Consider the following 144,179-nt stretch of genomic DNA (forward strand, 5'->3'; position numbering starts at 1 on the left):
GTGATCTCCATGCTCCATCCAGTGACTAAGCATTACCTTGTACTCATACTGTGCTGTGTGATCTCCATGCTCCATCCAGTGACTAAGCATTACCTGGTACTCATACTGTGCTGTGTGATCTCCATGCTCCATCCAGTGACTAAGCATTACCTTGTACTCATACTGTGCTGTGTGATCTCCATGCTCCATCCAGTGACTAAGCATTACCTTGTACTCATACTGTGCTGTGTGATCTCCATGCCTCCATCCAGTGACTAAGCATTACCTTGTACTCATACTGTGCTGTGTGATCTCCATGCTCCCATCCAGTGACTAAGCATTACCTTGTACTCATACTGTGCTGTGTGATCTCCATGCTCCCATCCAGTGACTAAGCATTACCTTGTACTCATACTGTGCTGTGTGATCTCCATGCTCCATCCAGTGACTAAGCATTACCTTGTACTCATACTGTGCTGTGTGATCTCCATGCTCCCCTCCAGTGACTAAGCATTACCTGGTACTCATACTGTGCTGTGTAATCTCCATGCTCCCATCCAGTGACTAAGCATTACCTGGTACTCATATTGTGCTGTGTGATCTCCATGCCTCCATCCAGTGACTAAGCATTACCTTGTACTCATACTGTGCTGTGTGATCTCCATGCTCGCATCCAGTGACTAAGCATTACCTTGTACTCATACTGTGCTGTGTGATCTCCATGCTCCATCCAGTGACTAAGCATTACCTTGTACTCATACTGTGCTGTGTGATCTCCATGCTCCCCTCCAGTGACTAAGCATTACCTTGTACTCATACTGTGCTGTGTGATCTCCATGCTCCATCCAGTGACTAAGCATTACCTTGTACTCATACTGTGCTGTGTGATCTCCATGCTCCATCCAGTGACTAAGCATTACCTTGTACTCATACTGTGCTGTGTGATCTCCATGCTCCATCCAGTGACTGACTAAGCATTACCTTGTACTCATACTGTGCTGTGTGATCTCCATGCTCCCCTCCAGTGACTAAGAATTACCTTGTACTCATACTGTGCTGTGTGATCTCCATGCTCCCCTCCAGTGACTAAGCATTACCTGGTACTCATACTGTGCTGTGTGATCTGGTTTCCATGTATTCCTGTATTGTCGTATTGCTGTTTGTCACCCCTAAGTATTGCCTGTAACCTTAAAGTGACTAAAAATCAACTCGGCAGCACTGAAAAGGCTTGGTGTTTCTTTAACAGTTTCACAGTATTAGAACTTTGTTTCTCTTATACAAACCTCATTTTTAGCTGCACAGAAGAAAACTGCAGCACACTTGCAGTGCAGTTCAGCTGGGATTTGTAAATCCGAGGCTGCCCACATACACATGCTCACTTCATGAAGAGGGGAAGAGAGAGGATGAATGGAGTAGCATCAGCCTGGGAACCTGCTAGATATCAGAAGTACTGCATTTGTTGAAAATACTGTGCTGTGCCCAGCTGACTGCCTGAAACAGAATCACTTTAATACAATAGTTGCAGTATTACACTTTGTACACTAGAAGGTGCTCCGGGCATTCGCCTGGATGGCCTGTGCCCAGAAACGGCCTTGTTTTGATTAAATAATTACATGGATAAGTAGGAGTGTAGCTGTTCCTAATAAAATGCTCAGTGATTGTATGCTCTTTAGCCCTAGAAACTCTCAGGTCCGATCTGAAATATTCTCAGTTTCAGAACAGGTATGAAAACTTTTCTGAACTTATTTACTGAGTTTTATTAATATCCCTTGGCAGGGCTAATTCATAATTTCTTAATGTATTTCAGTTAATGGTTTCCGGTGGGAGCTCATGTCAGGTTTATAGATGTGATTAGTAAAACGGGAGGATGATCAGGATGCAGAATAATCCCATTTGTACCGTCGCCTTGCTGAGGGCCAAAACTTTCCAACGCAGCAAAGTCAGGTCAGCCTCTCCTTTAGTGTGTGTACATTCTGTGCAGGTGATGCAAAGTTTGTACTGAATTTTATATTACTTTTCCGAAAGCCAAGGTAATCTTTCTTTCTTTTTTTCCCTCTCTCTTTACTAGGAGATAAAATTTAATATAGCAGGGGACTTAGACAAATCCCCAAAGCCAACAAAATATTAATTACATTGAGAAATTGAAATATAGCTAACTTTTGGAAGTAATTAAATGACACAGCTAAGTCAAGAAATTCGATATACTGAAAGGAAAAAAAAAAAGCCTGAAATCTCCGATGTAAAAAGATTGAAAGATTATGTCTCAGGTAGACGGGAGTCTGGCCGCGCTTCCTAAAACTGCTCTGGAATGAAAATATGGGATTTGCCCGACTGAATCTGATCTTAAAGAACCACTATCGAGAAAAAAGTAGGCAATTGAAATCTGACAGAACCGATAGGTTTTGGGCCAGTCCATCTCCTCATGGGGGATTCTCAGGGTTTTCTATGTAGTCAACAGCATTTCCAGAATGGTAGTTGCCAAGTCTTACTGACAAAGTAGTGTGCTTGTAAGTAGGGAGGCTGGTCGGTACTCTGTAGCCACCTGTTTTGACAGTTAAACTGCCGTTCAGGCAAGCTTTTGCAAAAAAGAAAACCCTGGGATACCCTGTCAGATTTTAACTGCTTACTTTTTTCGCTGGAGTGGTGCAGAAAACCGATGCCGTTAGACTGTAATAGTCTCGTGACATTGCAGTTAAAGAGAAACTCCGACCAAGAATTGAACTTTATCCCAATCAGTAGCTGATACCCCCTTTTACATGAGAAATCTATTCCTTTTCACAAACAGACCATCAGGGGGCGCTGTATGGCTGATATTGTGGTGAAACCTCCCACAAAGAAATTCTGAGTACGTACTCTTGGCAGTTTACTGTCTGTGAACCTTGTTGCATTGTGGGAAATAGCGGTTTACAGCTATTTCCAACTGCCAAAAAAGCATGCAGCAGCTACATCACCTGCCAGCAGTAAAAATGTCACCATGTGATAAATGTCAGAATGCAAATCAGGGATTTAAAAGATTTTACAATGGGCAAACACTGACTAAATCATTTATACATAATTATTGTAAAAATGAAGCACTTTTTTTATTACATTATTTTCACTGGAGTTCCTCTTTAAAAAAGGCACTAGCAAACGTGTGCGCCAGATAATACGATAGTAGAATATCGGTAATGTTTCTCCTTCTTCCTTTTATTGATTCTGGCTTTTTGTGACCATATGTACTTATTATGCCAGATATGTCAGCCAATCACTGCTTCTTCCAGCTGTTGCATAGGCATGTTCATAGCTTCCCATCTTAGCCTCTGCCTTCCTCTTCTTCTTTCTCCAAAGAATCTGGTCTTTTCACTATGTGACCAATCTATTTGGCGTCATTGCTTTAAGTAGCGACTGGTTAGATCTTCTGGCAGCCCAGGGAACTCGTCTCTCAGTAAATTTCTCCACACCCACAGTTCAAAATCATACATTTTTCCATGATTGGCCTTATTATAGCTCAATTCACAGCCATAGCTCTAACTATCCATATCTTTGTTGGTAAAGTGACATATCTATGCTTTAGTATCTGATCCAAATGTGCCATAGCTTTTCTCCCAAGTAACAAGCATCTCTCAGGCCAGGGGCCCACTGTTGTATTTTTGGCAGTGTTTTGGGACCGCTTTCACTCGCTAGCGATTTCCCAAAAAGCTTTGCCAATGTAAGAGGATGCAGCAGATCCGACTGGAGCGATTGCGATTAGGGAAATCACAATCGCAGGACATGCAGCATTTTGGGAGCGTTTCCACTCTGATGTATATGAGCAGGGAAATAGCTTCTAAAACCACTAACAAAGCGCTAACGCTATCGCTTTGCGCTTTGTAGTGGGTCCCAGGCCTTAATCCCATGTCTGCAGTCACCATCTGCAAAGATCTTCTGTGCCAGGACAATGAAGTCTGTTACAACTTATACTTTTTTCCTTTGCTATAGCTAATAGTTAATCATTTCTGAGCAATGACTCAAATTAAACCTGGGGCTTCCTCCAGTCCACCGTAGGCTTCGAGGTTCCCCGGCATCCTCCTGGCTCCTTTCCGTGTGCCTCCGGCCGCTCCCGTTACCGGCGACACCCGGGCCGGCTCTTCCAGGATCCTGACACCTGTCGTCATCACGGAGGCCGCTACACGTCATCATGCTGGCTGGCGTGACAGGTCTGCACATGCGTGATTTGGCGTTAGAAAACCGCGCATACCCAGACCTGTCAGGCTGGCCACCATGATGACGCGTAATGGCCGGCGTGATGACGACGAGCGTCAGGATCCAAGAAGAGTCGCCCGACACCCGGCCTGTGTGTCACCAGTATCGGGAGCCACCAGAGGCACATGGAAAGGAGCCAGGAGGACGCCAGGTAACCTCGTGGCCTGCGGGGGGCTGGAGGAAGCCCCAGGTAAGTGAAATCTTTTAAGTCACTGCTCAGGGTCCTTTTAATAAAATAATTTTTTAGTTTGTTTACTTTTCAACAATTTCCGTAAATAAATAACTCTACAATACATTTAAAAGAATAAAACATGTTTTACACATTTTTATTTTTTCATACTGAATATAGTAAAAATATAAGACCAAACAGTATACGTACTTTTAAAAATATGAATTTTATATAGTAAATAAAGACACAACTGTTCCAGGCATTTTCCATTTTAACTCCCTCTAACTGAAACCGGTCCTGATGTAATTTCCTCCCTGACTCCTCTGCCTGAAATGGTGTATGCAGAACTGCACTGTCATATCTAGCTTGCTTTGTAGACACATGTGAGCACGGCATAGATCATATTTCAGCAGCTTTGGCAGAGGGGTGAGGTGTATTTCACTTCTGAGCCTCCTGTCACACTGAACTACCCTCAGCCAATCAGTGAGGAGAATGAATGTGGGAGGAGAGATAACAAGCTTCCCTCTCTCTGGCAATGTACCAGAACAGAGCCAGGCTGACTGAGATAAGATTTCTTACAGCAGAAACATTTATGATTATATTGGAATGATTGCAAGTTGCAATGCAGGGTCAGGATGTAGGCTACACACAGAGCAGTGGATAATAGGAATTTGATTTTATAGTTGACAATCCCACTTTAACAGTATAAAAGCATGTTTGTTTGTTTTCCACATTTCACTTTTCATACTGAATATTTTTTCATGTTGAATATAGGAAAAGTAAAGTATAGGAAAAGTATAGTATAGTTATTATTTTCCTGATTTAAAAAATAAAAATAATTAATGCATAAATAAATAATAAAGAAAAAATAAACATTACATTTAAAGAGACACTGAAGCGAGAAAAAAAATATGATATAGTGAATTGGTTGTGTACTATGAATAATTACTAGAAGATTAGCAGCAAAGAAAATATTCTCATACTTTTATTTTCAGGTATATAGTGTTTTTTTCTAACATTGCATCATTCTATAATATGTGCAGATTACACAACACTCAGCATTCAAAATGAGTCTTTCAGAGCAGTCTGTGAAGTAATGACCTCTCCTCTAGCAGAGAAAAAGTAAATAGTCCAGGAACAGTTGAGATAATAAAAGTCAGATAACAGCCCTCTCCACGACTAACTTAGTCGTAGAGCTTAATGGCTTGTTTGCATAGAGATAACAACTGGAGTTTCTCAACTCTTCCTGTACTGGAAACAATTACACTGATGTATCTGATCTTAATGTTTTATTTCTTAGCTGTGCTACACATACAAATCATAATATCATCACTTTTTGTTCGCTTCAGTGTCTCTTTAAACAGATAAACGCATGCATTGCACGTTTTATTTTTAACACTAAATATAGTAAAAGCTATAAAGAGCGGTGTAATATAAATGATTGTATAGAGCGGCTCATGGTAGCGTTATTACCCGGAATGCTGACATGATATTGGCATTGAAATTCTTAATTTGAGCCCTTTCCTCGTCCGTGAATACAGAAATGAGATATTTCCTGGGGGCGGAGGGCCTCTTTAGGAGGAGTTATATAGTGGAAACTGGCAGTTCCCCATTTACTACCCTCGTTGCGGAGTAAATTATTTCTGCCATTTATCCTCCCCACATTATACGTGAAGAAGGTCGACGTTGGTTTGTATTGCATTTCATTCCCGTCTGCGCTGAAGTCGGTTCACTTCCCCCCAAACATCATCCAACGCGTCGCGTTTAGCAATTCAAATTTCCAAGCCGGAGAAATGATTTTCTTTATTATAACTGGCGATAAATAGACCGGCTCTCCACCCGACATTGCATATGAATGCTGGCGGATGATTGACTGTATGCATAAGCGATTGTCGAAGGCTGCGGAGTCTCCCTGGAAGGTGCTACGGTGGTATTTTCACCGAGTGTCACTCAAACCTCGCCGCTGTCACCTGGGTGCTCCTTCAGCGACGCAAAGTCAAGTGACCGACGCCGCAGCTGTCTCTGATCGCATCTTCCACCTCCGGGGGATGGGCGGAGAGATCGTCAGAGAGGCTTTCTCTACAGAAGGAAGACTGCTGGGGAAATGTGAACTATTATTGGTCCTATGGATATCTAGAAAACATGCCTTTTTTCACCAGGGCTGTGGAGTCGGTACAAAAATCCTCCGACTCCGATTCCTCAGTTTAGGATTCCACCGACTCCGACTCCTCGACTCCGACTCCTCTAATTTGCATATTACAATCTTGTTGATTGAAAGTATGTAACGTGAAATTCGTCTCTTAACTGCCAACGCTTAGGAATTTTAAAAGACAACTTAAGTGAGAAGGATATGTAGACTACTATATTTATTCCCTTTAGTCATAGACTAAAACTAGTCCTTGGTAAGAGTACTTGTAAAAGGTACAGACCGGAACAAAGAACATCTATCAGGCCCTAGGCAATGTAACTGTGGGTACATGTGATGTTCAGGTACTCTGCAGGGGAATAAGGAGATTCTTCCTCTATTACACATCTGATTCTGAACATGGATCAGGCCCTAGGCAATGTGACCGTGGGTACATGTAAGAATGAGGTGCAGGTACTCTGCAGGGGAATAAGGAGATTCTTCCTCTATTACACATTCTTCATGCACAATCTGAACCAGGTTTATGGGTGACAGACAACACCTCTGTGTTCAATGCACACAACATTCTCAGTGGATTCCCTGCAGCTCTGTGGAGAATGCATATGTAGAGTATAGTACTACTGTGTAACAAAGTAAACCTGAGACAGATGAAATTAAAGTTTTATACATACCTGGGGCTTCCTCCTGCCCCCTACAGGCTAATTAGTCCCTCGCTGTCCTCCTCCGCCACCTGGATCTTCTGCTATGAGTCCAGGTACTTGAGCCAGTCTGGCTTAGTGCACATGCACACCCTCCACTGCCGGGAGCATACTACACCTGTGCAGCACTGTTGCGCAGGTGCAGAACGCTCCTGGCTGTGGAAGCGGCATATGGCCAGACTGCACTGACTGGCTGAATTACCAGGACTCGTAGCAGAAGATCCAGGTTGTGGAGGTGGACAGCAAGGAATTGATTAGCCTGAAGGTGGCTGGAAGAAGCGCTAGGTATGTATAACACTTTTCTTTTCATCCTTCTCAGGTACCATTTAATTTGTAGTCACCAAACCAAATTTTAACAACATATCAAATTATTTGATTTCGTGAGCAAAGAAAGTGCATACATTTGCATAAATCAGAATCAACTCAGAATTATTTCCATCTCATTGACCATCTCTATTAGTGATACGGCTACACATCAGGCTTTATACTTACAGCATAGATGTTATTTAGTATATATGTTACGGCCAGAAGTTTGGCCACTTCGGGTTCTGGCCGGCCAATGTGCGAAGTGGCCGCTGCGCTGCGGCCAATGTTAAAAATGGATTTATTCCTGTGACATTAATGTATCTTCTGGCCGCAGCGCAGCGGCCAAACGTATAACCACTTAGTTAATTTATTGCAATTAAGCCGACGGCAATGTAACAATTCAAGCCGCCGGCTTTTTCTCTGCCTCTCTCTCTCTCTCCTCTTATGGGCAGCCGGCGGGGGACACGCCTGTCCCCGAGAGTCGTTCATCGCACCAGGAAAGCCTCCAGGATTCCCCTGCCGCGACGAACGACTCCGGGGGGGGGGGCACACTCGTGTCCCCGCCGGCTGCCCATAGGAGAGCGAGAGAGGCGGGGGGAAGGAGGAGAGAGAGGCGGGGGGAAGAAGGAGAGAGAGGCAGAGAAAAAGCCGGCGGCTTGAATTGTTACATTGCCGCCGGCTTAATTGCAATAAATTAACTAAGTGGTTATACGTTTGGCCGCTGCGCTGCGGACAGAAGATACATTAATGTCACAGGAATAAATCCATTTCTAACATTGGCCGCAGCGCAGCGGCCACTTCGCACATTGGCCGGCCAGAACCCGAAGTGGCCAAACTTCTGGCCGTAACATATACAGTATAAGAGATTCCTGTGTACACATCATATATACAGTCACAATCAGATGTGTATATCTGACTTTAAAAATACGGGGACTGCTTTATTGAAGCAGCACAAGTAACTAATTTTGATTTGTTTATTTCATTTGTGTGGACTAAGCACAGCTATTACTGTATGTATAAATTATTTATGATGACTATTATCTGAGAAATAGAACATTTTATCATATTTTCTATTTTCATTACAGTTTAAATTCATTAGGAGTCGGAGTCGGTGCATTTTTTCGCGACTCCAACTCCAGGCACCCAAAATTGCCCAGACTCCGACTCCACAGCCCTGCTTTTCACAAGCATGGGCAGCGAAGCCAGGCTCTAGATTATCGTTATTGACAGTTTGCCTTTTCATACCAATTGATTTCAAACAATCCTATTTAAAGAGAAACTCCGACCAAGAATTGAACTTTATCTCAATCAGTAGCTGATACCCCCTTTTACATGAGAAATCTATTCATTTTCACAAACAGACCAGCAGGGGGCGCTGTATGAGTACCGAGGTACTTCTGGCAGTTTCCTGTCTGTGAACCTTGTTGCATTGTGGGAAATAGCTGTTTACAGCTGTTTCCAACTGCCAAAACAGCAAGCAGCAGCTACATTACTTGCCATCAGTAAAAATGTCACCATGTGATAAATGTCTGAATGTAAATCAGGGAGAGGAAAGATTTTACAATGGGCAAACACTGACTAAATCATTTATACATAATTATTGTAAAAATGAAGCACTTTTTTTTTATCACATTATTTTCACTGGAGTTCCTCTTTAACCACTTCACTGAAGGTTTTTTCCCCTTATGGACCTCCCTTTCATTCGCCAATAACTTTATCACTACTTATCACAACAAAATGATCTATATATTTATTTATTTGTTCGCCACTAAGTAGGCTTTCTTTGGGTGGTACATTTTGCTAAGAACTATTTTATTCTAAATGTATTTTAAAGAGGAGCTGTCAGCCATACTATCTCAGAAACAAACCCACATATATAAGTTGGTAAATACTTGCTCTACTTACATAACTTATGTATTGCACTGTTCATGTTTTGATTTTACTGATTTTTCTACAGTAAAAAAAGAGAAAATCTTTCTTAAGATTTTCCATTTCAACTGTGTCTATCTTGAAGCCAATCCTGATGTCATTTCCTCCCTTACTCTCCTCTGCCTGATTGTGTATGCATTGCCTGCCCTCCTCCCAGTCTTCCGGCACTCCCACCCAGCTCTGCAATAGAAAGTGCATAGTCTCAGCATGAGAAATATTGGCCAATCAGAGAGGAACAGAGGTGTGGGAGGGGAAATCGGGAGGGAAAGAAGTCTCAGCCAATCAGGCTGCATTAGTTAAGTCTGAGGAGAAAGTAAAGAAGCAAAAAAAAGACAACCCAGCATGCCCTGCAACTTCCTTTGTGCGGCAATGTACCAAATAAGAGTCAGGTAAACTGGGGAACGATCATTTATGAACAAGAAAAGTAATAGTGATTTTTAACTTTTGGATCGCTTGGTTAGCATCCTTTTTACTTGTTTACCAGATAAAAAGATAAAAATAAAGAATTGATTTTTTTATTTTATGCCTGACAGTTACACTTTAACGGCAATAATCAGAGAAAAGGGGAAAATTCATTATTTCTCAGTTTTCGGCCATCACAGTTTTAAAATAAAATGTTCTACAATGGATACAACCCCACATTTTATTTTTGCCCATTTGTCCTCGTTATAACAATGTTTATATGTCCCGACCCACTAGTACAATGTATGGCGACAATATAATGTTTGGAAATAAAGGTGTATTTTTTTCAGTTTTGCAATTACAACTAATTACAAGCCCGTATTTGCAAGAATAACAGTAATATACCCTCATGACATACTTATTAAAAAAGTTGGGTCCCTAAGGTAACCATTTATGTATTTTTTTAATTTATGTTTTATTTTGTTAATTATGGGGGGGGGGGGGGGTAAGGGGTTAACTAAGGGTGGATTGTATGAATTTTTACCTGCACCTCGTCATTGATCACAGCGGGCACTTTGATCGATGAATGGGAACTGTGTTGCATTAAAGAGCACATCTGGTGACCAGTTAAAAACTAATTAACCCTTTAATGATGACAAGTTATGATGGTTTGATACATGAATCCTGTTTCAGCCGCCCCCAAAGCAAAAAGGCCATATCTACAGCGCTCTGAAGAGACATGAAAGGCCTTGGCCCTTTTCTTCAAAGGGGAACAGGAGGTGGGACTATGGGCAGGAGCCCAGCTAAACAAAACACAATGTATATAGCTTCTCCTCATTAGAGGATTAGTCTTTTTTTAATTGATCACAAGAGGCGCTCTTTAAAAGAAAACAGAATTATTTGCATCTCATTAAAAATGTTCTACCACCAACTAGCCACCCTCACCCCTTCTTATCAGAGGAACCTACATGTTGTTCAACACCACTGCACCACCCACCCCCTCCTGTGTCGATGTCATTGTCCCTTGTTGTGATAGTCACACCTCCTCGCCAATCAGCAATGAAGGAAACAGCTGAATTATAAATGATGCCCCCTTCCCCCCAAAAGTCACCAGGACATGACCTGGAAGCACAGTAGCCCAGTGTATTGTCATCACTGGAATGTCAGAGATTTCAAAAAATGCTCAGATGCGAAGATAGGCTTTAAAGGATACCCGAAGTGACATGTGACATAATGAGATAGACATGTGTATGTACAGTGCCTAGCAAACAAATAACTAGGCTGTGTTCCTTTTTTTCTTTCTCTGCCTGAAAGAGTTAAATATCAGGTATGTAAGTGGCTGACTCAGTCCTGACTCAGACAGGAAGAGACTGCAGTGTGACCCTCACTGATAAGAAATTCCCCTTTTTTATATCTTTCTTGCTCTCAGAAGCCATTTTCTGCTAGGAAACTGTTTTATAGTTGGAATTTCTTATCAGTGAGGATCACACTGTAGTCACTTCCTGTCTGAGTCAGGACTGAGTCAGCCACTTACATACCTGATATTTAACTCTTTCAGGCAGAGAAAGAAAAAAAGGAACACAGCCTAGTTATTTGTTTGCTAGGCACTGTACATACACATGTCTATCTCATTATGTCACATGTCACTTCGGGTATCCTTTAAAGATATCACAAACCTAGCATTGAACAAAGTGTGAAAAATATAAAATATTGTCTTTTTAAAATAATAAAGAAAATAAAGAAAAAATCAGCGGATTCATGGAATTAATTTACGACTTTGACACAACGTGACTTCAGCTCATCCTCGGTCATCGTTTTTTCTCCCGATTGTAAATCTGGGCAGCGTCTCCTCGGAATAGGGGGCGATTCGTCTGCCTCAAGATCAGCCGTTTAATTATTTAGCGTGGCCCGGACCTAACAAGCTTAGCCTTTTCCTACTCGTTTGATCTATTGTTATTTCTGCAAGAAATATAGACATTTACAGTAAACGTACATCTGGCCCTGCTTGCTACGCCATAAATTATGAGGCGCTCCTCTCCTCGCACATTACGAGGGCCATACATTACAAGAACCTTGTTTGGACTTTTTTCCTCGTGATCTTTAATTTAATACGTTTTCTGAAAATAGAATAATAGTCCCTGTGGGCTCCTAGTCGTAGAAGACGGTAAAACGCATCAACACAAAGCATCCGACCTGCAAGCCAAAACAAAACATAAAAAAGAGGGGGGAAAAGTAAGGACCTTTGCCAAGATTTTATTACTGTCTTTGGACTCATAAGGTAAGGGGGAGGACGTTTCCTTCCTGTCTGTCTTGGACAAATAGGAAGATAGGGGAAATGTGGCAGGAAAACAAAAACTATCTTCAAGCAAGCATGCCTTTGCAAAATATATCACACATTTTTGGTCGGATGACTAGGATTGGTCATTGAGATGCCAACAACAAAACGCCTGTATCATGTGATACGTAGGCATGTAGTGATGTTAGTACACAGGGGTGTAACAATAAACCCTGCAAGGGATGTAGCCACAGGGGGGCCCAGAAGCCACAAAGGGCCCCCTTGTGAGTGACTGACATCGAAGGACAAGGAGAGAAAAAAAACTTTCTGCTCTCTGCACAATTGTTCTAATGACTCCATCTGCTCAGCCACTGATAAGGAATCGAACAAAGTTTTGAAGACAAAGATGTGTGCACTAGCCAATTGAATAACATTAGTTCTGGATTGAGGAGGGGTTGGTGGAGGGGGACCCCTACCAAAGTTTTGCAGGGAAGCCCAGTGATTTCTAGTTACGCCACTGTCAGTACATGCGGTGTCACATGGTAAAGGCGCTCGTGGTGACAATTAAAAAAGGTGCTGGGCACTGGGGGAGGTGAGGATTTGGGCCGGCGTGACAGGTAGGCCTTCAACACTCACCATGGGCCTAAGGAGACACACCTATGTTTGAGGGAACACAGGCCGGGGGTTTGTTGGGTCTGTCGGTCGACGGTCGTCAGGAAATTGACGCCCTTTACTGATTAAACCCATGCAACCAAGATTTTCCGGCATGACCAATAGATCCTTTAGATTTTGGCTGGAAATTGATTAAATCGATAGATTGGGGGCCATATTGTGGCATTAATATCTCCCTGATCGGTTGGATAATAATGGCTGAAAATTGAGAAATGTATGGCCACCCTTACGAGAAAAAGGGAATTGAATAAAACCTGCTACACTCCTTCAACTTTGATTGACCAATCACTGACCAATTTTGCCACCTCCATGTGGTATAAGGGTTAACCTACACAATCTGATCATAGTATGGAATATCTGTTGGCCTCCTACTAAATGGTGGTGGTAAAATTGATCAGTGATTGGCCAATCATAATTGAAAGTGTGTACCAGGCTGTAGGGCTCAGGTGTCTTGGCTCTGGGACAGGTATTTTCCAAGAGAATTATCTTTCATCAGATAATCAAGAAGATTATAGACGGAAGCAAAAGAACTCTGCAAAGATCTAAAAATACATTTTTTCCTGGAGAGGGGCCTTTAAAGTGTACACAAGTCGACATGATGAGATAAACATGTGTATGTACTGTGCAACACATTAGTAACCTGGCGGTTTTACTTGGTTTATTTTGCTGCCTGAAATAGTTCATTTCTAGGTATGGAAGTGACAGCTTCTGTCTTGTCAGTACCTTGTCGGGAATATAGTAAACATCACTGATAAACATTATTATTATTATTGATTTATAAAGCGCCAACATATTCCGTGGCGCTGTACAAAGTAAGAAACAAACATGGGGTACATAATACAGACAATGCTGTGCACTAATATACAAGATACAGAATTAGTGACAAAATACAAAAAATGATACAGCATACAGAATACAAAATACAGAATCGGTAATGACAGTGATAAAAGTAACATGATGAATAAAATGTATAATGGTTACCAAGACACAAAAGGGGAGAGAGCCCTGCCCTTGTGAGCTTACAATCTAAAGGGAATGGGGAGGGGGGGGGGGGACAGGAAGAGGGGTAGTATGCAGCAAATATATAGAGGCTTTGTGTTTTAGGATACCTAGTAGGAGTGCAATTTGGTCTTAGGAAAAGGGAAGTGGCTTAGGGTAGCGCATATGCTTGTTGGAACAAATTAGTTTTTAGAGAGCATTTAAAAGTAACAAAGGTTGGCAAGTGACGGATGTGTTGTGGGAGGGGATTCCAGCGAAGGGGTGAAGCGCGTGCAAAATCTTGTAGGCGTGAATGTGAGGAGGTAATGCTAGAGAAGGACGACAGCAGGTCATGTGCAGATCTGAGATTGCGATTGGGTTTGTATCTGGAAATTAGTGAGGATATGTACCGGGGAGAGAGATTGTGGAGAGCTTTGTAGCTTAGGGTTAGGAGTTTGAACTGGATCCTCTGGTTAACATTACAGCCATAAAAGTGTTCCTGGCAGAATACAACTTCCGGGGCGGGGAGAGATAAAGTACATAAACTATTGACCTTTTTCTAACTCTGGGACACTTAATAGGCTGCCACTGATTAGAGACAGTAAAACGATAAACCTGGGATACTTAAATAAAAGTTAAAAATTAGGAGGATAAATATAATTGTTTATCTCATCAGTTCATTTCCACTGCAGGGTCACTTTAATGTACATCTCATATACCTTTCCATATTTCAAGTGTTTGTATTGCTCATCAGGTTACCTGTAGATGTTTTCAGTCCACGTTTAGTGCATACTCTCCTTTTTGTCACCTTGGATTTTTTTTCCCTGCTATTTAGCGCGAGTCGTTGGAACAGTAGTTGGCGATCACCGCGGAGACGTAGACAAGTCCGTCCCGTGAAAAGCCAAAACGCTGCTCAGCGAGGCGGCTGGAAACACGATTCAGTCGCGGCGGGAAGGGGGAAACAATTCTAAGCCGTACTTAAGCGTCCTTGTCTTTAAATTGGGACCCCTTCGGTTTACGGAGGCTTCCTTGCGCGCCTAATTATTCTCGGTGCCAGCGTGTCACCAGCCTGACCCCCGCCGCACGTCCTCCGCTCCACGCCAGGCATCAAAGCAAGCATCAATTAGTCCGAGCTGACGCTGCGCACAATAAGCCCATTTAAATGGACGTCAAATGTGAGATCCAAAAGGAATATTTCTCATTACTGACAGTTCTGGTGTAAACAAAATCCTCCAACTGTGACAAAAACCTGATAGGCTTGACATTCGCGGTTCAGAGAAAGTTATTGTCCCCCTTTACCTGTCATCAGTGACTTGAAAAGCTGAATTTAAAAAAAGAAAATACCACCAACAAGCTCATATGAAGTTTTGTGCTGAGTAGGAGTAGTAGTAGTAGTAGTAGTAGTAGTAGTAGTAGTAGTAGTAGTAGTAGTAGTAGTAGTAGTAGTAATATCAGTAGTAGTAGTAGTAGTAGTAGTAGCAGTAGCAGTAGCAGTAGTAGTAGCAGTAGCAGTAGCAGTAGTAGTAGCAGTAGTAGTAGCAGCAGCAGCAGTAGCAGTAGAAGCAGTAGCAGTAGCAGTAGCAGCAGCAGTAGTAGTAACAGTAGCAGTAGCAGTAGTAGTAGCAGCAGTAGAAGCAGTAGCAGCAGCAGTAGCAGCAGTAACAGTAGTAACAGTAGCAGTAGCAGCAGCAGCAGTAGCATTAGTAGTAGTAGTAGCAGTAGCAGTAGCAGTAGTAGTAGCAGCAGTAGCAGTAGAAGCAGTAGCAGTAGCAGCAGTAGCAGTAGCAGTAGTAACAGTAGCAGTAGCAGCAGCAGCAGCAGTAGCATTAGTAGTAGTAGTAGGTAACTTTTCTACTTCTGGTGGCCGCAAATTCCTTCCAAACAGGCAGGGGACAGGGCTGACACTGGTGAGAAGTCCTGAGGAATCATGTTTCCTTTTAGATGATGTGGGTGTTACTTTGACATGAACTACCTAATTAGTGACTGTCTCCTTCATAGCCAGGGCCAGTTGTAGACTTTTTGTCACGTGAAGCAATACATTGTGAGGGCAGAGCGGACCGGAGAGTCGAGAAACATCAGGCTGTGCATTGCAGGCACAGGCTTTACACTTGCCTCCCTCTGCTTCCTCCAAGACAGCATCTCCTCCTGCTGGCCGGCAGCATCTGATCCCCACACCACATACAAACTGCGCCTGGGGCAAGATACCCGCTAGCCCCCCCCCCCCCCCTAGATCCGTCCCTGTGTGTGTGTGTGTGTGTGTGTGTACTGTGTGTGCGTGTGTGTTGGTTGGGGGTTAGTTATACTGCCCACAGTTAGGGGTAGCTAGGTTATGTTGGCCACACTCATGACTGGGACATAGAAAAAGGTGGCAGCAATTGAGCAATTGTCATGGAGGAGGTGTCACCACACTTGTTGGGGGAGGAGGGAACTATGTTGGCCTGCCTTGTTGAGGCAATTGGCTTTTTTTGCAGGGGGGTTACTGGGAGGGGGTGGGTTAAGGTGGTTAACATGTAGTGGAGGAGGGAGCAACTTGTGGGGTCAGGGGGCAACAAACAAACACAGAACATTTATATCGTGCTTTTATCCTGGCGGACTCAAAGCGCCAGAGCTGCAGCCACTAGGACGTGCTTAAAATTCTTAAAAAGGCGGCAAAATGAATGGCAGTTTAGGCGCCAAAACCTGACCTTGCCCCAGGCGCAATGTGATCTTGATCCATCCCTACACACACACACACACACTGTACACACACACACACACTGTACACACACACACACACACACTGTACACACACACACACACGCACACACACACACACACTGTACACACACACACACACGCACACACACACACACACTGTACACACACACACACACTGTACACACACACACACACACACACACACACACACACACACACACACACACACACACACACACACACACACACATATACATATATATACACACACACACACACTATATACACACACACACACACACACACACACACACACACACACACACACACACACACACACACACACACACACACACTATATACACACACACACACTATATACACACACACACACACACACACACACACACTATATACACACACACACACTCTCTCTCTCTATTAGTCTTTTTTTTTTCCAGGCAAGGTGCTGAGACACCCCCTCCGCACTACACTATTAGTCTATAACTAATAGTATTTGAGGCAGGGGATAGTCTGGCTGGAGCATGCACAGTAAGTCCTGACCAGGCCAACTGGAAGAGGACCCCGGGAGGCTTTTATGTGAGCTACGGGGGCAGATAGGAGAACGGGGGAGCAGGGGGCATAAGGACAGGTAGTAGTATGTGCCTGATAACCATATAGATTTCTGTACTAAAACCAGAGTAATTATTAAGTAAAAGTTTTGTGTGAATTTCCTCACTCTCAGCCTCTCTGGCAGTCTCGTTCCGTCCTGACGCGGACCCATTACCTAAGCGAACGCCTCCGGTCCCAGCGGGGAGGGTCCCTGCAGGATAATGACTCGCACAAGTTCCATTTGTCTTGTTTGTAGGAAGTGGTGTGACAAGATCTCGTCCCCGACCGACACACTCTGATAGGTGACGCCGTCGCGCGTCCTGCGATAATAAGTTCCAAATCACAGCTACGTCTGGAACAGATGGACGGGTGACAGACAGGCGGGTGCGGAGGCGCTGTTTGTTTGCAAGCGGCGCGGAAGCCAAAGAGATGCCAAGCAGAGAGAATTCCCAGGATCCTCGCTGGTGTTTCTGCTTATCTGCAGCTCGAGAGACACTCATGTTTTTATAAAGGGGCCCATTAAAGAGAATCTGTATTGTTAAAAATCGCACAAAAGTAAACATACCAGTGTGTTAGGGGACATCTCCTATTACCCTCTGTCACAATTTCGCCGCTCCTCGCCGCATTAAAAGTGGTTAAAAACAGTTTTAAAAAGTTTGTTTATAAACAAACAAAATGGCCACCAAAACAGGAAGTAGGTTGATGTACAGCATGTCCACACATAGAAAATACATCCATACACAAGCAGGCTGTATACACCCTTAATTTTGAATCTCAAGAGATCATTTGTGTGTTTCTTTCCCCCTGCAGCTATCTTCCACTGAAGTGTCAGGCTGTTTCTTACTGCAGAGTGCAGACAGCTCTGCCTGTATGTAATTCCTCAGTATGTGAAAGCCCAGCCAGCTCAGAGGAGGATTTATCCAGCTTGTAAAAGATAAGAGAGAAGAGAGAAGGTGCCCTAATCTAAATAATACACAGGCAGTGTGCAGAGAGGGGCCTGGAGGGGGGAGATGCATCACAGAACCACAACACTGAAGAACTTGGCAGCCTTCCAGACACAGGCCGACAAGTCTGACAGGGGAAAGATACATTGATTTATTACAGAGACTGTGATAGCAAAAAGTGCTGCAGTAAGCCAGAACACATTAGAATAGCTTTTGGAACTTGTAGGATGATAAAAAACAGGATGCAATTTTTGTTACGGAGTCTCTTTAAGGTACAATTTTTAACAAATGGTCATATTTTCGATAAGGTAATTTACATTTAAATAAAAATTCAAATTTATATTGTATTTAATCGATCCACACCACATACAATGCCCACTAATGGTACAGTTTTCAGCAAAGATTCCCCCAAGAGATGCGATCGGAATGGCAAAAAATAAACCTCATCAATGTCTCAAATCAACTGCAAACGATTCTAATGGTGATCATTCAATGATAATTTAACTACTTACTGCATCTTGTGCACTATATGTATGTCCTGCAGGGCTTCATCTGAATTCCCATTATTATTATTATTTTATTATTTATTGTATTTATAAAGCGCCAACATCTTACGCAGCGCTGCACAATAGATAAATGGAGTAACATACAGGTAGAACATACGGAAACTCACAACAAAACAAGATCATGCAAATGATTTGATAACAATACAGTGTCATAGGTCAAAATAGAGACTGTTCGAGTCTACAAGAGGGGTGGTTGCGAGTAAGATTGCATAATCAAGCTGGATACATTAGGGAGGAGGGCCCCGCCAGAGGCTTACATTCTAAAGGGTGGGGGTGGAGACAATAGGTGCGTCTTTTGAGAGGGGGTCTAACAGAACATATTATGGTGCTGGTGTAGGGGGGTATGCGAGCGTGAAGAGGTGAGTCTTGAGAGCTTGTTTGAAGGAATTAAAGGTGGGGGCGAGTCTGACGGCTGGTGGGAGAGAGTTCCAGAGAGTAGGGGCGGCCCTGGTGAAGTCCTGCAATCGTGCGTGTGACTGAGTTATGCGTGGTGCGACTAGGCGCAGGTCATTGGAGGATCGGAGGGGGCGGGCTGGTATGTGCCTGTGGACCAGATCAGAGATGTAGGTCGGGAAGGTCTTGTGCACTGATTTGTAGGCCAAGCACAGGATTTTGAAATTGATCCTAAAGCTGATGGGGAGCCAGTGTAGGGCTTTACAGAGCGGAGTTGTAGAGGCGCAGCGGTGAGAAGAATGTATCAGTCTGGCTGCTGCATTCATTACCAATTTAAGTGGGTCAGTACGGTTAGAGGGGAGGCCAGATAAAAGAGAATTGCAGTAGTCTAGGCGGGAGATGACAAGGGCGTGGATAAGGAGTTTAGTGGTGTCAGGGGACAGGTAGGAGTGGATCTTGGAGATGTTGCGGAGGTGGAAGTTGCAGGATCTGGCAATACCTTGGATGTGGGCGGTAAAGGAAAGTTCAGAGTCCAGAGTAACGCCTAGACAGCGGGCTTGGGAGGTACGCCTCTGGCCATTTTGTCACTCCAGGCGAGAAAGCTTGTGGCGCCCCACCCCCCTCCCTCCCTGGTTTAATGCTGGGGATACACGGTACGTTTCTGTACCGTGTATCGACCAGCTGATCCGGCCAGCTGATAATATTCAGCTGGCCCGATCATGCCGCTCGACCCACTCCTGCTCGATTCCCGCCGGCGGACAATGGCAGGGAATCGTCCCCCACAGATCAAATGCAGATATGTCCCCCATAGATCAAATGCACATAACATGTCGTCCCCCACAGATCAAATGCACATAACACGTCATTCCCCACAGATCAAATGCAGATATGTCCCCCATAGATCAAATGCACATAACACGTCGTCCCCCACAGATCAAATGCACATAACACGTCGTCCCCCACAGATCAAATGCACATAACACGTCATTCCCCACAGATCAAATGCAGATATGTCCCCCATAGATCAAATGCACATAACATGTCGTCCCCCACAGATCAAATGCACATAACACATCATTCCCCACAGATCAAATGCAGATATGTCCCCCATAGATCAAATGCACATAACACGTCGTCCCCCACAGATCAAATGCACATAACACGTCATTCCCCACAGATCAAATGCAGATATGTCCCCATAGATCAAATGCACATGGGGACACCACTAACACGTCGTCCCCCACAGATCAAATCCAGATATGTCCCCCATAGATTAAATGCACATAACACGTCCCCCACAGATCAAATCCAGATATGTCCTCCATAGCAAGACGGACCAGGGGGCTGGGCGGGGGCGTGTGTGCGTGCAGCGGGCGTGTGCGCGTATGGTGCGTGGTCGCGCAGTGGGCAGCCACTTGCATGCGTGCTGACTGTGCGGCGGTGGTAACACGGGAGGGGAGGGAGTCCAGACACAGACCTAGAGCCCGTTTTTAAACGGGCTTAGGTCTACTAGTAATAATAACAATAATAATATGGTAGGACATTACACTATGACTATGGTAGAAATTAGATTGTGAGCTCCACTAACAGCAGTCAGTGACATGACTATGTACTCTGTAAAGCGGAGCAGTGCTTTTCAGCGCTGCTATATTTGGGCGCAGCCGGCGCCTCCACAGACTTCAATAGGAATCATTCCTATTGAAGCGCTCAGTGAGTAACGTCGGCTCCGTCAGAAGACAGAGCCGAAGTTGCTTAAAAACATAATAATTCGGCCTCCAGCAATCGCTGGAAGCCGAATTATTTCATTCCCCCACTATCCATGTCGGCCTGGAGGGGGAATAGTAATTAAATCGGCCCGGACTTGTGCAGAAGCAGGATCAGCTATAAACCGCTGTATCCTGCGCCCAAGTCTACCGGCGCCGATTTCAAATGTACGCCTGTAAAGTGCTCCAGAAGATGTCGGTGCTCTATAATTACATAATAATATGGTAGGACATAAGACTATGACTATGATAGGATTAGATTGTGAGCTCCTCTGAGGACAGTCACTGACATGACTATGTACTCTGTAATGTGCTGCAGAAAATGTCAGTGCTATATAAATACATAATAATAATATGGTAGGACATTACACTATGACTATGGTAGGATTAGATTGTGAGCTCCTCTGAGGACAGTCACTGACATGACTATGTACTCTGTAATGTGCTGTAGAAAATGTCAGTGCTATATAAATACATAATAATAATATGGTAGGACATCACATTAGACTATGACTATGGTAGGATTAGATTGTGATCTCCTCTGAGGACAGTCAGTGACATGACTATGTACTCTGTAATGTGCTGCAGAAAATGTCAGTGCTATATAAATACATAATAATAATATGGTAGGACATAAGACTATGACTATGATAGGATTAGATTGTGAGCTCCTCTGAGCACAGTCACTGACATGACTATGTACTCTGTAATGTGCTGCAGAAAATGTCAGTGCTATATAAATACATAATAATAATATGGTAGGACATTGGGGAGAGGTCACTTGGTGCTGTTTGGGGGAGAAGGGGCAGGAAAGATTATTGGGTGCTGCTGGGGGGCTCAAGAGAGGTCACTGGGTGCTGCTGGAGGTTGGGAAGAGAACAGTGGGTGCTGCTGGGGATGGGGGTCAGGAGAAGTAACTGGGTGCTGCTGGGGGGTCAGGAGAGGACACTGGGTGTTGATTTAGGGTCAGGAGAGGACATTGGGTGTTGATTTAGGGTCAGGAGAGGACATTGGGTGTTGATTTGGGGCCAGGAGAGGGCACTGGGTGTTGATTGGGGGTCAGGAGAGGTCACTGAGTGCTGCTGGGGGTCATTGGATGCTGCTGAGGGGGTCAAATGAGGTCACTGGGTGCTACTGGGGAAGGGGGGGTGATCAGGAGAAGTCAATGGGTGCTGCTGGGAGGGATCAGGAGAGGCCATCATTGGGTGCTGCTGGGGGGGGGGGGGGCAGGAATCAGGAGAGGTAACTGGGTGGGTGCTGCTTGGGGGTCAGGAGAGGTCACTGGGTGCTACTGGGGGTTGGGAAGAAGTTACGAGCTGCCTGGGGGGTGTTAGTCAGGAGAGGTCACAGGGTGATGCTGGCCTGGGGTGGTTCTGGTGGTGGAGTGGAGGCACCATCTTACCGGCTGCTGACAGCATCCCAGTCTTCATTCCTGCCACCACTAGCATTCCTGTCACGGTCATAGTCGGGTGGGGGCGGAGCTTCGATCCGGTGGGGGCGGAGCTTCGATCCGGTGGGGGCGGAGCTTCCCGCGGCCGTGGCTTCATCTGCGTGCAACTGAAGAACCTGGAACCAGGCCAATATCTCCTCCCCTTCCCTCTCTGAGTCGCAGCATGACCCGGAGGAAGCCTATGGTGGAGGATTCAGCAGTTTCTTCCATTCTTCGTCACGCTGCGAGGGGGGCGGGGCACCTTTAGCTACGCATGCTTCCCACCATGCCTCTCCACCTTCCGCTGCAAGACACACACCCCTCTCTTCCTAGCAGGTCCAGTGTAGTAGAGATGGGAAGTTCGGATCTTTTCAATGATCCGGATGATTCGAATCGGATCATTGAAGAGATCCGGATCTTTGATTCGAATCTCGGATCATTTTACTACCGGAAGCATTCGGGGGTGAAATGAACAGCAGGACAGGTCTGTGGACAGGAGAAGGGGAGGGGGGTGGACACACAGAGAAGGGGAGAAGATGGACAGAGGGCAGGGAGTGGACAGAGAAGGGAGGAGGGACGAGCAGAGAGCAGAAATGTTTGCACGTAATACCCACATGCTGAAGTCATATGCTTTACATATATTTCACCTATATGTTCATCTGTACACTTTGAAAGAAAAGGTCGCACAGTGAAAGAAAGCATTCCCAGAAGATAAGTGCAGCTGTTTAGTGCCGAGTGCAGGAGGATTATATTGCCTTTCAATCACACTGTCTGCAAAGTTACTGAGCTGTGCTGAGCCAAAAGCTTCCAATGTGATTACTGTGCAGCAATACGGAACAGCCAGCCTATAATGGGCAGCACATTGCAGCCAGTATGTGTGCTCTACACATATCTGGCAGTGGCACCCATGTCCCCTCTCTCCCATCTACCTGTCTCCCTGCAAGGCTGCCTCCCTTCCAACAGAGCGATCCATCTCTGCTCTGCTTCCAAGACCCCGCTGCCCGCTGAGAGGGGGCGTGTCGCTCCTGGCCCCGCCCCTTTTGCGATCCGAATCACTCATTTTGATGATTCGGATGATCGACTCATAAAATAGATTCGGATCAAAGATCCGAATCGTTCATGATCCGGACAACACTACAGTGTAGCCGCTGTTTCACTATGTTGACATAGTGGCGGCAGAGAGATAAACTTGCCCGCGGCTTTAAAAGGGCCATGCCGCGGGTAATTTTAATGACAGAGTGCGCCCTGTGCATTGTGGGTGCTCCAGGCAGTTGCCTGGAATGCCAGTGCCTAGAGGCGCCCCTGAGTATTTTCAATAGTGACATGCAGATCTGGGAGGGGTGCAGCTGTGTGGGGTGGGAATATTAGAAGCTCAGTCTTCAGTGGCGGCTCCAGGAAATTTTTTTAGGGGGTGCTATGCAGGTGCTGGACCAATTTCCGGGGGAGCTGACGACCTGCGGCGCGCGAAGCGCGCCGCGCCAAAAATGGGTGTGGCCACAACCTGCGGCGCGCGAAGCGCGCCGCGGCGAAAAAATGGGCGTGGTCATGACCGGATGAGGGCGGGGCTAACTGTAATTTAAAGTGAACCCAGGGTGAGAGTGATATGGTGGCTGCCATATTTATTTCCTTTTAAACAATACTAGTTGCCTGGCAGCCCTGCTGATCTATTTGGCTGTAGTAGTGAACTGAATTACACCAGAAACAAGCCATGCAGCTAATCTTGTCAGTTCTGACAATATTGTCAGAAACCCCTGACCTGCTGCATGCTTGTTCAGGGTCTATGGTTGAAAGAATAAGAGGCAGAGGACCAGCACGGCAGCCAGGCAACTGGTATTGCTTAAAGGGAGATAAATATGGCAGCCTCAATATTATTCTCACCTCGGGTTCCCTTTAAAAGTGCAACGCAAAGACAGAGGGCCCAAGTTTTGGTGACCCTTTTCCCTGAAAATTCACATAATTGTGCAGGTTTTCTCAAGAAAATACACGTAATGTGAGCAGATTTTAACAAAAAACACGTCCAATGACCCCAATATGCACAATCGTTATCAGATATGGCCCCAATATGCACAATCGTTATCAGATATGGCCCCAATATGCACAATCGTTATCAGATATGGCCCCAATATGCACAATCGTTATCAGATATAGCCCCAATATGCACAATCGGTAGCAGATATGACCCCAATATGCACAATCGTTAGCAGATATGACCCCAATATGCACAATCGTTATCAGATATGGCCCCAATATGCACAATCGTTATCAGATATGGCCCCAATATGCACAATCGGTAGCAGATATGGTCCCAATATGCACAATCGGTAGCAGATATGGTCCCAATATGCACAATCGGTAGCAGATATGGTCCCAATATGCACAATCGGTGGCAGATATGGTCCCAATATGCACAATCGGTGGCAGATATGGTCCCAATATGCACAATCGGTGGCAGATATGGTCCCAATATGCACAATCGGTGGCAGATATGGTCCCAATATGCACAATCGGTGGCAGATATGGTCCCAATATGCACAATCGGTGGCAGATATGGTCCCAATATGCACAATCGGTGGCAGATATGGTCCCAATATGCACAATCGGTGGCAGATATGGTCCCAATATGCACAATCGGTGGCAGATATGGTCCCAATATGCACAATCGGTGGCAGATATGGTCCCAATATGCACAATCGGTGGCAGATATGGTCCCAATATGCACAATCGGTAGCAGATATGGCCCCAATATGCACAATCGGTAGCAGATATGACCCCAATATGCACAATCGGTAGCAGATATGACCCCAATATGCACAATCGGTAGCAGATATGACCCCAATATGCACAATCGGTAGCAGATATGACCCCAATATGCACAATCGGTAGCAGATATGACCCCAATATGCACAATCGGTAGCAGATATGACCCCAATATGCACAATCGGTAGCAGATATGACCCCAATATGCACAATCGGTAGCAGATATGACCCCAATATGCACAATCGGTAGCAGAAATGACCCCAATATGCACAATCGGTAGCAGAAATGACCCCAATATGCACAATCGGTAGCAGAAATGACCCCAATATGCACAATCGGTAGCAGAAATGACCCCAACATGCACAATCGGTAGCAGATATCGCCCCAATATGCACAATCCGTAGCAGATATGACCCCAATATGCACAATCCGTAGCAGATATGACCCCAATATGCACAATCCGTGGCAGATATGACCCCAATATGCACAATCCGTGGCAGATATGACCCCAATATGCACAATCCGTGGCAGATATGACCCCAATATGCACAATCCGTGGCAGATATGACCCCAATATGCACAATCCGTAGCAGATATGACCCCAATATGCACAATCCGCATCACCTGAAAAAGAAAAGAAAAACCCATTTACTCACCTACAGCCAGAAGACCTTCTTTCCCGACCTCCCGTCCCGAGTCCCGACCTCATTGTGGCGCGCAGCGCCCGCGCGCCCACGATCCTCTTCCTTCCCGACGTCACGACGAGACTTCCTGCCTGCATGCAGAGAGCAGGGCTACGGGAAAATGGCCGCCCGAAGTCTGCAGAACAGGGCTCCGGGCGGCCATCTTACCGTAGCCCTGCCTGCTGCTCCGTGCTGCCGGTGTGTGAACTGACTTGGCGTCTTTTAGACGCCTGAAGTCAGTTCACTCCAGGGGGTGCTTTGGGGGTGCTTGGACAATTCTAGGGGGTGCTCGAGCACCCCCAAGCACCCCCCTGGCGCCGCCACTGTCAGTCTTGTCCAAATTAAGCTTCAGGCACCTGGCAGCCATCCAGGAGGAAATGGATGTGAGGCAGGCAGAGACTTTGTCCATGGTAGAGGAGGAGAGGTCTGGGGTGTGGAGATATATCTGGGTGTCGTCGGCATACAGGTGGTAATTGAAACCCATAGAGGAGATGATTTTGCCAATTGAGGCGTAGATATTCATCTCCAACTGCTGCGCACGTTCCCGCTACCGCCCATTAGTAGGGAGCTCGCTGAAAGGGAACGCAGTAAAGTAAATCTGTTTTTTTTAAGTTTCCCGGATGTGTCCTTTAAAGGGAACCTTAATTCTAAAAAAAAATGAGTTTCACTTACCTGGGGCATCTACCAGCCCCCTGCAGCCATCCTGTGCCTTCGCAGTCACTCATGGCTCCTCTGGTCCCCCGCTGCCAGCTAGTTTCGCTTTTGCCGACTGGGAGTCGGCCGGCCGTCATGCGTACGTTTTTACACATTCCTGCCGGAGCAGGAAGCTATTGCAGAGATCAACAAATACATTTTTACACGTTACGGGTATAATGCGTAAAATGTTATGCATTATACCCGTAACGCGTAAAAATGTATTTGTTGATCTCTGCAATAGCTTCCTGCTCCGGCAGGAATGTGTAAAAACGTACGCATGACGGCCGGCCGACTCCCAGTCGGCAAAAACGAAACTAGCTGGCAGCAGCGGGGGACCAGAGGAGCCATGAGTGACTACAAGGGCACAGGATGGCTGCAGGGGGCTGGTAGAAGTAAAACTCATTTTTTTTTTAAAGTTAAGGTTCCCTTTAAGCATGTTCTGAAATTAGCAATGTTTGTCCCACGTAAATGGACCGAGTTAAAGAAAAAAAAAAATCTTCACATTTATGATCACATTTTACATACAATCCACTAAGCATTAGTACATGCGGTGATGCAGAAAACAGCTGATTTTAGTGATCGTCCTGCCAAATGCCCATTCACTAAAACTATTACCGCACTGAACAGTAAAATTACTGACTAGTGAGGTAAATTACCGACTTGTGTGGTAAATAAATACCCAGGGCCGGATTTCTACTCTTTACCGCCCAAGGCCACTGTCACCAGCCTCCCCCTTCAGTATAGGTAGCGAGATGACCCCTCCCATCCTTCACTCCAGTATAGGTAGCCAGATGACCCTTGATCATCTGACAAGGTGAGCGCTTGATCTCCCAGCATTGCAGCATTTGCAAGCTTGCAAATGCTGCACCAGTTTAGCCTGCTGCTTTGGTGCCCTTGCTCCTGTGGTGCCCTAGGCCATGGCCTAAATCCGGCCCTGTAAATACCTCAACACATGTCAATTCACAAAGCATTTGATAAAGCCGAAGCAAGTAAAAACAGCATAAGAGATTTCAGCGCATCTGCAGCCTCTATAGGCCATAAAAGGAAGTACGGCTAAAGGGGCGCTCAAACAGTAATTTGGGCGCTGTCAGAAGACCGCGCCCAAATTACCATAAAAGCAGCTGGAAGCTGAATTACATTTTTCCCAACTATCCACGGAGACCTGGAGGGGGAACAGTAATTAACGCCGCCGGGACTTTTCAAGGCGCAGGGTGAGATGTTTTTCGGCTTCACCCTGAGCACAAATTTCACGGCAGCTTAATTATATGTAGGCTTCAGGGGCGTAGGAATAGACCCTGCAGCCTCTGCAGTTGCGGGGGGGCCCCTAGCAAGTCAGGGGCCCGGAGGAGGAAAGGCTGTCACCACCGGCGTACCTACCGGGGATGCGACTCTCTCAGCCGCAGGGGGGCCCTGCCGCCCGGGGCTGCTCTGGGGCCCGCTCACTGTGCGTGGGGGGAGCGCTGCTCTGGACCCCCCAGCAAGGTGCTCAACTGGCCGCAGCGTCTAATAGACGCTGCGCCAGTTCAGTCCCCGCAGCCCCGCTCCAGCAGCCTGCATAGTCTCCGGCAGGCAGAGCAGGGCTACGGCAAGATGGCCGCCGAAGAAGCCCTACACTGGAGACTATGTGTCTCTAGTACAGGGCTTCGGCAGCCATCTTGCCGTAGCCCTGCACTCTGCCTGTCAGCGCGGGAGATGTGCTGCAGGAGGACTCGGGGAGCTGCGAGCCAGATGCCGGGAAAGGAGAAGACTTCTGTCAGGTAAGTGAATTGGTTTTTATTCACAGGTGCATTTTTTTTTCTAGTGTCTGCTGCCCACATTGTGATTTTCAGGTGTCTGCTGCCTATATTGTGATTTTCAGGTGTCTGCTGCACACATTATGATTTTCTGGTGTCTGCTGCCCACATTGCGATTTTCTGGTGTCTGCTGCCCACATTATGATTTTCTGGTGTCTGCTGCCCACATTGCGATTTTCAGGTGCCTGCTGCCCACATTGCGATTTTCTGGTGTCTGCTGCCCACATTAGGATTTTCTGGTGACTGCTGCCCACATTGTGATTTTCAGGTGTCTGCTGCCCACATTACGATTTTCTGGTGTCTGCTGCCCACATTGCGATTTTCAGGTGCCTGCTGCCCACATTGCGATTTTCTGGTGACTGCTGCCCACATTGTGATTTTCTGGTGACTGCTGCCCACATTGCGATTTTCAGGTGCCTGCTGCCCACATTGCGATTTTCTGGTGACTGCTGCCCACATTACGATTTTCAGGTGTCTGCTGCCTATATTGTGATTTTCAGGTGTCTGCTGCCCACATTACGATTTTCTGGTGTCTGCTGCCCACATTGTGATTTTCAGGTGTCTGCTGCCCACATTGCGATTTTCAGGTGCCTGCTGCCCACATTGCGATTTTCTGGTGACTGCTGCCCACATTGCGATTTTCAGGTGTCTGCTGCCCACATTACGATTTTCAGGTGTCTGCTGCCCACATTGCGATTTTCAGGTGTCTGCTGCCCACATTACGATTTTCTGGTGACTGCTGCCCACATTGCGATTTTCAGGTGTCTGCTGCCCACATTACGATTTTCTGGTGACTGCTGCCCACATTACGATTTTCAGGTGTCTGCTGCCCACATTACGATTTTCTGGTGACTGCTGCCCACATTACGATTTTCAGGTGTCTGCTGCCCACATTACGATTTTCTGGTGACTGCTGCCCACATTGCGATTTTCTGGTGTCTGCTGCCCACATTACGATTTTCTGGTGACTGCTGCCCACATTACGATTTTCTGGTGTCTGCTGCCCACATTACGATTTTCTGGTGACTGCTGCCCACATTACGATTTTCTGGTGTCTGCTGCCCACATTACGATTTTCTGGTGACTGCTGCCCACATTGCGATTTTCTGGTGTCTGCTGCCCACATTACGATTTTCTGGTGACTGCTGCCCACATTACGATTTTCTGGTGTCTGCTGCCCACATTACGATTTTCAGGTGTCTGCTGCCCACATTGCGATTTTCTGGTGTCTGCTGCCCACATTGCGATTTTCTGGTGTCTGCTGCCCACATTACGATTTTCTGGTCACTGCTGCCCACATTGCGATTTTCTGGTCACTGCTGCCCTCATTACGATTTTCAGGTGTCTGCTGCCCACATTACGATTTTCAGGTGTCTGCTGCCCACATTACGATTTTCAGGTGTCTGCTGCCCACATAAGGATTTTCTGGTGACTGCTGCCCACATTACGATTTTCAGGTGTCTGCTGCCCACATTGCGATTTTCTGGTGTCCGCTGCTCACATTATGATTTTCTGGTGACTGCTGCCCACATTATGATTTTCTGGTGTCTGCTGCCCACATTACGATTTTCAGGTGTCTGCTGCCCACATTACGATTTTCTGGTCACTGCTGCCCACATTGCGATTTTCTGGTGACTGCTGCCCACATTACGATTTTCAGGTGTCTGCTGCCCACATTACGATTTTCAGGTGTCTGCTGCCCACATTACGATTTTCAGGTGTCTGCTGCCCACATTATGATTTTCTGGTGTCTGCTGCCCACATTGCGATTTTCTGGTGTCTGCTGCCCACATTACGATTTTCAGGTGTCTGCTGCCCACATTACGATTTTCTGGTGACTGCTGCCCACATTGCGATTTTCTGGTCACTGCTGCTCACATTGCGATTTTCAGGTGTCTGCTGCCCTCATTACGATTTTCAGGTGTCTGCTGCCCACATTACGATTTTCAGGTGTCTGCTGCCCACATTACGATTTTCAGGTGTCTGCTGCCCACATTGCGATTTTCAGGTGTCTGCTGCCCACATTGCGATTTTCTGGTGTATGCTGCCCACATTAGGATTTTCTGGTGACTGCTGCCCACATTGCGATTTTCTGGTGACTGCTGCCCACATTGCGATTTTCTGTTGACTGCTGCCCACATAAGGATTTTCTGGTGACTGCTGCCCACATTAGGATTTTCTGGTGTCTGCTGCCCACATTACGGCATTCTGGTGACTGACTGCTGCCCACATTAGGATTTTCTGGTGACTGCTGCCCACATTACGATATTCTGGTGACTGCTGCCCACATTAGGATTTTCTGGTGACTGATGCCCACATTACGATTTTCAGGTGTCTGCTGCCCACATTACGATTTTCTGGTGACTGCTGCCCACATTGCGATTTTCTGGTCACTGCTGCTCACATTGCGATTTTCAGGTGTCTGCTGCCCTCATTACGATTTTCAGGTGTCTGCTGCCCACATTACGATTTTCAGGTGTCTGCTGCCCACATTACGATTTTCAGGTGTCTGCTGCCCACATTGCGATTTTCAGGTGTCTGCTGCCCACATTGCGATTTTCTGGTGTATGCTGCCCACATTAGGATTTTCTGGTGACTGCTGCCCACATTGCGATTTTCTGGTGACTGCTGCCCACATTGCGATTTTCTGGTGACTGCTGCCCACATAAGGATTTTCTGGTGACTGCTGCCCACATTAGGATTTTCTGGTGTCTGCTGCCCACATTACGACATTCTGGTGACTGACTGCTGCCCACATTAGGATTTTCTGGTGACTGCTGCCCACATTACGATATTCTGGTGACTGCTGCCCACATTAGGATTTTCTGGTGACTGATGCCCACATTGCAATTTTCTGGTGACTGCTGCCCACATGGCGATTTTCTGGTGACTGCTGCCCACATTGCGATTTTCTGGCCCACATTACGATTTTCTGGTGAACACTGCCCACGTTACGATTGTCTGGTGAATGCTGTCCACGTTACGATTTTCTGGTGAACGCTGCCCACATTACGATTTTCTGGCCCACATTACGATTTTCTGGTGAACACTGCCCAAGTTACGATTGTCTGGTGAATGCTGTCCATGTTACAATTTTCTGGTGAACTCTGCCCACATTACGATTTTCTGTCCCACATTACGATATTCTGATGAACGCTGCCCACATTACGATTGTCTGGTGAATGCTGCCCACGTTACAATTTTCTGGTGACTGCTGCTCACGTTACTATTTTCTGGTGACTGGTGCCCACATTACGATTTTCTGGTGAACTCTGCCCACATTATGATTTTCTAAAGGCCCACATTACGATTTTCTGGTGAACTCTGCCCACATTACGATTTTCTGGCCCACATTACGATTGTCTGGTAAAATGCTGCCCACTTTACAATTAATTTACAGTGAAACGCTGCCCCATTACGATTATTTGGCACCTATGGGGGGGGCCCCATCCAAATATTCGCAGGGGGGCCCAGTGATTTCTAGTTACGCCCCTGGTAGGCTTATAAAACAAGTAAAATGTTCGGTATTTTAAGACCTGCTTGGACCTTTCGATAACCTCCAATCTGCATTTGGTAAAATTGATAATAAACAAGGGAGACAGCCAATAGGAAGCGCCACCTGGTCCTGCTATTCTCCCCATTTGATCCGATGCACTGGTGGGCGTGACATAAAAACACAAATGCAGGAGGAGACATTCAAAGAGCCATCTAGTGGTATGCATGCACATCTAAAGGGAGGTCGAGGATGCACAGGAAAAAGGAAGGGCTTATGCAGATCACTTGTAGAAGACTTGCAGCGCGTGCATGAAAAAAGGGCGCCAGGAAAAAAGGGCCAGGCTGGATAATGAAATCTTAACAACAAGTGGTGCTTAACCCTGACCACCACCCCCTGGTAGTGCCTATCCCTAAACCCCCGGTAGTGCCTAACCCTAACCACTCCCCCTGTTGGTGCCTAACTCTATCCACTCCCCCTGTTGGTGCCTAACCCTAACCACTCCCCCTGTTGGTGCCTAACCCTATCCACTCCCCCTGTTGGTGCCTAACCCTATCCACTGCCCCTGTTGGTGCCTAACCCTATCCACTCCCCCTGTTGGTGCCTAACCCTAACCACCTCCCCTGGTGTTGCCTAAAACTAACCGCCACCTGGGTGGTGTCTAACCCTAACTACCCGCCTGGTGGTGCCTAACCCTAACCACTCCCCTGGTGTTGCCTAAAACTAACCGCCACCTGGGCGGTGTCTAACCCTAACTACCCGCCTGGTGGTGCCTAACCCTAACCACTCCCCTGGTGTTGCCTAAAACTAACCGCCACCTGGGCGGTGTCTAACCCTAACTACCCGCCTGGTGGTGCCTAACCCTAACAACCCCCTCTGGTGTTGCCTAAAACTAACCGCCACCTGGGTGGTGCCTAACCCTAACCACTCCCCCTGGGTGTTGCGTAACCCACCACTCCCTCTGCAGAAACACCCTTTTACACATAGAAACGATAATATCTTTGTTAAAGTAAAATCTGTGCATGCAAACGAAATAATATGACAAAAACTATAACGTTGCAAGCTTCTAAAACGATAACATACTTCAAAAAATGTAATGTTCTAATGTTGTTAACAATATTTGTCGGGTGCCCTTTTTTCTGCTTTTTTTGCCGTATTATTGATAATTGCATTAGAGTCTATGGCGGCGCCCTTTTCGTCCGCCCTTTTTTTCCCACCACCCTTGCAGCTTCCTGGCAGATGTACTCTGCAGCTGGTGAGACAAACTGAACAGGGCTCAGTGAATTGAATCAACATTTATCGTTATATTACTAAACTATTATCACACTTTTTCCTACAGCAAACAGCAATAAATAAAGTTATAAATTCGCTGCCCCTTTAAGAGCCTCTGCAGCCTGGCGTTTCAGGTGATAAGGGAACACTTAATAAATACGGTGGCGGTGTGTCAGACGGCGGGGTGGATATGAGCGGCAGCCAGGAGCTGCTGACCGCGTCGTACACTAGAAGGTGCAGCAGTAATAAAGTCATGTCACATCTAATAGCGCTGCACTTTGACATGTGTCCGTGAAATTCCCAGAGCTATCGCGCAGCTCGGCGTCCTCATATCAGCGCCACGCAGCACTCTGCAGCCCCTTTCATAACACACCGCTCCCCGGGGACTCGGTCGCTGGGTAATACACACCGCCAGGTCTTCTAGATAGAGGAAATGGCAGAAATGGAACTTATTACAAGCTATAAAAAAAAACTTATTACAAGCTACATTTTTGTCAAGCCAAGAAATGTACCGCTGTAAAGTATACGCTCTAAACGCATAACCGGGGCAGCCCTGTTCCACCTCTCTAATAATTGCAGAATAGGACACAAATAACCACCACTTTTTCTTCTAAAAGCTGCAAATTGGCCGGCCAGTGATGTTTCAGTACGTGTACATGGCCATTTGCGTGTCATTTGTGTTTAACCCATTCGCGTTCCGTCGTTTTCACTTGAGAAATGTTCACCTCCCATTCATTAGCCTATAACTTTATCACTACTTATCACAATGAACTGATCTATATCTTATTTTTTCTGCCACCAATTAGGCTTTCTTTGGGTGGTACATTTTGCTAAGAGCCACTTTACTGTAAATGCATTTTAACAGGAAGAATAAGAAAAAAAACGGAAAAAATTAATTATTTCTCAGTTTTCAGCCATTATAGTTTTAAAATAATACATGCCTCCATAATTAAAACTCACGTATTGTATTTGCCCATATGTCCCGGTTATTACACCGTTAAAATTATGTCCCTATCACAATGTATGGCGACAATATTTTATTTGGAAATAAAGGTGCATTTTTTCTGTTTTCCATCTATCACTATTTACAAGTTTAAAATAAAAAAAATATAGAAATATTTCATCTTTACATTGATATTTAAAAAGTTTAGACCCTTAGGTAAATATTTACATGTTTGTTTTTTTTTAATTGTAATGTTTTTTGTTTTTTATATTAAACATTTTATTTGGGTAGTTTTGGGAGGGTGGGATGTAAACAAGAGATTTATAATGTAAATGTGTGTTTGAATTTTATTTTTTTTACTTTTAGTTGTAGTTTTACTTTTTGGCCACAAGATGGCGGCCATGAGTTTGTTTACATGAAGTCACTCTAAGCTTAACATACGCTTAGAGAGACGCATGGGGGACGCTACAGCCAGAAAAAGCGCAGCTTCCGAGAGAAGCTGTCGCTTTTTCAGCGGGGGAGAGGAATCAGTGATCGGGCACCATAGCCCGATTCACTGATTGCCTGGCTAACGAACCGCGGGCCGGGAGTGCGCGTGCATGCGCGCGTTCGGCCGCGGGAGCTCGCGGGAGCACGCATGGTTCCTGGATGTAGAAACTACGTCCAGGAACTAAAACACGTTAAAGGACAACTGTAATGAGAGGGATATGGAGGCTGCTGCTGCTGCTGATCGCAGCACGGTACTCAGTAGAAAGACGGCGGTTAAAATTGTTTTGTGTAGAGTTTCACTTTAATTTCCTGATTTTATCACTTTAGCGTCAGCTACGTTTGCATTTAGCACAATTCACTCCAAAATTAATGAAAACATCAGAAAAGCACTGAAACAGACCAGCAGCCCTGGCCGCAAAACACAGGGCAGCACGTCTTAGGGGTGGATCCCACTGGAGTGATTGCGATGACCAAAATCGCTATCGTAGGACATGCAGCATTTTTTAGCGTTAGCGTTTTGCGTTAGCGTTTCTGCAACGTAAAGTATATAAACGCTGGCGTAATCGCTCGTCAAAACCTACACAGAGCGATTTGCTAGCATTTTTACATTACTGCACACTGTAAAAAAAATGAAAATTAATTAAACGGATCAATCAGTATTAAAAACGCTAATCGCTATCACAATCGCTGGCAAAAAACGTACACTTTTTAAAATCGCTACCAACATCGCCCAAAAACGCTCATGAAATCGCTTACAAAACGCTCATTAAAAACGCTAGCGATAGCGATTTGCAATTTGTAGTGGGTTCCAGACCTTAGCAGGTTTACTCACTTCCTTGAATGGCGTCAGCGCACCTCCCCCCCCCCCCCCCCTACAAGTTTCTTCACAGTGTGAAACAATCAGTGCTCCTCAGGGTGACGAAACGCGTAGGTAGGTTTTTCGATGTTTTAATAAATTCTGGAGTGGATTGAAAGCCTGAGGGAATTGTTTCTGATCCCGGAGGTCAAGAATCATGCTATATACAAACAAGCAAGAGACAATTCTGTGAGTGCAAGTGTAGGACTTTTTACCCTTATCTTAAAATGAAAACTTTTTTTTAGTGCCTCCCGACACTTGGCTGCGCGCTGCGTTTTTGTTAAAAGCACTTTTCTAAGAGCTTTTCCAGAGCGTTTTTTTCATTCACTCCCTAACGCAAGTGGGCGGCGCCTATAGTGGCGCCTCATGTGACAGGGCAGCACGTAACAGGTCACATGAGGCACCGCTGTAGCCATGGATACAGGATGATTGAGATCCCATGGCTGGAGTGCTGAGAGCAGGTGAGTGAAGTGGCATCTAGAGACGAAGATGTGGAGTGCGAGGAGGAGGACATTTGGGGGAAGGGAGCCGCCTCTTGCCACGGTGCCACCCTCTAATTGTTGGCGCCTTGAAGCACATGATTCATGTTGGTAGGTGAACAGAGGGGCCAGAAGGATAAAAGTACATAACATAGCTGGGAGGAAGTGGTGGACTCGTCTCCGTTAAAGCAGACACCAAGGACTGTAAATATATAGATATACACATTTATTGAAAATACCCCAAAGATGCAACGCGTTTCGCGGGCACAGCCCACTTCTTCAGGCAATAAGCAGGGGATAAACAACAGCAATTCAGTTATAGCAAGCAGTCCTTGGTGTCTGCTTTAACGGAGGCGAGTCCACCACTTCCTCCCAGCAATTTTTAAAAAATTGTATGTACTTTTATCCTTTTGGCGCCTCTGCTCACCTACCAATATATTTGAGTCCACCCCAGGTGGAGGGGTGATCTACCCCCTTTCTTCCGATCTACAGAGAGCGACTTCTTAATCCTGAGTGAGGACAGGTCTAATCTCCTCACCTGCCTAATGAGTGGTTACCTAGGTAGTAACCCGTGTTTGTGAGTATTACCATCTCACTGTTTCATTTATCCAATCAATTTTGACATACTACACCATATTGGGCTCTCGATTTCTCTTCAACTTTATGATTCATGTTGCTTCATGGAAGAACCGCCCCTCCTGCTTAATATGCAAATCATCCCTCTGTTGTCCCTGTAAGCTAGACACACCTCCAGAACCTCCGAAATGTAATGATGTGTCAGCTTGTTAACTGTACAGAGCCATAATAGTCCAACATACATACAGACTGTACATTATAGTGTCAGAACATCTCCTACTCTTCATCACATCTGAAGAAGTCACTTTGTGAGTGGCCATGGGGGTAACTAGAAATCACTGCGTCCCCCTGCAAAAATCTGGACCCCCCCTCGGGGCCCGCCGTTTTGTTTCGCTGCTGCCAATAATTGATGCTGGAGGGGGAGCTCTGAGGGGAGAGCCCGAGGGGGGAGGAGTGGCCCCCTCCACATCGATGTAGGTGGTCATGCTCTCCCCTCATGCTGCAACTCCTCCATCCCCCCCAAATGGCCCTGGTTGGGCCCCAGAGGAGCCCCGGGCCCCCCTGCGTCTGCATGGCTTGCAGTCCCTATGGTTACGCCACTGTGAGTGCCGAGACATCTTCTAGTACAGGTGGATCCGTCTAAATTCTGTGTTATTTCCCTCAGTGCTCCACTTGCAAGACTGAAGTCATCACAGTCTCTGGTTGAACTCGATGGACGTATGTCTTTTTTCAACCCAAATAACTATGTAACATCATCCTCTGTCCCTCAAAGGGTCTCACGGTCTCATTTTTAACATTATTATTATTATTATTGTCATTATTTCTCATTGTGATTTGTTTTTTTGTTCTTTCCTGTGTCTCCTAATTTTCATATAGATTGGCGACAGCTCGGAGTAACGATTCCAGGAGAGGTCGTCGTATCGCCATCCATCAATTAGGCAGCGTTACCTCGTCAGCCAATGTTCTGTCACCACTCCCAAAAATGTGCAGAGGCCGCGGACACGGCGCTGCGGCGGCAGGAGAGATATATTGTTTATCATCAGCGGACTAACAGACCCAGACAGCCCGGTGTGAGCGGCTGCGCGGAGATTTATTGAAGCGGCCGGCGCAGACATATAATTATAACATCAGCTCATTGCGGGCTACCTGTCAGGAGAGAAGGTAATCCGCACAGCGGTGCGGACCTGAGATCTATTAGAGAATTACCCGGCCTGCTGTGGCCCCGCCGTCACTCTCGCCGCGGCCGCGCAGAAGCTGGGAGGGAGGTCAGGCCTGAGATCGCGCTGTACTATGATTATAAAGAGCACCATTCCCCAGAGCCAGGAGAAGGGATGAGCTTGCTTCTGCTGCAAAACCAACAGATTGGCCTAAAGAGTTTAAAGGACACCTGAAGTGAGAGAGATATGGAGGCTGCCATATTTATTTCCTGATAAACAATATCAGTTGCCCGGCAGTCCTGCTGATCTCTTTGGCTGCAGTAGTGTTTCATACCTGAGAACGAGGGACGATGAGAACGAGGGACTTAAGCCACACCCCTGATCATGCCCCTGGCACACCCCTAGTCACGCATACCATAAAGACTTCATAAGAAAAATATGTTGTTTTATAACTTAAACCACGCTGGTCCTCTCTATCCTGGTTCATTTTCCTTCATAGTAACATTTTAAAATTAGTAATATATCAATTCAAAGGATGGGAATAAAGTTTAGAGTCAATCAAACACATTTTTAGTAGATAAATATATATATATTTACATAGAAAGAGGGACAAAGTCCTGAAATAGGGACAAATGAGGAGGAAAGAGGGACAGTTGGGAGCTATAGTGTTTGAATCACACACCTGAACAAGCATGCGGAAAATCCAGTCTACGGCTTAAGGTGGCCATACATCTGTAGACTTGGCGGACTATCGACCATCAGATTCGATAATTATTATTATCGAATCTGATGAACATCACTGCCGCAAAGAGCATGCCTAATCGACAATTCAACCAATTGTAAGCCAAAATTGGGCGCATGTATCGATGGGACATGCTGGAAAATCTCTTGCCGATGAATTGTGCAACCTCAATATCCAGTGTTTATATTGTGAAAATGTTGCATACAATTTGCATGATATTACATACTTAGTTAACTTTGAGTGGCTCACTACAGCAACATCTTTTGTCTTTGTCCACAGTTTGTCCCCTATCTTATTGCCTGATGAAGCGGGCTGTGCCTGCGAAACGCGTTGCATCTTTTGGGGTACCAATAATAAATGTATTTGTGTAATTCAGACAGTATTTGGAGTCTGCTTTCCGGAGGTAAGTCCACCACTGACTCCCAGCAAATGTTACAATTTGTATTACCTTTTATCCTGCTGGCGCCTCTGTTCTCTTACGATCGATTAGGTGTGTGGTGGTAACAGCGTGCGATAGTCCTGAACGACGAACGTGGCGGTAATCCCGGCTGCTGTCCCCACTAATGTTTTATGTCCCCCCCCCCCCCGGGTGACCGTGCAGTTATGCTTTGCCTGTCCGCCTCCTTATTGGTTGCTGGCGTTACAGCATGTGGGGCATGTGTGCAATGTATCACGCGCACCCTATAATGCTAGCAACCACCTGGGTGGGCAAATGCGTAAGTACAACGAGGACACAAACGGCAGACAAGTAAAGTATAACTACACTAAGAAGGGGAGGGGCGAGGCCGCATAAAACGTTAGGGGACATCGGCCAGGGGCGGCACGGTGGCAAGGCTCCAGCGATTGAGTGACAGCGCCAGTCACATCCCGGAATTAATATGGTATGTTTGAGAGTTTGCACCATTTCATTGACAGAACATGCTTACTTTGTTTACCATGAAGCAAACAACGAATAGGACAAAACAACTTCACACAGTGTTAGACCAAGCACTCCAATGAGATAGGAGTGTGCTAAAGCTGATATGACCCTGATGCCCAAGGGTCGCCGATTCAAGAAGCCAAGATCAGCAGCACCACTCTTGAAGAAATAGCTCTTTATTCAGACACGTCATTAAAATCACATGCCAGTAAAATGGGCTTAGACGCAGTCACGCAGCTACAGCCCGCTGTTTCGAATGCTTCTTTGTCAAGCTGCAAACTCATAATGAGCTTGCAGCTTGACAAAGAAGCATTCCAAACAGCGGGCTCTAGCTGCGTCTAAGCCCATTTTACTAGCATGTGATTTTAATTACGTGTCTGAATAAAGAGCTATTTCTTCAAGAGAGGTGCTGCTGATCTTGGCTTTTAGGACAAAACAACTGAAAACGTCAGCGTGCATAAGTATTCAATCCCCTAAAGTCAGTAATTTGTGGAGCGTCCATTTGCAATTTGGATACATTTCTATTAACTTGCCACATCTTGCCACTGGAATTTCTGCTCATTCCTCGAGGGAACACTGCTCCCATCCCTCTACGTTGGATGATTTTCACTTGTGAAGAGCAATCTTCAAGTCTTACCACAAATTCTCTATTGGATTGAGGTCTGGACTTTGACTAGCCTATTCCATAACACATTTTTACGTGTCTCCCCTTAGACCCCTCGAGTGTTGCTTTAGCAGTATAATTCATGTCTTTGTCTCCTCCATCCCAGTCTGAAATCAAAAATGGTAGACTGACACAGGTTTTGCTCAAGAATATCCCTGCATTTACCACCATCCACATTTCCCTCGTTTCCCTTGACTCAGACCCGTTTCCTAGTCTGTGCTGCTGCTGAAAAACATTCCCACAGCACAATGCTGTGTGCACCCAACAACTAGCCAAAGCTATGCTTATCACAGGCGATGACTGGGAGCACTCTGCAGATTTAAATACAACTCATCATCCAATCAGTGGCCGGCCACACTCCGCACATCCAATCACACAGCAAGGCCGTGCCTAGGTGTCAGCTGTAAGGTCAGCTGACACTGCTCTGTCAGCTGACCGGAGTCAGCTGACTATTGCTTACCTTTGCGGAGGGCATACAGGGATTGCGCCCTCTGCCTATCAGAATGGCCTGGCCTGTGAGACAGAAACAGTGTCATCAGCAGGGAACAAGCGCAGAGACCCGGAAGTGAAGGATTCCGCCCAGGTCTCGGCAGAATTCTCAGTACACTCTAGTCCTGGATCTCAATTCAATCAATAATTAGGATTCATTGTTTCCAATTAATGCTTCAGCAAGGGAGCACAGACAACGTCTAAGCTAGATCACAATGCACAGTGTGCAATATGCAAAGATTTGCATGCTATAAGCATACAACAGCTTGCACAGGAAGCATAGGTCTCACCAGTGAATGCAGGTACAGTACTGATAGTGTGCTGCACTGTCCACATGTCTGAGCAGCCTGGATGATGCTGCAGTAAATAGCTTGGCGTTTTTCTCCAGGGAGAGAGGGGAGGCGGGACCAGGCGCTAGAAGTCACGTCATGTGGGGTTTTCGGGACGGCTTAGCGGGGCAACATTTCTCAGGTAAATATAACTTTGTTTTACTAACAGGCTGCAGGATATTCTTCTTTACTCTGGAGGAGCACTTTAAACTTGAATTCAAGTCGGGATAATTAGCATCTCATCGACCTTTTCTAGCAGTGGCATCTCAGCCCTGATTGGCCGGTGCTTCTCACCTATCCAAGCAGCAGACTTTTGGCCAAGTTCAGGACCTGGTGGTCCTGAACTTGGCCAACATTAATACAAAAGTTTTCAAAACTTTTGGAACCTTTGCATTTGATTATTTCCTCCGACCGTGTGCGGAGAAACTCTCCCCGTCTTTGACATTTGTATCAGTCTAACGCTGCCTTGGCTCGTGAATTTCGCAGTATCCACTCCAAGCCGCGCGCTCGGCGCTGGTAAACGTACCTCAGAATTTATTGCCGCTCCTTCTATTGACATTTCCCTCCAGTTCAATATCCAGTATTTATGCTGCCGTTCCCCTTCCTCTTGTTCTATCTCTGTTATTTATTCCTTGCCCACCCCTCCCCCTCCCGGTCGCTCCTCTGCGTCGAATAAAGGCACTAAATAAATAATAGAAAATAGGAAATACACGGTACTAATAAACATGACAGATTACGGCTCCGGAATTCATCCTGGCAGCGAAAACGGGCCTGGCTATGCGCAGATATAATTACAAGCCTTCACTTCTGGCTTTGTGTGTTCGTCAAATTAATTCCAAATCAAAAAGGAGACACCATTCGTTGTTTCATCATAGCCTCCGACGTGATGGAGCGAAAAAACGTGACGGAACAAGCCTGCTGTTTGCAGCAAACTTTTTCATTTTGGTTGTTGTTTTTTTCGTTAGAAATTTGTAGCATTTAAAGGAGATCTGACCTGAGGCAACGCTATGTAAGGCAAGCACAGGGGAATGTCTGTGCTGGATCCACATACCTCTGCGCGTTGTCCGTTCCTCTCCTCGTCACCCCCGGCCCCCACTCCTTGAAAAATTACACTTTTGGCTAAAGTTCCATTTCTAGACAGGAAGAGGTGGACTTGAATAAATGGGGCGGGGCAGAGGAGGGAATGGGAGGGAGATAGAAAGGAACCTCTTAGCAAGCCTACCTCTTTTTTTTCCAGAAAATTTGACTTGATTTTGAATATTGGGGAATGGGGGGGGGCGCATCACACATTTAACAGCTTTGTGAGCGCTACATTCTCAGCTGTGATGGGCCAAACTATTATATTGGCCGAGGTTTATCCCACGTATGTACAGGGGCATAACTAGAAATCACCAGGCCCCCCTGCAAAAATTGGATGGGCCCTCCTTCGGGCCTGCTCAGGGCCGTTTTTGGGGGTAGGAGGGGTTGCAGCATGAGGGGAGAGCATGGCCACACATAGGCGGGGATGGGGGACACTCCCCCCTCCCTCACCTTGGGCTCTCCCCCCAGCATCAATCAGTGGCAGCAGGTCGGAACACTAACCTCTATCCACCGCAGAGGTCCGATCTCGAAGTGCCTCATGCTACTTCCTGTTTAGACAGGAAGTAGCGTCAGACACTTAGAGAGTGGAACCTCCGGCGTGTGGAATGCTTGAAGGTATGTGTTCCTTCCTGACTGTCGCTGCTGCCGAAGATTGATGCTGGAGGGGGAGAGCTCAGGGGAAAGCCTGAGGTAAGGGGGGTTGTCCCCCCTCCCCGCCGATGTGTGACCATGCTCTCCCCTCATGCTGTGACCCCTCCTGCCCCAGTACCCCCCCAAAACAGCCCTGAGTGCCACCCCCCGTGGGCCCCTATTGTTACACCACTGCCTATGTAAGAGGCTATACTGCATCACTTATAATAGCTACACCAGAGACACCTAGAGATAAATGAGGACTTCATAGTGAAATCAAGCAGAGTACTCACCACCCGACGGGTCCAGCGACGCCCCCTTGATGACGAGAGTTCAGTGGCTTTGTGAAGTCACGCGGCATTGCACGGCGGCACATGACGGGTAGTCAAGCGATTGCAGTCATTTGCGTGGAGTCGTCGGAGATCTTAAAGCTCCAACCCGCCTTAATGGTTGTTCTCGGCGTGCATCACTAAACATCATTTGTGTGATCACGCCCTCGTACCCACGTCACAAGATCGCAGAAATGACCACTCGCCGCTCAGAAAATTGCTGCTCATCAGCAAAATTACGTGGTGGGTACGGTCTTAAGAGCCCCGTGTGCTTTTGCGATTACAAAGTGTGAATGTTGCACATCCGCAGTTGCCGAGTGCAGTCCAATCAACATGGACTTTGGGCTTGATTCACTAAACCGCGATATCACGGCCTCGCTAGCATTTTCACGCACAATTTTGCGTTTGCAATCGCAAATTTGCGACTGTGATTGCGAGGGAAAATTTGCAATTGCATGTGAAAACGTGCGCGAAACGCAAGCACAGCCCTGATATGAGTTATCATGGTTTAGTGAATTAAGCCTCCTCTGTGAAACAGCTTTAATAAGGTGTGTGCAAAGAAATGTATTAACAAAAATATAAGTTGACAACATAGAGCAAAACGTGTGCTGCCAACATACTGGGTCTGTACGGCGTTCCAAAAATGAGCCACAATTTTAATTGCATTTGGTCTAAATGGGGAAACTGAACCTGAACCTTAAAGGTGAGAGTGATATGGAGGCTGCCATATTTATTTCCTGTTAAACAATACCAGTTGGCTGCAGTAGTGTCTGAATCACACACCTTAAACAAGCATGCAGCTAATCTTGTCTGATCTGACAATAATGTCAGAAAACACCTGACCTGCTGCATGCTTGTTCAGGGGCTATGGCTAAAGGTATTAGAATCAGAGGATCAGCAGGACAGCCAGGCAACTGGTATTGCTTAAAGGACAACTGAAGAGAGATGTATACAGAGGCTGCCATGTTTATTTCCTTTTAAGCAATACCAGCTGCCTGGCAGTCCTGCTGATCCTCTGCCTCTAATATCTTTAGCCATAGCCCCTGAACAAGCATGCAGCAGATCAGGTGTTTCTGACATTATTGTCAGATCAGACAAGATTAGCTGCATGCTTCTATCTGGTGTGATTCAGACACTACTGCAGCCAAATAGATCAGCAGGACTGCCAGGCAACTGGTATTGATTAAAAGGAAATAAATATGGCAGCCTCCGTATACCTCTTACTTCAGTTCCCCTTTAAAAGGAATTAAATATGGCAGTCACCATATCTCTCTCACCTCCAGTGCTCTTTAACTGATGCAATTTCAACCAAACTTGTGGCTGTTATCTGTGCTAGTCAGAGCTAGTCAGACATATGGGCAGATGTCAGTTTTTGTGCAGATGTAGTATTTCAGGCTCAGTTCTGCAGTTATCATCACTTATCTGTGGGTTTTTTTTTCTCCTGATACTATCAGATTTATTTTTCAGTAAGATTGATTCTTCTTAGTGCTTGCCAGCCACATAATATTTTCTGTAATGTGTGGAATACTTTGGGGTGAATCTTTCCTGCCACTCACATAGTGGTCTTTGCATTCACTTACATTGTACACCCTAAGGGAACTACAAATCTATAGATTGTTAAAGGGGGCTCCCACAAACAAGCTCGAAGATCTTTTATTGGATCCGCAGACCCAGTAATAAAGATAAAATGAACATTTTACCTTCTAGCAATACGTTCTAACAGATAGTTCATAGCATCTGAACTCAGTTATGGCAATAACGGAATACCAACAGTTGTTTGCAAAGGAATGCAATAGAGAATGACACCTCCAAAGTCTCTGGAGCGGGTTTGGCCCAAAGTGTGAATAAGTGCACTTTAAATGACAAATGTATAAATGTCATCTGTTATAATCAAACTCAAATAAACATTTAAGCTAATTTCTCAATTTCCCTAAACATTTGCCAATGTTAATCTAAGTAGCAGGCCGGCAGTTGGAGCTCATATATAAAACAGTATTTGTAATCCACAAGGAGCTTCACTCAGGAGAGCAGCAGCAGGAAGATGACACAAGCTGGATTATTATATACTAGCTGGTTGCCCGGCGTTGCCCGGGAATGTATTTGGCTAGTGTTGGCTCTGCCCACTTTTTCTAACCCTAACACACAATTACTCACTGACCAAGTTTGTGAGCTTTGCTGTCTTTGGAATCAATAATTTGCATTGAAATGAAAAAAAAATCTGATTGGCTGTTTCTGGCTCCACCCCCTTTTCTGAATTTTAACCCCAGTCACCCAATGACCAACTGTAGCAGGTTTGAGGCCTGTGCCATTAACAGTGCAAGAATGGCAGCAATTAAATATTCCCCTTGAGAAGCAATAGGTGAAGTTTGATTCACTTTTGTAGGCTCCACCCACTTTTCTGAATATTAAACCCAGTCACCCAGTGACCAACTGTGTAAAGTTTGAGAACCCTGCCATTAACAGTGTAAGAATGGCTGCAGTATACATTTTCCCAGTGAAATTTGTATTTGTCTCCGCCCACTAATGACCTGGAACTGCCTGCCCGTGTATGTATTTGACCGGTTTTGGCTCCGCCCACTTTTTCTAACCCTAATGCACGGACACTCAATGGCCAAGTTTGTGAGCTTTGGGCAGTGGCGTAGCTAAGGAGCTGTGGGCCCCGATGCAAGTTTTACAATGGGGCCCCCCAAACACTCTATACATAACAATTGATACGGCGCACCAAAACCTACCAATGGCAACTACAGTGGCAGAGGTGCAAGAAGGGGATGGAACAGTTTGTTAATGATAACCACTATTCAAAGTATCCATAGAAGTCATTATTATGAGCACAGGAGCAATAGAGATCTAATACTGTAGTTGAGGGAGGGCCCTTCGGGGCCCCTCTGGCCCAAGGGCCCCGATGCGGTCGCAACCTCTGCAACCCCTATTGCTACGCCCCTGGCTTTGGGGTCTTTGGCATCAATAATTTGTATATTCCCATAGAAATTAAACAAATCAGATAGGCTGTTTGTGGCTCCGCCCCTCTCCAGCATTTGAACCCCAGTCACCCAATGACCAACTATAGCAGGTTTGAGGCATCTGCTATTAACAGTGTAAAAATGGCAGCAATTTAAATATTCCCCTTGAAAATCAACAGGTGAATTTTGATTGGCTATGATAGGCTCCACCCACTTCCCTGAATATTTATCTCAGTCACCCAGTGACCATCTTGGCAAAGTTTGAGATCCCTGCCATTAACAGCTAAGAAGGGCTGCAGTGTACATTTTCCCAGTGAAATTTGTTTTTGGCTCCGCCCACTTTTTGTAACCTGGACACACAGTCACTCAATGAGCAAGTTTGTGAGCTTTGGGGTCCTTTGCATCAATAACTTGTATTTTCCCAGTGAAATGAAACACATCTGATTGGCGGTTTGTGGCTATATCCCAGGCATGGGCAAACTTGGCCCTCCAGCTGTTAAGGAACTACAAATCCCACAATGCATTTGCCTTTATGAGTCATGACTGTGGCTGTCAGACTCCTGCAATGCATTGTGGGACTTGTAGTTCCTCAACAGCTGAAGGGCCAAGTTTGCCCGTGCCTGCTCTATCCCCTTTTCTGAATTTGAACCCCAGTGACCCAATGACCAACTGTATCAAGTTTGAGGCTTGTGCCATTAACAGTGCAAGAATGGCAGTAATTTTAATATTCCCCTTGAAAATCAACTGGTGAATTCTGATTGGCTTTTTTAGGCTCCACCCACTTATCTGTATAATAATCTGTGCCATTAACAGTGCAAGAATGGCAGCAATGTAAATATTCCCCTTGAAAATCAAAAGATGAATTTTGATTGGCCGCTGTACGCTCCACCCACTTTCCTGAATATTAATCCTAGTCACCCAGTGGCCAACTGTGTCAAGTTTGAGAACCCTGCCAATAACAGAATGGCTGAAATCAATCTAAGAAATATGATTGGCTGTTTGTGCCTCCACCCCCTTTAGTGAATTTGGTCCCCATTCACCCAATTACTGACTGTATCAGGTTTAAGGCCTCTGCCATTAGCAGTGTAAGAATGGTAGCAATGTAAATATTCCCCATGAAAATCAATAGGTGAATTTTGATTGGCTGTTGTAGGCTCCACCCACATTTCTGAATAATAATCCCAGGCACCCAGTGGCCAATTGCGTCAAGTTTGGGAACCCTGCCATGTAAAAAATTAAGTTTCTGGCACCGCCCACTTTTTGTAACCTTGACATATAGTCACTCAATTACCAAGTTTATCAGCTTTGGGGTACTTGTTATCAATACTTTGTATATCTGATTGGCTATTCGTGGCTCCACCCCTTTCTGAATTTGAACCCCAGTCACCCAGTAACCAACTGTACCAGGGTTGAGGCATCTGCTATTAACAGTATAAAAATGATAGCAGTTTAAATATTCCCTTTGAAAATCAAAAGTTGAATTTTGATTGGCTGTTGTAGGCTCCACCCACTTTCCAAAATCTTAATTTCATTCACCCAACGACCAACTGTGCAAAGTTTGACAACCCTGCCATTAACAGTGTAAGAATGGCTGCAGTTTATATTTTCCCAGTAAAATTTGTTTTTGGCTCCGCCCACTTTGTGTAACTTTGTCACACAGTCACTCAATGACCAATTTTGTAAGCTTTCAGGTTCCTGGCATCAACAATCTGTGAATGGAAGCAGTTTATCCAGCAAAGAAATCTGATTGGCTGTTTTTGGCCATGCCCCTTTAGTGAATTTGGACCCCAGTCACCCAATGACTGACTGCAGCAAGTCTGAAACCTCTGCCATAAACAGTGTAAGAATGGCAGCAGTTTAAATATTCCCCTTTAAACGCAATAGGTGAATTTTGATTGGCTGTTGTAGGCTCCACCCACTTTCCTAAATCGTAATCTTATTCACCCAGTGACCAAGTGTGGCAAGTTTGAGAACCCTGCGATTAACAGTGTAAGAATGGCTGCAGTTTACATTTTCCCATTTAAAATGAATGGCTGAATTTTGATTGGCTGTTTTATGCTCCGCCCACTTTTCCTGGATTTGTAACCTCAGTCACCAAGTGACCAACTGTGCCAAGTGTGGGGACTCTGGCTTGATTACTGTGAGAATGGCAGCCTTTTACATTTTTTCCATTGACTTGAATGGGTGAAATCTGATTTGCTGTTTGTAGCTCCGCCCAGGTGTGCAGGGGGGCCGCAAGACCCCCAGAACATATCATCCCAGGTAGTAAGGGATCTGTATACCAAGTTTCGTTCAAATCGGTCCAGCCGTTTTCGAGTGATCGCGGCACATACACACATACACACACATACATCCGATTTTATATATATAGATACATGAATGATCTTCTTCTGATAGGCCTAGACACCCCAGAGGCCAGAGCAGATTGTTAGGTCAATATGACAGTTTTTTTGTCTCTAGTCCTAACTGGAACTGTGTTGCATAAGACCCTGGGAGGCCTGACCATGTAAAAGTCACAATCCAACAGGAATCACTCACTCAAAGCTGTCTCTGTGAATCTGCAGGAGCTGCTATACAGGCAGATTAACATACCAATAAACTGGATTCACTATCAGCCAGTCACTGTAGTAATAAAGTAGCTTGCTTACAGTTCCTTCAGATGAGGCAGAATGAAGCAGCCATGTGAAATAGTCTGTCACACGCCTTCAGTCACAGGACACCGAGGAGAAAGGATTTCCACCTCACAGACCTCTCAGCTCTGCAGATCTCCATCAGGCTTTTTTCCTCTCTCCCCAGAAAGTTCAGTTCTGTGTGTGGAACACTGTGTAATCCCTAAGATCTCTCTTAGCTCACGCTCACTGTCCCAGTTTCTAGAAAATTCTCTGTTCTCTGAGCTAACACTTTCCCTTATTGGCTACAAAATCTCTTCACAGTATAAAAGATGCTCTTCTATTGGTGAAAGGAATTCTCCACCTAGATGTAGGAGGGAAAACTGCAAATAGCACACTATGCAAACATACTTAGCAATTAATTGTTTCAGAGCTGGTTTCATAGAACCACAAATCCCAGATATGATTACACAGAGAATATACTTTGTACAGGTACTGAATTGCCATGTTTGCAGGATGGCTATTAGCGCTCTAATGACTACTTTTTAACACTCTCCACTACTTTTGATAAACAGGCAATCATTTTAATAAACAGACAGTCCTCTTGCCAAGCAGGTAAGTGGCTCTGCATGGTCTTCTTTTCTGAATAGGTGTCCTCTGCTTAGAGCTGTAGCCACTTAGCTAATGGTCCAATTTCTAGCGAAAAATTGTTCGAGCATCAAATCGGAAGGAAAATCGTTCACTACAACATCACAACCAATCAAGAAAATCGTTCATAATTGATTGTGCCCATCAACTGAGATTATTTTCAACCAATTCGATCAGAATTTCTGATCGCTCAAACGATTTTGTGCTAGAAATTGGACCGTTAGTGGCCACCTTTAGGCTGTTGGATAATATGCTTGTCCTCGGTCTGTATAGTCTTGTCCTATGAAATATAAAATTAGTCAGGATAACTATAAACATTGCAAAACTTTACTTGTACAAATTCCGTAGTGCACATAGTACAAACAAACAGTGGGGAGCATAGATACATGAAAAGTTCAGAACTCTGTACAATCAGGATGGGCAGTGTAAGGGATAGCGGAGATACCGCCGCATGGACAAGCGGCATGGCGGCTATCTCCGCGTCTCAGCCGGCGGCTGCTGCCGCCGCGCAGCAGCATGGGGCTGTCTTGCCTGGTCCTTCTAGTGCACACAGATGGAGAGCTACGCGTGCGCCAGGCGACAGGACCTTTATGCTGCTAGAAGGGGAGTCAGCTGATCATGCCGATCAGCTGACTCCAGCCATGATTCGGATTGGCTGAGTGTCTGGGGAGGTGCTGGTCAGCGCTGTTTGTATATATAGGACTTGCTGGTCACTTACAAGTGGTCTGCTGTTGCGAACACATGCGTGTGAGCGCTCAGACCTGAGTCAGATCCCACAGTGTGTTAGAACCAGCCGGAGCTGGGAATTTACACAGATTCTTGTGATAGCCTTAAGTACTATTGTTACTATCATCTGTTAGTCTAGTTCCCAGGTGTTGAGACCAAGGACCTCACACCTAAGACTAGGGAATTGCTATATTGTTACTATCGTCTGTTAGTCTAGTTCCCAGGTGTTGAGACCAAGGACCTCACACCTAAGACTAGGGAAGTGCTATATTGTTACTATCGTCTATCGTCTGTTAGACCAGTTCCCAGGTGTTGAGACCAAGGACCCAGGGCCGGATTTGTACTTTTTACCGCCCAAGGCCAACTATACCATCTGTATGGTTGTTATCTCTGTGTGCCCCAATGAGAATTCGCCTTACTTTCCATCATTGGTGTCACAGAAAATAGCTATTTTAGTAATACGTGTAAATATTAGAAGTTATGTTTTGAAATTTTATGTTATGCTTGCCATCTCATTAATGATGGACCCATTGCATCACCATGAGAGTTAGGCTGATATATACATGCAGGATAGAGCTTACAGGTCTTGCAGGGATGGCACAAGTACAGGAGAGAGAGTTCAAAGGTTAAAGCTGTTCTTGTAGATAGGGATGACTGCATAGAACAGCTTTCCTGCCCCTCACTGAGCCGCCCCTAAACTTCTGGTGCCCTAGGCCATGGCCTATGTGGCCTTGCCAGAAATCCGGCCCTGCAAGGACCTCACACCTAAGACTAGGGAATTGCTATATTGTTACTATCGTCTGTTAGTCTAGTTCCCAGGTGTTGAGACCAAGGACCTCACACCTAAGACTAGGGAAGTGCTATATTGTTACTATCGTCTATCGTCTGTTAGACCAGTTCCCAGGTGTTGAGACCAAGGACCTCACACCTAAGACTAGGGAATTGCTATATTGTTACTATCGTCTGTTAGTGTAGTTCCCAGGTGTTGAGACCAAGGACCTCACACCTAAGACTAGGGAATTGCTAAATTGTTACTATCATCTGTTAGTCTAGTTCCCAGGTGTTGAGACCAAGGACCTCACACCTAAGACTAGGGAATTGCTATATTGTTACTATCATCTGTTAGTCTAGTTCCCAGGTGTTGAGACCAAGGACCTCACACCTAAGACTAGGCAATTGCTATATTGTAACTATCGTCTATCGTCTGTTAGACTAGTTCCCAGGTGTTGAGACCAAGGACCTCACACCTAAGACTAGGGAATTGCTATATTGTTACTATCGTCTGTTAGTCTAGTTCCCAGGTGTTGAGACCAAGGACCTCACACCTAAGACTAGGGAATTGCTATATTGTTACTATCGTCTGTTAGACTAGTTCCCAGGTGTTGAGACCAAGGACCTCACACCTAAGACTAGGGAATTGCTATATTGTTACTATCGTCTGTTAGTGTAGTTCCCAGGTGTTGAGACCAAGGACCTCACACCTAAGACTAGGGAATTGCTATATTGTTACTATCGTCTTTTAGTCTAGTTCCCAGGTGTTGAGACCAAGGACCTCACACCTAAGACTAGGAAATTGCTATATTGTTACTATCATCTGTTAGTCTAGTTCCCAGGTGTTGAGACCAAGGACCTCACACCTAAGACTAGGATTGTGTTATATTACTGCTTACCCGTTATGACCTTTGGCTTTCCTGATTACTCTCCTGTTCTCTGATTCGGTACTTCCGCTCACCTGTCTACCTGTTGCCAACCTTGCCTGTACCTGGATACCGAATCAGCTTTACTCTTCTGTACTTTGTCTGTTCGTGTATTGCCGACCTAGCCTGTCTGACCTTCCTGGCTGTCACCTAGCCCTTGGGTGAAACAGCCTTACTGTACTCCTGTGACACCTGCTCTTTAGGTTGTTACTAGCTACTATATCTGGCCTATGGTCTCCAGCTCCTCTGGAGATTATCGTGCAGCACAGTTGGTGGACCTCTTTTCCTCTAAGGTCCACTGGCTGCAGTACAGTCTGATTCCCTGCTCCTCAGGGAATCCCCAGTTGCAGTCCAATCCTCACTACTTCACTCCAGACAGTGGTCCCTGCTCCTCAGGTACCCACTGGCTGCAGTACAGTCTGATTCCCTGCACCTCAGGGAATCCTTGGCTGCAGTAGTGTCTGTATATCCCGCTTCTCGGGAAATAACCTCTCCTATTACTGTTGCACAAAACACTACATATCATTGGGTGTCCGGTGTCTAGCTATACTGGTATTATTGGTGATTCTGCAGATCACCATATATTCGGGTATAGCATCTGTATTATTGGTGATACTGCAGATCACCAATAATCAGAAAAATCTGTGTGCTGACACCAATCGTTACAGGCAGAAATACAAATACAGATATAGCTGACGTGTAGTTTGAGACATCACCAATACTGGTACATGTTCATATGATAAATAACATCAGAATAAGAAACACTAGGGGGAGGTCCCTTGTACCAAGGCAAGCCCTCACCATAACCTTACCACCACCGACGTCCGGGCTGCATGCCTCCAACCTTCTGTTACTGCAGATCCACACATGAGCCAGAGGTGTTTGTACCAAGGCAAACCCTCACCAAAACCTTCACCACCACCGACGTCCGGTCTGCATGCCTCCAACCTTCTGTTACTGCAGATCCACACATGAGCCAGAGGTGTTTGTACCAAGGCAAACCCTCACCAAAACCTTCACCACCACCGACGTCCGGTCTGCATGCCTCCAACCTTCTGCTATTGCAGATCAACACATGAGCCCGAGGTGTTTGTACCAAGGCAAATCCTCACCAGAACCTTCACCACCACCGACGTCCGGTCTGCATGCCTCCAACCTTCTGCTACTGCAGATCAATACATGAGCCCAAGGTGTTTGTACCAAGGCAAACCCTCACCAAAACCTTACCACCACCGACGTTCGGACTGTATGCCTCCAACCTTCTGCTACTGCAGATCAATACATGAGCTCGAGGTGTTTGTACCAAGGCAAACCCTCACCAGAACCTTCACCACCACCGACGTCCGGTCTTCATGCCTCCAACCTTCTGCTATTGCAGATCAACACATGAGCCCGAGGTGTTTGTACCAAGGCAAATCCTCACCAGAACCTTACCACCACCGACGTTCGGACTGCATGCCTCCAACCTTCTGCTACTGCAGATCAATACATGAGCCCGAGGTGTTTGGACCAAGGCAAACCCTCACCAAAACCTTACCACCACCGACGTTCGGACTGTAGGCCTCCAACCTTCTGCTACTGCAGATCAATACATGAGCCCGAGGTGTTTGTACCAAGGCAAACCCTCACCAAAACCTTCACCACCACCGACATCCGGTCTGCATGCCTCCAACCTTCTGCTATTGCAGATCAACACATGAGCCCGAGGTGTTTGTACCAAGGCAAATCCTCACCAGAACCTTACCACCGCCGACGTTCGGACTGCATACCTCCAACCTTCTGCTACTGCAGATCAATAGATGAGCCCGAGGTGTTTGTACCAAGGCAAACCCTCACCAAAACCTTACCAGCACCGACGTCCGGTCTGCATGCCTCCAACCTTCTACTATTGCAGATCAACACATGAGCCCGAGGTGTTTGTACCAAGGCAAACCCCCACCAAATCTTACCACCACCAATGTTCGGACTGCATGCCTCCAACCTTCTGCTACTGCAGATCAGCACATGAGCCCGAGGTGTTTGTACCAAGCCAAACCCTCATCAAAACTTTACCACCACCGACGTCCGGTCTGCATGCCTCCAACCTTCTGCTACTGCAGATCAGCACATGAGCCCGAGGTGTTTGTACCAAGGCAATCCCTCATCAAAACCTTACCACCACCACTAACTCCTGAGACCTTACGGGCCAGGCTGCAATAACAGCTCTCTGAGAACTAACCAATTCATAAGTGAACAACTACAATGATTATAAGAAAAACAATTACCCCAGGAACACTTAAAGGATTGGGTGGGGAGGAACTTCTCCCCAATATCTCCACCATGACCACTGACCCCTTCCCCATACTTTAAATACTACCCTGATTGCTCACCTAACAACCAATCCCTGGAAAGGGGCCTAGCATGCTCCCCCACCTTCCTGAACCTTCTAAACTTAACCCCATCCTCCCAAGCTTGGCCAGAAGGGCCAGGCCAAGGCAGAGGCAAGACAGGCTCCTGCCTCAGGGCGCAGTGTAGGAGGGGCGCACAACTCACTCAGCTATCATTCCCCTCTTGTGTTTGAAGCAGAGAGAAATAAGAAAAGGGGATACATAGCAGTGAGTGACTGCAAGCCAGATAACTAGAGATTAGGGTGTTGGGGGCCCTGGGGAGCCTCTTAGTGTAATAGCAATCAGTGTGTGACGGATGGGGTGGGAGGGATGGAGGAGGAGCCTCTTAGTGTAATAGCAATCAGTGTGTGACGGCTGGGGTGGGAGGGATGGAGGAGGCTCTTAGTGTAATAGCAATCAGTGTGTGACAGCTGGGGTGGGAGGGATGGGAGGGGCCTCTTAGTGTAATAGCAATCAGTGTGTGATGGCTGGGGTGGGAGGGATGGAGGGGCGCACTTTGGTGTCTCAGGCTTGGGTGCTGGAGGACCTTGTCTGGCTCTGTCAGCCAGCCCTATCATGAGGGCTTTCCCCAGGCTTTCAGCCTCTTGTCCATGCTCTACTGTCTTGGTTCATGGCTGGCTAATGAGTAACAAGGGCTCCTACTCTCTGCAGTTAATGACACTTCCATCCAGATGGGACTTCTTTTTAGGCAATCATCCCTCCACAAAGATAGTGCAGATCTCAGGCTGGCCTGGAAGCAATTTCAGCTTCTGCCAATGTGGGAAATTCAGAGCTGCAAATGGGAAGAATCTGCAGAATAATGCTGTATTAGTGAGAGTCTGACAATCACTGGAGCATGTCGGTAACAGTCTCCGGTAAAAGTGCGGCCTCAGAATTACATTTCCAGCAGTTTGGTTTTGTGAGCGGAGCAGAGACCAGGCAGACTGTCACCTCAGCAGTTCTCATAACTTCCCTTTTTATGTCATATTATTGCACCCATTTGTTTTTAGAATACCGGTAACTTTTTTTTGTAACTATTTTTTCATCACTTTTCTTTTATTAAAGCAATATTTGAAAAAAAAAACCCCAGTGCAGCCTTTTTTTTTTACTGTATATTTTGGTCAATTTGCATTTATCAGCAATGTATAACGTTTTTTGTGTTTTTTTAAAAACATATTTAATTTGCTTTTGGAAGAACAGTGTGACCATAAGGGCCCATTCACAAGCGGAGTGCTTATTGATCAGCAAAGTGTTGTGTACAATGTATCCCTATGGGATACAACGTAAAAGTTCACATTTGCAGCAATGGATGGAAGGAAGGGTGGGAGTTTCACTCAAATGTCCTTTATCTACATGTGTGCATTAAAGGGGAACTGTAGTGAGAGGTATATGGAGGCTAGAGATGGCCCAAACGGTTCGCACGCAAACTTATTCGCGCAAACTTCGGTGGTTCACGTTCTCGGTGAACCGAGAACTATATGCGAGTTCGACCCGCCCCCTATACTACATCACAGTCAGAAGACACAGGGTAGCCAATCCGGCTACACTCCCCCCTGGAGCCCCCCCCCCCCCCCCTTATAAAATGCAGGCAGCGTGAGCCTTTTCACTCATTCGTGTGGCTGCAGTAATTAGAGATGGGAGAGAACCTGCTGACATAGGGAAAGCTTAGTTAGGCTCTTGTGTTAGGCTTGTTAGGTTGCTCCTTGCTGATACTTATTGCTAAAAAGCACTCCTCATCCTCAACACCCCCTTTGAGAGCTAATGTTGTTCTTGTGATCTATTTTTTTTTGTGTGTGTGTGTCACAGACACTTGTGTTGCATATACAGCCCTGTCAGTCAGTCGCAGCTGCTGGTGGGACCTTGGCCCCTTGGTAATTCCTACTGTACCACTGCCAGGCCCAGCACATTCAGTGACTACCTGTGTGTGTGACAGCTGCAACTATGCTTTACAGTGCGTTTAAGGGTGATGTCACAGCACAATCGAATAAAGGTACCACTGCCAGTAATCTTCCTCCCATGTCCACGCAGGCAAGGACAGGACGCTCCAGCGATCTCATGGTGATGTCGGACATGCGGACACTCTTTAGTCCAACGCCTCGCCGTAGCCCTTCCGGATCCACCCTCCACCAACGCCTGGACTGACAGGTAGCCGACTACCTGGCCTTAACTGTGGATGTAGACACTGCGAGTAGCGACGATGAACCCTTGAACTACTGGGTGCGCAGGCTTGACCTGTGGCCAGAGCTGTCCCAATTTGCCATACAACTTCTCTGTCAGGGCAACTGCCTCAAACGTCCTGTCAGAAAGGACCTTCAGCGCAGCTGGAGGCATTGTCACTGAGAAGAGAAGCCGCCTAAGTCACGACAGTGTTCAGTACCTGACCTTTATCAAAATGAGTGAGGCATGGATCCCAGAGGGTTACTGCCCGCCCAAAGACTAAGTCAGTCTCCACACACAGCATCTCTGCCTGCACGCCGTGTGAATGGCTGCCTGCCCCAAGACTAAGTTGGTCCCCACAAGCATCTCTGCCTGCACGCCGTGTGACTGCCTTCTCCGCCACCACCAACAGGGTCCATGACTCCAGGTGGATTCCTGAATTTTTAAGGCCGCTGCTAGCAGCGGATGCTATAATAATTTTTCTGGTGCGTGTACATGCCTTGTACAGCAGAAGGAAATGGCAGCGTCTGTTTGGAAGCGCTGCCATTTCCTTCTGCTGTACAAAACTTAAGTATACTTCAGGCTAGCTGCCTCCAGGGGTGTCAGCTTGCATTCAAATTTTAGAATTTAGATTAGTGTTAGCACATAATTTGCATCTGATTTGTATTCAAGGTATGTATTTAGCCCCAAGGGGCTGGGCATGTCTCTGGAGCTTTCACTTCACTTGCAACCTGTGAGCGCTGCCCATTGCTTGCTGTCTCGTGTACATGCCTGCCTAATTTTTCTGGCTGCACTGCAGCTGCAACAACAAAACAAAAGGCATGTACATGTGTCAATTCCCCTTCATGATTGTTACCTTGTCGCGGTGAAGGGGCTTGCGTATCACAATGAAGCAATGACCCCTGGCTATATGAGTGTCTCGGGTGGGGGTGACACACCAAAGATAATAAGGTCGTTGCTTCATTGTGGACAGACCAAATTCGATCAGCTGGACAGTCACTGTTGTTCTGTCATTGAGCTATCTCAGCCCGGCGACCATATGGGCTTGAAAACCACCACGGCCTACACTCTCGCCACGGTGCGCACCAGTCCAGCACGGCCGTCACTACGCAAACAGCTGTTTGCGGTGCGTTACACACTGAGTTTGGTGTGTCAGTGTGACGCTGTACTTTACACTACCTGATTGATGTATACACATGCAAGATGTTTTAAAGCACGTTAGGCCTCCAATTTAGCATGCAATGTGATTTCTGCCCTTAAAACGCTGCTTTGCGTCACATCACATGCACTTTGGGCATGTATCCCACTCCGCCATGCCCGCCTCCAGGTGTTAGACCCCTTGAATCATCTTTTCCATCACTTTTGTGGCCAGCATAAGTGTTTCTAGTTTTCAAAGTTCGCCTCCCCATTGAAGTCTATTGTTCATGCGAACCAAACTTTTGGCAAAGGTTCGCGTTCGAGGTTCGCAAACCGAAACTCGGAGGTTCGAACAATCTCTAATGGAGGCTGCCATATTTATTTCTTTTTAAAGCGGACCCAAACCAAACATTTTTTTAATTCAAAATATTTAGTTGCACCACTCTGAAACATACAAAGATAAATAAACACTCCATCAAGCCTATGAGCATTTCAGTGCATGCTTTTCACCCTTCTCTTTTCATAACTAGGGTTATACTGGGGGCAGCCATTAGCAATTCCTCCTTTGCCAGACACCGTCTACTCCACCAGTCTGCCGGATTCTGTCCCGGCAATATGAAAGGAAGGGAGGGGTTCCTCCAATAAATGTAAAATATTTTATATTTGTCATCATGCAGCTGAAAAAAGGCTGCTATTTATTATTATAATTTAGAAAATAGATTTTATTTCTGAAATCTTGTATTTTTAGTTTGGGTCCACTTTAAGCAATACCAGTTGCCTGGCAGCCCTGCTGAGCTATTTGGCTGAAGTAGTGGCTGAATCACACCTGAAACAAGCATGCAGCTAATCTAGTCATATTTGTCAAAATTGTCAGGAAAGCCTGATCTGCTGCATGCTTGTTCAGGTTCTATGACTGAAAGTATTAGAGGCAGAGGGTCAGACTCAGCAGGATAGCCAGGTAACTGATATTGCTTAAATGGAAATACATATGGCAGCCTCCATACACCTCTCTCTACAGTTCTTCTTTAAAGAGAACCTGTACTGAGTAAAAATATTTAAAATAAACACACGAGGTAACTTCAAATGAACATTACATAGTTACCTCGCCATCAGTTCCTCTCAGAAGCTCACCATTTTCTTCTGACAATTATCCCTTCCAGGTCTGACAATATTTTGTCAGATCTGAAATATATCAGTGGCTGTCAGTAAAATATCAGTTGCTGTCAGTTATTGCTGAGAGGAAGACTGATGTGCCCGGTAATGTCCATCTTTCCCTATGGCTCAAGTGGGCGATGTTATAGTTTAACTGTGTGCTGACCAGAAAGCTGTTATGGGTAATGGCCATTTTCAAAATGGAGGACGGAAAATTCCCTTGATCACAGTGAACAAACAGAACGCAGGAGAGGAGAAAGACACTGAGGAGTAGACTACACAGGAGGTAAGTATGACCTGTGTATGGTTTTTTTGAGTTTTAATTCTCAGTTCAGGTTTTCTTTAATGCTGAATGTCTCAGTTTACCTGCCACATTAATGACTTTTCTCAGCCTGTTGGCAGTTAGATTGTTCAGTGGAAAATCGTTACATTTGGAGAGGGCATAAGGGCGTCCATCATAACAGCTGATTTGCCCGGATGCAAGGAACAACTGTGCATAAGTAGAACAGCGCCCATAACAACCAATCAGCTGGTAAATGAATAAAGAATTCTGATTGGTTGCTCTGGTGAACTGCTCAGATTTTACTCCACAATTTCCACCCCTGTCTCGATAAATCAGCACCTGAATCTTTTAAAAGCATCACAATCATTGTCACCGACGACCCTCAGAGTCCTCTGATTTCCTTCTCTCCGAGTGTTATACAACGCGTTCGCTCTGTGCGAGGCAGAGGTGATGTCGCGAATGGTAATCACAGCAGGTGAATATGCGACAGAGGCTAACCGCAAGCAGCGAGCGAATGAACCGTAAATGGATGTCCGCTCGCGCTAATTCCCGCTGATGTAAACCTTAATGCCACTTTAACCTAGATTATGCTAATGAGTTTCAAATTAATCAATTAAAGGATGACTGGGTTCATCATAACCAGAGTACTCAATTGTTAGAAAGGCTTTTTTTAAATAAAGAAAATGAAAGCAGGTAGTTGCACCAATTTGGAAAGAAGATAGTTTGCCAAGTTATAGTTAAAGTACTTCTGAATTTTGGAGGACGCACAAAATATAATCAACTCCACAAATATATGACATTCAAAACGCACTATAAAACGCACTTCATTATGACAAAAAAACGCACAACCGCATATGCAGAAAATCGCAACTTTTCACTAACCGCCTAGTTTGTCCCCAGCCATAGAGCCTTCACCAAGGAAAGCAGACACCCCAAAAGAATGCCACTCAAAAGACCCCAACAGACCCAACACAACCAGAGTTGGCAGGCCTGGATTTACATCCCAGGAGGCTATAGGCACAGATGTTCTGGTACCTTAGACTTCACCCTCCTCGAACCTACAAACCTCCGACAACCACACCACACATGTGCCAGCAGGCCCAGCTGTCACTTGTTCCCTACTTCCCCTGCCTAGCATAGGTAGCCACAGGTGTCCCTCTGTATTAGGTAACCAGAGTAACCTTTTATTGAACATTTTATTTATGCTCCACTTGGGACTCTGCATAGGGAAGGATGAAGGGAGGTGCCTCTTCATCATCAGGCGCCTGTAGGCATGTGCCTACAGTGCCTTATGGCAAATCCGGCCCTGAGGGTTGGCAAGTGTCGGATTCTCTGTAAATGTAGAATGTTGTACATGGAGATAGAGTCACAAGAAATGAATGATGGATTCAGGGTTTGGAGAGTTATGAAGTTCCTGCTATATGCAAAAGACCTCCTGCTGCTCTCCACAACAGAGAAGGGGCTACAGGACAGCCTGGCAGTATTGGAGAGTTTCTGCACCACATGGGCACTGCCCATCAACCCAAAGAAGACAAACGTGATGGTGTTCCAGAGGAAGAATCTAAATAAAACCTCCACCTCCTTATTTATATTAAATGGTGACCACCAACAGTTACCCCTAACTGGGGCTGGAGATTAACCAGTCAAGGAGCTTTAAGCCAGCAGTAGAGGCCCTGAAAGAAAAATCCTGCAGAACCTTTCATACCATCAGAAGGCAACTTTACCACTTTAGAACCTCCAGACTAAAAATCTACTCAGCAGCACTGAAAAGGCTTGGTTTCACTGCATCAGAACTTTGTTTCTTTTATCCAAAACTCATTTTTAGCTGCACAGAAGAAAACTGCCAGGGCATTTTTTCCCCTGATGCTGTGCAAAACATGATGGGATTTCTGATATTGTTCTCGTTCTGCTGTTTTGGTGCAATTTTTTTTTTTTTTTCAAATTTGAGATTTGAAGCCTAGCGTGTGCAGCTGGGTGGTGTGATCAAGACACAGGACAGTTGGAACTGTGTCTCATGCTCCCTGTCACCTCCTTTCAACCAAAAAGATGGCTGCCCCCATGAACAAGATGGCTGCCCTCATGAAATCACAAACCTTTGCCTGTTCTTTTAAAACAAGGTGGGTAAGAGATTATATTACCTATCTATTCTAATTAATATAGCTTATGTAACATAATGACAGTATGTTAGTTTAGGCTGAAGTTACCCTTTAAACCACCAGTGAGAGCCTGGGTAAAGATATTCAACAGCATCATCACCCCAATCCTGCTCTATAGCAGTGAGATATGGGGCCTCCGCCTAGAGTATGTGAATGGCCCCTAAGTGCCCGTTACCACTTATGAAAATCTTCTACAGTTCCCTGCATGCAAATTTGTATGGGGAAACAGCCTATTGAAATCTCATGCAGGGAAAAAAAAACAGACAGCATGCAGTCTTTAAAGGAGTTATTTCGTGAAAAAAGTAGGCAGTTAAAAAATGTGACAGATGACAGGTTTTGGGCCAGTCCATCTTTTTAAGGGGGATTCTCAGGGCTTTCTTTGTTTTCAACAGCATTTCCTGAACAACAGTTGCAAAATCTAACTGACATAATAGTGTAATGCAAGTGATTAGGGAGGCCGGCTGGTATCTTACTATTTTGGCAGTTAAACTGTTGTTCAGGAAATGCTGTCATCTGTCACATTTTTTAACTGCCTACTTTTTCGCGAAAGAATCCCTTTAAACACATTGCTCATCAGAATCCCTATAACCGTGCATACCTCGTCTAGAGGGATTCCGGTGCATCTCGCGTCACGGCTGTGCTGCCATTGCTTCTCGCAAGACACACCCAATGGACACAAGCTCTTATAGTTTTCCCGGTGGTCTAGTGGTCTCTGTCCCCCTTTCAGTCATAAAAGGTTTAAAGAAAATCTGTACTAAAAAAAACCATCCCCTGGAGGTGTACTAACCTAAGAAGGGAGAAGCCTCGGGGTCCCAATGATGCTTCCCCCTCCCCCTGTAGCTGCAGGCAATCCAGCGCTGGCTCCCCCGAAGTGTCCCGCAATCCTCCCTGGATAAGCCTGACAAGGCATGATATATTTACTTTGCCGGGATCCAGCAGTAGTAGCAGCTCTTCTTTCGGGTAAAGCGGAAATAGCCGAACCTGATCGTATCCGCTCTACTGCGCAGGTGCAAGAGGACTCGCCCCTGCGCAGTAGAGCGCATCGATCAGGTTCGGCTATTTCCACCTTACCCTAAGGGAGATCCGCTAGAACGCCTGTGCTGGATCCCGGGAGGTAAATATTTACCTCGCCACACTTCGGGGGGCTGCAGCTGGACAGCGGAAGGACAGAGAAGAGCGGGGGGAGCCTTGTTAGGATCCCGAGGCTTCCCCCTCACAAGGTAAGTACCCCCAGGGGACTTTTTCTTACTTTCAGGTTTTCTTTAAGATGAATTGGGCTCCTAGGGCAAGATAGCAGTTTTTACCCTCAGCTGATGCTCCCCTTGCTTTTGTTAAATAAATTTGTTTGGAGCTAGCATCCACTAGGCCCCTTGACTCTTTCCAGGCCCTAGGAAACTGCCTAGGTTAATGTTGTGGATAATCCGGCTCTTCTTTCATTACAGAGAATGGCAATTGGAAACATGCTTGGTAAGTATTATTCACCTCTCCCCGTTACAGTACTGATCTGGGCACCCCTATGCTTGTACTTTAGCCCGCCTCCTCCAGCCACAAGTACCACGATGAGGAGGTCACCATGCCAGGACCTGGTGCACAGGGCCGGAGGAAACCGACAGACCTGGTACACATGGCCGGAGGAGACTGACAGACCTGGTACACATGGCCGGAGGAGACCGACAGACCTGGTACACACGGCCGGAGGAGACTGACAGACCTGGTATGCATGGCCGGAGGAGACTGCCAGATCTGGTACACATGGCCGGAGGAGACTGACAGACCTGGTACACATGGCCGGAGGAGATCGACAGACCTGGCACACATGGCCAGAGGAGACCGACAGACCTGGTACACATGGCCGGAGGAGACCGACAGACCTGGTACACATGGCCGGAGGAGACCGACAGACCTGGTACACATGGCCGGAGGAGACTGACAGACCTGGTACACATGGCCGGAGGAGACTGACAGACTTGGTACGCATGGCCGGAGGAGACCGACAGACCTGGTAAGCATGACCGGAGGAGACCAACAGACCTGGTACACATGGCAGGAGGAGACAGAAAGACCTGGTACGCATGGCCGGAGGAGACCGATAGACCTGGTACGCATGGCCGGAGGAGACCGACAGACCTGGTACACATGGCAGGAGGAGCCAAACAGACCTGGTACGCATGGCCGGAGGAGCCAGACAGACCTGGCACACATGACTGGAGGAGACCGACAGACCTGGTACACATGGCCGGAAGAGACCGACCGACCTGGTACACATGGCTGGAGGAGACCGACAGACCTGGTACACATGGCCGGAGGAGACTGACAGACCTAGTACGCATGGCCAGAGGAGACCGATAGTACGGGACACGAAAAGTCTTTCCTGCAGAAAAAGATCACTTTGCAAAAAATGTCAGGTTTCTGCAGTAAAGTTTGTAGAGTGTTGTTCTGCAGGAAACGTTGTAGAGTGTTGTTCTGCAGGAAATGTTGTAGAGTGTTGTTCTGCAGGAAAGGTTGTAGAGTGTTGTTCTGCAGAAAAGGTTGTAAAGTGTTGTTCTGCAGGAAATGTTGTAGAGTGTTGTTCTGCAGGAAATGTTGTAGAGTGTTGTTCTGCAGGAAAAGTTGTAGAGTGTTGTTCTGCAGGAAAGTTGTAGAGTATTGTTCTGCAGGAAAGGTTGTAGAGTGTTGTTCTGCAGGAAAGGTTGTAGAGTGTTGTTCTGCATGAAAGGCTGTAGAGTGTTGTTCTGCATGAAAGGTTGTAGAGTGTTGTACTGCAGGAAAGGTTGTAGAGTGTTGTTCTGCAGGAAAGGTTGTAGAGTGTTGTTTTGCAGGAAAGGTTGTAGAGTGTTGTTCTGCATGAAAGGTTGTAGAGTGTTGTTCTGCATGAAAGGTTGTAGAGTGTTGTTCTGCAGGAAAGGTTGTAGAGTGTTGTTCTGCAGGAAAGGTCGTAGAGTGTTGTTCTGCAGGAAGGGTTGTAGAGTGTTGTTTTGCAGGAAAGGTTGTAGAGTGTTGTTTTGCAGGAAAGGTTGTAATATGTTGTTTTGCAGGAAAGGTTGTAGAGTGTTGTTCTGCATGAAAGGTCGTAGAGTGTTGTTCTGCAGGAAGGGTTGTAGAGTGTTGTTTTGCAGGAAAGGTTGTAGAGTGTTGTTCTGCAGGAAAGGTTGTAGAGTGTTGTTCTGCAGGAAAGGTTGTAGAGTGTTGTTCTGCAGGAAAGGTTGTAGAGTGTTGTTCTGCATGAAAGGTTGTAGAGTGTTGTTCTGCAGGAAAGGTTGTAGAGTGTTGTTTTGCATGAAAGGTTGTAGAGTGTTGTTCTGCAGGAAAGTTTGTAGAGTGTTGTTCTGCAGGAAAGGTTGTAGAGTGCTGTTCTGCAGGAAACGTTGTAGAGTGTTGTTCTGCATAAAAGGTTGTAGAGTGTTGTTCTGCAGGAAAGGTTGTAGAGTGTTGTTCTGCATGAAAGGTTGTAGAGTGTTGTTCTGCAGGAAAGGTTGTAGAGTGTTGTTCTGCATGAAAGGTTGTAGAGTGTTTTTCTGCATGAAAGGTTGTAGAGAGTTGTTCTGCAGGAAAGCTTGTAGAGTGTTGTTCTGCAGGAAAGGTTGTAGAGTGTTGTTCTGCAGGAAAGGTGTAGAGTGTTGTTCTGCAGGAAAGGTTCTAGAGTGTTGTTCTGCAGGAAAGGTTGTAGAGTGTTGTTCTGCAGGAAAGGTTGTAGAGTGTTGTTCTGCAGGAAAGGTTGTAGAGTGTTGTTCTGCAGGAACGGTTGTAGAGTGTTGTTCTGCATGAAAGGTTGCGTCACAAAAACAATCAATTATCGAATGTTTTCATGAAGGTAAAATAAACTAATTGCAACCTGTCAGACGAGGAAAACGACATTTATGGGGTGATTAAGTCTGTTCGTATGGCAACAGAACATAACAAAGGTAATAAGCCAGAGGGATCCAATTGTATAAATATTTATTGTCTATAGTGAAGCAGGTATAGGAGATTATTACAGCGCTCTATCCATGGTGACCATTTCTCACTGGGAATTAATGAGGCCTTTATAACGCTTTTATATTTTTCCAGGTACCATTGTGTGCTTTACTCTGGCTGTTACAGCCGTGATATATAACGGGGTGATGTTTTGTAGGTTCATTTGTTGCCATGTTACCATTTGCTATATTGTCTATCAGATTCTGAACCAACATTTGATTCCTGCACTTTTTGCCAAAGAAAGATAGGCTGACACCCCCCCCCCCCCCCCCTCGCCTCATACTCACCTATGGTGTCCTTAACTCCTCCTCTCTAGAGAAACATTGCAGCTCTTGCTTGCTCCAGCACTGACTTCCTGTGTCAGGAAGTAAATCATTCCTGGGCCACGCCTCCTCCTTATAAGGAAGCACTTAGCTGAATGACATGCTTCATCCACAACCCCCCCTCCCTCATAAACCTTACATCCCACAATGCTGCAGAGGCCCCTCCATTACAGGAAGGGGAGGTTAGTGACTATCTTGTGCCACGCCCCTTGAACCAACAACACTCTAGTCTAGTTAAATTGTATTAGAAAGATATGTAAAAATAATCAGATCAAAGACCAATTTCAGTCAGGTTTTCCGTCCAGCTTTGCAGGCTGTGATTTCCTCAGAGACTTTTGTCTGTCACACATCCCTCTCACAGGCAAATAACATTGCTATTAAGAAGCAACGAATAGCTACAGCCAAAAAGTATGCCCCTCCCTCTGCTAGTATGCCCCTCCCTCTGCTGTGCTGCTTGAGGTCACATGACTGGATGTCCAAAACCACTTTTTGATAAATGGAGTTTGAGAGAAGAGAGTTAAAGTAAAAAACAAAAATAAACCTCATAACTTCCTCTCTAAAAGATCAGGCACCGCATGATGACATTTGTGGGAAAAACATGTATTCATTGCAGTTTACTTGATTTCACTTCACTGAAAGGGTTAAGCCTCAGTGTTTACAATATGGAGAACTACCGTGGCAGAGCTCTCCTGCATTGTATTACCAGTTGCTGATAAGAGCAGAGGCAAACCCAGGCTTTTCAAGGGGGGGCTTCTGAAAGGTCACCCGCAGCCACGCACAATACAGTATATTAATATGGTAAAACATCATGCTGGGTACACATACTGCAATGTCCCGTGCGACTAACAGGATCTGACAATTATTTCATAAATGCCCAAACTGCTCCCAATCAATCAGGAGCCGTTTGGATACAGATAATAATGACAGCCTGACATTGCTAATAAAGGGGTAATTGAAACATTCACACAGCAGGGCACAGGGCTGTGCTCATAACGAACTCTGTTAAGTTCCCCAGACCTGCTCCATGTTCTGTACACATACTGCTGCTCAATGCTCTGTACACACACTGCTGCTCAATGCTCTGTACACACACTGCTGCTCCATGCTCTGTACACACGCTGCTGCTCCATGCTCTGTACACGCGCTGCTGCTCCATGCTCTGTACACATGTTGCTGCTCTATGCTCTGTACACATGCTGCTGCTCCATGCTCTGTACACACGCTGCTGCTCCATGCTCTGTACACACTGCTGCGCCATGCTCTGTACACATGCTGCTGCTCTATGCTCTGTACACATGCTGCTGCTCCATGCTCGGTACACACGCTGCTGCTCCATGTTCTGTACACACGCTGCTGCTCCATGCTCTGTACACGCTGCTGCTCCATGCTCTGCACACATGCTGCTGCTCTATGCTCTGCACACATGCTGCTGCTCCATGCTCTGTACACACTCTGCTGCTCTATGCTCTGTACACACACTGCTGCTCCATGCTCTGTACACACGCTGCTGCTCCATGCTCTGTACACACGCTGCTGCTCCATGCTCTGTACACATGCTGCTGCTCCATGCTCTGTACATACGCTGTTAAACCATGCTCTGTACACACGCTGCTGCTCCATGCTCTGTACACACACTGCTGCTCCGTGCTCTGTATACATGCCGCTGCTCCATGCTCTGTATGCACACCGCTGCTCCTTGCTCTGTACACACGCTGCTGCTCCATGCTCTGTACACACGCTGCTGCTCTGTGCTCTGTATACACGCCGCTGCTCCGTGCTCTGTACACACGCTGCTGCTCCATGCTCTGTACACACGCCGCTGCTCCTTGCTCTGTACACATGCTGCTGCTCCATGCTCTGTACACACGCTGCTGCTCCATGCTCTGTACACACGCTGCTGCTCCGTGCTCTGTATACAAGCCGCTGCTCCGTGCTCTGTACACATGCTGCTGCTCCATGCTCTGTACACACGCTGCTGCTCCGTGCTCTGTACACACGCCGCTGCTCCGTGCTCTGTACACACGCCGCTGCTCCATGCTCTGTACACACGCTGCTGCTCCATGCTCTGTACACACGCTGCTGCTCCATGCTCTGTACACACGCTGCTGCTCCATGCTCTGTACACACGCTGCTGCTCCATGCTCTGTACACACGCTGCTGCTCTCTGCTCTGTACACACGCTGCTGCGCCATGCTCTGTACACACGCTGCTGTTCCGTGCTCTGTATACATGCTGCTGCTCCATGCTCTGTACACACGCTGCTGCTCCATGCTCTGCACACATGCTGCTGCTCCATGCTCTGTACACACGATGCTGCTCCATGCTCTGTACACATGATGCTGCTCCATGCTCTGTACACGTGATGCTGCTCCATGCTCTGTACACACGCTGCTGCTCCATGCTCTGTACACATGCTGCTGCTCTATGCTCGGTACACACACTGCTGCTCCATGTTCTGTACACACGCTGCTGCTCCATGCTCTGCACACATGCTGCTGCTCTATGCTCTGCACACATGCTGCTGCTCCATGCTCTGTACACACGCTGCTGCTCTATGCTCAGTATACACGCTGCTGCTCTATGCTCTGTACACACACTGCTGCTCCATGCTCTGTACACACGCTGCTGCTCCATGCTCTGTACACACGCTGCTGCTCCATGCTCTGTACACACGCTGCTGCTCCATGCTCTGTACACACGCTGCTGCTCCATGCTCTGTACACACGCTGCTGCTCCGTGCTCTGTATACAAGCCGCTGCTCCGTGCTCTGTACACATGCTGCTGCTCCATGCTCTGTACACACGCTGCTGCTCCATGCTCTGTACACACGCTGCTGCTCCGTGCTCTGTATACACACTGCTGCTCCGTGCTCTATACACACGCCGCTGCTCCATGCTCTGTACACACACCGCTGCTCCATGCTCTATACACACGCTGCTGCTCCATGCTCTGTACACACGCTGCTGCTCCATGCTCTGTACACATGCTGCTGCTCCATGCTCTGTACACACGCTGCTTCTCCGTGCTCTGTACATGCTGTTGCTCCATGCTCTATACACACGCCGCTGCTCCATGCTCTGTACACACGCCGCTGCTCCATGCTCTGTACACACGCCGCTGCTCCATGCTCTGTACACACGCTGCTGCTCCATGCTCTGTACACATGCTGCTGCTCCATGCTCTGTACACACGCTGCTGCTCCATGCTCTGTACACGCTGCTGCTCCATGCTCTGTACACACGCTGCTGCTCCGTGCTCTGTATACACCCTGCTGCTCCATGCTCTATACACACGCCTCTGCTCCATGCTCTGTACCCACACCACTGCTCAATGCTCTGTACACACACCGCTGCTCCATGCTCTGTACACACGCCGCTGCTCCATGCTCTGTACACACGCCGCTGCTCCATGCTCTGTACACACGCTGCTGCTCCATGCTCTGTACACACGCTGCTGCTCCATGCTCTGTACACACGCTGCTGCTCCATGCTCTGTACACACGCTGCTGCTCCATGCTCTGTACACGCTGCTGCTCCATGCTCTGTACACACGCTGCTGCTCCATGCTCTGAACACACACTGCTGCTCCATGCTCTGTACACACGCCGCTGCTCCGTGCTCTGTACACACGCTGCTGCTCCATGTTCTATACACATGCTGCTGCTCCATGCTCTGTACACACGCTGCTGCTCCATGCTCTGTACACACGCTGCTGCTCCATGCTCTGTACACACGCTGCTGCTCCATGCTCTGTACACACGCTGCTGCTCCATGCTCTGTACACACGCTGCTGCTCTCTGCTCTGTACACACGCTGCTGCGCCATGCTCTGTACACACGCTGCTGTTCCGTGCTCTGTATACATGCTGCTGCTCCATGCTCTGTACACACGCTGCTGCTCCATGCTCTGTACACATGCTGCTGCTCCATGCTCTGTACACACGCTGCTGCTCCATGCTCTGTACACACGCTGCTGCTCCATGCTCTGTACACACGCTGCTGCTCCATGCTCTGTACACACGCTGCTGCTCCATGCTCTGTACACACGCTGCTGCTCCATGCTCTATACACACGCTGCTGCTCCATGCTCTGTACACACGCTGCTGCTCCATGCTCTGTACACACGCTGCTGCTCCATGCTCTGTACACATGCTGCTGCTCCGTGCTATGTACACACGCTGCTGCTCCATGCTCTGTACACATGCTGCTGCTCCATGCTCTGTACACACGCAGCTGCTCCATGCTCTGTACACACGCCGCTGCTCCGTGCTCTGTATACACGCCGCTGCTCCATGCTCTGTACACACGCTGCTGCTCCTTGCTCTGTACACATGCTGCTGCTCTATGCTCTGTACACACACTGCAGCTCCATGCTCTGTACACATGCTGCTGCTCCATGCTCTGTACACACACTGCTGCTCCATGCTCTGTACACACACTGCTGCTCCATGCTCTGTACACACACTGCTGCACCATGCTCTGTACACACACTGCTGCTCCATGCTCTGTACACACGCTGCTTCTCCATGCTCTGTACACACGCTGCTTCTCCATACTCTGTACACATGCTGCTGCTCCATGCATTTTAACCATGACAAGCGAGAGAATAGAATTTGGGGAGTTTGAGAGCTGAGGCCTATGTGAAAAGTGAAAAAAAAACTGTAAAAAATAGAATTTTTGCAATAGCAAATTGGCATAAATCCAAATGTTACAAAATATGTATATCTGACTAGGCCTAGGTCTCTAGTTTTCAGAATGGTGACATTTATGACTAGTATTGAATGTTCTGTCACTTTAGGGGCTTTAGGAAAGAATGACATTGATACATTTGGTGAAAAAACTGGCGTGAAAAATCCATTGGTGCTCCTTGTGAATAACAGTCTGCTGTGTGTCCAAAAAGCTATCTGATTATGCATGTATATAGGGTGTCATTTCCACTGTGACAGGCAAGAAAATAAAATTTGGAGTGTTTGAGAGCTGAGGCCTATGTCATGTGAATTATTTTTAGTGGCAAACTGAATCAAAAGCAAACCGAATTGAAAAGATAATACATAAATAGTTACCTTAGGTACTTAGCTTTAAAAATATGCAAGTAATGAGGGTATGTTACTGCTATTTTTGCAAAAAAGGGCTTGTAATCATTGATAGAGTACAGTGAGAAAACTGAAAACACAACATTAAAAAAAATACACCTTTATTTCCAAGTAAAATATTGTCAACATACATTGCACTAGGGACATAAAATTTAAATGTTGTGATAGTCGGGGCAAAGAGTCAAATAAATTGTGTGGGTTTTATCTATAGTAGCATTGTTTATTTTAAAACTATAGGGAATGGAATCGAAGAAATAGTAAATGTTTTCATTTTTTCCTTGTTTTCCCTTTAAAATGTATGGGAAGTAAAGTAATTACTGAAAACAAATATCGCCCCCCAAAAAAAGCCTAATTGGTGGCAAAAAACAATGTATAGATCATTTCAGTGTGGTAAGTAGGGATAAAGTTATTGACAAATGAATGGGAGGAGTGCTGAAATGTGAAATGTGCTCTGGTCCACAGGGGGAAAAATCCCTCAGTGGTGAACTAGTTAAAGGACACCTGAAGTGAAAGGAATACGGAAGCTGTGCCTCTAATACTAGTAGTCACTAGCCCAGAATGAGCATGCAGATAAGATGCTGTGACTCTGGTGTGTCTCCAATGTAAGCATGCTTGTTACATGGCTGTGACTCTGCTGGCTGCATGCTTGTTACAGGGCTGTGACTCTACAGGCTGCATGCTTGTTAGAGGGCTGTGCCCCTGCTGGCTGCATGCTTGTTAGAGGGCTGTGACTCTGCTGGCTGCATGCTTGTTAGAGGGCTGTGACTCTGCTGGCTGCATGCTTGTTGCAGGGCTGTGACTCTGCTGGCTGCATGCATGTTGAAGGGCAGTGCTGTGACTCTGCTGGCTGCATGCTTGTTAGAGGGCTGTGACTCTGCTGGCTGCATGCTTGTTAGAGGGCTGTGACTCTGCTGGCTGCATGCTTGTTACAGGGCTGTGACTCTGCTGGCTGCATGCATGTTGAAGGGCAGGGCTGTGACTCTGCAGGCTGCATGCTTGTTAGAGGGCTGTGACTCTGCTGGCTGCATGCTTGTTACAGGGCTGTGACTCTGCTGGCTGCATGCATGTTGAAGGGCAGGGCTGTGACTCTGCAGGCTGCATGCTTGTTAGAGGGCTGTGACTCTGCTGGCTGCATGCTTGTTAGAGGGCTGTGACTCTGCTGGCTGCATGCTTGTTACAGGGCTGTGACTCTGCTGGCTGCATGCATGTTGAAGGGCAGGGCTGTGACTCTGCTGGCTGCATGCTTGTTAGAGGGCTGTGACTCTGCTGGCTGCATGCTTGTTAGAGGGCTGTGACTCTGCTGGCTGCATGCTTGTTAGAGGGCTGTGACTCTGCTGGCTGCATGCTTGTTAGAGGGCTGTGACTCTTCTGGCTGCATGCTTGTTGAAGGCCCAAAACTCAAACACAACTAAAGCCAAAAGCTCTGCATGACAGCCAAGCAACCGCAATTGCTTATAATGGAAGGAAGATGGCAGCTTCCGTACCCCTCTCACTTCAGGTCCCCTTTAAGAGCGAGCAGTATGGCTCCTTGCCTGTTGTCTGGGCAGAGGAGGCCCCGATTGGAAGTTTGTCAGCAGTAATTTAAATGCCTCTCTCTGCGGGTCTGTAATGGGCTCTATGCTTATTAGTCCAGTATTTTAATGAGGCAATGACTAGCACATAAAAGGGATCACTGATTTTAAGGCTTTCACGGACCATCAGATCTCCCTATCAGCACTTGCCGCTCACCCTGGGCGTCTGTCTCTATGCAAGTGCTATTTTTAAATTGGCAATTACGCCGCGCTTTATTGGTGATGCTGCCGCCCGCATCAAATGCAAATTTCCAGCCTCCCACAATGCCAGCTTGTTCATTAAGGGTCTTTGTAAGTCACAACTTTAAGTGCTTCCGCCGCTCGGCGACGCGGCATAGCAACGGCCTCGTATAGGTGCCCTTAATTCTATTACCTTCTTACCGCCGGCAAATGTATGTATATGAGAGCCGGCTGAGAGTTGTCTTTAAGCAATAGAAGCCTAATGACTGGCCAAACGCTCCCTCTCTTCACATTACCGCATTCCGTAATCACCGCCGCGAACAAGAGAGTCCTGATTAATATGCCGCTATTAATAATATTTAACCCCTGCAGGAGATGTGTTTCAAGTTACCAGATTGCAGAAGTTCACTTCGAATACTAGACCTGATATCAGAGAGATGTAGACTGATCAACTGATGATCTATCTATCTATCTATCTATCTATCTATCTATCTATCTATCTATCTATCTATCTATCTATCTATCTATCTATCTATCTATACGCCCATCCATCCTTCCCTCCCACCCATCCACCCACACAGCCATATTTCCATCCATCCTTCCCTCCCATCCATCCATCCATCCATCCATCTATCCCTGGGGTGTCAAACTCAAATACAAGGTGGGTCTAAATTGAACACTGGGATGTAGTTGCAGGCCAACCTCAATGTCTAGTGGCCACCTTCCTCCCTTAGAAAGTTCACTGGTGCCTACTGGCTCCCCTCCAATCCCTATACAGTTCCCTGGTGTCTAGTGGTCCTCCTCCCTCCCCTATACAGTTCCCTGGCTTTTAGTATTTTCCCCCTACCTCCCCATATGGCTTCCCAGGTGATCTAGGGCTTCACCTCCAAATAGCTTCCCTGGTGGTCTAGAGTGGGCCAAACATAATGTAAAGCGGGAAACCACTTGGAGGGCCACATTTAATGGTTCTGAGGGCAGATTGAGGGACTGCGGGCTGGAGTTTGACATGTATGATCTATCCATCCATACTCCTCATACACCCATCTATCCATCCATCCATCCATCCATCCATCCATAGCTTCAGTGAAGTGTAAGCACCAGTATGTCTTCAGATAACTTTAGACCAAGTAAGAGAGAAAGCTGGCACATCCAGTGCAATTTTTTATTTGTCTTGTATAAAAACAGCCAACGTTTCGGAAGCATGTAGGGCCCCTTTATCAAGGCAAGTTTGGCCGTAGGCAAAAATCAGCTTCTGCCGCCAGCCTGATACACATCACATCGGTGAGTGTTTGGAGGAGTCTTCTCCAGAGTTTCTCCAATAGCAGCCTTTTCATTGCGGCAGACAGATTTTGGCCTACGAGCAAACCTTACCTTGATATTGAGGCCCTACATGGATCTGAAATGTTGGCTGTTTTTATACAGACGAATAAAGAATTGCATTACATGTGCCAGCTTTCTCTCTTACTTGATGTCATATTGGTGCATCATCTCTCTTTCACAAGCTGCAGCACTCTCCAGTTTCATTATGGTCTAAGCCACTAGTGTGTCAACAACACAAACCTATAGATGACATTAGACCAGTCTTTTTACATTCTCTATTTTATTTGTGCTGTGCTTAAAGGACCTCTGTCACGAAAATCTTAAAATTTTAAATACATGCAAACATATACAAATAAGAAGTATGTTTCGTAAAATGAGCCATAAATTACTTTTCTCCTATGTTTTGTTGGCCAGCATCTTTGTATGAATCCTTTTTAGGGAATGTCTTTATAAAGAATAAAGGCCATGCTGGAAATCTCCCTATGGAGAGATGGACTAGTCCAAAACCTGTCGGTTCTGTCAGATTTCTGGCTCATTTTACTCTGGAAGAAATGATCTTCTTATTTGTATGCTTCAAAGTGGTATAAAACCCTGACATAATATTCAATAAAAACATGTTTTCCTACTTTTTATATGCCATACGGTTATCATATTTTCATTTGTGCATAAGTATTATTACATTTAGAAATTACAAGTGTCCAAAGTACACTTTTTTGCTCTGAGAGCTGACTTTGCATTTTATTCATAACTGATTTTTTTTTAAATCTTAAAATATAAGCAGAAATGCTTTCTGACTGTCTGTCTGTGTTCAGGAGAGTCTGCAGTGTCAGAGAAGTGTTTGTTTACATTCCTCACTTGGTACAATTAAAAACAAGATAACATTATCTCCGATTTGGATGCGTCCAGCTTTCCCAACATTGAGCTTTTCTGTCCTGTGTTTAACCCTTTGAATGCTGTTCTAGTAGTATAAAAAAGGTGGTAGTATATAATATGCTGTAAATAATGTTTTAGAGCAAAGAAGAATTGCTGGGTTTTATTCCGCTTTAAGATTTTCGCAAGAGTTCCTCTTTAAAGAGACTCTGTAAAGAACAAACAACAACAAAAAAAACTAAGGAATACTTACCTGGGGAGAGGAAAGCCTCTGGATCCTAATGAGGCTTCCCCATCCTCCTAAGCCTCAGGGATCCAGCGCTGGCTCCCCCGAAACCACAGCCGTCAAGGATGTTGGCTGTGATGCAGACGCAGTAGTGGCTTACTGATCGAGCTCAGGCGGAGATAGCCAAGCCTGATTGGGTCCACTCTACTACGCAGACGTGAATCAGCAGTGTTCGGAGGCTTCCAGCACTGGATTCCCAGGACGGAGGAGGATGGGGAGGCCCCATTATGATACAAGGGCTTTCCCCTCCCGAGGTAAGTGCCCACCATAATACTGAAGCTGGAGAAGAAAGTCTCTGGATCCCAGAGCACCTTCCCTGTCCTGTCTCAGTCAACTAGTAGCATTCAGGGACCCTCAGAATTTTTCAGAAGCATTCGTGTCCTGGAGGGCTTCTGAAAATGGGCGGCTCCATACTGCACGTGTGCTGGCATAACCTGGCCCTGGGCATGCACAGTACGGAGTCGCCCATCTTCAGTGCACTCGGGGACAGGAGTGCTTCCAAAGGCTTCCAGAGCAGGGCCGGGCCGAGGTAGAGGCAAGAGAGGCTCATGCCTCAGGGCGCAGTGTAGGAGGGGGCGCACAACTCACTCAGTTATCATTCCGCTATTGTGTCTGAAGCAGAGAGAAATAAGAAAAGGGGATACATGGCAGTGACTGCAAGCCAGATAACTAGAGATTAAGGTGTTGGGGGCCTGGGGCACCTCTTAATCTAATACCAATCAGTGTGTGATGGCTTTGGAGGGGTGGAAGGGATGGAGGGGCGCACTTTGGTGTCTCAGCCTTGGGTGCTGGAGGACCTTGTCCCGGCTCTGTTCCAGAGGCTGCAAATTAGAATGGGGGCCAGCACTGGAACCTTATCGGGAAAGCTCTCAACTGCCTCTTGACCATCTCCTCCTGGTTGTCAGCTCGGTTTCTGAAGCTTTACTTGGATAAAACTGAGCTTCTGATTTTCCTGCCCCACACTGCACCACCCCTCACAGATATTCGAGTCACGATCAACAGCACAACCATCCGCCCTACGTCCCAGGCCCGCTGCCTGAGCGTCACCCTAGACTCTGCCCTCTCCTTCAGCCCACACATCCAAAATGTTACCAGAGACTTTCACCTTCGCAACATCTCCAAAATCAACCCCTTTCTGACCCCAGACACTACCAAGTTGCTCATCCATGCTCTCATCATCTCCCGCCTCGACTACTGTCTGGCCTCCAGTTGAAACGCATAGCACCCCTTCAATCAGTCATGAATGCAGCAGTTAGACTCATCCATTCTTCCCACCGCTCTGCTCCCACTCCCCTCTGTGAAGCCCTACACTGGCTCCTTATCAGCTTCAGGATCACCAGTTCCCGGCCTACAAATCTGTGCACAAGACCTGCCCTACTTACATCTCTGAGCTTGTCCACAGATATAAACCTGCCCGCCCCCTCCAGTCCTCCAATGACCTCCACCTGACTGCCACACACAGTTCTCACTCCCATGCACGCCGACAGGACTTCTCAAGAGCCACCCTATGGAACTCCCCCCCCCCCCCCCCTTCCCAGACTAGCAAGCCCTCAAAATAAAGTTCCATAGGAACCAGATCTTTTCCTCTCCATAGGTGACCATGTGACTTCTTTTATTTGCTACAGATTTGCTTTAATGTTTTGGAGGAAAGATTATGATTTCCATACCACTTAAAAAAAGAACGGAAGGCGGACTGTGACCTTAAAAAAGAAATACTTACCTAGGAGAAAGGAAACCTCTGGATCCAGCAGTGGCTTCCTCCAGACCACTGTAACTGCCAAGGACCCTCTTGAAGTTCTTGTCCGTACTCTCCACTGTACACAAGCTGCACCCGTGCAATTACAGTGTGCTTGGAAATCGAGAGCCCAATATGGTGTAGTATTGTTAAGTTGGTTGTGGTTTAAAGCAAAATATTAAGATATACTCACAAACATAGGTTACCCATAGGCAACCACTTCAAATGCAGGTGGGGAGTATTAGAACCTGACCCCACTCAGGTTATTAAGATGTCGCTCTCTGTAGATAGGAAACGGGGTAGCACCCCTCCACCGAGGGTGGAATCAAGATTTCAGCAAGGCTTGGTGTACAGAGGCGCCAGAGTAGAATAAAAATGTTTAAAAACCGTCTAAAAGAGGGGGATGTTCAGGTGGACTTACCTCTCTCAAAAATATAGAACTCAATTGAGTCACAATATATCAATACAAAAAACGTTTTATTTAACTCCACTTCGTGCAACGCGTTTCGCAGGTGTGGTCCTGCTTCATCAGGCAAACAGGAGTATAACTCAATGGGTCTAGATGCAGAAGTGAGCGCCTCTGTGAGTTAAATAAAACGTTTTTTGTATTGATATATTGTGACTCAATTGAGTTCTATATTTTTGAGGGAGGTAAGTCCACCTGAACATCCCCCTCTTTTAGACGGTTTTTAAACATTTTTATTCTACTCTGGCGCCTCTGTACACCAAGCCTTGCTGAAACCGTGCAATTACAGGCTCTTGTTGAATATATTCCAGAGGACTGTGCTCATCAATGGGGGGTGGGGGGTGGAGGGTGGACACAGGAAGCCTCTGTAGGATCCCTCTTTAACAAACAAACAAACAAACAAACAAACAAACACAGAACATTTATATCGCGCTTTTCTCCTGGCGGACTCAAAGCGCCAGAGCTGCAGCCACTAGGACGCGCTCTATAGGCAGTAGCAATGTTAGGGAGACTTGCCTAAGGTCTCCTACTGAATAGCTGCTGGCTTACTGAACAGGCAGAGCCGAGATTCGAACCCTGGTCTCCCATGTCAGAGGCAGAGCCCTTAACCATTACACTTTCCAGCCACCTTTATAGGTACGTATCTGCAGAGCAGGGACAAGGTCCTCCAGCACCCAAGGCTGAGACAGCAAAGTGCGCCCCTCCATCCCTGCCTCCCCAGCCGTCACACACTGATTGCTATTAGACTAAGAGGGCCACAGGGCCTACAACCTCCCCAACACCTTAATATCTAGTTATCTGGCTTGCAGTCACTGCCATGTATCCCCTTTTCTTATTTCTTTCTGCTTCATACACAATTAGGAATGACAGCTGAATGAATTGTGCGCCCCCTCCTACACTGCGCCCTGAGGCTGGAGCCTCTCCAGCCTATGCCTCGGCCCGGCCCTGCGTATCTGTATATTAAGTCACAAGCCACCTTGGTACACTGTAAGTCCTTCTCTCTACCTGTCCCCTCTGTGTTCCTCACCTCAGTATACTGTAAGTCAGGGCGGTTTCTTAGCCAAAATGCGCCTCCCCCCCACCCCGTGGACTCGCGAACCCTTACTCTTTAGGGAAAGTCACACAGCCAAAGGTCAGCCAAAGGTCAGAAGTAGATCGGCCCGCCTACTTACTAGTGACCAGCCGCTCATCCAGGAGGAAGCAGGGACCAGCAAACCACACAGGGGAAGAGAGCCCGGAAAGCCCACTCCTCCATGGGTGCCGCATACGGACAGCCTGCAGTACCGCTACAGGACATCAGGTGTCATCACGCAGTGGTGATGTGATGATGACTTGACGGCAGCCCAGGAGGAGTCAAGGAAGGTGATCACACTGGTGATCTTCTTTCTTCTTCCATTTGGCTGCACAGCGCGTCACCAGCTCCCTAGTGGTTATGTCCAGCTGCCTGCACCCCCCTTCTACTTGCCGGTCTGTGCCCAGGGTGGTCACCCTGCCCGCACTGCCCAAGAAACGGCCCTGCTGTAAGTCCTTCTCGCTACCTGTCTTCTCTGTGTTCCTCACACACTCTCTTCCTCTCTCTCCGCAGTTACCGCAGTAGACTGACACCGGCCCCATCACGTCAGCCTTGTGTCTGGTCTCTGAGCATATGAATGCCGCTGCGCATTGAGAAAGGTTCACAGATCTAAGTCACAGCGTAAGACTCTGGGAAGAGGTGACACGAGGTTATCTTTCGGCGAATGTTTGAGCATCACGTTATCTTTGTCTTGGTGGCACTTTGTAGATGAATGCTCGTGCGGCGGGCTGTACACACATCAGATTATATGTGCAGCAGCTGAGCAGGAACGCCACACAAAGAGGAACTGATGCTATCCAGGTGTCATAACCGAGAACGATAGCTGGTATTACCCCCTTCATCATGAAACAAACAACGGACATGGGCATTGTTAAAGGGAATCTGAAGTGAAAATAAACTTATGATATAAGGAATCGTATGTGTAGTGCAGCCAGAGGCGGGACAAGGTCCTCCAGCACCCAAGGCTGAGACACCAAAGTGCGCCCCCATCCCTGCCACCCCAGCCGTCACACACTGATTGCTATTAGACTAAGAGGCTCCTCCTCCATCCCTCCCACCCACCCCAGCAGTCACACACTGATTGCTATTAGACTAAGAGGGCCACAGGGCCCACAATCTCCCAAACACCTTAATATCTAGTTATCTGGCCTGCAGTCACTGCTATGTATCCCCTTTTCTTATTTCTTTCTGCTTCAAACACAGTTAGGAATGACAGCTGAATGAATTCTGCGCCCCCTCCTACACTGCGCCCTGAGGCTGGAGCCTCTCCAGCCTATGCCTCGGCCCGGCCCTGAGTGCAGCTAAGAAACAGAACATTAGCAGCACAGATATGAGTCTCGTATTGATTCCAGTACAGGTAGAGTTAAAAAACTTCACTTGTTATCTATGTAAAAGTGCTCCTCTGAGCCCCCGACCCAACTTGGCTCAGTTGCAGTGCTGTTTTCTGAAGCACTTAAAGGGATGCTCAAGTCATCCCCAAAAAATGAGTTTTACTCACCTGAGGTTTCTACCAGCCCCCTGCAGCCATCCTGTGCTCTCGTAGTCTCGATCAGATGCTCCTGTCCCCCGCCGCCGCCGGCAGCCACTTCCGTTTTCGGCGTCAGGCCCGACAGGCCTGGCCACGCTTCTGATTCATCACGTTCCTGTGCGCAATATTGCCCTCTATACTGCTATTGTGCACAGGAACGCGAAGAATCAGACGTGTCGCCAGGCCTGTCGGGCTTGTCGCCGAAAACGGAAGTAGCTGCCGGCGGGGACAGGAGCATCTGATCGAGTCTATGAGGGCACAGGATGGTTGCAGGGGGCTGGTAGAAGCCCCAGGTGAGTAAAACTCATTTTTTTTGGATGACTTAAAGAGACTCTGTAACAAAATTTTCATCCTTATTTCTTCTATCCTATAAGTTCCAATACCTGTTCTAATGTGGTCTGTCTTACTGCAGCCTTTCCTAGTTGCACAGTGGCTGTATTATCTCTGTTATATGATCTAATCTTCTCTCCTCTGTTGGGCTGAGGCAGTCAAGCTGGAATGTGCTGCGCTGCATGTGATAGAAGCTATACACACCCTCTCCAGGCCCCTTGCACACTCTGTATGACTCACACACTGAGCTCTTCTCAGCCTATCACTTGCTATGTCTTTTGTTTGTAAACACTGCCTAAAACTGGCAATTACAAGCCAGGATTGCAGCAGGGAGTGGCAGAAACAGCACAGAGGGGCCCAGGAGAACATAATGAATAGAATGGTATGCTTTTTATTGTAAGAATTTTAGAGTACAGATTCTCTTTAAGTGTCACTTTAAATAAGCACTGACGCCACTTTAAAAACGTGATTTTACCTGTTATTTAGCGAAAGGATTGGAATAAGGCCAGTGCTAAAATCCCCAAATCCCCGGGGCAAAAACCGAGTAGCGCTTCCTTGTAGAGGCAGAGCTTATTGCTGTAGCTCTGCCTCTACTCACACCAATCCCCGCTAATCGCCGCCGCCTCTCCCCGCCCCTCTCAGTCCTTTTTCACTGAGTGGGGTGGAGAGAGGCAGCGATCAGCGAAGATTGACGCTAATGGAGGATAGAGCTACAGCACTAAGCTCTGCCTCCCCAGGCAGCAAAATCCACGACTTTGAAAGTCATGGATTTTTGGCCTAGGATTTGGGGGTTATAAAACCCTTGTTCTGCCGCGGGAATGTGGCGTTTTAGCACTGGCCATATTTCTTAAGCGAAATAACAGGTAAAATCAAGATTTAACCACTTCACAACTGAGGGGTTTTACCCCTTGAGCACCGGAGCAATTTTCACCTTTCAGCGCTCCTTCCATTCATTCGTCTATAACTTTATCATTACTTATCACAATGAAATGAACTATATCTTGTTTTTTTCGCCACCAATTAGGCTTTCTTTAGGTGGGACATTATGCGAAGAATTATTTTATTCTAATTGTGTTTTAATGGGAAAATAGGAAAAAATGTGGGAAAAAAATCATTATTTTTCAGTTTCGGCCATTATAGTTTTTAAATAATGCATGCTACTGTAATTAAAACCCATGAAATGTATTTGCCCATTTGTCCCTGTTATAAAACCGTTTAAATTATGTCCCTATCACAATGTTTGGCGCCAATATTTTATTTGGAAATAAAGGTGCATTTTTTCAGTTTTGCGGCCATCCCTAATTACAAGCCCATAGTTTATAAAGTAACAGTGTTATACCCTCTTGACATAAATATTTAAAAAGTTCAGTGCCTAAGGTAACTATTTATGTATTTTTTTTTTATTGTAATATTTTTTTTTTATTACAAAAAATAAATAAATTGGGGAGTGTGGGAGGTAATGAGTTAATTTTTTGTGTAAAACTATTGTATTTGTATATGAAAAATGCTTTAGGGTGTAGTTTTACTATTTGGCCACAAGATGGCCACAGTAAGTTTTTGTTTATGCGTCCTGCAAGCGTACAGGAAGGACGCTTGCAGGAAGTGTTAGGAGGCTGGGAAACTGTTTTTTTTTTTTTTTCACAATGATCGCGCTGCTTCTCTTAGAAGCAGCGGATCATTGCGGGGCTTAGATCAACAAACGGGAACAGTTTTTCCTGTTCATTGATCTCTGGGCGGGCGGCGGCGTGCACAGGAGCGCGCACACGAGCGAGCGGGAGCGCGAGCAGCGGCGGTAGCGCGGGAGGTGCAGATATTTCCGTCCCTGGGGGTGAAAGGAAGGAAAAAGTAGATATCCGCACCACTGGGGGTAAAGTGGTTAAAGTGGATTCAGTGTCTCTTTAAACAGCCAAGAAACAGGTTGATATAAGGTTTTACTGCAGGAAAGTTCAGGGTCATTAGCTCTGCTCTGTTTCAGTGTGGTTTGTCATTGCAAATATGACAGTATGATGCAATGTTATAAAAATAAAAGCTATAGAACTGAAAATAAAAATATGAGACTCTTGTCTTTGCTACTAATGTTCTATTTCTTAGCTGTACTACACATGCAATTCATTATATCATACTTTTTTTTTTGGCTTCAGTGTCACTGTAAGGGGGCCATGCTTAATATAATAAAAAGGATTACATTTTACGGTGGTCCAATAAAGGATCGGTTGTGCAGGAAAACCAAAAGATTTTTTTTTTTTATTCAAGCAAAAATCTGATCAAATTTCCAGTTTTTATCAATGTAAGTCGATTGGGAGTGGCTTATTTTTCGGATCAATATTCATGAAAATGGAATGGTATACGATTATCGATGGTTAATTTTTGATTTATAGACTGAAGGCATTTTTCTGAATTTTCAATCATTTTTTTTTCATAATTGGGGAAAAATTGTACACGTGTAATAAATCGGTCAGATTTTTATTACTAGTCTAGATTGTAATTATCAAACTGAAGAATAAATACATGTAAAAAAGATTATAAGGGAAGACGCCGAGAGCCCAGTATAGTGTAGTGTGTACTGTAAATTGGGTATGGAAGGTAAGTATAGGTAGGTTATACTCACAAACAAGGGTTACCGTCCAGGTAACCACTATGAAGGCAGGTGAGGAGATTAGACCTGTCCCCACTCAGGATTAAGAAGTCGCTCTCTGTAGATCGGGAAAAAGGAAACATTCCCCTCCACCAGGGGTGGAAACAACCGCAATAGTAATACAGAGGCACCAACAGGGTAAAAACAAGATTTCCTTAAAATGGATAAAATGAAGTAGCTACGACTTACCCCTCCAAAACAGACACAAAAAATTGCTGTTTTAAAGAGACTCCGTAACAAAAATTGCATCCTGTTTTTTTTATCATCCTACAAGTTCCAAAAGCTATTCTAATGTGTTCTGGCTTACTGCAGCATGTCCTACTATCACCATCTCTGTAATAAATCAACTTATCTCTCTCTTGTCAGACTTGTCAGCCTGTGTCTGGAAGGCTGACAAGTTCTTCAGTGTTGTGGTTCTGTGATGCATCTCCCCCCTCCAGGCCCCTTTCTGCACACTGCCTGTGTATTATTTAGATTAGGGCAGCTTCTCTCTTCTCTCTTATCTTTTACAAGCTGGATAAATCCTCCTCTGAGCTGGCTGGGCTTTCACATACTGAGGAATTACATACAGGCACAGCTGTCTGCACTCTGCAGGAAGAAACAAGCAGCCTGACACTTCAGTGGAAGATAGCTGCAGGGGGAAAGAAACACACAAATGATCTCTTGAGATTCAAAAGGAAGGATGTATACAGCCTGCTTGTGTATGAATGTATTTTCTATGTGTGGACATACTGTACATCAACCTACTTCCTGTTTTGGTGGCCATTTTGTTTGTTTATAAACAAACTTTTTAAAACTGTTTTTAACCACTTTTAATGCGGCGGGGAGAGGCGAAATTGTGACAGAGGGGAATAGGAGATGTCCCCTAACGCACTGGTATGTTTACTTTTGTGCGATTTTAACAATACAGATTCTCTTTAAGCAAAAATCAGTTTATTTACATACTCCGAACAACGTGCAACGCGTTTCACGGGTATATCCCACTTCCTCAGGCAATAAATAGGCGCATATCACCAATGAGGTCCAGTACGTAGTCTATGCTCTTATTTATTGCCCGAGGAAGTAGGATATATCCGAGAAACGCATTGCACGTTGTTCGGAGTATGTAAATAAACAGATTTTTGCTTAAAGTCCACCGTTACCTACTTCATTTTATCCATTTTAAAGAAATATTATTTTTACCCAGTTGGCGCCTCTGTACTACTATTGCATGTAAAAAAAGATTGCATTGTGTGTCTGACATTACCGGCAGGTTTTGAGCTAGTCCATCTCTTCATGGGGGATTCTCAGCATGGCCTTTATCTTTATAAAGACATTCCCTGAAAATGATTGATACAAAGATGCTGGCCAGCCCAGGGCCGGCCCGCTCATGAGGCGGGGTGAAACTTTTGCCTCAGGCGGCAAAGTTCTAGGGGCGGCATCCGCCCGTCCGTGGGTGCGGGGGTGCGGGCCGCCAAGCTGGAGGGGTAGCTGCCAGGACGGGGGTATTGGGCCTAGCGGTGGGGAGGGGGTTGGACCCCCCCTCCCTCGCCTGGGTCCCCCGATCTGCGCTCCCCTCCAGCTTTAAATGTAGTGTAAGCAGCCGACAGTAAGAGGCACGGGCGGGGGATCACTCACCTTCCTCGTTCCAACGTGCGCTCCACTGACGTCACTTCCTGATACGCCGCCCACTGTATTGTACGTGGCCGGCGTTGCAGGAAGTGACGTCAGTGGAGCGCACGTTGGAACGAGGAAGGTGAGTGATCCCCCGCCCGTGCCTCTTACTGTCTGTCGGCTGCTTACGCTACATTTAAAGCTGGAGGGGAGCGCAGATCAGGGGACCCAGGCGAGGGAGGGGGGGGTCCGACCCCCCTCCCCACCGCTAGGCCCAATACCCCCGTCCTGGCAGCTACCCCTCCAGCTTGGCGGCCCCCATGGGGGTGGGGGGGGGGCGGGGGGCAGCGGGTAGCGGCGGCAATTTTTTCAAAACTTGCCTCAGGCGGCAAAAAGTCTAGGGCCGGCCCTGGGCCAGCCTCCCTGCTCGCTGCACACTATTTTGGCAGTTAGACAGAGCAACTGGCAGTCACTAAGTGCTTTTATAAATAAAGAACACCCTGAGAACCCCCCTATGAGAAGATGGTCTAGTCCAAAACCTGTCAGTAATGTCAGATTTCTACTACCTACTGTAAGTGACAGCAACATAGGGGAAAAGTAATGTATGGCTCATTTTACTCTGGGAGAAATGTACTTCTTACTTGTATTTTTTCAATGTTAAGATTTTCATGACAGTTCCTCTTTAAGGGGAATGTTTAATTGTTTCCCATTTTAACATTTTTAAAGTGTACCCAGGGGGCTATCAACCTCCCTGGTGGTATGATTATTAACAGATCTTAGGGCCTAAAAGTGGGGCTGTTTTTTCACATGCTTTAGGACACTGAAAGCAGGAAAAATCATACTTCAGAAAGTCTGCAGCAGCCCTGCACATCACTTGCCTTCCTCCATATCCAGCACTGCAATTCTCCCTCCTGTCCTCCAGGTGGTGCTATAGCACTATAGTAAGATTGCTGCCTGTTGTCATGTGACAAACAGCAATCGCACCGAAGGATTGAGAGCCCCCGAGGACCAGAAGAAGACAAGCGTCTGGATCCAGGGGGAGGTGAGTTACAACACTGGCTGTGCTGCAGGCTCTGGGTACACCTCCCGATGGTCACACCGAGTCAGGCTCGGGATCACTGCTCCCAGCATGGTTTTATCACCCCGAGTCAGGCTTGGGATCACTGCTCCCAGCATGTTTTTATCACCCCGAGTCAGGCTCGGGATCACTGCTCCCAGCATGTTTTTATCACCCCGAGTAAGGCTTGGAATCACTGCTCCCAGCATGTTTTTATCACCCCGAGTCAGGCTCGGGATCACTGCTCCTAGCATGTTTTTATCACCCAGAGTCAGGCTCGGGATCACTGCTCCCAGCATGGTTTTATCACCCCGAGTCAGGCTTGGGATCACTGCTCCCAGCATGTTTTTATCCCCCAAAGTCAGGCTCGGGATCACTGCTCCCAGCATGTTTTTATCACCCAGAGTCAGGCTCGGGATCACTGCTCCGAGCATGTTTATATCACCCCGAGTCAGGCTTGGGATCACTGCTCCCAGCATGTTTTTTATCACCCCGAGTTAGGCTTGGGATCACTGCCTCCAGCATGCTTTTATCACCCCGAGTCAGGCTCAGGATTAGAGATGTAGCGAACGGTTCCCGAACCGTTCGCCGGCGAACATCTCTGAATACATGGGGCATTTACTACTTCCGGGTCGCTCTGACCCGGAGTAGTACGCCTGCGCTGCCCGGCGAAGCGCGTCCTAGATCGCGCTCCTGTTGCCGGAGAGTGCCCGGCAACAGGAGCGCGATCTAGGACGCGCTTCGCCGGGCAGCGCAGGCGTACTACTCCGGGTCAGAGCGACCCGGAAGTAGTAAATGCCCCAGAGATGTTCGTCGAACATCTCTACTCAGGATCAGTGCTTCCAGCATGTTATTATCACCACGAGTCAGACTCAGAGTAACTGCTCCCAGTATGTTTTTATCACCCCGAGTCAGGCTTGGGATCACTGCTCCCAGCATGTTTTTATCACCCCGAGTCAGGCTTGGGATCACTGCTCCCAGCATGTTTTTATCACCCCGAGTCAGGCTTGGAATCAATGCTTCCAGCATGTTTTTATCACCCCGAGTCAGGCTCAGAATTACTGCTCCCAGCATGTTTTTATCACCCCGAGTCAGGCTCGGGATCACTGCTCCCAGCATGTTTTTATCAACCCGAGTCAGGCTCAGAATCACTGCTCCCAGCATGTTTTTATCACCCCGAGTCAGGCTCAGGATCACTGCTCCCAGCATGTTTATATCACCCCGAGTCAGGCCCGGGATCACTGCTCCCAGTATGTTTATATCACCCCGAGTCAGGCCCGGGATCACTGCTCCCAGCATGTTTATATCACCCTGAGTCAGGCTCGGGATCACTGCTCCTCCTAGCATCTTTTTTTATCACCCCGAGTCAGGCTCGGGATCACTGCTCCCAGCATGTTTATATCACCCCGAGTCAGGCCCGGGATCACTGCTCCCAGCATGTTTATATCACCCCGAGTCAGGCCCGGGATCACTGCTCCCAGCATGTTTTTATCACCCCGAGTCAGGCTAGGGATTACTGCTCCCAGCATGTTTTTATCACCCCGAGTCAGGCTAGGGATTACTGCTCCCAGCATGTTTTTATCACCCCGAGTCAGGCTAGGGATTACTGCTCCCAGCATGTTTTTTTATCACCCCGAGTCAGGCTTGGGATCACTGCTCCTCCTAGCATCTTTTTTTATCACCCCGAGTCAGGCTCGGGATCACTGCTCCCAGCATGTTTATATCACCCCGAGTCAGGCCCGGGATCACTGCTCCCAGCATGTTTATATCACCCCGAGTCAGGCCCGGGATCACTGCTCCCAGCATGTTTTTATCACCCCGAGTCAGGCTAGGGATTACTGCTCCCAGCATGTTTTTATCACCCCGAGTCAGGCTAGGGATTACTGCTCCCAGCATGTTTTTTATCACCCCAAGTCAGGCTCGGGATCACTGCTTCCAGCATGCTATTATCACCCCGAGTCAGGCTCAGGATCACTGCTTCCAGCTTGTTTTTATCACCCCGAGTCACGCTCAGAATCACTGCTCCCAGCATGTTTTTATCACCCCGAGTCAGGCTCGGGATCACTGCTCCCAGCATGTTTTTATCACCCCAAGTCAGGCTTGGGATCACTGCTCCCAGCATGCTTTTATCACCCCGAGTCAGGCTCGGGATCACTGCTCCCAGCATGTTTTTATCACCCCAAGTCAGGCTTGGGATCACTGCTCCCAGCATGCTTTTATCACCCCGAGTCAGGCTTGGGATCACTGCTCCCAGCATGTGTTTTTATCACCCCGAGTCAGGCTTGGGATCACTGCTCCCAGCATGCTTTTATCACCCCGAGTCAGGCTTGGGATCACTGCTCCCAGCATGTTTTTATCACCCCAAGTCAGGCTTGGGATCACTGCTCCAAGCCCCAAGTAGGTTGAAAAAAAATATGAGATATTTATATAAGCAGAGGGAATCCTCTAAATCCTGCAGATACACCCTACATCCTCCTGGCGCCCACTGTCTCCACTGCGCACTGACTCCGGGACATATCCAACAAGAGCGTATAGCATATATTACATGGTCCTGCTCCTCTTCATGCATGAGCGCAGCTGTACTGCACCTGCATGGCTGTACTGCACCTGCGTGGCTGTACTGTGCCTGCGTGGCTGTACTGTCCCTGAGTGGCTGTACTGCGCCTGCCTGGCTGTACTGCTCCTGTGTGGCTGTACTGCACCTGCATGGCTGTACTGCACCTGCATGGCTGTACTGCACCTGCGTGGCTGTACTGCGCCTGCGTGGCTGTACTGCGCCTGCGTGGCTGTACTGCACCTGCGTGGCTGTACTGTACTGCACCTGCATGGCTGTACTGCACCTGCGTGGCGGTACTGCGCCTGCGTGACTGTACTGCACCTGCTTGGCTGTACTGCACCTGCATGGCTGTACTGCACCTGCGTGGCTGTACTGTGCCTGTGTGGCTGTACTGCACCTGCATGGCTGTACTGCACCTGCATGGCTGTACTGCACCTGCGTGGCTGTACTGTGCCTGTGTGGCTGTACTGCACCTGCATGGCTGTACTGCACCTGCATGGCTGTACTGCACCTGCATGGCTGTACTACACCTGCATGGCTGTACTGCACCTGCGTGGCTGTACTGCACCTGCGTGGCTGTACTGCACCTGCGTGGCTGTACTGTACTGCACCTGCATGGCTGTACTGCACCTGCATGGCTGTACTGCACCTGCATGGCTGTACTGCACCTGCGTGGCTGTACTGTGCCTGTGTGGCTGTACTGCACCTGCATGGCTGTACTGCACCTGCATGGCTGTACTGTGCCTGCGTGACTGTACTGCACCTGCATGGCTGTACTGCACCTGCATGGCTGTACTGCACCTGCGTGGCTGTACTGTGCCTGTGTGGCTGTACTGCACCTGCTTGGCTGTACTGCACCTGCTTGGCTGTACTGCACCTGCATGGCTGTACTGCACCTGCGTGGCTGTACTGTGCCTGTGTGGCTGTACTGCACCTGCTTGGCTGTACTGCACCTGCTTGGCTGTACTGCACCTGCATGGCTGTACTGCACCTGCGTGGCTGTACTGTGCCTGTGAGGCTGTACTGTCAGGGCCTGATTTAGGCCAAGGCCACCTAGTCCATGGCCTAGGGAACCACAGGAGGAAGGACACCAAAGCAGCAGGCTAAACTGGTGCAGCATTTGCAAGCTTGCAAATGCAGGGAAATCAGGCGAGTGCCTGGCCGCAGTACTCTGCTGCTAGCTGCCTGTGCAGCAACCACCTTGGTCTCTGTGCACATTTGCATTGTGGCCGGTGGCTCTGTACTTGGACAGCATTGGAGACAGAAAGGAAGAGGAAGCTTCTGCACTGGAGACAAGCAGAGAAATGACACTGATGGCTGCGTGTGAAGGTGAGCTGGCTACCTATACTCGAAGGTGGGGGATGGGAAAAGGAGGGATTAAGGGAGTCATCTGGCTATCTATACTAGAAGGAAAGGGGGAGGAGTCATCTGGCTACCTATACTAGAGGGAAGGGGGAGGAGTTATCTGGCTACCTATACTTGGGGGGGGGGGGGGGGGTTCATCAGGCTACCTTTACTAGAGGGAAGGGGGAGGGGTCATCTCGCTACCTATACTGAAGGAGGGTGGCTGGTGACAGTGGCCTAGGGTGGTAAAGAGTACAAATCCGTCCCTGTGTACTGCACTTGCGTGGCTGTACTTTGCCTGCGTGGCTGTACTGTGCCTGCGTGGATGTACTGTGCCTGCGTGACTAGTGCGCCTGCATGGCTGTACTGCACCTGCGTGGCTGTACTGTGCCTGTGAGGCTGTACTGTCAGGGCCTGATTTAGGCCAAGGCCACCTAGTCCATGGCCTAGGGAACCACAGGAGGAAGGACACCAAAGCAGCAGGCTAAACTGGTGCAGCATTTGCAAGCTTGCAAATGCAGGGAAATCAGGCGAGTGCCTGGCCGCAGTACTCTGCTGCTAGCTGCCTGTGCAGCAACCACCTTGGTCTCTGTGCACATTTGCATTGTGGCCGGTGGCTCTGTACTTGGACAGCATTGGAGACAGAAAGGAAGAGGAAGCTTCTGCACTGGAGACAAGCAGAGAAATGACACTGATGGCTGCGTGTGAAGGTGAGCTGGCTACCTATACTCGAAGGTGGGGGATGGGAAAAGGAGGGATTAAGGGAGTCATCTGGCTATCTATACTAGAAGGAAAGGGGGAGGAGTCATCTGGCTACCTATACTAGAGGGAAGGGGGAGGAGTTATCTGGCTACCTATACTTGGGGGGGGGGGGGGGGGGGGTTCATCAGGCTACCTTTACTAGAGGGAAGGGGGAGGGGTCATCTCGCTACCTATACTGAAGGAGGGTGGCTGGTGACAGTGGCCTAGGGTGGTAAAGAGTACAAATCCGTCCCTGTGTACTGCACTTGCGTGGCTGTACTTTGCCTGCGTGGCTGTACTGTGCCTGCGTGGATGTACTGTGCCTGCGTGACTAGTGCGCCTGCATGGCTGTACTGCGCCTGTGTGGCTGTACTGCGCCTGTGTGGCTGTACTGCACCTGCATGGCTGTACTGCGCCTGCATGGCTGTAGTGCGCCTGCATGGCTGTACTACGCCTGAGTGGCTGTACTGCGCCTGAGTGGCTGTACTGCGCCTGCATGGCTGTACTGTGCCTGCGTGGCTGTACTGCGCCTGAGTGGCTGTACTGCGCCTGTGTGGCTGTACTGCACCTGCATGGCTGCACTCTGCCTGCGTGGCTGTACTGTGCCTGGGTGGCTGTACTGCGTGGCTGCTTTGCACCTGCATGGCTGCACTGCGCCTGCGTGGCTGTACTGCGCCTGCATGGCTGTACTGCTCCTATATGGCTATACTGCTTCTGCATGGCTGTACTGTGCCTCCGTGGCTGTACTGTCCCTGAGTGGCTGTACTGCGCCTGCGTGGCTGTACTGCTCCTGTGTGGCTGTACTGTCCCTGCGTGGCTGTACTGCGCCTGCGTGGCTGTACTGTGCCTGCGTGGATGTACTGCGCCTGCATGGCTGTACTGCTCCTGCATGGCTATACTGCTCCTGCGTGGCTGTACTGTGCCTGCGTGGCTGTACTGTCCCTGAGTGGCTGTACTGCGCCTGCCTGGCTGTACTGCTCCTGTGTGGCTGTACTGTCCCTGCGTGGCTGTACTGCTTCTGTGTGGCTGTACTGTCCCTGTGTGGCTGTACTGTGCCTGGGTGACTGTACTGTGCCTGGGTGGCTGTACTGCGCCTGCGTGGATGTACTGCACCTGCATGGCTGTACTGCTCCTGCATGGCTATACTGCTCCTGCGTGGCTGTACTGTGCCTGCGTGGCTGTACTGTCCCTGAGTGGCTGTACTGCGCCTGCCTGGCTGTACTGCTCCTGTGTGGCTGTACTGTCCCTGCGTGTCTGTACTGCTTCTGTGTGGCTGTACTGTCCCTGTGTGGCTGTACTGTGCCTGGGTGACTGTACTGTGCCTGAGTGGCTGTACTGCGCCTGTGTGGCTGTACTGCACCTGCATGGCTGTACTGCTCCTGCATGGCTATACTGCTCCTGCGTGGCTGTACTGTGCCTGCGTGGCTGTACTGCGCCTGCCTGGCTGTACTGCTCCTGTGTGGCTGTACTGTCCCTGGGTGGCTGTACTGTGCCTGCGTGGCTGTACTGTGCCTACCTGGCTGTTCTGCTCCTGTGTGGCTGTACTGTCCCTGCGTGGCTGTACTGTCCCTGGGTGGCTGTACTGCGCCTGCCTGGCTGTACTGCTTCTGTGTGGCTGTACTGTCCCTGCGTGGCTGTACTGTCCCTGGGTGGCTGTACTGCGCCTGCCTGGCTGTACTGCGCCTGCGTGGCGGTACTGCGCCTGCGTGGCGGTACTGCGCCTGCGTGACTGTACTGCGCCTGCGTGACTGTACTGCGCCTGCATGGCTGTACTGCACCTGCATGGCTGTACTGCTCCTGCGTGGCTGTACTGTGCCTGCGTGGCTGTACTGTCCCTGAGTGGCTGTACTGCGCCTGCCTGGCTGTACTGCTTCTGTGTTGCTGTACTGTCCCTGCGTGGCTGTACTGTGCCTGTGTGGCTGTACTGTGCCTGCGTGGCTGTACTGTCCCTGAGTGGCTGTACCGCGCCTGCCTGGCTGTACTGCTCCTGTGTGGCTGTACTGTCCCTGCGTGGCTGTACTGTGCCTGTGTGGCTGTACTGTGCCTGCGTGGCTGTACTGCGCCTGTGTGGCTGTACTGTACCTGCGTGGCTGTACTGCTCCTGTGTGGCTGTACTGTGCCTGCGTGGCTGTACTGTCCCTGAGTGGCTGTACTGCGCCTGCCTGGCTGTACTGCTTCTGTGTGGCTGTACTGTCTCTGCGTGGCTGTACTGCGCCTGCGTGGCTGTACTGCGCCTGCGTGGCTGTACTGTCCCTGAGTGGCTGTACTGCGCCTGCCTGGCTGTACTGCTTCTGTGTGGCTGTACTGTCTCTGCGTGGCTGTACTGCGCCTGCGTGGCTGTACTGCGCCCGCGCGGCTGTTTCACATTTGCAGCCTTCCTTTTTCATTTGCAGGTGTCTCATACATATTCAGCAGCTCCTTTCCCATGTCAAGCCGCCTCCTTCAGCAGCTGCTGCCGCCCAAGACCCAGGCCTCTGAGGCTCTCCTAGCTCAGAGTTCCCCTGTAGCCTCTGTCATTCTGCTACTGCTTTAATGGCAAGTTTAGCCTCGGATTCAAGCTCTCTGCATAACCTGTGAGCAATATAAAGTTATAGGAGATATAATAATAACAAACACCTCCGTGACATCACCAGCCCAGAGCACACAGGACAGGCTAATTTCTCCTGAATAATGTATAACAATAACACGACTGAATGAGAAGCAGCTTGTATACAGCACAATAGTGACAGAGAAAAAGACCCATCTCTCCACACGGCACACTGGGGGGAAGGAAATCAAATATATAAAATCCTTACGCAGGTCTTGCGCCCATAGAAACGGGATGCAAAGCCGCATCAAAGGCCTGCCCGGGAAATTCCTATTAGCAATTTGCAAAGCAATTTGCTGGGGATATATGTGCATAATACGGAGGTGCGGGTTCCATTGAAGATGATTAAATTAAACAGCTTTAGAGCGCGTGCGGCGAACGGACGCCATAAAGACACCGCCGCCTATGAAAGGGCCCCATCTTTATTTTATTTTTTTAATACCAACATCACAAACATAATCCTGGAAATTTAATTTGCAGAGGTGGCTGATAAAATGTTGCTTTTGCTTTTTAAAACGAGATTAAGGGGCCCGGCGTCGTTTTTCTTTCCAAATAGGCCAATTTGAGCCGTAAGTATTATGGAGTCATTATGGTGTGTGCATAGGCTTTCTTTATATAGCCAGTAAAGCATATAACATTGCGGGATTCTTATATCTCTGCGCCGTGCGCAAGGCTGTAATACGATTTGGAGGCACACATAAAGCAGAGGGGATATTTCCTTGATTACCAACATAAAGACATTATTTTGCAATGCATGCCCCTGTGAATCGGGTTATAGGTTTGTTATAATGCTCGAGAAAGACGTTTTATGTGTGTTCAGCTTCTGCCGGATCCTTCGCGGGGTCTGAAGATCTCTTAAAGGAACGTTTCAAGGAATTTAAAGTGCGACCTCGCAATTCATCTCCCCCCACGAAAGGGTTACCTGACAGCAACAGAAGGCCATACCCAGTATTAGTATAGTGTTCCTAATAAAGGGAGGCCCTACCCAGTATTAGTATAGTGTTCCTAATAAAGGGAGGCCCTGCCCAGTATTAGTATAATGTTGCTAATAAAGGGAAGCCCTACTCAGTATTAGTATAGTGTTCCTAATAAAGGGAGGCCCTACCCAGTATTAGTACAGTGTTCCTAATAAAGGGAGGCCCTACCCAGTATTAGTATAGTGTTCCTAATAAAGGGAGGCCATACCCAGTATTAGTATAGTGTTCCTAATAAAGGGTGGCCCTACCCAGTATTAGTATAGTGTTCCTAATAAAGGGAGGCCTTACCCAGTATTAGTATAGTGTTCCTAATAAAGGGTGGCCCTACCCAGTATTAGTATAGTGTTCCTAATAAAGGGAGGCCTGCCCAGTATTAGTATAGTGTTCCTAATAAAGGGTGGCCCTACCCAGTATTAGTATAGTGTTCCTAATAAAGGGAGGCCCTACCCAGTATTAGTATAGTGTTCCTAATAAAGGGAGACCCCACCTAGTATTAGTATAGTGTTCCTAATAAAGGGAGGCCCTACCCAGTATTAGTATAGTGTTCCTAATAAAGGGAGACCCCACCTAGTATTAGTATAGTGTTCCTAATAAAGGGAGGCCCTACCCAGTATTAGTATAGTGTTCCTAATAAAGGGAGGCCCTGCCCAGTATTAGTATAGTGTTCCTAATAAACGGAGACCTTACACAGTATGAGTATAGTGTTCCTAATAAAGGGAGGCCCTGCCCAGTATTAGTATAGTGTTCCTAATAAAGGGAGACCCCACCTAGTATTAGTATAGTGTTCCTAATAAAGGGAGACTCTACCCAGTATTAGTATAGTGTTCCTAATAAAGGGAGACCCCACCTAGTATTAGTATAGTGTTCCTAATAAAGGGAAACCATACCCAGTATTAGTATAGTGTTCCTAATAAACGGAGACCCTACCCAGTATTAGTATAGTGTTCCTAATAAAGGGAGACCCTACCCAGTATTAGTATAGTGTTCCTAATAAAGGGAGACCCTACCTAGTATTAGTATAGTCAGGGCCGGCCTTAGGTTTCATAGCGCCCTGAGCGAACCAGATTTTGGTGCCCCCCCCCCCATTCATTCTCTTCGCGTGTGAGCGCACCACACACATACACTAATGGGGGGGGGGGGGGGGGGCTTAGTAGTGTGTAGGTAGATAGGTAGGTGCCCCCAGTACAGGTTAGATAGGTAGGTACCTGCAATATAGGTTAGATAGGTAGCTGCCCCAGTATAGATTAGATAGGTAGATGCCCCCAGTATAGATTAGATAGGTAGCTGCCCCCAGTATAGGTTAGATAGGTAGGTGCCCCCAGTATAGATTAGATAAGTAGCTGCCCCCCAGTATAGATTAGATAGGTAGGTGCCCCTCGTATAGATTAGATAGGTAACTGCCCCCAGTGTAGATTAGATAGGTAGCTGCCCCCCAGTATAGGTTAGATAGGTAGCTGCCCCCAGTATAGGTTAGATAGGTAGCTGCCCCCAGTGTAGATTAGATAGGTAGCTGCCCCCAGTGTAGATTAGATAGGTAGCTGCCCTCCAGTATAGGTTAGATAGGTAGGTGCCCCCAGTATAGGTTAGATAGGTAGGTGCCCCCAGTATAGGTTAGATAGGTAGCTGCCCCCAGTGTAGATTAGATAGGTAGCTGCCCCCCAGTATAGGTTAGATAGGTAGCTGTCCCCCAGTATAGGTAGGTGCCCCCAGTATTGGCTAGATAGGTAGCCGCCCCCAGTATAGGTTAGATAGGTAGCTGCCCCCCAGTATAGGTAGGTGCCGCCAGTATTGGCTAGATAGGTAGCCGCCCCCAGTATAGGTTAGATAGGTAGCTGCCCCCCAGTATAGGTTAGATAGGAAGGTGCCCCCCAGTATAGGTTAGATAGGTAGCTGCCCCCAGTATAGATTAGATAGGTAGCTGCCCCCAGTATAGAGTGAGTAAGTAAGTAGGTAGGTAGGTAGGTGCCCCCCCACCTCATAGTGGAGGGGGGAGCCGCGGGGAGGGCAGCCCGACCTCTCCCTCCCTTCCTCTCCGGGCCACTCTCTGTGCTCCCCCCTCCAATGCAAACTGCAGCAGAAAGAACTCACCTCCCTGGTTCCGATCGCCGGCGCCTCTCACTTGCCGCTGGTCTACTCTCTTTTACATAGTTTACTAATACACACTAAACTTCCTGTTAAGCAGGAAGTTTAGTGTGCATCAGTAACTAATGTAGAAGATACCAGCGGCAAGTGAGAGGCGCCGGCGATCGGAACCAGGGAAGTGAGTTCTTTCTGCTGCAGTCTGCATCGGAGGGGGGAGCACAGAGGGTGGCCCGGAGAGGAAGGGAGGGAGAGGTCGGACTGCCCTCCCCGCGGCTCCCCCCTCCATCACGGCGCGCGCACAGACATGTTTACCCCCCCCATCACCCTCAGCAGCGGCACCAGGGGGCGGAGTGGGAGTACCCAGCCGGGGCCGCAGCGGCAGCATCGATATTAAAACATGCAGCCAGGGGAGAGTAGCGCCCCCTGGAAGTCGGCGCCCTGAGCGATCGCACCGGTCGCTCAGGTCAAAGGCCGGCCCTGAGTATAGTGTTCCTAACAAAGGGAGTTCCTGCCCAGAATTAGTGTAGTGTTCCTAATAAAGGGAGGCCCTACCCAGTATTAGTATAATGTTCCTAATAAAGGGAGGCCCTGCCCAGTATTAGTACAGTGTTCCTAATAAAGAGAGGCCCTGCCCAGTATTAGTATAGTGTTCCTAATAAAGGGAGGCCCTACCCAGTATTAGTATAGTGTTTCTAATTAAGGGAGGCCCTACCCAGTATTAGTATAGTGTTCCTAATAAAGGGAGGGCCTGCCCAGTATTAGTATAGTGTTCCTAATAAAGGGAGACCCTGCCCAGTATTAGTATAGTGTTCCTAATAAAGGGAGGCCCTGCCCAGTATTAGTATAGTGTTCCTAATAAAGGGAGACCCTACCCAGTATTAGTATAGTGTTCCTAATAAAGGGAGGCCCTGCCCAGTATTAGTATAGTGTTCCTAATAAAGGGAGGCCCTACCCAGTATTAGTATAGTGTTCCTAATAAAGGGAGGCCCTACCCAGTATTAGTATAGTGTTCCTAATAAAGGGAAACCCTGCCCAGTATTAGTATAGTGTTCCTAATAAAGGGAGGCCCTACCCAGTATTAGTATAGTGTTCCTAATAAAGGGAGGCCCTGCCCAGTATTAGTATAGTGTTCCTAATAAAGGGAGGCCCTACCCAGTATTAGTATAGTGTTCCTAATAAAGGGAGGCCCTACCCAGTATTAGTATAGTGTTCCTAATAAAGGGAGACCCTGCCCAGTATTAGTATAGTGTTCCTAATAAAGGGAGACCCTGCCCAGTATTAGTATAGTGTTCCTAATAAAGGCAGACCCTACCTAGTATTAGTATAGTGTTCCTAACAAAGGGAGTTCCTGCCCAGAATTAGCATAGTGTTCCTAATAAAGGGATGCCCTACCCAGTATTCGTATAGTGTTCCTAATAAAGGGAGGCCCTGCCCAGTATTAGTATAGTGTTCCTAATAAAGGAAGGCCCTACCCAGTATTAGTATAGTGTTCCTAATAAAGGGAGGCCCTACCCAGTATTAGTATAGTGTTCCTAAGAAAGGGAGGCCCTACCCAGTATTAGTATAGTGTTCCTAATAAAGGGAGGCCCTACCCAGTATTAGTATAGTGTTCCTAATAAAGGGAGGCCCTACCCAGTATTAGTATAGTGTTCCTAATAAAGGGAGGCCCTACCTAGTATTAGTGTAGTGTTCCTAATAAAGGGAGGCCCTACCCAGTATTAGTATAGTGTTCCTAATAAAGGGAGGCCCTACCCAGTATTAGTGTAGTGTTCCTAATAAAGGGAGGTCCTGCCCAGTATTAGTATAGTGTTCCTAATAAAGGGAGGCCCTGCCCAGTATTAGTATAGTGTTCCTAATAAAGGGAGGCTCTACCCAGTATTAGTACAGTGTTCCTAATAAAGGGAGGCCCTACCCAGTATTAGTATAGTGTTCCTAATAAAGGGAGGCCCTACCCAGTATTAGTATAGTGTTCCTAATAAAGGGAGTCCCTGCCCAGTATTAGTATAGTGTTCCTAATAAAGGGAGGCCCTACCCAGTATTAGTATAGTGTCCCTAATAAAGGGAGGTCCTGCCCAGTATTAGTATAGTGTTCCTAACAAAGGGAGGCCCTACCCAGCATTAGTATAGTGTTCCTAATAAAGGGAAGCCCTGCCCAGTATTAGTATAGTGTTCCTAACAAAGGGAGGCTCTACCCAGTATTTGTAGTGGACTAGTACCTATCTTCATAGAGTCTTGTGACCAGTGATGTCACTTCCTGTCAGTCACTATTCACAGACTTACGTTAAACATTGCCCCGCTCTTCATCCGCTCCTGGACTTCATGACAGTTACTGTTGTTGTTTTGGCACAATTCGATCCCCTTTTACCTGTGTTTTTCTTTTACTTACTTTTCTTGCAGACATCAATAGGACATTTTCACTTTGCCAAAAGTTTCACCTACGTTCATGATTGTAAGTGAATTGGACAATGCACGTTTTCATGAAAGTTAGTTCTTCACCATAAAGCCTATCTCACAAAAATATATTATTGAAAAAGAACAAAACAAAATTGATGTGGAAACAACTTTGGTGAATAGTTGTAATCCTTATTTACGTGAATAGTTTCATCAAAATAAACTATTGTTCAGAATATTCTTACTTACAAAAATAATAATAATCATTTTGTCAGACATATGCTTTTTTTGTTGTTGTTTTTTTCCAGATCCTCAATTACATCTTCTGTTGAGGCATGGAAATACAATTTACTTCATCTCATGCAGATAATTGGTCCTCTGTTTTTGATGACAAACCGACCGTTCGCTCTCCCGTTCCAGCTGCTAAAATAAACAAACTGCGACACGTTTTTCTTCAGATAAAAGCAATCGTCGACTTATTTGAAGTAGGGAAAGGAATATATCTGAGGAGGTGATATGATCATTTATGACTAAACTATTAGAGTTTCTTCGCCAAAAAGCCGACCTTTCTCTTGTAAGCAAAGGGCAAATTTTACAGCGTTTTGCACATGTCTAATCTCGTTATTAGGTTCGCTACTGAAGACGTAATGACATTTACTAATACTCCGTCGATGCTGCCATCTTCCTTTTGACTTTGAGACTCTCCCGACTCCCTCCTCCGCCGCTGCAAAAAACGGGTGATTAAAAATCGTGTTGAAAAATTAAACGCAATTAGTAGATCGGTGGTAAAAGCAACAATGGGGCTTTGATTTTCAATACTTGTTTGGTTTTTCTGATGACAGGTTCAGCAAACATAGATAAGTAATTTTTTTAGAGTTTTGGAGGGATAATTAAAATGAAAGGTTAGGCAGGAGGGGAGGCCTGGACCCGGGGGTATTGCGGCTGCACTCTTGTGATATTTTACAATGTTTATTCATTTTCACACCTCAAAGCACAAAAAAGTTGCAGAGGCGTTGCGTGTTCTGATGATGAATATCCATATTCTTATTTACAAGTTCATTAGTATCTTTGAATTGCGTTAGGCACCACACACACAGGCAGATTTATGGCTGAAATCGTCGGCAGTCAATTGTTCCGTTTGATTTCTCAATTGATAAAAAATTGGATGGGATACCAAATGACAGGGGCGTGGCTAGGATCCTAAGAGGCACTTTTGGGCACTCCAGCTGGAATATGGGTGTGGCCGCGCACCATAATGTGGGTGTGGTCATGGTTGGCGCCACATTTACATGAATTTAACAGCGGATTAAGTAGGCCTGCTCAGAAAATGTTGGATTAAGCTCCCTCTCTATCAATTAAAAAAAAAATGCAGCATATCACATACATAGTATGTGTCACTTAAAGAGAAACTCCGACCAAGAATTGAACTTTATCCCAATCAGTAGCTGATACCCCCTTTTACATGAGAAATCTATTCCTTTTCACAAACAGACCATCGGGGGGCTCTGTATGGCTGATATTGTGGTGAAACCCCTCCCACAAGAAACTCTGAGTAGTGAGGTACTCCTGGCAGCTTCCTGTCTGTGAACCTTGTTGCATTGTGGGAAATAGCTGTTTACAGCTGTTTCCAACTGCCAAAACAGCAAGCAGCAGCTACATCACCTGCCAACAGTAAAAATGTCACCATGTGATAAATGTCAGAATGTAAATCAGGGAGAGGTAAGATTTTACAATGGGCAAACACTGACTAAATCATTTATACATAATTATTGTAAAAAAGGAAGCACTTTTTTTTATCACATGATTTTCACTGGAGTTCCTCTTTAAACATACTGTACCTAGGCAGAGTTACCTGGCTTCTGTGCTGCCCCTGCCTGGCTTGCTGCTGGGTGGGCTGGACTGCTTCCAGGTTATCTGGCACTGGCAGTCCTCCTATAGCATTCCCTGACCTTCCAGTGGCCCCCTCCCACGGGCCTCCCATAGAGGTGCCACAACTCCCAGCATGCCCCCATAGAACCACAGCTCTGTTATTTCTTAATTATATCCCACTACACAGAGAATTGAATGTGTGCATTAAACACCAAGTGAACACCTGAGGGCGAATCCGCAGAGTTTCACCGCAGGCAAATCGTGTGGGGAAACTCTGCCATAGGGGATAACGGCGCCGCCAGCCGAATCGCTTGCAGTAGCGATTCGGGCGGAACCCCCTACAGAATTCGCGACGGAGGCTGCGATTCCCATAGCCGTGCATGGCACGGCTCATGGGATTCGCCTGCGATCCCGCCCACCCGCTCAGTGCCGGCGTGCGTCTAAGAGACGCACGACGCACTAGTGGAAACGAGCCCTGACATAACTGGCTAAGCAAATTTGGCCTAATTGGCTATTCATGAGGCAATGCTCATGCAAATATGTGTTCGCTTTCGCATGCCAACTTATGTAGGGTCAAAAACCAATGCCGCAAAGTGGTCACCCTGTGGGAATTAGTTCATGCTACAATTAGTACTATCCAGGAGTGCCACGGGGAGGCTTCCCAATGCCTCCATACAACCTGGAGACCGCGGGGTCCCAGGTGCTTTTTCCCCCCTCCCCCTTGGAGTGCTGTGTGTGAGCCAGCCCTGAGCTCCAAAGCTCAGTGTGACCCAAGCTTCATTCCTTTCCCTTTCAAATGTGTTGCACCCAAGCTATGCTCAGCAGCAGAACGCAATTGACGTTAAGGTAAGTGCCTGTTTTTAAATATTGGGAGGTGGGTGCGGACGGCTCTCCCCGGCACTGGCCACACTTTGGGGGGGGGGGTCACCTGCGCCACCCAGCCTCCGCCTCCGGGGTGCCGCTGTGGTTCCCAGGCAGTGAGAGAGCCTTGGACCCCGTGGTCCCCCCGGTTGTATAAAAAGGGGGCATTGGGAAGCCTCCCCGTGGCGCTCCTGGATAGTGCTAATGTAGCATGAACTAATTCCCGCAGAGCGACTGCTTTGCGGTATTGGTTTTTGACCCTGCATAAGTTGGCATGCGAAAGCCTGCCATTGCCTCATGATGAGTAGCCAATTAGGCCAAATTTGCTTAGCCAGTTATGTCAGGTGTTCACTTGGTGTTTGATGCACACATTCAATTCTCTGTGTAGTTAATTATATCTAGGGCTGAGCGGAACAGCTGAATTCCGATTTCGTCGAAATTTCGTGTACCGCATGCGAAAACCGAGTTTCGTGTTCCGAATTTTCGTGTTCCGAGTGCATTTCTATTAAATTAAATAGTGTTAACTTCTGCGGTTAATTGTAAAGCCCCCGTACATGCTATCATCACCAAATTTGGCATGTATGTTAAGCAGATGAGTAGGAACATGGTAAAAAATTTTTTGTGAAAAGAGCTTATAGTTTTTGAGCAATTCAATTTCAAAGTTTCATAAGAAAAATGTTTTTTAAACTGTGTAAAATGACACAGCTGCAGAGCAGGTTACTGCATTCCGAGTTCTGTATACATATTGTATACATTTCATGAAAACAGACAGCGTGGGGTCCCCCCTCCCAAGCCTCCTTAACCCCTTGTCCCCCATGCAGGCTGGGATAGCCAGAATGTGGAGCCCCGGCCACGTGGGGCTTCGCACCCTGAGCTATACCAGCCCGCATGGTCCATGGTATGGGGGGGGGGCTCTGGAGGAGAGGGGCGGCCAACCTCCCCCTCTCCCCCAGAGCCCTTGTCCAATCCATGGACAAGGGGCTCTTCCCCACCTCCGGTGCCCCAGGAGGAGGTGGGGGCCGCCGACGTCCTGGGGGGTTCATGGTGCCATCCGGGGTTCCCCTTTAACAAGCGGACCCCGGAAGCCGCCCCCTCCCCAGGAGAAATGAGTATAGGGGTACACGGTACCCCTTACCCATTTCAGCAGAGTTAAAAAAAGAAATAAAAACACGACAACGAAAAAAGTCCTTTATTGTTCTAAATTAACCAGGGATACTTACCTTGGGATAATCTCACGCCAGTAACCTCAGGAGTGGTCCCACGCCAGTATCCTCTTAGGACATCTCACCACCCTTCCACACTGACTAACTCCCACCACTGAATGGTCACAGTCAGCCTCTGCATCTGTATAGCAGAGTCTGAGAACACGAAAATTTTGCGATTAAAACAAGAAATTTCGGCAAACAGTGATGCAATCAAAATGGCCACTGGGAAATCCCCGATCGCTGGAGGCCACACCAGAGTGGCGAAACCAGTGATTTTTCACATAGATGGTGGGTCCAGGTGACCAGAGCAGGAGGTGCCCTTAACCCCTGGACCCACCCATTCATGTGAAATAACGCGTATTCTGACACTCTGAGGTGGCCTCCAGGGAACGGGGATTCCCCAGCAGCCATTTTGTTTATGACACTGTTTGCCGAAAATTCTCGTTTTAGCAAACAATTTTCGTGTTTCTAGCTTATGCAATACAGATTGCAGAGGCTGTCTACAGCCATTCATCCCCAGGAGTTCTGCAGGATCGGCAGGTGCGCGGGACCTCCTAAGAGGATAGAGGGGGGCACAGCGCAGGAAGGTGGAAAAGTTGGCACAGAGTGGCGGGGAGGAGTGGAAGCCTGAACAGAGGCGCCAAAAGTATAAGATTAGACTAAATGAGCTTAAAAACCAACTTAAATGGCAAAATTGAAGGAGGAAGTGGCGGTCTTACCTCCCTCAAGCAGACACGACAACGACTGCGATTCAGACAGTCAAACACATTTATTAGGAACTCCAAAAAGAAATGCAACGCGTTTCGCAGGTTCAACCCAGCTTCATCAGGCAATATAGGGAGAAGTATCAAACAATCTGCACAAGGATTCAAGTTAAGCGCCTCTGAGGAAATTCTTTTGTCATGCGATTTTATAAATTGCTGAAAAATACAGTAGAATAAGGATTACTCACAACTTGCAAAAAAATAGATGCACAGTCATTTTTTTTCCACACAAAAACATTTATAGATGTTATAGATGTTATAGATTAACAAAGGTGCAGCGGTCCAACATTGAACTGAGTTTAAAATGCAAATTGTCCCACAAAAATCAGTTTTCACAAAAAATAAAAAGTCTTTAAAAAAAAAAAAAAGAAAGGAAAAGTTGAAACGTTCCTAAAAAATATTGAAGTGTGAACCACAATAATGGCCACCCTTAGAGGGGTACTTCTGTGACTCATCTTGGCGGTCTTCTTCCCCCGTTTCTTCCCCACACGACACAAGTCCGTTAGATTTCTTGTTACTGCGCACTCCCAGTAAACGTTTCCCACATCTACATTTTCGCTCAGCTAGTGACAAGCCTGGCAGGATAATGCAGAAGGCTCCCCGTCTGGCCACGCTGAGGCAATTAGCGGCTCCGCCGCTGTGCAGTTTAGTATGCGTGTGTCACACGTCTGACTCCTCTGTGCACGACCCGACGGCGTGTGGAGGATTCCAGCAAGCGCGTGCTGAAGCGTGGCCCGACCGTCTCTTCCGCAGTAACAATTTAATGGAGTTAGACATGAAACGTGAGGCGTGTCAAATGGCTCACTCCTTACAAAGCATTGCGGTCTGAAATTATACGGAGCTCTGCATTCAAGCGGGGAAGCATGAGGGAGAATTTCTCCCGCCTTTTTTCTGTAGCCAAGAATAAGCTGCAGACAGTCCTCTGTAGACAGCCGACCCCTGAACTGCAAACAAATAAACTATGCTAAGTTCTCCTTGCCAATGTTTTTCCCAGATAGACCTTTTGTTGGCACAGCAGCAATTCTTTCTGTTGATGAGAAATTCTGTTGAGGCTCTCTGTGAAGCTGACAGCATTGTCTTAGTGTTTGACCTTGCTGTGCCTCACTATTGTGAATTCTTGTGAGCAGAGGCCAAGATAACCCTGTAGTGCTTGCAGCAGCTGTCAGATGTCACTCAGGAACTGGTGAGGTGATTTCCAGAATCTTCAGAACAGCAAGATGGCGGCTCCCACGACACAGCGGATTCTACAGCTCATCCTAGCAAGAAGAGATGACGCAATGCTTTACTAGGATAATTTGAAATATTATTTATGTTATTTTGCTTGAGACAGAGATTGGATGAGGTGGTGGTAAACCTAACTCAGTTTTGCTTTAGGGCCAGTTTCCACTTAGCCACCATGCGTCTTGCGTCTGACACTTGCAGTGGTGCAAGCATACAGCAGAAACGCTTAGCCTTGACATGCATGGCTATAGAGATTTGGGTGCATACGGCAGAAAACTTCAGCATGCCATCTAGAATTGAGCCAAAGTGCGATTCAGACAGCAAAGTATTGGAGAGATAGAGGGAGCTCTATGACCTGAACAGTCCTAGTTTAGGCACTATACATTGTTCAGTTTTGTTAAAGAGACACTGAAGCGAGAATAAATCTCGCTTCAGTGCTTATATTCAGCAGGGGCAAGTGTGCCCCTGCTAAAACGCCGCTATCCCGCGGCTAAACGGGGGTCCCTTCACCCCCAAACCCCACCCCGCAAAATCAACGACCAAATTGGTCATAGATTTTGCTGCTGCTGGAGGCAGGGCTAACGGCTGCAGCCCTGCCTCTCAGCACGTCTATCAGCGGCGCATCGCTGCCTCTCCTCCGCTCCCCTCTCAGTGAAGGAAGACTGAGAGGGGCGGGGGAGAGGCGGAGGTATGCGTCTGACAGACGCGCGTGGGGCAGGGCTGCGACGGTTAGCCCTGCCCCAATGCGGAAGCGCTCCCACGCTGCACGGAGGGGATTTTGAAGGTAAGGGACCCCCGTTTAGCCGCGGGATAGCGGCGTTTTAGCAGGGGCACACTTGCCCCTGCTATCTATGAAGTCTGAAGCGAGATTTATTCTTGCTTCAGAGTCTCTTTAAAGCCTTGCATTTGTACACAGTAAAAAAGGAAAACTCCTGTTGCACTCACGCAAAAATCCTCATCTCCTCATCAGTGGCTACTAGCCCCTCCTTCCCTCTCAGTCAGTCTGAGCCACCCCCAGGGCCGGATTTGTACTTTTCAGGCCACTGTCAGCAGCCACCCACCCATCCCCCCTTAGCCAGATGACCCCCCCCCCCCCTCCAGTATAGGAAGCCAAATTACCCTCCCTCCTCCCTCCAGTATAAGTAGCCAAATGACCCTTACCCCCTCTCTTCTCCAGTTTGATGATCCCCCTTCTCTCCAGTATAGGTATCCTTATGACCCCTCCCTCTAGTATAGATGACTCACCCCCTTCTGTGTAGATAGCCAAATTACCCCCAGCCTCCCTTTAGTATAGGTAGCCAGGTGATCCTTCCCTTCCCCCTAGTATAGCCTGCTGCTCACCCGCCCTTGATCCTGTGGTGCCCTAGGCCATGGCCTATGCGGCCTTGTCTTAAATCCGGCCCTGGCCACCCCCCCTCTAGTCACATGGGCATGCAGGGGAGAGAGTGATTGCTTTGTCTCCAGAAGCCAAGCCTCTCTGCTGACTGGCTGTCTATCTTGGCTGCTAGGATTTAGCAGGGAGGTGCGGCTTCATACTAATCATGTTGATTGGGGATATGCTGCCTAATTATGCTGTTTGGGGGGGACACATGAAAAAAAATGCTAAAAAAAAACAAAATATCTGATCTAAAAATCTGTTTTTATCTATATTATGTACAGAATAGACTAAAACCTCATATATATTGTACATATGAGAAATGTCGCTTGTTGTGGATCGGTACCCGATCTCTTGTGCGACATTAAAGAGCTAAGGCCAGTGGTGGCTCAAGCTTAAAATTTTTGGAGGGCACAATGGCTGGCTGGTGGGGTCCATTTGGGTGATCAAAATCAATGTTTGTATGGTGAGCATTAGATATTTTTTGCCTAACTCAGGTGATGAAATTAAGGCTAACTAGTTCAGCAATGACAGGAACCAAATGATGGTGCTATTATTGAAGAAAAGCTACCTACAGGTGTACTTGGCTAGTTTGCTAGTATGCTTTAGTCCTTACTTGCTAGAAAGCTGCTCCTTTGTGGACAGATCACAGACAAATCATTCCAGTCCCCAACCTGTGTCTCATGACTCTACAAGCAAGGGGAGGGGGAAGCGGCAGGAGGGAGAGAAACATGGAGAGTTTTTTTATACACCCAATCCTGTTTACTGTACGCTGCTGGAGCCTGGAAACAGTTAACTGTATGTTACTGAGCAGGTGGGGCTCTCAGGGGGCATGGTGATTCCTGCGGGGGGGGGGGGGGGCAGCACGCCCTAGTGTAGAGCCGCCCATGGTCAAGGCAGTACAGATGAGTCACTAACCTTTTGCCGCATGCGCCGTTTTCGTCCGATAGTATGCGTCAAAAAGTACACTTCACGGACGCATCAAGAGACGCATAACGTGGCTCTATATAACATCCAACTTCAAAGCTCACATGCGTTGCGTTAGGGGCACGTTATGCGACCTTAATGTCGCATCTAATGCAACGTCTTAGTGGGAAAGAGCCCTAAATTTAAAATGTAAATGTTTGTGTGTTTAATACAAAAAAATGTATATAGATGTAGTTTTACTATTTGGCCACAAGATGGCCTCAGTCATTTTTTTTCCTTCCTGTAAGCAAGCGCTCACGCTTACAGGAAGTGTAGGGAGGAGGTTAAACTTTTTTTTTTTCTTTAGAAAGATCACGTCTTCTAATAGAAGCTGTAGGGACTTAAATCAATGGATGGGAACTGCCTTCCCACTTATTGATCTCCGGGCTAACGGGCGGAGGCATGGGTGCGCACGATCAACTGTGGGAGCATACAGCAGCGCGGCAGCAGCCTTTTGGACGTAGCAACTAGTTAAATGAAGCATAATAAATTGTCGGGTGCTGTGCGATCATTCTAAATCTCTTCAAGTTTGCCTCAGGCAGCAAGAAGTCTAGAACCAGCCTTGCCATTGGTCGTACGGCTGAAGGGGGCGGGGGCTGCTGTACACACACACTGGACATTTGGCAGAGGCGGTCGATATCGGCCAAATTTCATCTAGCGTTAGTGCGGGGCTTAAACCCTAGGCTATAACGCTACCCAGCCGCATTTCTCTGCTTGCGCCACTTTTGTATAGCGTTACTTGTTGTGTTGATAAAGCATCTCGATTTTGTGTCATAAATATGCAGAGATGTTCCCTCATAATGTAAATTTGTTCTGCACAAACATGGAACTTCCAGGCTTGTTTTCTGTTCGTTAGACTCCGGTTTACTCTGCCGAAATAAACAATTCCCATTCTTCACGACAACGTTCTCCACAATAAACCGGGGAACGGAGACAGTAAATCTTCCGATCTAATCTGGAGCTGGATGTTCAGACAATTATGCATGACACTTACACAGATTCTTTTTATTCCTCTTTCTAAAAGTAAATAGATAACAAAACAAGCTTTGATTTTTTATTTCTATTGTTTTTCCATTTCCAGAATAAAGTTTGTTGCTCAGAAGAAGGGATGGAAACTTGTACTAATGGGGGTTGTTCCACATCCCTCTGGTCTCTCCAATGTTAAAGCCTCAGTGCTGCTCTCCACTTCCCATCACGTCTGGGCAGGTCATTCGGACGCCTGCGGTCGTACATGCATGCACGCCACGGGTAGGGATGATCAGCTATTTAAGGTTATGCAAAATTTCACGTACATTTTCGCAATTACACCTATACGTAATTAGGATTTGTAAATTCAGTTTATTCCGTGTAGCCATTCATAATTGTGCGTAAAAGTTCGCGTAATTTTCATGTAATTTCATGCCGACTTTGGCAGTGAATAGCACAGCTCCCATACAAGCTATTGACACCAAAATTGCTACATATGTCAAGGAGAATAGTGAGTACAAGAGGGAAAATGTATGTAATAGTAATATTTAATAATTTTGCATACATTTCCGTGTAATTTTTGCAAAATTTCATGTAATTTTGTGCCGACTTCAGCTGTTAATAGCAAAGCACCCATACAAGTCAAAAAAAGAATTCAAAAAGACCTGGTAGTTTTTGAGAAAATCGATTTTAAAAATGCAAAGAAAAAATGGTTTTTAAACTCAAAAAAATTACTGTTTAACCAGTTCGGCCTATCTGGACGAGTAAGTTCGTCCTGATAGGCTCTGCTGCTGCCACCGCATGGTGCGCGCGATCGGGCACACTCCCACACTTCCTCCCGCCGCCCACCGCTAGCCCCCCGATCAGTGAATGGGAATATAATTCCCATTCACCGATCTAACTTCCCCGCAGAAAAACCGACGCTTTCTATTGAGAGAGCGCGGTATTTCTGTCCCCAGGAAACTTCTCCGTCTTCTTTTAGTTCCTGGATGCGAGATCGTTCGCATCCAGGACTTTTTTGACTGTGGCCATCTTGTGGCCAAATAGTAAACTGCACCCACATACATTTTTCAATAAACAATTATTTTATTTTACATTTAAAATTGTCTGTTTCCCTCCCACACCAAAAATTACCCACATACATTTTTTATTAAGAAAAAAAATCACAATAAAAAAAACCAAAACATAAATAGTTACCCAAGGGTCTGAACTTTTTAAATATGCATGTCAAGAGAGTATGTTATTATATTATTTTAACCACTTGACGACCAGGGGATTATTGCCTGATCTGTGCTGCGTGGGCTCGCCAGCCCGCAGCACAGATCAGGATTATGCCAGGGCGATCAGACTTCCCCCCTTTTTCCCCCACTAGGGGGATGTTCTGCTGGGGGGGTCTGATCGCCGCTGGCTTGCTGCGTTTGCAGGGGGGGGGGCTCTTCAAAGCCCCCCTCCGCAGCGTTTTTGGCGCTCCCTTCCTCTCCCTCCCTCCATCTCCTTCCGTGGGCTGCGCAGGACGGATATCCGTCCTGCGCATTGTAGGATAGGCTTCAGCCTATCATATGCCGGCGATCTCCGGCCAATCAGAGGCCGGGGATCGCCGATCTGCCTTACGGCGCTGCTGCGCAGCAGCGCCGTATGATTGTAAACAGCGGGGATTTCTTCCCCGCGTGTTTACATTTTGCCGGCGAGCCGCGATCGGCGGCTCTCCGGCTGTTCACGGAGACACCCTCCGTGAACGGACATGGAAAGGCCTCCATGGAAACCTGCAGACGACCAGTTTACGCCAATCGGCGTTAGCTGGTCATCAAGAGGTTAAATTATAAGCTTGTAAATAGTGACGCAAATTGAAAAAATGCACCTTTAATATAAAATATCGGCGCTATAAATTGTGATAGGGGCATAATTTAAATGGTGTAATAACCGGGACAGATGGGCAAATAAAATACATTTATTTATTTATTTATTGTATTTATAAAGCGCCAACATATTACGCAGCGCTGAACATTAATTTAGGTTACAGACAATATTTAGGGGTGACTTACAGCAATATGACAATACAGGAATAATAGAAAACCAGATCACACGGCACAGTATGAGTGCCAGGTAATGCTTAGTCATTGGATTGAGCATGTAGATTAGGCAAGTTAGGTTCACTCAGATGCATAGCATGGGTTCACAGTAATGGAGGTGCATGATCAGGTAGGACACAAAAGGAGGAGGACCCTGCCCAAAGGCTTACAATCTAGAGGGAGAGGTAAGGACACGAACGGTAGGGGACCAGAGTTCAGCTGTAGGTTTAGAGCACTTGTGAGGGGTAGTAGGCCAGAGTGAAAAGGTGAGTTTTGAGGGCTTTCTTGAAGATGTTGAAGGAGGGGGCTGCCCTAATAGGTGGAGGTAGGGAGTTCCATAGTGTTGGAGCAGCTCTTGAGAAGTCCTGGAGGCGTGCATGGGACTGGGTGATGCGGGGGGCGGTTAGGCGAAGTTAATTGGAAGAGCGGAGTGAGCGGCTAGGTGTGTAGCTCTGAGTAAGATCGGAAATGTAGGTTGGACAAGTTTTGTGGACAGATTTGTAGGTCAGACACAGTATCTTGAATTTGATTCTGGACTGGATAGGAAACCAGTGGAGGGATACATGAGTTTTAATTATGGTAGCGTGTATTCATTTCAAACTATAATGGCCAAAAATTGAGAAATAATGAATTTTTTTCATTTCTTTCTTAATCTTCCTGTTAAAATGGATTTAGAAAAAAATAATTCTTAGCAAAATGTACCACCCAAAGAAAGCCTAATTAGTGGAGGAAAAAACAAGATATAGATCAATTCATTGTGATAAGTAGCAATAAAGTTATTGGCGAATGAATGGGAGGTGAACGTTGCTCGGATGCACGAGGTTTTCGGCACTGCGGTGCTGAAACGGTTAAAAACCACTTTTTCTTTGCATTTTTCAAATCGATTTTCTCAAAAACTACAAGGTCTTTTTGAAAAATATTTTTTTGGACTTGTGCCCACTATTCTGCTTGACATATGTAGCAATCTTGGTAGCAATGGCTTTATGGGTGCTTTGCTAATCACCGCTAAAGTCGGCACAAAATTACATGACATTTCGCCAAAATTTTGCGGAAATGTAGGCAAAATTATTAAATATTACTATTACATACAAAATCAATTATGATTTTCTCTGAAATATCGCAGTACAATTACGATGCGTAATTGCAAATTTAGATGCAAAATTTCGGCCCACCACTGGCCATGGGTGAATTGGGCGCAGGGTGAGCCAAATACTATTCCCCCTCCGAGTCATATCAACTCGGATGGAGAAGTAATTTGAGGTCCGGCAATTGCCAGAACCCTGAATTGCCCATGCGCAGGGTGCGCTCTACAGCACAAATGCTATAGCAGAACTGGAGTCAGGCACTATGCGGCCAGCACCATGCGCCAAAATCACCTGCTTCAGCCTGTGGGTAAAATGGGCACCGCATAGACCAAAATTGCAGCTATAGTGGTGCCCAAGGGGTAATTTTGGTACCTGCAGTGCCTAATAAATATTGTTTTTGGGCAGAGCAGATATCAGCGGAGGGTGTTTTTAAAAGGAGAAGGCGGCGCAGATATCGGCTGAAATTGTGGCATTGCCCTATTTAGGGCCTATACACACTGAAAGCTGAAGAACGGATGCATTTCATCTAATCAGCTGTTCCATAGCAGTGCATTGTGAAAAAGCTGCAGTTAAAATGCATCTAATGTGAACTGCGTCGTAGGGAAACATGGACATTACCTTGCACATCAGATGTCATTTCAGTTTTAACAGCAACGGATTCAGTGTGAATGAACGGCATTGATGGAGGGAGGGTTAAAGTAAGAATTGAGTTAGGTTAATGTTAGTTAAATATCAGTAAAAATTACCAACACTCAACTATCGTATAACCTATTGCCCAGTAGAAGAATATCGGCAATTTGACCAGTATTCTACTAGTGGCTATCCCGAGGGTACCATGGCACAATTTTTACATTGAGAATAGATCTTCCAGCAAAGAGGGAGTTACTTGCTCTATACAGACCCGTCCCCCGACCCCACCCACCCCTTCCTCTGCTCTCTTCTGGAGGCGGGGTCAGCTTTGTGTTCAGAGGAAAAGACTGGTTTCAGCCTCCTCCCAGCTCCTCCCAGAGTCCCAGCTCCTCCCAGACTGCCTTGTGTTGGAGATGATTGATTAGGATAAAGCGTTTCAACAACTTATATGTTGGTATGCCTAAGGTACATCACATTTATTAATATTAATTCAGGAGGGTCAGGCATACAATCACAGGAAAAAAAACACATATAAGTAGTTAAATACTTGTTCTACCTACATAACATATGCATTGTACGGTCCACATTTTTATTTCAGTGAATCTTATATACTAAATAAAGAGAAAACTGTTTCAGGCATTTTCCTTATTTACTGCCTCTGACTGAAGCCAATCCTGATGTCATTTCCTCCCTTCCTCTTTTTTTCTCTCCTAGAAACTGCACTGTCATATCTAGCTTGCTTTGTAAACACATGCGAGCACAGACCGTATCTCAGCAGCTTCTCCCTTTCATCTGCCCTCTGTCTGCCCATATGGCCATGCTGTCAAGGTCAATAAATTGCATTTTATCAGCAAAAGTGGAATGTCCCTTAAAGGCTATTTAAAAAAAAAATCTGAAAAACATAACAATGGCAGTAGAAGTAGTAAATTAAGGTAAATAGTAGTTTGCACCCCTCCCCCAAACCCCCCCCCCCCCCCCACCCAAATACCCGATATCATGTTAACCACTTCAGCCCAAAGGCGTTTTTACTGACAAGAGCGGTTTTCACCTTTCAGTGCTCATCCCTTTCATTTGCCAATAGCTTAATCACTACTACTCACAATGAAATGATCTCTATCTTGTGTTTTTCACCACCAATTGGGCTTTTTGGGGTTGATATTTGCTTTCTGTAACTACTTTATTTTCTATGCATTTTAAAGGGAAAAACAAGAAAAAAATGAACAAAATACACTATTTCTCCAATTTCATCCCCTATAGTTTTAATATAAACACCGCTACTGTGCATAAAACCCACACATTGTATCTGCCTATCTGTCCTGGTTATCACACGATTTTAATTATGTCTCTAGTACAAAGTATGGTGACAATATAGTACTTGGAAATAAAGGTGTATTTTTTCTTTGGTGTTTTTTTTTTCCACTATTTTCACATGCACGGGAATGCACATGCACGCGCGGGAGCACGCATGTGCGCGTGCACAGCGGCAGCAGCACTGTCTGACTCCTGGAGCCATTAAGAGGCTCTAGCAGGACGTTTTTATAAGTCAGCTTGTCATTAAGTGGTTAAACATGCCTATATAATAACAACACACAAAAAGTACATAATAAAACATTGTAAACTGTTGCTCTATATTCCTAATTGCGGCAATGAACCGGCCGTATTGCGTTCTCTCGCTCCGCTCGTCCGTTTTATAAAGTGATTCACTGTCTCAGATCCCCATTTCTGCTCGTCCTTCTATGACATTTAACAAAAAAAATCATATTAAAGCTCAGGGAGGAATTTAACGATCAGGGAGAGAAAAAAAGCCACAAAAGATACCAGGAGCTCCTGGTGTCAAAATACAATTAATGTTCTTTTTTTTTATGGCTTCTATTTATTGCGCGGCGGGCCGGAGGGAAGCAGCGAGCCCGGGCTATTTGTTATTCAGCCGGTGTAGGCCGCTCTCAGATTTACCTTCACTTATCTCTCTTACATGTTCCAATCAATGTATCTAATCAATCACTGCCTTATCTAACTGCCACTCCGCAAAATGCAACAAAGAAAATCGCTTTCGCAGGTGTCCTGCGTCCCGTCATTTTCCACGCCGAGACAGGAAGGCAGGGGGTCTGCAAAACTTTCCCTGGCCGCTGCTCTGTCATTAAAAGTTTTCTGAACGGGTTCCTGTTTCCGAAAAGAAAAGTTTGTTGACAGCCTTTTTTAAAGTGGACCTGAACTCTTGCACAGCACAGAAGGAAAACAGAGAGAAATGCACCCTTTATGTATTTAGAGAGTTTAGCCTGTCTAACTCCCCATCTTCTGTGACTAATCACAAGCTGTAATTTGATCTCTCAGCTGTGTCAGCTGGCTGCCTCGGCAGAGCAGATTATTTGTAAACACAGAATGTTAACACTATGGACTTGATTCACTAAGACAAATAGCATGCCTTATTCGAGTTAACACTCCTTATCAGAGTTAACACACCTTATGAATGTGAACACGCCTTATCAGAGTAGCATAGCGAGCGCCACGAACCCGCAGGGGCTCAGGGCAGGACGAGTGGAGTGCCAATTAGCAGGCATAAGTTTGTAGCGCTCGGTATGCTACTCTGATAAGGTGTGTTAACTTTGCTAAGGCGTGTTGGGATTGAGTCACTAAACCGTGATAACTCAAATATCACACCTTATGAAAATATATCACTCCTTATCAAAAATATCACTCCTTATCAAAGATATCACACCTTATGAAAAGATATCACACCTTGTCAAAGATATCACACCTTATCAAAGTTAATACGCCTTATCAGAGTAGCATAACGAGCTCTACAAACCCGCAGGGGCTCAGGGCAGGACGAGTGCCATTGCCAATTAGCAGGCATACGTTTGTAGCGCTCACTATGCTACTCTGATAAGGTGTGTTAACTTTGATAAGGTGTGATGTCTTTGATAAGGTGTGGTATCTTTGATAAGGTGTGATATCTTTTCATAAGGTGTGGTATCTTTTCATAAGGTGTGATATCTTTGATAAGGTGTGATATTTGATAAGGTGTGATATCTTTGATAAGGTGTGATATCTTTTCATAAGGTGTGATATCTTTGATAAGGTGTGATATTTGATAAGGTGTGATATCTTTGATAAGGTGTGATATCTTTTCATAAGGTGTGATATCTTTGATGAGGTGTGATATCTTTTCATAAGGTGTGATATCTTTGATAAGGTGTGATATTTGAGTTATCACGGTTTAGTGAATCAAGCCCGTTAACTCTGATAAGGCCTGTTAACTCGGATAAGGCATGCTATTTGTCTAAGTGAATCAAACACAATGTCTGCTTCCATGAAAGCAGGAAGTAGACACACTGCAGATTTATTGCAGGATTTGTATCAGCTGTAACAAAGAAATATTTTTCTTTAAATATTATTATGCTGTTGCTTAGCTTTTAGAGCAGAGAGGAAATTCTGATTTCAGGTCTGCTTTAACAGTGTTTGATGACTCAGCTGGGCCCCAGCAGGGCTGCATGTTGCTTAGGCTTGTGGACGGGTGTTTATAAAGCCCGGAGCTGGGGCTGGGTGGCAAGTTTAAGCATGGTGGATTTTGGCGCTGATTACTGTGCTGGAGTACTTAGTACTGTTGTCTATTTTCACCAATTATGCGGGTGAAATGTTAGACACTGAAAAGCACAGCATGTGGGTAACAGCAGGGCTCACCAGTCACAGTTAGGCATAGAGTAGACTTGTTGGCAGGGCCGGATTTAGGTCAAGGCCGTCCTAGGCCATGGCCTAGGGCACCACAGGAGCAAGGGCACCAAAGCAGCAGGCTAAACTTATGCAGCATTTGTAAGTTTGCAAATGCTGTAATGCAGAGAGATCAGGTGAGCACCTGACCGTGGTACTCTGCTGCTAGCCGCCTGTGCAGCAGCCATCTTGCTCTCTGTGCATGTTTGCATTGTGGCCGGTGGCTATGGACATGGGCGGCATTGGAGACAGGAAAAAGGAAGCTTTGGCACTGGAGATGAGCGGAGAAGTCAGTGACATTGATGCCTGCTGCGGTGTGAAGGCAAGCTGGCTACCTATACTGAAAAGGAGGGGGGGGGGGGGGGAGTGGGAAAAGGAGGGATTAAGGGAGTCATCAGGCTACTTATACTGGAGTGAAAGGGGGAGGGGTCATCTGGCTACCTATACTGAAGGGGGGCCGCTTGTGACAGTGGGGGGGGGGGGGGTCTTCAGGTTACCTATACTACTGGGAAGGGGGAGGGGTCATCTCACTACCTATACTGAAGGGGGAGATGCAGTCCGTAGATGTGAGTCCAGAGATGTAGCCACATTAATCACATCCACAGACTAACAATACCAGCATGCATTGCTACGCTGGAAAAATGAAAATGTAGCACTGTGAGGGCTCTCTATGGAGAAGACGACGACCACCATATGGACGAAAGGCCACAGGAGCAGCCCCCGTTGATAAGTAATGTGGCTCACCCCAATCCCTCCATGGAACTCCACTAAAACCTCCCTTATGGGAAAGTACATTTAAAGAGGAACTCCAGTGAAAATAATGTAATAAAAAAGTGCTTCATTTTTACAATAATTATGTATAAATGATTTAGTCAGTGTTTGTCCATTGTAAAATCTTTCCTCTCCCTGATTTACATTCTGACATTTATCACATGGTGATATTTTACTGCTGGCAGGTGATGTCACTGGAAGGAGATGCTACTTGCTTTTTTAGCAGTTGGACCCAGCTGTAAACAGCTGTTATTTCCCACAATGCAATGAGGTTCACAGACAGGAAACTGTCAGGACCATGGTCATGACATCACGCTGTGGGAGGGGTTTCACCACAATATCAGCCATACAGCGCCCCCTGATGGTCTGTTTGTGAAAAGGAATAGATTTCTCCTGTAAAAGGGAGTATCATCTACTGATTGTGATGAAGTTCAATTCTTGGTCACTGTTTCTCTTTTAAAAAATGATTACAGATGTTAAAGAGAAACTCCGACCAAGAATTGAACTTAAAGAGACTCTGAAGCGTGAATAAATCTCGCTTCAGAGCTCATAGTTAGCAGGGGCATGTTTGCCCCTGCTGAAACGCCGCTATCGCGCGGCTAAATGGTGGTCCCTTCACCCCCAAATCCACCCCCGCAAAACTTGGTCGTCAACTTGGTCGTAGATTTTGTCTTCCTGGAGGCAGTGCTAACGGCTGCAGCCCTGCCTCCAGTCGCGTCTATCAGACGCGCATCGCCGCCTCTCCCCCGCCCCTCTCAGTGAAGGAAGACTGAGAGGGGTGGGGGAGAGGCCGAGGTACGCGTCTGATAGACACGCGGGAGGCAGGGCTGCGGCGGTTAGCCCTGCCCCAATGCGGAAGCGCTCCCCGGCTGTACGGAGGGGATTTGGGGGTGAAGGGACCCCCGTTAAGCCGCGGGATAGCTGCGTTTTAGCAGGGGCACACATGCCCCTGCTATCTATGAGGCCTGAAGCGAGATTTATTCTCGCTTCAGACTCTCTTTAAACCCAACCAGTAGCTGATACCCCCTTTTACATGAGAAATGTATTCCTTTTCACAAACAGACCATCAGGGGGCGCTGTATGGCTGATATTGTGGTGAAACCCCTCCCACAAGAAACTCTGAGTACCGAGGTACTTTGGGCAGTTTTCTGTCTGTGAACATTGTTGCATTGTGGGAAATAGCTGTTTACAGCTGTTTCTAACCGCCAAAACACCATACAGCAGCTACATCACTTGCCAGCAGTAAAAATGTCACCATGTGATAAATGTCAGAATATAAATCAGGGATTTAAAAGATTTTACAATGGGCAAACACTGACTAAATCATTTATACATAATTATTGTAAAAATGAAACACTTTTTTAATTACATTATTTTCACTGGAGTTCCTCTTTAAGTTACTATTACAGTTAGGCCCCTTTCACACTTAAAGGGGATCTTTCGTGAAAAAAGTAGGCAGTTAAAAAATGTGACAGATGACAGGTTTTCAGCCAGTCCATCTTTTTAATAAGGGGGATTCTCAGGGCTTTCTTTGTTTTCAACAGCATTTCCTGAACAGCAGTTTAACTGCCAAAATAGCAAGATACCAGCCGGCCTACCTAATCACTTGCACACTATTATGTCAGTTAGATTTTCAACTGTTGTTCAGGAAATGCTGTTGAAAACAAAGAAAGCCCTGAGAATCCCCCTTAAAAAGATGGACTGGCCCAAAACCTGTCATCTGTCATATTTTTTAACTGCCTACTTTTTTCGCGAAAGAACCCCTTTAATCAGTTGCTCTCAGTTATAACTGAAAGAAAACTGATTTTCAAAGTAATGCCCATGTTTTCCTATGGCCTCTTTTACACTTAATGCGTTTTAACTGAAATCTTCTTCCCAATGCACTGCTATGGAAAAAATGTGCACTAACGCCTACTACAGCGTACTAACGCATACTAACCGCACACTAACGCACACCAACTGATTAAGTGTAAACGGGGCGTTAGCATTTATGACCTGCCCAAAAAGTCAGGAAAATGTATCCAACCAACAGCTCTGATTACATTGAATGAAGCTGTAGGTGTAACCAAAGAAAAACTGACCAACCCCTTTTAGCATCCAGTACTCTTCTCTGCAGGGGGTGTGTCCAAAGACCAATCGAGGATTGGCTGAGTAGTGGTTCTGGGTGGGTAATATGGGGGGAGATTTAGAGTGACAATACTTGAACCCCAATGCTGTTAGTTTGTAGTTCTAGTCACCACCAGGAGACAACAGAAGGGGCAGAGTCACACAACACATTCCTGTTGTTCCATCACAGGAAGTGCCGTTATATTGATTTTTTCAAGGGAATCTGGAGTGAGAGGGTTATGGAGGCTGCCATATTTATTTCCTTTTGAACAATACCAGTTGCCTGGCAGTCCTGCTGATCTCTTTGGCCCCAATATTCCTACTAATTTTATAAATGGGAAAGTTCGGATGTTTGGATGTTTGGATGTTTGCTACTTGATCACACAACAATGGCTGAACGGATTTGAATGAAATTTGGCACACACATAGTACATTACCTGGAATAAAGTATAGGATACTTTTTATTCCCATAACAAAAAAGTGGGCAGAGACAAATACAAATTTCACTGGAAAATGTAAACAGCAGCCATTCTTACACTGTTAATGGCAGGGTTCTCAAACTTTGCACAGCTGGTCACTGGGTGACTGGGATTAATATTCAGAAAGGTGGGTGGAGTCTATAAAAGAAAATCAAAAATCACCTATTCATTTTCCAGGGGAATATTTCATTACTGCCATTCTTGCACTGTTAATGGCACAAGCCTCAAACCTGCTACAGTTAGTTATTGGGTGACTGGGGTTCAAAGTCAGAAAAAAAGGGTGGAGCCACAAACAGCCAATCAGATTTGTTTGATTTCAATGCAAATTATTGATGCCAAAGACCGCAAAGCTCACAAACTTGGTCAGTGAGTAACTGTGTGTTAGGGTTAGAAAAAGTGGGCAGAGCCAACACCAGCCAAATACATAAGCGGGCAACGCCGGGTCATCAGTGGGCGGAGACAAATACAAATTTCACTGGGAAAATGTAAACTGCAGCCGTTCTTACACTGTTCATGGCAGGGTTCTCAAACTTTGCACAGTTGGTCACTGGGTGACTGGGATTAATATTCATAAACGAGGGTGGAGCCTACAAAAGCCAATCAAAATTCATTTATTGCTCTTTAAGGGGAAAGGGGAGCCACAGCCAATCAGATTTGTTTCATTTCGATGCAGATTATTGATGCCAAACACTGCAAAGCTCAGAAACCAGGTCATTGATTAATTGTGTATTAGGGTTAGGAAAAGTGGGCGGAGCCAACACCAGCCAAATACATACCCGGGCAACGCTGGGCCATCAGCTAGTGTTTGAATAACATCAGAAACAAGCATGCAGCGAATCTTGTCAGATCTGACAAGATCCCTGTCAATGATATCAGATGCATGCTTGTTCAGTGGCTATGGCTAAAAGTTAGAGGCAGTGGATCAGCAAGACAGCCAGGCAACTGGTATTGCTTAAAAGGAAATAAATATGGCAGCCTCCATATCAGTGGTGCTCAACAGAGCTCGAATATTCGAGTAGCTCGAATATTCGAGCTCTTTTTTAGCTATTCGAGCTCGGTATTCGAGCTCCGAATAGCTGGAGATATTCGAATGGGCTATTCGAGTGAACTCGAATAGCACATTCACTATTCGCGCTATTCGAGCTAACAGCGCTATTCGAGCTGGAATACCGAGCTCGAATAGCGTCATAGCCCAGATTGATGTCCTCAGAGCCAATCAGAGGGCTCCCAGGCCCTCTGACGGCAGCCAATCACAGAGGGGGACCCTGGCCAGCCCCTACCCTATAAATAGCGGCCGCCATGTTCCGTTTCTCCGTCCTTGCCCGACTTTGTACAGAGAGAGATCTGCTCCTTTGTGCTTTGGCTTAGCAAGAGCTTTATTGTGGTCATTCACCTAGCGTTTTTGCTCACATACACCTCCTATATACACCTATATTGTTGTTAGTTAGATAGACATTGTATTTTAGTTAGTAGCTTGTGTGTTACTAGAGAGCCAGCTGCTGCAGGCAAGCTTACACAGCTTTAGGCCTCTGGGCCTGCCTGTGTGGGCAGCTCGGCTGTTCTCTCCTGTCCTCTGTTAGTTTATTTCTCATCTATACCAGTATTTCTGCTGTCCTTTACTAGTACTGAGTGATTGTATTTTGTATTGTAGTTATATAACTGTACTAGGACACTCACTGTCACTGTTTGTTCATAGCTCCTGCGTGTGACCGTGTGCGTGTGCGTGCACTGTCTGTAGTGTACACACACTCTATTTCCTTCTGATTACTGATTAATTATTGTAATTTCTAGTTGTACTTCCTGACTGTTACTACTTACTTACTGTACTAGGGACACTCACTCAGTCACTGTTCATAGGCTAGCTCCTGCGTGTGTGTGCGCGTGCACTGTCTGTAGTGTACACACACTCTATTTCCTTGTGATTACTACTGATTACTGAATCTGATTAAGTTGTAATTTCTAGTTGTACTTCCTGACTGTTACTACTTACTTACTGTACTAGGGACACTCACTCAGTCACTATTCATAGGCTAGCTCCTGCGCGTGTGTGCACTCACTGTCTGTAGTGTACACACACTCTATTTCCTTGTGATTACTACTGATTATTGTAATTTCTAGTTGTACTTCCTGACTGTTACTACTTACTTACTGTACTAGGGACACTCACTCAGTCACTGTTCATAGGCTAGCTCCTGCGTGTGTGTGCGCGTGCACTGTCTGTAGTGTACACACACTCTATTTCCTTGTGATTACTACTGAATCTGATTATTGTAATTTCTAGTTGTACTTCCTGACTGTTACTACTTACTTACTGTTCTAGGGACACTCACTCAGTCTCTGTTCATAGGCTAGCTCCTGCGTGTGTGTGCGCGTGCACTGTCTGTAGTGTACACACACTCTATTTCCTTGTGATTACTACTGAATCTGATTATTATAATTTCTAGTTGTACTTCCTGACTGTTACTACTTACTTACTGTACTAGGGTAGGGACACTCACTCAGTCACTGTTCATAGGCTAGCTCCTGCACGTGTGTGCGCGTGCGTGCACTCACTGTCTGTAGTGTACACACACTCTATTTCCTTCTACTGAATCTGAGTGATTACTACTGATTATTGTATTTTCTAGTTAGTGTACTAGGGGACACACTCACTGTTCACTGTTCACACTTACTGATTACCGATTATTGTATTTTGTATTTGTACTGTACTAATCAGTTAGCGATCTAATCACTTAGTGATTAGTGTCACCTCACCCACCAACCCACTCCATTAAAGTACCCCACTTTTCACCCGCCCTTTTTAAAAACTTTTGTGTTTACGCCCAAAACATCGAAGATGTCTGGAAGTGGCAGCCAGCGCGGTTTTGGCAAGGGGAAGGGCAGCAAGGGAATCAGGAGGAGAGGGAGCAGCATTGTGGCAAGCCACGGCCGCGCCACCATGCACAGTTCCGCAGCAGCAGCAGCAGCGTCAGTGGCTAACATTCCTCCTATAGCCACTGGCCGTGGACGCCTTGGGCGCCGCCCAGCAGGAGCATCTGCAACTCACGCTGCAGAGACACAGCAGCAGCAGCGTGTAGCACCTGCTCCGATTTTCCTCCAGCCGGGTCGGAAACGTCCCATTGAGGAAAAGGATGCAGCCACTGTGGTGCAACTGATGACAGAGGATGAGCAGCCCGCCATCAGCTCTGCATCCGAGGCCTCCACCCTCACCACCACCACCACCACCCCTGTTCGCAGCAGCCGCCCAGCAGGGCCTGGGGAGGAGGCCAGTTCACCGTCAGTTGGCGATCTGTCATTCAGCAGTTTTTTTACCCAAGGCACCATCAGGGTATTGTCTGCTGTTGTGACACAGTGACAGACAAAGACTGGGTGCCACCAGCTCCAGGGGATGTCGTCATCAGCAGCTCTGAGGAGCACTGCCGTTTCTTGGGCCGTGCAGAGCGTGCAACTGCCCTGAGCGCAGTACCGGAGGTTGGAGTAGGGGGCGCTGAGGAGAGGAGAAAGTGTCAGACCAGCAGAGCAGAAGATGCGAGGAGGAAGTGACAGGGCGATCATGTGACCCAGCTCCTCTGCTGTAACATAGCACGGAGAGGAAGGAAAGTGCTGCCCCAGCCAGTGGAGGGAAACATATGCATGGAGTCAGGTATTTATTAGGCAGCTGCTGAGAGCTCTGCACAGGAGAGAGGGAGGATGTCAGCAGGGGAACAATATAGAGCTCCAGCAGAGAGAAATCACAACGCTGTTGTGCTTGTGCCCTGGACATCCCTCCCTCATTGCAGAGCACATTACAAAAGTGGCAGTAAAGAAATCCAAAACATGTGACAAACTTTTATGTAGTCTCACTCCCACGAGGTGAAATTCTGTGGGGAAGACTTTGCAGGAGGAAATAGATTGGCTAAAGAGAAATGTTTTCTTTTCATGCATTGCCTCAGGCAGGGGTGCTTTTTATGATCAGGCAGCACACAGGAGAGAGGGCTGAACTGAAGTTGTGGGTCTATCAGTTTGGTATACGAGGTTCCCCCACAGCTATAGTGATGGATGGACCTATCTGTCTCTTGTAAGTCACTGGGAGTTTCCGTGTGCACAGGGCTTACAGTAGTGAGGGGACTGGGCAGTGAGCTGGGGAGATTGACTTGCACTTTCTATGTCCATAGAGTATAGCTGCACACCTGACACCTTTTATAACAGTGGCAGCTTCTCCTACAGGCTGGTTTTAAGAAAGTGTTAACCCCTTCTGTACTATTTTTTTTTTCACCATTTACCTCCAAACATCAGTATCAAACTGCTACTTCATGCCTCACCCCATTGGCTTCAGACTACTGCTGAACCCAAGTCTCTGCTGCACTCTATTATTATATTTATTTAGTATTTATATACTGGCAAGTGCCAACATCTTCCACAGCACTGTACAGAGTATATAGTCATGTGACTGACTGTCCCCAGAGGAGCTCACAATCTAATCCCACCATAGTCATAGTCTAATGTCCTACCATATTATTATTATGTATTTATATAGCACTGACATCTTCTGCAGCACTGTACAGAGTACATAGTCATGTCACTGACTGTCCTCAGAGGAGCTCACACTCTAATCCTACCATAGTCATAGTCTAATGTCCTCCCATATTATTATTATGTATTTATATAGCAGTGACATCTCCTGCAGCACTGTACAGCATGCATAGTCATGTCACTGACTGTCCTCAGAGGAGCTCACACTCTAATCCTACCATAGTCATAGTCTAATGTCCTACCATATTATTATTATGTATTTATATAGCACTGACATCTCCTGCAGCACTGTACAGACTACATAGTCATGTCACTGACTGTCCTCAGAGGAGCTCACACTCTAATCCTACCATAGTCATAGTCTAATGTCCTACTATATTATTATTATGTATTTATATAGCACTGACATCTTCTGCAGCACTTTACAGAGTACATAGTCATGTCACTGACTGTCCTCAGAGGAGCTCACACTCTAATCCTACCATAGTCATAGTCTAATGTCCTACCATATTATTATTATGTATTTATATAGCAGTGACATCTCCTGCAGCACTGTACAGACTACATAGTCATGTCACTGACTGTCCTCAGAGGAGCTCACACTCTAATCCTACCATAGTCATAGCCTAATGTCCTACCATATTATTATTATGTATTTATATAGCAGTGACATCTCCTGCAGCACTGTACAGACTACATAGTCATGTCACTGACTGTCCTCAGAGGAGCTCACACTCTAATCCTACCATAGTCATAGTGTAATGTCCTACCATATTATTATTATGTATTTATATAGCAGTGACATCTCCTGCAGCACTGTACAGAGTACATAGTCATGTCACTGACTGTCCTCAGAGGAGCTCACAATCTAATCCTACCATAGTCATAGCCTAATGTCCTACCATATTATTATTATGTATTTATATAGCAGTGACATCTCCTGCAGCACTGTACAGACTACATAGTCATGTCACTGACTGTCCTCAGAGCAGCTCACAATCTAGTATATGTATGTATTGTATATTGTAGTCTGTAGTGCTACATGCTATCATGTAACATCCCCACCTCTGTTCATTTACACTTAATTTCCAGCTTCTTTTCCTGGCAGATCGATTCTTCCAGGCTATGAAATCATGTTTCTCAAATCTAACCAATTCAGTCAGTGTTAGATCCTATTTTCCTCTACCATCTATGGCTCCCGCCCATTCCAGGAACAGACTTCATGCATAGCTGTGGTATAATGAGTAAGCCCATTGTGCTCATACATGCCCAGACACTATGTGCCAGCCAATTGTACCTCCCACCTGCCCCTTTCTTCATGGAGTAGAAAGTATAGCTCAGCCGTGTGCCTTCTAAGACCTTGCTCCCCAGAACTGGCAACCTAATGATTAAACGTGAAGAGCGATATTGGTCAACCATGTACCACCTTTGGTCTTAGGAGGGGCGTTCAGTGAGGCCTTGGGTAGTTAAAAATACTAATCCGCAAGAGGCAAATGGCATCACCACCTGTACTGGAAGGGGGGGGGGTGTATTTTTTGACACTCGTCCTGGTAGCAGTTTCATCTAGAAACTGCACTGCTGAGGAGGAGGAGGATGCGCTTGTGGGCCTTGCAAGGAGGCGCATCATTGCAAGCATTGGCAGCAGTAGGCAGGTCCCACAGCCTGCTGGTGTCTCAGGCTCAGCAGCAGGAGCAGCAGCATCTGCCAGTACCACCACCAGCTGCACCCAAGCCCCCGCCCCAACCACCACAGGGAGACAGGCAGTAGCGGCTCCAGGCCGTAGGGGGTTGTTTTTGTCACCAATCTGGCGGTTTTTCACCATGCCCACAGTGTACAGCAAGTACGCCACTTGCAACCACTGTCAGCGGAAGTTGAGCAGAGGTGCAGACCCCTTAAAGTTCAGCACCAGCTCGCTCATCAACCACCTTGCTGCGCAACATTTCCACCAGCATGAGGAGTTCCAGAGGCTGAAGGCATCTGGTGCTGGCAGTGGCACCACACCCATCACTGCACAGCCTTCAGCAGCAGCAGCAGCAGCAACAGCAGCCACCCGCCCTCCTGCTCCTCCAGCAGCACCAGCAGGAGTGCGGAAACGCACTGCTCCTCCCCCCTCTGCAACTCCTGCCGCCGACACTGAGGCCTGTTCTGGCAGCCAGTCCTCAGTGGCCTCCTCTGCTATTTCTGCTGGTTCCCGTGCCAGCAAAAGGCCACGCCAGAGCCTTTTGAGCGAGTCCTTCCAGGGGGTGGTTAAGGCTCTGCCTCCCAGCAACGGCTTGCTGGCACGGGCCATGTGCTCCCAACTCCTGCCGTACACGCTCGTGCAGGAGGGGAGCGACATGCGTGCGCTGCTTGCTTGTGCAGCCCCAGACTGGCAGCTCCCCAGCAGACACTTCTTCGCCCGCAAGGCCATTCCTGCACTGCACCGCTTTGTGATGGCCAATGTGGAGCGAGGGCTGGAGCACGCGGTTGGTGAAAGGGTCCACGTCACCATGGACTTCTGGAGCAGCCACTTCGGGACAGGCCGCTACCTGTCCATCACTGTCCACTGGGTCAGCTTGGTGGAAGGGGGTGAGGATGGGATTGCAGCAGCGGGCACAGCAGCAGCAGCAACACAGTGGGTGGTGCCACCCCGCAGGGTCAGGGGAACTGCAGCAGGTTCCTCCGATCCTCTGCCATCCTCCGGCACACCTGGCCAAATCCCCCGCCTCAGCAGCAGCGTGAAGGCCCGCCACTGCCAAGCGCTGCTGCACTTGGTCAGCCTTGGGAAGACCAAACTGACGGCAACCCATGTGTTGGCCAAACTCCAGGAGCAGGAGAGGATTTGGCTGACCCCCAGAGGCCTCAGAGTCGGAGAGGTGGTGGCCGACAATGGGGCCAATCTGGTTGCCGCAATAGACAGGGGAAACCTGACCCACATCCCCTGTCTTGCCCACGTGCTGAACCTGGTGGTGCAGAAGTTCTTGCGCACCTACCAGGGGATGGGCGAACTGCTGGAAACGGCAAGGAACGTTGTGCGTCACTTCCGGCGCTCGGCTGCAGCCTGTGCGAGCCTGGAAGACGTGCAAAAGGAGCTGGAGCTGCCACGCCATCGGCTGATCCTTGACGTTCCGACTCGCTGGAACTCCACCCTGGCGATGTTGGAGCGTCTGGTTGAACAGAAGCACGCTGTCAACCAGTACCTTGCCCTGGCCACTGTGTCCGCCGCTCAGAGAAGGGACAGGACCAGCAACATCCCGTCCATCGTCCCCGATGATGACTGGAGGCACATGCAGCAGGTGTGCTTAGTGCTGGCTCCCTTTCTGCAGGCCACTAACATGGTGAGCAGGGACCATGCTGTGGTCTGCGAGTGGGTGCCCCTGGTTTGTGTGCTGAACAGGGCCCTCGATGCTTTGCTGGAACAGGGAGCGGCAGCCTTGGACCAGCAGGAGCGTCATGCAGCTGCACAGTCCACCTCTGAGGGGGAGGAGGACTTGGTGGAGGTCCCTGACCTTGCTGCTGATGAGGGGGATCAGCACAGCGCAGCTGAGTTGGTGCGGGGGTGGAGAGAGGATGAGGCTGAGGAGGCAGAGGAGGAGAATGAGGACAGCACTGCCATCGATGTGCCAGCACACGTGGCCCGCCTCTTCCCAATGGCAGCGCACATGCTGACGTGCCTGCGCAAGGACCCCAGGGTGATCCAGATGAAGCAGAGGGAGGACATCTGGATCAGCATGATGTTGGACCCACACCTCAAGGGGAAGTTGAGCCAGTTCCTGCCGCCTGCAGGAGGAGACCCAGCGCAACAAATAAGGAGCTTGCAGCAGGCCCTTGTTGAGCGCTTGGAGGAAGCCTTCCCCCAGCCTTCCACCCCCACTGTCCAGCAGCCAGCACAGAGGCAGCAGCAGGTGCCTGCATCCAGCAGCAAGCGCCCCACAGACCTGCTGTCTCTCAGCAACGAGCTCTACAGGACTGTAGAGGCTCCGGCAGCAGTGACTAGAGAGGAGGTGCATGCAGCAGCATCCTCCTCCGGTCACAGCCAGCGCCTGACCCGAATGGTGGCTGACTACATGGGGTCCTACAGCGGGCTTGACAGCGATGCCCCTGTTGATCCCATGGAGTATTGGGTCAAGCGCCTGGAGATCTGGAGCGAGCTGGCGCAGTACGCCCTGGAAGTGCTGTCCTGTCCCCCTTCCAGCGTGCTGTCCGAGCGCTGCTTCAGTGCAGCTGGTGGCGTGGTCACCGAGAAACGCTCACGTCTGTCTCACAAGTCTGTGGACAGACTGACGTTTCTCAAGATGAACCAGGCGTGGGTGGAAGGCGAGTTCCTGGCCCCTGTTGTCGGCGAGAGGGGGACATGAACTGAAGAACCATGTGCCTTACCACCCTTTACCACCTCCTGGCTCCTGCTCACTAAGCCAGCCTGGTTCACTTTGACTATTACGTCGCCTGCAGCCACACATTTTACACCTACAGTGGGCTGCTGTGTACTGCCCTTCTGCTGTCTGTCTGTGTTTCCCACTGCCAGGGTACACAGATTTACCTTCTGCTGCCACTCTGCCACCAGCTATTACGTCAAACAATAGCTATATCTGTCTGTGTAATTTTCTATAAAAAACAAAACAAATAAACCAAAAAAAAAAAAAAAAAAGGTTTAATTTTTCTGAGGTGCCCAGGTTGAAAACTGTGTTGTCCCAGTTGTGTATTGGACACGATGTGGGCTGCACGACCGCTGTCTGGGACCTCCTGCTGTGTTTATTTACAGCCCTGGTATCACCGCTAGGTACCAGGGCTATTATGTCACGCTGCCTGCCTGGCCTGCTGCCACACTCACACTACTCCTCCATTCCTCCTGCTGCTGCTGCTGTCTGTCTGTGTTTCCCACTGCCAGGGTACACAGAATTTCCTTCTGCTGCCACTCTGCCACCAGCTATTACGTCAAACAATAGTTGCTCACATTACTCCTCCATTCCTCCTCCTGCTGCTGCTGTCTGTCTGTGTTTCCCACTGCCAGGGTACACAGAATTACCTTCTGCTGCCACTCTGCCACCAGCTATTACGTCAAAACAATAGCTATATCTGTCTGTGTAATTTGTTGTAAAAAACAAAACAAATAAACCATAAAAAAAAAAAAAGGTTTAATTTTTCTGAGGTGCCCGGGTTGAAAACTGTGTTGTCCCAGTTGTGTATTGGACACGATGTGGGCTGCACGACTGCTGTCTGGGACCTCCTGCTGTGTTTATTTACAGCCCTGGTATCACCGCTAGGTACCAGGGCTATTATGTCACGCTGCCTGCCTGGCCTGCTGCCACACTCACACTACTCCTCCATTCCTCCTGCTGCTGCTGCTGTCTGTCTGTGTTTCCCACTGCCAGGGTACACAGAATTTCCTTCTGCTGCCACTCTGCCACCAGCTATTACGTCAAACAATAGTTGCTCACATTACTCCTCCATTCCTCCTGCTGCTGCTGCTGCTGTCTGTGTTTCCCACTGCCAGGGTACACAGATTTACCTTCTGCTGCCACTCTGCCACCAGCTATTACGTCAAACAATAGCTATATCTGTCTGTGTAATTTGTTGTAAAAACAAAACAAATAAACCATAAAAAAAAAAAAAAAAAGGTTTAATTTTTCTGAGGTGCCCGGGTTGAAAACTGTGTTGTCCCAGTTGTGTATTGGACACGATGTGGGCTGCATGACTGCTGTCTGGGACCTCCTGCTGTGTTTATTTACAGCCCTGGTATCACCGCTAGGTACCAGGGCTATTATGTCACGCTGCCTGCCTGGCCTGCTGCCACACTCACACTACTCCTCCATTCCTCCTGCTGCTGCTGCTGTCTGTCTGTGTTTCCCACTGCCAGGGTACACAGAATTTCCTTCTGCTGCCACTCTGCCACCAGCTATTACGTCAAACAATAGTTGCTCACATTACTCCTCCATTCCTCCTGCTGCTGCTGCTGCTGTCTGTCTGTGTTTCCCACTGCCAGGGTACACAGATTTACCTTCTGCTGCCACTCTGCCACCAGCTATTATGTCAAACAATAGCTATATCTGTCTGTGTAATTTGTTGTAAAAACAAAACAAATAAACCATAAAAAAAAAAAAAAAAGGTTTAATTTTTCTGAGGTGCCCAGGTTGAAAACTGTGTTGTCCCAGTTGTGTATGGGACACGATGTGGGCTGCACGACCGCTGTCTGGGACCTCCTGCTGTGTTTATTTACAGCCCTGGTATCACCGCTAGGTACCAGGGCTATTATGTCACGCTGCCTGCCTGGCCTGCTGCCACACTCACACTACTCCTCCATTCCTCCTGCTGCTGCTGCTGTCTGTCTGTGTTTCCCACTGCCAGAGTACACAGAATTTACTTCTGCTGCCACTCTGCCACCAGCTATTACGTCAAACAATAGTTGCTCACATTACTCCTCCATTCCTCCTGCTGCTGCTGCTGTCTGTCTGTGTTTCCCACTGCCAGGGTACACAGATTTACCTTCTGCTGCCACTCTGCCACCAGCTATTACGTCAAACAATAGCTATATCTGTCTGTGTAATTTGTTGTAAAAACAAAACAAATAAACCATAAAAAAAAAAAAAGGTTTAATTTTTCTGAGGTGCCCGGGTTGAAAACTGTGTTGTCCCAGTTGTGTATTGGACACGATGTGGGCTGCACAACCGCTGTCTGGGACCTCCTGCTGTGTTTATTTACAGCCCTGGTATCACAGCTAAGTACCAGGGCTATTATGTCACGCTGCCTGCCTCATTGACTGCCTGCTGCCACACACTCATCCTCCTCCTGCTGCTGCTGAATTTACCTCCTGCTGTCTGTGTGTTTCCACTGCCAGGGAGCACATACAATGGCGCTTCCAACATGCGTGCGCCACCAGCTATTTGTTACGCTCAAAAATAGCTGCATTTCTTTAAAAAAACCAAAAAATTATATATACTTTTTATTAATACTGTGTGATATTATTTTTAGAGGTGTCCGGGTTGAAAACTGTGTTGTCCCAGTTGTGTATTGGACATGATGTGGGCTTCACGACCGCTGTCTGGAACCTCATGCTGTGTATTTACGGCCTGGTACCACCGCTAGGTACCACAGCCTATTATGTCTCGTCTCGCTGCCTGCCTCATTGACTGCCTGCTGCCACACAATCATCCTCCTCCTCCTGCTGCTGAATTTACCTCCTGCTGTCTGTGTGTTTCCACTGCCAGGGAGCACATACATTGGCGCTTCCAACATGCATGCGCAACCAGCTATTTATTACGCTCAAAAATAGCTGCATTTCTTTAAAAAAAAATATAAAAGAGAAATAAGTGAAGAAGAAGAAGACGATATAGAAAAAGAAGGAGAAGAAGAAGAAGAAGATGAAGAAGAAGAAGGAGAAGAAGAAGAAGAAGATGAAGAAGAAGAAGATAAAGAAGAAGAAGATAAAGAAGAAGAAGAAGAAGAAGATGAAGAAGAAGAAGATGAAGAAGATGAAGAAGAAGAAGATGATGAAGCAGAAGAAGAAGAAGATGAAGAAGAAGATGAAGAAGAAGAAGATGAAGAAGATGAAGAAGAAGAAGATGATGAAGCAGAAGAAGAAGAAGATGAAGAAGAAGATGAAGAAGAAGAAGATGAAGAAGATGAAGAAGAAGAAGAAGATGATGAAGAAGAAGAAGAAGATGAAGAAGAAGATGAAGAAGATGAAGAAGAAGAAGATGAAGAAGATGAAGAAGAAGAAGATGATGATGAAGAAGAAGAAGAAGATGAAGAAGAAGAAGATGATGAAGAAGATGAAGATGAAGAAGAAGAAGAAGAAGAAGAAGACGATATAGAAGAAGAAGAAGATATAGAAGAAGATATAGAAGAAGAAGATATAGAAGAAGAAGATATAGAAGAAGAAGAAGAAGAAGATATAGAAGATAAAGAAGAAGAAGAAGTATATACAGTACTGAACAACATTTTGGACACAACTTCTCTTTCCACCTTTTTTTTTTTAAAGGAACATCCCCACATAATCACTTGCTGTTGTTACTTGGAAAAAAATATGTTTCTTGCATCATTCACCCTCAAAACAAGTGTTGGAAGCTATTTAAGGCCAATTCGAATAGTCAGCTCGAATAATGAGCTCGAATACCGACTCAAATAGTGAGGTTGAAGTCCGAGGTCGAATCGAGTAGTAAAAAATATTCGACTCGAATATTCGACCGAATTCGAATAATTTACTATTCAAATTCGACCAAACTCGAATTATAAAAAGGGGTATCCGAGCATCACTACTCCATATACCTCTCACTTCAGGTTCCCTTTAAGGCCATTACCGTATAACCCCAAGTCGCGTATCCTGCCTCTCTTTTACTCTGTGTTTAACCATTGCTTTTATGATCTCACCATAAACCTTTTACTTCCATCTTCATAAAGACTTGCCGCTCCTTTTTTTATCTTAAAGAATCCACAAGATTCAGAGGCCGGATAGAGATTTTCCTGCAGGGAATTATCACACAGATAATTTACTTGACACCCAAATGAAATATGGTTTATGAGAAAAATGTCTTCTATATGCTAAGCAGGATCATAAAAAGTATACTCCTCCATCTCCACTCACTGCCGACCATTACGGGCATTACCGGCGGAGACGCCAGACTGGCACAGCCAAGATTACCATTTAAAGGGCAAATTTACTTTTATTCCTTCTGGGTTTGAGCAAAGCAACTTCAGAGACAGTAATATACTCGGCGCAGTGTATCCTATTTACGCCTATTTGTGTTGTATTAAAGGGAACTGTACCAATTTTCAGGCAATTGTATTTATATCCATATTTTCTAATGTTTACACTTTTGTGTAATTATGTATGCTCAAATTGGAAGTACTTTTAAAGGATACCACAACTGAAATGTGACATAATGAGATAGACATGGGTATGTACAGTGCCTAGTACACAAATAGCTAGGCTGTGTTCCTTTTTTTCTTTCTCTGCCTGAAAGAGTTAAATATCAGGTATGTAAGTGGCTGACTCAGTCTTGACTCAGACAGGAAGTGACTACAGTGTGACCCTCACTGATAAGAAATTCCAACTATAAAACACGTTCCTAGCAGAAAATGGCTTCTGAGAGCAAGAAAGAGGTAAAAAAGGGGAATTTCTTATCAGTGAGGGTCACACTGTAGTCACTTCCTGTCTGAGTCAGGACTGAGTCAGCCACTTACATACCTGATATTTAACTCTTTCAAGCAGAGAAAGAAAAAAAGGAACACAGCATAGTTATCTGTGTGCCAGGCACTGTACATACACATGTCTATCTCATTATGTCACATTTCAGTTGTGGTATCCTTTAACATTGTTCTCCTATTGGTATTTATAAATATCGGTATATTGAAGTTCTTTTTTAAATGTTTTAAAGCGGTATTGTCACCATAAAAATAAAATTTCAACAGCAACTGGTCTGAGTGTATTAAGTGATAAAGATGCTAATCCTGCATTCAAAACTTTCAAAACTTGTTCTGCTGTTATGATTTGGAGTTATCACATACCTTAGGAGCACTGGCCCTTTAGCAGTCAGTGCCAAACAGTTGCATGCTGCGGGTTCTTTTTATCTATAATATATTCCTCCTCTTCCATTTATTTCCCTGCCTAGCTGCTTATCTAAAACACGATCCCCTGCTCACTTGTGTTTACAAGCAAGGCTGAGGTGACTCAGCGATTGGAGGAGACAAGAAAAAAAAGTAAAGGGCAGGAATGACATAAGTATTTACCCTAAACTGTGGGCAAAAGACATGGCCCCCACCAGGAACAGAATTCTCGTCATTTACTATATAACATTCACTGAAATCAAAACGTGGACAGTAATACATGTGTTAGGTAAGTAGGTGTTTTTTTCCATGGCATAGTATGGCTGATCCTACTGCTTTAAAAATAAGGCATCTTTTCCTTTATTACTGTATGTAGCCCCTCCCCCTGTGACATGCTGCTGAGGTCAGGCACCAGGTGCAGTCCTAGTCATGCTGGGAGCTGATAAGCATCTTACTTCCTCTCTGCAGGATTTTTCTGAATAAAGAGACAGGAATAGGGCTCCAGAGGGATATACACATGATTCATGCTCTGGACAGCTAACAGTGGTATTCACATAGCACCCTGGAGCCCCCTCCTGGATCTTTCTTTTTATAATAAATAGTAATGTTCAGGGTCACACAGGGTCATAAGGAGAAAAACACTCCAACAACTAATAAGCATATTCAGGAGGGAGGGGCTGGAGAAAGGAGCTGGCTGGCAATTGACACGCACCAACCAGCATATGGAGATACACTCCACACTAACTAGCCATGTGTCTTCCATATCAGGGCCAGATTTACCACAAGGCACTGTAGGCACGTGCCTACATGCGCCTGATTATGGAAAGGCGGCTCACTCCCCTCCCAGAGCGCCTCCCTCCCTTTCTTCCCTATGCAGACTCCTGAGCAAAGCGTAAAATGAGAGGAGAATCAGAGAGAGGAAAGATTGAACAATGAGCAAACACTGACTAAATCATTTATACAAAATCATTGTAAAAATTAAGCACTTTTTTATTACATCATTTCCACTGGAGTTCCTATTTAAGGAAAAGTCCACCCAATAAAAAACCCTAATTTATCTGAACCCTTACCCACACTCTGCCACAGAATGTATTTTGTTGGGGCTTGACTAAAAGTGAAGAGCATGGTAGTAGATTGGGGCATAGTGGTGGTGCAGAGGTTGCCACCACACCAGGGTCACTTGGGCCAGAGGGGCCCCTGGGGGCCCTCCCTCAACTGCAGTATTAGCTCTGTATTGATCCTGTGCTAGTAATAATCACTTCTATACTGTAGTTGCTTCGAATGGTAGTGATCATTAACAGACTATTCCCCATCCCCTTCTTGCACTGACACTGTGGTTGTCCTGACTCCTTGGCAGATTGTTATGTACAGAATGCTTGGGGGGGGGGGGGGCCCAATGTACTACTTGCCATAGCTCCCACACTGTCCCTATTTTGGAGGGACAGTCCCTCTTCAGGAACCCTGTCCCTCTGTCCCTCTTTCTACTTCATTTGTCCCTCTTTCAGGACTGATGCACAGATATATGTAAATATATGTTTTTTTCTACTGATAAATTAGTTTAGTTGACTCAAAACTTTTTTCATATCCTTGATATATGTCTTATCTCCAAATGTTAATATGAAGGAAAAGAACCAGGATAGAAAGGATCTGTGTGGTTTGAATGATAAAACAACATATTTTCCTTATGAAATCTTTATAGTATGCATGACTAGGGGTGTGTCCAGGGCATGGTTAGAGGTGTGGCAGGGGTGTGGCTTAAGCATCCCTCTTTCTGATCTCAAAATGTTGGAAGGTATATACTTGCTCTGGGGCCTATAGCGCCTTAGCTACGTCACTGTTGGTGCATAAGCATTAAAGGATACCCGAGGTGACCTGTGACATGATGAGATAGACATGGGTATGTACAGTGCCTAGCACACAAATAACTAGGCTGTGTTCCATTTTTTCTTTCTCTACCTGAAAGAGTTTAATGTCAGGTATGTAAGTGGCTGACTCAGTCCTGACTCAGACAGGAAGTGACTACAGTGTGACCCTCACTGATAAGAAATTACCCTTTTTATCTCTTTCCTGCTCTCAAAAGCCATTTTCTGCTAAGAAAGTGTTTTATAGTTGGAATTTCTTATCAATGAGGGTAACACTGTAGTCACTTCCTGTCTGAGTCAGGACTGAGTCAGCCACTTACATACCTGATATTTAATTCTTTCAGGCAGAGAAAGAAAAAAAGGAACACAGCCTAGTTATTTGTGTGCTAGGTACTGTACATACACATGTCTATCTCATTAGAGTTGGGCCGAACGGTTCGCCTGCGAACGGTTCCAGGCGAACTTTGGGGGTTCGCGTTCGCCTGCATCAGGCGAACTTTTGCGGAAGTTCGATTCGCCCCATAATGCTCTATTAGAGCAAAATTTTGACCCTCCATATCACTGTCAGCAGACATGTTATTGTCAAACACACTGCTCTCAGTGCTAGAGAACCTGCCCACCCTCCCTTCAAGCTAGGTCCTTTATACCATTTTACTCAGTTGTCTGCCTACACTAATTAATTATGGGACAGCTGCTACACACTCTGCTAGGGAGATTTTAATTGCTCTCCCACCTCCCTCCTCCCTCCTCCCACCTCCCTCCTCCCACCTCCCACCTCCCTCCTCCCACCTCCCTCCTCCCACCTCCCACCTCCCTCCTCCCACCTCCCTCCTCCCTCCTCCCACCTCCTCCCACCTCCCTCCTCCCTCCTCCTTCCTCCCACCTCCCACCTCCCTCCTCCCTCCTCCCTCCTCCCACCTCCCTCCACCTCCCTCCTCCCACCTCCCACCTCCCTCCTCCCTCCTCCTCCCACCTCCCTCCTCCTACCTCCCTCCTCCCACCTCCCTCCTCCCTCCTCCTCCCACCTCCCTCCTCCCACCTCCCTCCTTCTCCTCCCTCCTCCCACCTCCCTTCTCCCACCTCCCTCCTCCCACCTCCCTCCTCCCTCCTCCCACCTCCCTCCTCCCACATCCCACCTCCCTCCTCCCACCTCCCTCCTCCCTCCCACCTCCCTCCTCCCTCCTCCCTCCTCCTCCCTCCTCCCACCTCCCTCCTCCCTCCTCCCACCTCCCTCCTCCCTCCTCCCACCTCCCTCCTCCCACCTCCCTCCTCCTCCCTCCACCTCCCTCCTCCCTCCTCCCTCCTCCCTCCTCCTCCCACCTCCCACCTCTCTCCTCCCTCCTCCCTCCTCCCACCTCCCTCCTCCCACCTCCCACCTCCCACCTCCCACCTCCCTCCTCCCACCTCCTCCCACCTCCCTCCTCCCTCCACCTCCCACCTCCCTCCTCCCTCCACCTCCCTCCTCCCACCTCCCACCTCCCTCCTCCCACCTCCCTCCTCCCTCCACCTCCCTCCTCCCACCTCCTCTCACCTCCCTCCTCCCTCCTCCTCCCTCCTCCCACCTCCCTCCTCCCACCTCCCTCCTCCCACCTCCAGCTTCAGTTGGTATAGTGGTTAGTGTGCTTGTCCACCACACAGTGAGACCCAGGTTCAAATCCCAGCCAATGTGAGTTGGCTTTTATACTACAAATCCTTTAAAGGGAACCTAAACGGACAAGGATATGGATTTTTCCTTTTAAAATAATACCAGTTGCCTGAATCGCCTGCTGATCCTGTGTCTCTAATACTTTTAGCCACAGCCCCTGAACAAGCATGCAGATCAGGTGCTCTGACTGAAGTCAGACTGGATTAGCTGCATGCTTGTTTCAGGGTGTGATTCAGCCACTATTGCAGTCGCAAAGATCAGCTGGACTGCCAGGCAACTGGTATTGTTTACAGGAAACATCCATATCACTCTCAGTTAAGGTTCCCTTTAAAGGAGAACTGTAGTGAAAGGTATATGGAGGCTACCATATTGATTTCCTTTTAAGCAATACCAGTTACCTGGCTATCCTGCAGATCCTCTGCCTCCAGTACTTTTAGCCCTAGACCCTGAACAAGCATGCAGCAGATCTGGTGTTTGACATTTTTGTAAGATCTGACAAGATTAGCTGCATGCTTGTTTCTGGTGTGATTCACACTACTGCAGCCAAATAGATCAGCAGGGCTGCCAAGCAACTGGTATAGCTTAAAAGGAAATCAATATGGCAGCCTCCATATACCTCTCACTACAGTTCTCTTTAAAGAGAATCTGTATTGTTAAAATCGCACAAAAGTAAACATACCAGTGCGTTAGGGGACATCTCCTATTACCCTCTGTCACAATTTCGCCGCTCCTCGCCGCATTAAAAGTGGTTAAAAACAGTTTTAAAAAGTTTGTTTATAAACAAACAAAATGGCCACCAAAACAGGAAGTAGGTTGATGTACAGTATGTCCACACATAGAAAATACATCCATACACAAGCAGGCTGTATACAGCCATCCATTTGAATCTCAAGAGATCATTTGTGTGTTTCTTTCCCCCTGCAGCTATCTTCCACTGAAGTGTCAGGCTATTTCTTCCTGCAGAGTGCAGACAGCTGTGCCTGTATGTAATTCCTCAGTATGTGAAAGCCCAGCCAGCTCAGAGGAGGATTTATCCAGCTTGTAAAAGATAATAGAATAGAGAGAAGCTGCACTAATCTAAATATCACACAGGCAGTGTGCAGAGAGGGGCCTGGATGGGGGAGTTCATAGCAGAACCACAACACTGAAGAACTTGGCAGCCTTCCAGACACAGGCCTGACAAGTCTGACAAGAGAGAGATAAGTTGATTTATTACAGAGATGGTGATAGTAGAACGTGCTGCAGTAAGCCAGAACACATTAGAATAGCTTTTGGAACTTGTAGGATGATAAAAAACAGGGTGCAATTTTTGTTACGGAGTCTCTTTAAGCAACCTAATGGTTCTATTGCATTGAGCATAAATGTTAAATTTTAGGCTAGCTTCACTTACTACTGTAGTGGTACAGTGCTTAGGGTGACGTGCCCACCACACAGTGAGATCTGGGTTCGATTCCCAGCTATGGTATGATGTATACTGGTTTTTAAAATAGTATAATTCCCTGGCAGAAGAGACCCTCCTCCCCTCCGGTAGGAGGGAGGAGGGAATAGGTAGAAGGGTAGAAGGGAGGTGGGAGGTGGGAGAGCAATTAAAATCTCCCTAGCAGAGTGTGTAGCAGCTGTCCCATAACTAATTAGTGTAGGCAGGCAAATGGTATAAAGGACCTTGCTTGGAGGAGGTAGGGAGGGCGGGTCCTCCAGCAGTGATGTGTATTTCACTCAATTAGGTGTGGCTCCCAAAGTTCGCCTCCCCATTGAAGTCTATTGCGGTTCGCGGAAGTTCGCGAACCTAAAATCGGAGGTTCGGCCCAACTAGATATCTCATCATGTCACATGTCACTTCGGGTATCCTTTAAGCACTGAAAGAAGGCGGGAGATCTGCCAGGCCTCGCATCATGTTTACTTTTGGTATTACTTTGCATATTTTTATGTTTCAGCGTTTTCTGTTTTTGCTCTCCTGTGAATTGTGTGCTGTAGCGGACCACGGTTGTGTTGGAGGAAATTTTAATTTTCTTTGCAGAAGCTTCTTTTCTTTTTCTTCTTACTAAAGTTAAAAAAAGACCAAAAGAAAGTTTATATATTTATTTTCCGGTGGTGTGCAGTGAGGTAACGGGGTTTATTAAAGAAATGTAGGATCGGCAGAGCCGCGGGGTCCCCTTCCAAAGCGACAGATCAAGTCTGCTGAGCTTCCGTAATGGCTTCCTGCCCTGCGGCCGAAAAACTTCGCTTGAAATAAGTTAGGGTGATTAGGGGCGACCTGATGAGAAGGAGCCAGACTCTGCGTTGGTTTATTACTGCAGTAACTCAGCGCCGCTGCACAGGTGTGACTCACGGCTGGACGGCGGCGCTATTCCCCGACCGGGGGACACCGGAGGAGACGGGAGCAACAAAGACCAGCGCTAATAATAACTGCCAGGACTTTCATGTGTCCAAACTCTTCTACTGCTCTGGCAAACATAGGACAAAAAAAACAAAACTGGGGTCGAAGTGCCTGTGAGGCCACAGTGCTGAAAGTGGACTCAGAAACAGAAATGGCCCAAACAATTAGCCGGCGGACAGTTTCCAACGAATTTCCACTGTTCGCATTCTCGGCGAACAGCAAACATTTGGCATGGTCGATTCACCTCCTATACATCATCATTGAGCTAAACTTTGACCGCTTACCTCACAGTCAGCAGACACATGGCAGTCAATCAGCTAGCACCCCTTTGTGGACCCCTCTCCCCCTTATTAAAAAGCAGTTGCGGTGGCCATATTGGATTCATTCTCTGCTGGCTGCTGACTGTTAGTGAGAGCAGGGTCAGACTTGCTGCAGATAGGTAAAGAAAGCATTAGCTAGGCCTGTGTTCTTGTTCCTCACTTGCTGTGAAAGAATACAGTGCTTTTGAGGGCTAGCACATCGGTCTCCTGTGTTTTTTTTGTGTGAGACTCTCCACAGACTACTGACACTCAGAGCTGTGTGCACACTACTGCTGTTACCTCATTATGTTACAGGAACAGGACCACTCCAGTGCATTATTATGTCACTGTATTCTGATAGTACTATTGTATCTCTCTGTGTGTGACTCTCCACAGCCCACTGACACCCAGAGCTGTATACAATGTGATTTATGCCCTTTAGGGATTAAAACCCGACTCTGCATCAACTCAGTAGTTTTTTTACGGGTATTCAGAGTCCTCCCCAGGCCCTGGTTATACTGGGATTCAGAGCCCTCCCCAGGCCCTGGTTATACTGGGATTCAGAGTCCTCCCCAGGCCCCGGTTATACAGGGATTCAGAGCCCTCCCCAGGCCCTGGTTATACGAGGATTCAGAGTCCTCCCCAGCCCCCCGTTATACAGGGATTCAGAGTCCTCCCCAGCCCCCGGTTATACGGGGATTCAGAGTCCTCCCCAGGCCCCGGTTATACAGGGATTTAGAGCCCTCCCCAGGCCCTGGTTATACTGGGATTCAGAGTCCTCCCCAGGCCCCGGTTATACGGGGATTCAGAGTCATCCCCAGGCCCTGGCTATACTGGGATTCAGAGTCCTCCCCAGGCCCTGGTTATACTGGGATTCAGAGCCCTCCCCAGGCCCCGGTTATACGGGGATTCATAGTCCTTCCCAGGCCCCAGTTATACTAGGATTCAGAGTCCTCCCCAGCCCCCGGTTATACTGGGATTCAGAGTCCTCCCCAGGCCCCGGTTATACAGGGATTCAGAGTCCTCCCCAGGCCCTGGTTATACAGGGATTTAGAATCCTCCCCAGCCCCTGGTTATACAGGGATCCGGAGTCCTCCCCAGGCCCCCCGTTATACAGAGATTCAGAGTCCTCCCCAGGCCCCGGTTATACAGGGATCCGGAGTCCTCCCAAGCCCCCGGTTATACAGGGATCCTGAGTCCTCCCAAGCCCCCGGTTATACAGGGATCCTGAGTCCTCCCCAGCCCCCGGTCATACTGGGAATCAGAGTCCTCCCCAGGCCCTGGTTATACGAGGATTCAGAGTCCTCCCCAGCCCCCCGTTATACAGGGATTCAGAGTCCTCCCCAGCCCCCGGTTATACAGGGATTCAGAGTCTTCCCAGCCCCCGGTTATACTGGGAATCAGAGTCCTACCCAGCCCCCGGTTATACGAGGATTCAGAGTCCTCCCCAGGCCCTGGTTATACGAGGATTCAGAGTCCTCCCCAGCCCCCAGTTATACAGGGATTCAGAGTCCTCCCCAGGCCCCCCGTTATACAGAGATTCAGAGTCCTCCCAGCCCCCGGTTATACGGGAATTCAGAGTCCTCCCCAGCCAACCATTATACAGGGATTCAGAGTCCTCCCCAGCCCTCGTTTATACAGGGATTCAGAGTCCTCCCCAGCCCCCGGTTATACGGGGATTCAGAGTCCTCCCCAGCCCCCGGTTATACAGGGATTCAGAGTCCTCCCCAGCCCCCGGTTATACGAGGATTCGGAGTCCTCCCAGCCCCCGGTTATACAGGGATCCTGAGTCCTCCGCAGCCCCCAGTTATACAGGGATTCAGAGTCCTCCCCAGCCCCCGGTTATATGGGGATTCAGAGTCCACTAGAGTCCCCCATTATACAGGGATTCAGAGTCCTCCCCAGCCCCCGGTTATATGGGGATTCTGAGTCCTCCTAAGTCCCCCATTATACAGGGATTCAGAGCCCTCCCCAGCCCCCAGTTATACGGGGATTCAGAGTCCTCCCCAGTCCCCCATTATACAAGGATTCAGAGTCCTCCCCAGCCCCCGGTTATACAGGGTTTCAGAGTCCTCCCCAGCCCCCGGTTATACAGGGATTCAGAGTCCTCCCCAGCCCCCGGTTATACGGGGATTCAGAGTCCTCCCCAGCCCCCCATTATACAGGGATTCAGAGTCCTCCCCAGGCCATGGTTATACTGGGGATTCAGAGTCCTCCCCAGCCCCCGGTTATACTGGGGATTCAGAGTCCTCCCCAGCCCCCGGTTATACAGGGATTCAGAGTCCTCCCCAGCCCCTGGTTATACAGGGATCCGGAGTCCTCCCCAGCCCCCGGTTATACAGGGATTCAGAGTCCTCCCCAGCCCCCAGTTATACAGGGATTCAGAGTCCTCCCCAGGCCCCGGTTATACGGGGATTCAGAGTCCTCCCCAGCCCCCGGTTATACGGGGATTCAGAGTCCTCTCCAGCCCCCGGTTATACGGGGATTCAGAGTCCTCCCCAGCCCCCGGTTATACAGGGATCCTGAGTCCTCCCCAGCCCCCGGTTATACAGGGATTCAGAGTCCTCCCCAGCCCCCGGTTATACAGGGATCCAGAGTCCTCCCCAGCCCCCGGTTATACAGGGATTCAGAGTCCTCCCCAGCCCCCGGTTATACAGGGATTCAGAGTCCTCCCCAGCCCCCGGTAATAGGAGGATTTAGAGTCCTCCCCAGCCCCCGGTTATACAGGGATCCGGAGTCCTCCCCAGCCCTCAGTTATACGGGGATCCGGAGTCCTCCCCAGCCCTCAGTTATACGGGGATTCACAGTCCTCCCCAGCCCCTGGTTATACAGGGATCCGGAGTCCTCCCCAGCCCCCGGTTATACAGGGATCCGGAGTCCTCCCCAGCCCTCAGTTATACAGGGATCCTGAGTCCTCCCCAGCCCCCGGTTATACGGGGATTCAGAGTCCTCCCCAGGCCCCGGTTATACGGGGATTCAGAGTCCTCCCCAGCCCCCGGTTATACAGGGATCCTGAGTCCTCCCCAGCCCCCGGTTATACAGGGATTCAGAGTCCTCCCCAGCCCCCGGTTATACAGGGATCCAGAGTCCTCCCCAGCCCCCGGTTATACAGGGATTCAGAGTCCTCCCCAGCCCCCGGTTATTTGGAGATTCAGAGTCCTCCCCAGCCCCCGGTTATACAGGGATTCAGAGTCCTCCCCAGCCCCCGGTAATAGGAGGATTTAGAGTCCTCCCCAGCCCCCGGTTATACAGGGATCCGGAGTCCTCCCCAGCCCTCAGTTATACGGGGATCCGGAGTCCTCCCCAGCCCTCAGTTATACGGGGATTCACAGTCCTCCCCAGCCCCTGGTTATACAGGGATCCGGAGTCCTCCCCAGCCCCCGGTTATACAGGGATTCAGAGTCCTCCCCAGCCCCCCATTATACAGGGATTCAGAGTCCTCCCCAGCCCCCGGTTATACTGGGAATAAGAGTCCTCCCCAGCCCCCGGTTATACAGGGATTCAGAGTCCTCCCCAGCCCCCGGTTATACAGGGATTCAGAGTCCTCCCCAGCCCCCGGTTATACAGGGATCCTGAGTCCTCCGCAGTAGTGTAATAGCCATTTGCTGCGCGTCACACAGAGAATTTTCCGGCCTGTCCCTCCTGGTTATCCTCCAGCTACACATTAAGCAGCGGAATGAGAACTGCTGTGTGTCCTATCGAATTCCTCCGTCTCTCCGCAGACGTCTCCCCCCCTTATCTGCAGATTACTAATTGCACGGCAATCTCCATGCCGCATATAATGTCAATGAGAAATGAAAAGAGCAAATAGGGGGATGTTTGCAAATTCATCAGCCCGCTCCCGTGACAATTATGAATTAATATGAGAGGAGACAGCGGGGAAATCAAAAGACAATGGATTTATTTGGCTTGACACCTGGGTCCCTCCATGAAATAAGGAGAGATGACAGAGAATTCAACTAAAATGTTTGCATTTTGCCTGTGTGTGTTTTTTTTTTCTTTGTACTATAAAAGCATCAGGGACAGCCATACTATCCCTGGAAAACAACAACACATATATAAGTAGATAAATACCTGTTCTACTTACATAACGCATGTATTGTACTGTCCATGTTTTCCTGTCAGTGAATTTTATAGCATAAATAAAGAGAAAACCGTTCCAGGCATTTTCCATCTTTACTGCCTCTGATTGAAGCCAATCCTGATGTCATTTCCTCCCTTACTCTTCTTCTCCTAGAAACTGCATTGTCATATCTAGCTTGCTTTGTAAACACATGTGAGCGCACAGCATAGAGTGTATTTCAGCAGCTTCTGCAGAGGGGTGAGGTGTATTTACCTTCTCAGCCTCCTGTCACACTGAACTATTTAAAAAGTTAAGGTACGCTCTTCTCAAACTGCTAGTTATGCAAGAATGTTGTTAGATAGATCAGGATAACAAATACCCTCAATAAATGGATTGCTACAACCAATAGGGGAGTGAGCCTCTTTAGCCGCATCTACACGAGTAGATGCGGCCGCGATGCTCCTTATCAATCGAGCCGCTGATGCGGCTCGATTGATAAGATCCGACAGGACGGATCTCAGCACCGCCGATTCCCTGCTCGCTCCCCACGAGGGGACAATGGCAGGGAATCGAGCGGAAGATAAGCGGCGCCGGCAGGGACGAGCGGGCACGAGCGGGGAATCGAATGCGGCGCACGCGCGGCGAGCGGGGACGCGGCGGGCACGCGGAAGAGGCGATCCGGCGGCTAATCGAGCCGCCGGATCGCTACAACCTCTCATAGTGTAGACGGGGCTTTAGACAAGTAAATCAGTAGCAGTAGGGTATTGTACCGTGTTAGCCATCAATAAAAGCAAGAAGTTTTAAATCAGGATGATACCATTTATTGGCTAACTAAAAATGAATAAAAATAAGCAAGCTTTCGGCCTTGCAGCCTTCGTCGGGCTTATATCCTGTTAGTTTGCAAGCTGGTGGTACAGACAGCTTATATACATGCAACATCAAAAGGGAAAACAGATATTTTTTTCAAGCAGAAATACATGTCATTAAGATGCCTTAATTCAAACAGACCATCTGAATGGGGTTAGAGGTTGTTAGCTAAGATAAGGATCCTTGTTTACTCCATGCTCACAGACCTGGGATTAGGATTGACCCAGAGGTATCATAAATTCTTAGTTCACAAGTTCAGCTAGAATGTCTGAGAAGGTTTAAATATCATCAGTCTCATAACAGGCAGTGCTGGTGTGCTTTTCCATTGTTTTTATGCGAATTCGCATGCGGATTCGCATGAAAATTCGCATACCCAAACCTCATGCGAATTTCCTATTAAATACATTGTATGCGATTCGCATAGCGGTATGCGAATTCTGATGGCTCTGCCATGCGAATTTTTTCTGCTCAGAAAAACGCAAAGGAATCCTGACAAGTGGAAACAGTACCATTCACTTGTATTGCTATGCGAATTTGCATGCGAAAAACGCATGCGAATTCGCGATAGTGGAAATGGGCCCTGACTGACATAAGATCCATTACAGCAGAAACATTTATGATTATACTTAAATACGTGCAATGCAGCCTGCATGTAGACTACGTAATAAACACCACTGCTCAATTTACAGGGGGATGCACCTCTCTGCAAAAGTTGCTGAAATATGATCTATGCTGTGCTTACATGTGTTTACAAAGTAAGCTAGAGATGACAGTGCAGTTTCAAGCAGATTATAAGAGGAAATGACATCAGGGTTGGCTTCAGTCAGAGGCAGTAAAGATGAAAAATGCCTGAAACAGTGTTCTCTTTATTTACTATATGAAACAAACTGAAATCAAAATGTGGACAGTACAATACATATGGTATAGAAGTAGAGCAAGTACTTATCTACTTATATATGCGTTGTTTTTTTTTTTTTTTTGGTTTTTTTCCGGGGATAGTATGGCTGTAATTATGGCTGAAGCTGGAACACTCTTTTTTTTTGAGTCGTGCGTGTCTTGCTAGACAGTGGAAATTGCACGTAATGATCACAAACAGAACACAAGATTGCACGTAACAAGAGTCTATGGGCCACATTGCAAATTGCAACTGTCTGTAAAAATATATGACACTGTATTTTTTCAATGGTTTAAAAGTCAGATTATTAAAAAATGCAAACGCACGAAAATGCATTAAAAAAAAGCAAATGCAAAACACACTCGCCACCACACACAAAAAGTGAATTCCCAAAACGCAGAAACGCACGTGCCAGAAAACTCAAGTGTGCTCCCAGCCTAAAAGACTTGAGCGGAACTGAAATGGCTCTCTTTAAACCCTTTGCCGATGCGTCTGCGTTGGGTTAATTATTTCCACTGGAAGTATTCTTCTTTTTTTTGGTTTTATTTTATTTTTTTCCTTGACTGATGACAAAAATTCATTGTGAAAAGCGATTTGTATTCCGCCACGGGCGCGTCGTATGTCTTGGAATCTGAGCCTTCAATGTTTCCTGAGATTTCGGAAGACAAGTATTGGCAGCGGATGATAAAACAGCTTGTATCTTCATCATAAAGCTTTCTGCGCAGATCGCTCTCGGAATATATGCCGGCGTTGCTTTGATTTAGACGCACAGCCCCGCTAAGCAAATGTTGATTCAATAAGAAATGTTAGCGCACGTGTCCTCCGGGGGACCGGGAATGTAAAATATATATATATACAGGCTGGAGGAGGGGAACAACGTTTTTTACACTCTATGACAAACGTTTTGAAAGGCAATAAAAGAGTG

This window comes from Hyperolius riggenbachi, chromosome 8 (genome assembly GCF_040937935.1).
Source record: "Hyperolius riggenbachi isolate aHypRig1 chromosome 8, aHypRig1.pri, whole genome shotgun sequence".
In the NCBI taxonomy this organism is placed as follows: domain Eukaryota; kingdom Metazoa; phylum Chordata; class Amphibia; order Anura; family Hyperoliidae; genus Hyperolius; species Hyperolius riggenbachi.